The sequence below is a fragment of the Mustela lutreola genome, chromosome 1 (assembly GCF_030435805.1).
Source record: "Mustela lutreola isolate mMusLut2 chromosome 1, mMusLut2.pri, whole genome shotgun sequence".
NCBI lineage: Eukaryota > Metazoa > Chordata > Mammalia > Carnivora > Mustelidae > Mustela > Mustela lutreola.
Window position 1 is genome coordinate 39139360 of NC_081290.1, and position 144179 is coordinate 39283538.

General features: G+C 34.6%; 1 protein-coding gene across 1 annotated transcript; it reads left to right on the forward strand.

The window, feature by feature from the left end:
- The first annotated feature begins 23059 nt into the window (after positions 1–23059).
- Positions 23060–97506, forward strand: LOC131807807 (serpin B6-like). The gene is given in 3 exon segments (XM_059133860.1): positions 23060–23115; positions 96455–97296; positions 97299–97506. Coding segments are annotated over 3 exon segments (966 nt in total). The 3' UTR covers positions 97367–97506.
- The last annotated feature ends 46673 nt before the right edge of the window (positions 97507–144179 follow it).

A 144179-nucleotide genomic window follows, 5' to 3' on the forward strand; every position in this document is an offset into this window, starting at 1 on the left:
GTCAACCTATGCTGATGTTATATTGATCTACCAGTCTAATTTCTTTTTTTTTTAAGATTTTATTTATTTATTTGACAGAGATCACAAGTAGGTAGAGAGGCAGGCAGAGAGAGAGGAGGAAGCAGGCTCCCTGCTGAGCAGAGAGCCTGATGTGGGGCTCTATCCCAGGACCCTGAGATCATGACGTGAGCCGAAGGCAGAGGCTTTAACCCACTGAGCCACCCAGGGGCCCCCCAGTCTAATTTCTAAATGAAATGCTCCTTGACCATTTCCAAAAAAAATCACTTGTACATCATCAAATTAGATAACCTAGTGGTCAGATAAAGAAATTAGATCAGCTCACAGAAACATACAATCCACCAAGACCAAATCATGAAAAACTAAAAAATGTGGACAGACCAATTACTAGCAAGGAGACTGAATCAATAATAAAAAAAAACTTCCCCAAAAAGAAAAGTCCAGTACTGGATGGCTTCAGTGGTGAATTCTATCAAATATTTAAATGATTTATACTAATCCTTCTTAAATTATTCCCCCCCAAAAAGAAGGGCAGACTTCCAAAGACATTTACAAAGACCAGCATTATCTTGATACAAAAGTTAGACAAGAACACTATAAGAAAAGGAAATTAGAGGTCAATATCTCTGATGAACATGAGTGAAAAACTCTCAACAAAATATTAGCAAATTCAATTATTCACTAAAAGAATTGAATACCATGATCAAACAGGATTTATTGCTAGAATGCCAAGATGATTCAATATCAACAAACAATAAATGTGTTAGGCCACAATAGAAAAATGAATTATAAAAATCATATGATTATCTAAAGAGATGCAGAAAAGTTATGTGACAAATTTAACATCCTGTCATGATCAAAATTCTAAACAAATTAGGGATAGCTTCAATGTATTACAACATAATAAAGACCATGTATGATAAGCCTACACCTAACATCATACTCAGCAGTGAAATGCTTAAAGCTTTTCCTCTAAAATCAGAAATAAAACAAGGATGCCCACTTTCACTACTTTTATTCAGCATAGTACTGGAAGGTCTAGCCAGAGGAATTAAGCAATAAAAGGAAATAAAAGGGATCCAAATCAGAAATTTAAAAAAAAATTGAATTTACTTCTATTTGAAAAAGTTTTACCAGAAAACTATTAGAATTAATTGATGAATTCTGTGTAATTATAGTATTTAAAAAAAATCAACATACAAAAATCAGTTTTGTTTCTAAACCCTAACAACAAACTGTCATAAAGGGAAATGAAGAAAACAATTTATGATATCCATCAAAAAGAGTAAAATATTTAGGAATAAATTTAACTAAGAAGGTGAATGATCTGTAAACGATAAGATAATGATGAAAGGAATTCACGAAGACACAAATAGAAGAAAGGGCATTTTGTGTTCATGGATTAAAATAATTAATATTGTTATAATGGTCATACTACACAGAGATCTACAGATTCAATGCAATCTTTATCAAAATACCATAGCATCATTCAGAGAAATAATGCAAATAACCTTAAAATTTTAAATGAATTTTAATGAAACAAGAAATAACAAAAGTTCTTTCTCCTCCTGAGAAATAACAAAGGTGAAGACATCATACCTTTTGATTACAAACTATTATAATTAAAATAGTATGGTATTTCTGTAAAAAAGACACATAGATCAGTGGAATACAATAGACACCCAATAAATAAACCCATGCTTATAGTAAATTAATTTTCAACAAATACACCAATAATACACAATGAGAAAACATATTCTTCTTAATAAATGATACTGGGAAAACTGCATATCTACATATAAAAAAGTGAAACTAGATCCCTATTTTAAACCCATATACAAAAATCTACTCAAAATGGATTAAACACTTGAAGACCTGAAATCATAGAACTCCCAGAAGAAAACATTGGGCATAAGCTCCTTGACTTTGGCTTTGGCAGTAACTTTTTGGAATTGACACATAAAGCAAATGCCACAAAAGTAGAGCAGACAAACAAGTAGGTGACACCACTTTTTCAGCTATACAGCAAAGGAAACCATCAAAAAATTAAAAGCTAACTTATGTAATGGGAGAATATATTTGCAATCATTTACCTGTAAGGAGTTAACTTCCAAAACATACAAGAAGCCCATACAACAACAAATTATACAATAACTCAATAATAAAACAAAAAAATGCTCCAATTTAAAAAATGGGCAAAGGACCAGAATATATGTTTTTCTAAAAAGACACATAAATGGCTAATAAGTACATGGAAACATACTCAACATAATTAATCATCAGGGAAATGCAAATCAGAAACACAATGAACTAACATTTCATACCTGTTAGGATGTCTATTATGAACAAGACAAGAGAAAATAAATGATGTGGAGGATCAAGGATCTGTGGAAAAAAAGGATCTGTTGTACACTGTTAGTGGGAATATAAACTGCCCATTACAGAAAATGAATGGAGGTTCCTGAAAAAATTCAAAATTAAAAATAGAACCACCATATGATCCAGCAATCCCATTTTTAGGCATATATCCAAAGGAAATGAAATCATGGTCTCAAGAAAGTAACTGTAATCCTGTCTGTATTTCAGTAAGTTGTCTGTTTGTTTTATGTGTTTTTTAGTAAAATGATATCTGAGAATTGAATTAGACTTAATTAAGTGGAAGATAATTTCTCTCTGACATTTTAATTTATTTTACAGAAACTTCTGTTTTGAAATAAACTTCAATTATTAAAAAATTACCAATGTAATTTGTATATTATATTGAAATTAGAATAAACCCACATTCACAGAATCACAAATTTTAAACCCTATAATCAATATAAAATAAATTGTTTTACAAGTTCTACATGCTTTACCAAGTTTCATAGAATTTAAATTCCCAAACATATTTATCATAAAAGTAAATCTAGTAGATTAGCTATCAACTCAGTACAAAAAAGTCCACTCTTACAAAGCTATATTTCCTCTCAAAAGACAATGAATCTCCAATACATTTTTACAGCCTTTGTACATTGACTACTAAATAAAAAAAATACCAAAGTTAAATGTACAAAAAAGTAAGTTCTCAAAATCACGTTCTTGAGTAGTTTACAAACAACTCTGCAACCTAGTGCCATTTTATTTTTGCACATGTTAGAGTTGGAAGAGTCAGAGGTTCTAAAATTGAGTTGCATTGTAATATTAGTATTCATTTTGATACAACTAATTAATTTGACCTTTTTGTCAGTTTTGTTGTACATTTATCTAACATTCTTCTTCCATGTATTTCTACATGGGGGATGTTCTTTTTTACTTTTGTGCTAACATATTTGCAAAAATTTACAAAAATATGCTTATTTGCAAAAATACTTTTTATGCCCTTTACAATTTGATTTTCGTGTTCTTTCCATTAAGTGGAGTCTGTTTCCTGATTCTGGGATGCTTTATGGCTTGCTTTAACCAATAGAATGCAGCAGTAATGATGTCCAAGTTCTGAATTGAGCCTTTGAGAAGTCTTCCCCTGCTTTCCATTTGCAGAGAGAAGTCACCACCAATGAGGTCAGCCCAGATCGATCAGCATCTGCCAATTGGGAGCTGCCTGAGTCACATTAGTAAATTGTATCCATGATTCTTCATTTACATCTGTAGGGTTTTGCCTTCTGTTTTATCTCTTAAACTCTTTACCCATTTCAGCTATGAAATTCCTATTCATTTATAATTGTATATCCTCCAAATAAAGTGACTGCAACTAATTCCTTATACATTTCCTTTTTATCAAATATTAGGTCTGAAATAATTTGTGTATTTCTATGAAGCGACAACTAATATATAAGCAGTAACTTGTGTGCAATAGATGTCCCATAAATATCTCAGATAAACATCATGTTGATACTATTAAAACAATGTGCGTGTAGAATGTCTTTATTTAATTCCTTTTTAGTAAATATTTTATCTTTGTTAGTACAAAAGACATATAGCATATTCTAATGATTATATATAAAATGCCCTTGTGAAATATTTTAGACTGCTGCTCAGAAATCAACTTTCACATGTCACAAATAAAATTCTAGTTTTCTAAAGTATGAGGAATTACCAAGCTTCTGAAACAGAGAGATTGTGAGAGAGTATTTAGGTTATAATTTTCAGCTTTCTAGATAAATAGTATAGGAATATAAATATTAGGTGATTTTGATTATAAATATCATTTGAAATGCTAGTGGCATTTGCTCGAAGATTTTCCCAATACTCAAGGAAACATTTATATATATATATATATATATATACACACATATACATATACATATATACACACACATATATATGTGTGTGTATATATATATGTACAAAATATATATAATATATTTTTCTTGGATTCTATATATTCCATAGTGTATTGTAAAATGTTGATGAAAAATTTATAAACTTTAGTTGTCATTTAGTATTTTTTCAATGCATTACAAGCAAATAAAGTTAAAACCACCTCTTATATCTTGCAGAAACTTTCTATAAGAAAAATCAATAGGTTTTAAGAAAGGAAGAAAAATACTCTCATTAAAATGGACTATATATGTAAAATTAAACAGTTTACTTAGAAATGTTTTCATTAATCACTTTATATGTAACCTCTTCCATTTTTCAACTTAGAAACATGATCATTTATTTTCTGTGAATTTATTTGATACTTTAATATATTCATCCTGGACTGAGTTTTATAACTTTAGCATTTTTCTTTCTCAACCATAATGAAATTAATAACTTTAAGCATATCTACAATTCAAAAATGAATAAGAAATCAATTTTCTGTGAATCTAAAATAGCTTTGAAAATAAAGTCTATTATTAAAAATATATATATCAAGCGAGAACACATAAATGAAAATCCCAAACAGACTGCTCTTTCTTATGTTCTACCCTTGATAACCAATTCAGTGTTAATTTTTGTTTCCATTGTTGGGGAATGTTCTTTTAGGGATTAGTTAGGTGATAATAGATTTTCTTCTGAAAGACTCACCTTTATATATCTTGCATATACCAATACCCAAATCCAGGTGTGACAGCCTGAATAATGTGTGGCATATTTCAATTTTTTTAATTTAAATTTTGATAGATAAAATTCTTACAGATATTTTAGCATGACAATTAGTAAATAGAAATTACAAAGAACAATGATTAATTGTTATAATTGATTTTTTGTAATAGCACTTTACATTGAAAATTTAGATTAATATTGTTATTGTAGATGTGATATTTAGCATAACATAGTCAAGTCTAGTTTCAATAGAAGACTCAGAAGTCATTCAGATTTGGCTTATATAGAAATGTTTATGAAAAGTACAAGAATAATTTCAATGGTGGAGGTAGGAAGTAAAGCTTGGTTTGTATGGGGTCAGATTAGCACACAATTTAGCTTTGCATTTAAAGAAATAAAATAATTTTGCCAAACCTAGAAAAAAATAATTAAGAATGATTAATAATATTATGTTATAGCTCTGGCTTTATTAAGTGGACTAATAAAAATATTTCCATTTTTTTTCCAGATAAGTGAAGAATTCTGACATTTTCCATGGGGATGTTTCTTTTTTTTTTTTTTTTTTCCTTGAGGGGTTTTGATAACGAAATAGAATTACAATGGATTAAGATGACCTAATTTTTTCAGTATATGTTTATATGTATTTTTCTTGATTTACTCATTTTAAAGGGAAATATTTTATTTAACGAATAGATTTCTGATTTTTCAGTCCGCACATATAACCTGATTTAACTGCCTACATTCCAAGACTTATGCTTGGTTTTAGTTATTGCCCCACCCCTACCATAACTGCTTTGATCTTTTTTAATTTTTGAAAATTGTATCAACTGTTTGGGACATTACTATCTGGACTAATGTAGCATACTGAAAACAATTCTTGTTCTTCAATTTTTATCAATATAAAATTTTATTATACTTGTTGAACATCTTACTTGAATATTTAAGACATGCATTTTTATAGTTCAAAATTTGAATCCCTACGAAAGGCAATTAGTACTAAATTTAGAAGATTAAATTTCGTGGATACTTTGTATTTATATCAAGTCAACATGTAGCTTTTTCCAGAATATTTTACCATAATTCTGTAAAATATATTTCTAGGTCTCTATTTTCTCTGTAACCTCCACTTTGTTCTTTACCCATTCTTCATATACGATATACGTGTGTGTGTGTGTGTGTGTGTGTATGTGTGTGTGATATTCATTACTCTCATGAAATATTTACTATGTGCCAGGAATTATAAGAGTTTTATACATATTACCTCATTTAATCCACTCTGTTTTACGTAGGAGATGCACTTTCATCTATGTTACAAAATGAAATGGGGTTTGGAAACATTAATTGAATTGTCCAGTATCACACAATGTTATCTTCCTATGCCTACCCATGTTTTCTCCATTTTAGTGAACATACATAATTCAAAGCATTTGTTCAAGTCCTTGAGGAAGTATCAGGTCCTTTAAGAAAAGTTGAATTTCTGCTAGGCTGGAAGAGAAACTGGGTCCTGAGGAAGAATGAAACACATGAAACTACCTGATACAAGGTTAAGGATATCTTGCTACAAGAATTGTTAGATGTTCTAACAGAGGAAAGCAGAGCTAAAGCAATAAACAAAGCAATTGACTCAATGACAACTCCTGGTAAAGACAAGAGACCGAATGCATCACGTTTCCCTAGTGATCACACACTACTAAATACATTACAGTCTATCCTGACAACATAAAGTTCAGTCAGAGGAAATTTCATATATTCAAACATTTTTATTTGCATGACTTAGTTTTTTTTTTTTTTTTTTTAAAGATTTTATTTATTTATTTGTCAGAGAGAGGAGCGAGAGTGAGCACAAGCAGACAGAAAGGTAGGCAGAGGCAGAGGGAGAAGCAGGCTCCTGGCTGAGCAAGGAGCCTGATGTGGGACTCGATCCCAGGACGCTAGGATCATGACCTGAGCCGAAGGTAGCCGCTTAACCAGCTGAGCCACCCAGGCGTCCCAGCATGACTTAGTTTTTTATCATTTCTTACATGACGAGGGTAATATGTTAGCTAAACCAGTGTCTGGTTGTTTCTTTAAGGCTTTCTTTAAGGTTTGCTCTATTTTCATAGTGCCTTATACAAAGTGCCAGGCACATTCAGGCCCTCAGTAAATATTTATCAAATGAATGAACACCTAATAAATCGGTCAATAAGCCAGGCATTGATGTGAACTGCATCACTTTGTTATTTCAAATTAGAAAGTGAGCGTTAAGATCAGTACTCTTGGCTTGATCTTCTTTGCTGATACCATGTGCCATTTTTGTATAATTGATCCAATAATATTGACTTTGTTACAAGTAAAAGCATTTAACACAGAAACACTGAACCAAAAACCATGTAACATATCGAAAGCACAAAGTTAACTAAGCTCCTATCTTGTCTCAGGAGATTTTGAAATCTAGAGGCAGAAACCAATTCATAAATCAGGAAATACCCTGGTGTGATCAGTGCCTAACAGGGTGAGCAGAGAAGGAAATGGGAACAAGGAAGTAGCATCTAATAAAGTCTGGTATTTTGATAAAAAAAGGATCGGACAATTTGGCTGAGTGGAACCCTTTAGAATGAGGGAAAGGAAATTAAATAAAAATGAAAGGTCAAGGCTAAAGAAATAGCAAACTCCATCACTTACTCTATAAGAATTTCAGCAAAACTAAAATGAATGGGACTTGAACTCTTGAAAGGCAAGGCAAGAAATTATACCCAAATTAAAGGCAGTGTTGCTGGGATATCTTAGGCGCTAGCTTGTCTGATGAGTTTGAACTTTATCCTGGAAGCCCCATAGATGGCAGTTGCATAGTCTGAAAATGAAATATTATTTTAAATCTTATAAGGATGATAAATGGTTGAAAATAGTTATCTTATGAGGTAATTAAGTTACTAAAATAGTACCCATTAACCATCAGTGTGAATAACGCTACAAGAATTCCAGTTATTATTGAAATTTTATCATTCCATTGAAATTTTACTAATCAGAGATGTAATCCCTAAACAATACCAAAAGCATCGTGCATCTATGAAAATTGAGGATCAGCAAGGTATGATTACTGAACTCAACTTGGGTTAAGGACTTTTTCCTGGTGTTATGAATCAGTAATTTATCACTGAGATCAAAAAGGAGAAAGCTTAGTTAGTAAGGAAACTCTGATAATTTGGGGAATTCAATTCTCTCCTTATATTCATTTTCCAGTTTCTTGCTTCAAAGAATATCTGTTACTTCATAAGCTTGTTTAAAGCATTAATATGCTTAAAACCTGCTCATAATAGAATATGTAGATGGCCTCCGAAGCAATCTACCACATTCAAACTCAATATTCATATTAATTTTCTCAAGACTCTTGAACACTTTATAGTGCTAATTATGTCTATTAATGTGTCATTTACTTTGAAATGATATGTATGTTTTCTTCTAAAATAGAAATCCTTAATTTTGCTTAGCAGAGTTCTATTTCAGTAAGCCTTTCTGATCTAATGACTCCGATTTCTCTTGGAAATAATAGGTTTACTTGTACAATGAATAGTAACACATATGTTTAATGCAGATAACTGGCTGCTTATCAAACTAGTTCTAATTAGACATTTTTGCATTATGGGATTAATATGAGTGCTCTTGGGACAGGGCACACAAAGCATGTGAATGTTCCAAATGAGAATACATTTACAGAGATGGCTTTTTCCATTTCACACTAGCTTTGTACTATTTGACAAATGCTAATGTATACAGGTACACAACTAGGTCTTGATTGCACTTGTCTGGCAAACAGATATGGAGGATTTCTGTGGAAAATAACAGATATTGTGGATTTGAAAGGAAAGATATTTAGAATAATGATATTCTATTTTTACAAAGTTCTTCTAAATAGATGTTTCAAGAGATGGGAAATTTCACAAGTTATAGGTTCCAGTGCTCAATGAAATTTATTGGTATGAAATGATATATTTTCCAGGTTGCTGTTGAAAACTAGCCTAAAGGGGTCCTAGCTGATTCATTTTTGTGATTCCATCTTTTTTTCTTTTTTTTTTTTTCTCACTCATCCATTTTTTCTTTTGTGAATTTAGAGATTAGCACCACGTTTCCTGATTAAATGTAAGTAGCATGGATACAAAGTTAAATCAGTTTCCCAATATTTATTCTTTAACTTAAAGCAAATCTATCAATTTATATATCTAAAATTAGTCCTTATAACATGTCAGATTAAGATATATTTATACTTTAGCTAAAGAACCATTCCCTGCACATTTTCATTTAAAAAAGCTCCGAGATGTTTAACTTTCTTTTGTGTGAAACTCCTCTCTGTCATCTTCACGCATAGAATCCATTCTTCACCATGATGACTTTTACCAAAATTTTCTTGCAATTATCGTGTCTTTCCTATATGACATCTAGAAGTAAATGATGAAACTTTATTTGCTAAGTATAGTATGTGGCATGCCAGCAGGGACAAGTGGCCCAGAAGTCGTGGGCCCAGGTCTGCCAGAGTGGCCTGGCCTGGGGAAATCCCACAGGCAGTATCAACAGCAGGTCACGCATTGAATATTACCCTTTGAAACATTCATATCTATTCATAAGGGCCAAAAATCACACTTAAGAGACCTTAAAAAGGAACTTGAAATTTTGACTGTGGGGCTTTGAATCTGTATAAACAGGAAAGCTGATCCTACTTCTGGTGTCATAAGGGGTAAGTGCTAACATAATAATAAAAAATACAGAACTTTGACTATAGCCCTATTTTGTCAACCTAACATCATCCCTATCTGTGGCATAATTCAGTGTCTGCGGTCTAATATCTGTGGTTGCAGCTGTTTGATGGGCCATCATTTGCTCCATCTTTGCTTATGATTGAGAAATCTTCTGTTCCTTACCATTCTTCTCATGATGGGAACTGGGCGAGGATAGAACTGTGATCCAAGCTTTGTAGCCAACCAGACTTAATTGTTTAATACTGTGCCATAGCTTGTTTCTATGCACCTATTCAGGAGGTCAATGGCGTTCCTGGGACCCCAGCTACATTGGGATCAAACTCAAAGGAACGTTTCCTTATCTGTGAGTGAGATACTATTGATGTGATTAATAAAATACCATATACTATCTATATTACATTCATATGCAGTAAAATAATTAAAAATATAAACAAACAGGAAGAAAGCAATGTGTTTTATCTCAATTGTCAAGTATCTTATATTTATCAAATAGCCCATTCAAAATGAATAGTCTATTCATTTTGCACTACCCCTCTGTCAAATACCAAGTTCCCATATATGTACAAAGATATTTCTTTGCTTTCTATCATATTCTATTGGCTCGCTGGCCTAACCCTGTATGAATACCACAGGCTGTAGTTGTTGATATTTTAATTTTCCAGAGTACATGAAAGAGAACTAAATAGTAATGTTCTTCAAGAACTTCTTAAATTATGTTAAGTGTTATGCATACAGGCAGTGTACAGGTAAACCTTAGTATAAAAGTTCAAATTCATTAAGGAAAACATGACACTGGCAAGCTTTCATAGCATTTAATGTCTTATCTCAAATATGTAACACATTATTTTCTAAAACAAAATTCTCTATTCCTTTTCTCTAATAAATTTAAGGTTGTAAGTCATTTCCTACAAAAAAAAAAACAAAAAACTTATGAGTTGTCAATGCTCTGTATAAAGAAAGCATCAGAAGATGTTTTGAGATAATTGCATGTATATATGCATTACATTAAGCAAAAGAAATCTGGGAAGTTCAGAGCTACAAGTACAAGTTGGTTAAAGCAAATTATTTGCTTCTTTAGGAGAAGAGAAAAATAGATACCTTTATTCTATCTGATAAAACCTGCAGTTCTAGAAATGGGAAAAAACCTGGTAAAATTATGTTGTGAAGAAGTTTGGATGCAAGAGGGAATATCAGTTAGAAAATTACTCAAATGACTACTATATATGGGACACTTTTAATAGGATATTCTTTATAACCAAAAGTTAAATATCACAAAACCTATTGCACATTCTTGAAATCTTCATAAACAATTTGATAACTCAGTTCTTCAAAGAAGTCACTTAAATATAAACTGAGTAAGCTTGTCAGACTAAGGTATTAGAGGTATAAGACTTACATCCACTGCTTTCAAACAGCCCTCTCTTGTGCAATGTCAGAAGCAGCTTCAACTGGGATCATAAGGGATACCTAGCACCTCAGTTCAATAGTTTTCATTAACTGTTGAACTGGATCATTTCCAATGTCCTGGGTCATAGCAATAATGACCTAACTGGTGTTCAAGCTTTCTCCTAATGCTCCTTCAATATATTCTCCAAATGGCTTCATGGACATATCTCTAATCTGAAAAACAATGTCACCACAATAATTGAAATACTTTATTTCTTTCCAAACACTTTAGTAAAGAATAATTTACCATGATCTCTGCCTACCTGGCTACAATCATTCCCACTCACTCCAATACATACACACACAAACACACCTGTACCCCAATAAGCATCTTATTATCAAGAAACATGGAACAACATACAGTCTCTTCACTTACTCTTTTACATGTTAGAGGAAAAGGTTAACAAAAAAATTAATTAAGGAGACTATATAGTATAATGACACATATTCTATTCACAAACATGCCAAACAAGCTCCTACTGCACTTGATGTTCTCTCTGCCGAAAAGGCACTTAGAGTAGTTAAAATGAGGTCAGCAAGTGGATGAATACTGTTGAGAAAAGTTCTCCCAATTTTTTCATCAAGTTTTTTTCCTTTTTTTTTTTTTTTTTTAGGACTTATTTATTTTAGAGAGAGAGAGCCTGGTTGGGAAGGGTAGAGGGAGAGGGAAAGAATCTCAAGCAAACTCCCTGCTTTGTGTGGATCCCCATGCGGGCTCGATTTCATGACTCTGAGGTCCCAACCTGGCCCAAACCAAGAGTAGGATGCTCAAGTGATGGTATCATCCAGGTTCACCTCATCAGGTTTTTATTTACATTTATTCCTGTTTCAAAATTTGTGATAGGCAATCTCTCAAAACATTTGCTAAAGTCTGGTAGAGGTGATGTTTCTTGGAGTTTTAACAGCATGTTCTGTATACCTCTAATTAAAACTGTTAGAGCACACTGTGCTCATCTATTTCAGTGTACATGTTTGTTGAGTTATCCATCTCCAGCACAGTAAGGCGTTCACTATTGAGTGACTCAATGATCTAAAAGGCTGTAAAGGATGGCAATTAAAAAATAGAATTCTTGGACTCTAATATCAACTTTTCTAGGTGTTATATGTAGTTTAAAGATTTTTCAGATTTTTTTTAAAGAGTTTTCAGATTTTTCAGATTTCTTACCTCTAAATTAGGAATAATTATAAAAATATAGTATTTTATATAGGCCAGCCATTGTTCCAGGAGCCTCATACTTATTAATCCATGCATTTTTTTACATCATCTTTATCTGTAAAAATCACAGGGTTTCTGCAACAGTACTGATTAAGTTAGTTAGATTATAGAGATAATTTTCAAAGCATTTCTGGCATACAGTTAGTGTTTACCTAATTGTGGAGGCATTTAGAGAAAAGCATATGTGAAATAAAGTTACAAATTTCATAAAGTTTTACATTCAGAGATCTACTTTTTATCACTTTCAAAATCAACATCATTTATGCCCACACTCTGTTACAAAATAGTGTTTTCTTTAAAATAAGATCATGGTTTATACAATGTTTCTTAAAATAGGGTTGCACATTTACCCTTGGGACTTTCGCTAAGCCCAGACATCTTCCTAGCACTTCCATGGTATCATAACTCAACTACAGTTTTGTTGTTGTTGTTGTTTGTTTGGTCTTTTTGTTTTGTTTTGTTTTTAGTTTTTTTTTTTTTTCCTTCCTGAAGTAACCCTCATGTGAACTATTGATTATGTCCAAATATTGTAATTTTCCAGTCATGCCCTAAAGAATAATGACTACATATTTGTGCACATATTAAATTTAAAGTACTTTCTTCTGGTGAATAGTAATGTTAAGTTTTTATAAATTTATGACTCATTCTATTCTCATAGATATAAAATAGCATTATTTACCTAGAGTGATATAGTAGTTATTCCTCTATCTCTTGAATTTAGCAGTGTTCTTGGAAACATTAGAAAAACAGTGAAATTGTATGATGAATAAATTATTCCATGAAGGAATAAGATATTCTTTTTAAATTTTTTTTAAAGATTTTATTTATTTATTTGACAGACATAGATCACAAATAGGCAGACTGGCCAACAGAGAGAGAGAGAGAGAGAGGGAAGCAGGTTCCCTGATTAGCAGAGAACCTGATGTGGGGCTTGATCCCAGGACCCTGGGATCATAACCTGAGCCAAAGGCAGAGGCTTTAACCCACTGAGCCACGTAGGTGCCCTAGAATAAGATATTCTTTTTTTTTTTTTTTTTAAAGATTTTATTTATTTATTTGACAGAGATCACAAGTAGGCAGAGAGGCAGGCAGAGAGAGAGAGAGGGAAGCAGGCTCCCTGCTGAGCAGAGAGCCCGATGTGGGGCTCGATCCCAGGACCCTGAGATCATGACCCGAGCCGAAGGCAGCGGCTTAACCCACTGAGCCACCCAGGCGCCCCGTAGAATAAGATATTCTTAATGCCATCTTAGATCAACTACAAATCAGACCAAATACTATATCCTCCTTACCCGAGAAAGCAGCATAGGCTAACTAACAGGTAGAATTTTTCTAGGGAGATAAGAAAAGCCATGGGTAGCCATGTATAAACCTAGAATATAAGCAGAATAACTGAATGTGTCATTTATGGCATAGATTCAAGAATTGTTCATAACCATCATCATGAAGATATAAGCTATTTGCTCCAGAATGTAAATCAATCAAAAAAGTATTCCTTTATCAAGAAAGTCTTGCTATGGAAATGTAAAGGAAACTTCAGACAAACACTTTGATAGCATCATTCTGACTAGGACTGGTATTTAAAGAATATATGGAAAACAAATGAATTATAATTTCATAAAGTTGTATGGTACTAGAATGTGGAACCTCTTAAAAGTCAGCCATTGATATATATTATTCATGTGCTCTGAACAATGTAATCACATGATCAGAGTTAATTTTTTTTACAATCATTTATTATTTCTTATGAATCATTTCTTTAAAGGTGAACTCCATCCCCATGTGGGGCTCAAACTTGCCACCCTGAGATCAAGAATATCATGCTCTCTATTCACTAAGCCAGCCAGATGCCCCAATCAAAGTTAATTTTAAGAACTTTAAGATAAATCTATAGAATCCAGTGGAATGACAGAGAAGGGAGATGCTCACCTGGTGGCAATTAAAAATAAGAAGGGTATGAACAAAGATGCTGAAACATAGAAAGGAAATGTAAGAAAGGATTTGATAAACAATACAAGTAGATAACCACATGGTTTTGGCAGCAATTAGTTGGTGTAGATGCTATTTTTTTATTTAAGGGGTAAATTTTATTCAAATTTGATAATAAGATATGTCATTAAATATAGGTATTATGCATGAATACATACTTACATAAACAAAAATATATATAATAGTATTTACACATGATACTCTCTCTGCTTAAATGGCAACTAGTTCATCAACAATGGCAAAGACATCTATGTGAGTCTATAATGTAATGCAGCAATGACAGAGTGACGTTAACTATGTATGGAAAGACAAATAGCTTTGTTTGTCAACCTCTGCACCAGGAGATAGCTTGTGCAAAGCCATGTGAGATGGATTCTATGTGGGTAACAAAACATCTACTACAAATGGTTACAAACAACTTAAGTTTAATAAAATCTAGCTTTGTTATAATCTAAAATGTTTTAATAGAAGGATTACCAAGATATACCAAGAGGTTGTTCTTTTCATGTCTGTGCATCATGCTGAATGGAGTAATAAATAGAAAATATTTTATCAACAATAACATGTGAATATTAATATACAAAAATAAATAAAAATGCAAACACATTTTTGTAGTATAGACTAAATTTACCAACTGAAAGATGAATTTAGGTTATTTATGCAACATAAAAGAAAGGTCAATATAACCTTCAGAAATGAAATTAGAAAAGTACTTTAGAATTTGACTGAAACACCATAGCAATTGCAAACAGAATAACGATAAATTATGTCTCTTAAATCTAAGCATTGCAATTATAAGATTCTCAGAAAAGTCTTAAATGATAGATTTAATGTTCTGCTACATAGGAGACAAAATAAAAACATTCATCTAGAAAAACTTTTCCAAGTTGAATTTCTTTTTCCATTTTTCAGAAAGGATTGGCAATAAGAACAGTAACCCCTGAGGACAGTATGGAAGCATCATAATATCTGAAATGGTTTTAGAATTTTAAAGAAGAAATGATGGAAAAGACAATGTGTGTATTTAGCATGACAAAGTTTTTTGCCCATATTGGAACATCCACCAAAAATTAGTTTGATCATATATCCATTGGGGTTTAATGGTGGAGAACTGCCTAAATAAATGAGAAAAATAGACTAAAGTTGAAAAACTATCTATTTCCCAGGAGAATTTCCTTTCCTTAGATTCTGGAAGTAGACAACCAAATTGTGACTCAAAGAAATAATAGCAGGAATATATTTTTCAGTAATCGAAAGAAAGTATTATTGTTTATATAATGATACTTCTACATAAAAGATTTTATTTAAACACAGATAAGATGAGCCTGGATATTTGTCAAATACATAGATCATCGTATGTTAAAATTTGCCCAAAATTCATCATTGTCAAATGTTAAATTTATTTATATATTTATATATAGATATATAGTTTTATATAAATTTTAATTTTATAATAAATTTATGATATAAATGTAATATATATGATATAATTTACTATATATACATGTGTGTGTATGTGTGTGTGCATATATACATGCCATATACATATATATATATGTATATGGCATGTGAGCCTAATACTCTTCAGGCTACAAAACACCATATTTAGAAAAAATGTGTTCAATTAAAGTGGGAATCACAGAGAACTTGATCTAACAGCCACACTGTCTGTAGCATTATGGGCATAGAAGAGATTTTGAGTTGATACACAAGAATTAATTTCAAAAAAGAATGAAAATTGTCTAATCAAACATATCATTAAAAGTGTATTTTCCCCCAACAAACAAAAAATATATTATCTTAATCCAGGGAGAATTTGGTCTCTTGCTTTTCAAAAATGATTAAAAAGATTGTTTTACTAGAGTCAAGTTCTATTAAGTTAATTAATATTAGGGTCATTTGAAAAGTCTTAAGAAAAGTATATTTAATCTAATTGTTAGAAAACTTTAATGTTACTTAAAAAGTAATTTGCCTACTTATGGGTACATTAATACCAAAAGCAAGTAGTTCCCATAGACGTTAATATGTAGAAAGTTAGGGAACCTTCCAAGAAATTTTTAAACAGATGCTCACTTTGACTACAGTTTTCCCTCAAAAAGGATTCAGTGTCCTTTCCTATGCTCATTTTCTAACATTTGTTATAGCACAAAATACAAAGGTGAATAAAAAAGCTAAGCATAACAATTCAAGGATCAGAAAATCACTTCAAAATATTGATAATTAAAATTAATGGAACCTTTAAAAATAAGACTGACTCACTCTTTAAATGATGATATTAGAGATTCTAACATCACTTGTAAAAGGCAAATCCCTCACTCATACCCCGACAGCCATCCAAACTGCTCTGCCATTTTGCTCTTGAGAAGCATAGCAATTGAGTTTCATAGGCAGCTTTTATGAGTGGAGATCTTTTTATTTTTTTTTTTTTTTAAGATGGGGGAGCACAGGAAGAGGGACGAGAGATTCCACACCGACGCCATGCCCAATGTGGGGCTCAATCCGATGACCCTGAGATCATGACCTGAGCTGAGATCAAGAGTCCCACACTTAATCTTACTAAGCCACCCAGGTGCTGGAGTGGAGATCTCTCTCTCTTTTTTTTTTTTTAATTTAATTTTTTTTTAATTTTTAAATTTTTTAATAAACATATAATGTATTATTAGCCCTAGAGGTACAGGTCTGCGAATCGCAAGGTTTACACACTTCACAGCACTCACCATAGCATATACCCTCCCCAATGTCCATAACCCTACCCCCCTCTCCTGACTCCTCTCCCTGCAGCAACCCTCAGTTTTTCTTTGTGAGATTAAGAGTCTCTTATGGTTTGTCTCCCTCTTGATCCCTTGTTTCATTTTTCTTTTTCTATCCCCCAATGCCCCCATGTTGCATCTCTACTTCCTCATATCAGAGAGATCATATATGATAGTTGTCTTTCCCAGAGTGGAGATCTCTTTAAGGACAATGCTACCATTGCATAACCCTTTTAGTGGCAATTTGTATATTGTAATCAAAAGGCTAAAATTTGATTCACTTGAATCAAATTTGGACATAATTTTCATTATGTCCTTCATATTAACAACAAATTGCTACATGCAATATTCAAGAAACTCACAGTACAATCAAAGTATACAAACATATCTTTAAATGATATGCATACAAACATATCTTTAAGTGATCGGTTACACTGCATTCAAAAAGAAAAAAAGAAGAAAAGAAAAGAAAATTATAAACAATGGTAGTTCCCTAGCAAATCACACACTACTATTGACAAACAAAGTGTAAATGAATTGGTTCCTTGCCTTTTACTCTTAATTGTATTGCTTTATAGTCCTCAAAAGTGTAATCAATATTTTGAAATTGCATTTTTTTCAAGCTGATTGTGTCTTGTGAATTATTACATTTTACATGACCAGTAGGGCTCTCTTCTCATTTGCGATATTTTCTCTTTTTTCTTCTTTCACGTTTTTTAGTGGGTTTTTCTTTTTTGAGTGTGTGTGTATTCTATATTCTTTGATCTTCCTTTCCTAATGTTTTCCTACAGTTTCTCCTAAGAATTTTTCCTTGTTTTCCAAAATTTCATCATTGGTATAATTCTCAATAATGTAACATGTTATTTCCATTGCCACAAAAAAGTTCTAAAGAATTTTTCAAAGTTCCTGATGCAATCAGGAATTATAAACAGCTCTGTTTATTAAAATTATAATAATTTAATGTATATAATGTATATAATGTAATGTATATAATGTAAAATTATAAACAGCTCTGTTCTTTTGTCATCTATCATTTTCACCATTAGATAATCAACAGGTATAGTTTTCACAATGTTTCCTTCATGTCCACGTAGTTTTCAGTAGTTGAAGAGCTTACATTGAAACTATACTTGACTGTGGGTGAAACTATACTTGACTGTGGGTAGTACAGAAGAGACTTAAAAATACATGCAAAATATTTTTACAGATGTAAAGAGAATCTAGGGGATTGCAAAATCAATTTACATATATATATACACACATGAAAAAAAATAGAGTATAATAAAATTACAGCAAATAGACCAGTGTGATATGAACTTATACAAAATATAAAAACAGGATTACACACATAAATAGCACTTTCTATGTTCTAGGCACAGTTCAATTTAATATAGTTTTATCTACATTCATTTAATTACTATAACAACTCTACAAGGAAAATGCAATTGTCATCCTTGTTTTGGAGATGAAGAAACTGAGGCCCAAGACTGTAGAATAACTTGCCCAAATTCTCACTGAGAGGGGAGCATCAGTTGTGCCTTGCTGCAGACAGCCAGGCTCCAGATCTTGAGGTCTCCAAGACCAGGCGTACTGCCTTCCGGACATACACATAGGAAAAATGGAGGCCTTTGAATGCCAACTTAAAGAATAAGAAACTGTAACTACATTAGCAAATGTTTGTAAACAAGAATATCATCTTGCGATGTATTTGTATAAACACATTGGACAAGCTTTTGTGAAGACACCAAAAAAAGTACAATTCTGTTGCTTTAGTGTAAGGAAATAGAATGCTGGCTAAACCTTGGGATGAAGTCAGAGGAAATAATTTTAAAGTCGTGTGTGTGTGTATGTGTAAGCTTTTGAAATAATCTCACTTTCTCCAAGGGACATAGAGACAAATGGATTTTCTGTGTGTGTTTTCCAAAAAAGAGGTCATATGCAAAGCAACTTTAGACAGCTGATTGGAAATTATAATGAGGTAGATATAGTATACATGTATACAATTTTAAGGTAAGAAAAGAGATATTTTTCTCTTTTAATAACAAGCTATAAATGCTAGAGGGGATGAGAATTGAAGGTCATAGGCTCTATTTATTTATAGTGCTTTCTTAAAGGAGGAAATAGTTTGGACAAAGTTTCAGAGTAACAGCAGCTCTGAAAATTGTCTTTAAGGAGGCAAAGCATTTCTGAAGTAGTTTGCCCTTTTGGGTTTGAACATACTGATTTTTACAATGAACTGTTATTTCAGCACTTCATCTACCCCAAAGGAAAAGCATGATAAATCTGCATTATGCTTTGGGGAAAGAGCATTACCAAGCTCTAGTATTAGCTTTCAAACCAGCTATTTCCAGTAACGGGTCAGATTTACCCACTAGCTATTCTTCCACACATGCATAGATTCATATTTTATGCTGACTGGGCTGTATTTTTTTTAAATATACCTATTACTTGAGCACTTATTACAGCACTTATTTTCAACATTTACATATATATATGTAAATATATATATATATATATATATATATATAACTTTGTAATTTTTTTCTTATTGGAATATATAATCTGGATTTAAAGTGTTTTAATGATATGAAACAAGTCTTTTTTTTTTTTTTAAGATTTTATTTATTTATTCGACAGAGAGATGACAAGTAGGCAGAGAGGCAGGCAGAGAGAGAGGAGGAAGCAGGCTCCCCGCCGAGCAGAGAGCCCGATGCGGGGCTCAATCCCAGCACCCTGGGATCATGACCTGAGGCGAAGGCAGAGGCTTTAACCCACTGAGCCACCCAGGTGCCCCTGAAACAAGTCTTTTTAAACAAGAAATAGTATCAGGTATTACCTCTGCATTGAATCTATATCATATTATTATTATGGTAATTATTAATGTAAATTCTTCATATGAATTTAGTGGTCTTCCTGTACACTAGTTTTGATTTTAAGAATAAGTCAAGGTAAGTTTCAGAATTTCTCCGCTATGTTTTTTTTTTTTTTTTTTTTTTGCCTGCTTTAAGATAGATACCGAGTCATCAGCCTAATCTTCCCAAGCACTTAGGAATGTGTCGTAGTGTATGGAAACAAAAAGGATTAAAATCTTTCATTTAGGATATGTCCTTGATTAATTTTTTGCCATAGTTTGATTCTTCCATTAAAAAGAAGCATTCCCATTCAAATCATATTAGCTTTGACTATCCAGAGCTGAAAACAATTAATAGGAAGAGTAAGCACTCATTGGTTTCTTGGGAAGCTCAAGAAAAAAGGAGTACTCTCAGATTTTTTTTTTTTTGTTTGTATTTTTTTTTTTTTTTATTTTTTATAAACATATATTTTTATCCCCAGGGGTACAGGTCTGTGAATCACCAGGTTTACACACTTCACAGCACTCACCAAAGCACATACCCTCCCCAATGTCCATAATCCCACCTCCTTCTCCCAAACCCCCTCCCCCCAGCAACCCTCAGTTTGTTTTGTGAGATTTTAATCTTTCTCTCCTTTGTTTCTCTGATTTGCTTCTGCAAGATTTTGATGGAGGTATCCTATTATTGGACCACAAAAAACTCAGTTACTTAGAGACAAATGGAAAAATGGAGAAAATGAACTGAAGTATATTTGCCTGTCTCCCTGTAGAATAGAGTTTAAAAAGATACAATATTTAAAAGTGTTGAAGCAAGCATTAAAATTTTTACCAATCTTCTCAACAACCTTGTTCATCTCTCAGGATGCACTGTTCTTTAAGTAACTGCCAACATATCAGGATGTTCAGGTTATTGGCTCTTATAACCATCAATAGCCAGCAAAGATATTGAGCACCTTGTAAGTTTTCATGTTCTTTGCTGTGTCCTGCAAAAATAAAGTGACATGAAGTATGAACCTTTCTGCAGTAAAAGATGATCTATTAGGGGAAACACACAAGAAATTATTTTCAAGTAAGTGGTATGTCTCATGAAATCAACCAAACTCATGTAAAGAATACCACTGGAATTACTTAAGAAGAAAACACAAGATATCCTCTCCTTCTGGAGACTGAGATAAATTAATTCTCACTCTTACCACCACCCATGACTCTGCTTTCTCCTTCTCTTAGCATAAAAAAAAAAAAAAAAAAAAAAAAAAAAAAAAAAAAAAAAAAAAAAAAAAGAAGAAGAAGAAGGAGGCAGCATAGGGTGTGATTTCTCAGGATTAGGGCAAAATAAATGAGCTTTGCTGAGCTTTTGTGCTGTAAAGATAGTGATTTTAATGAAGTAAGGGCATTAAAAGTATGAGTAGTAAATTTAAAGATTGAAAATGTAGGCAGTAGTAGAAAGAAGGACTTTTGTTAAGTTTATCCTTGCTAGAACTGCCTCTTTCATGCAGAGCAAAAAGAAATATAGAATGATAACTTCGAAGTTATCAAGGTCAAAGGAAGTGTTTTTTTTTTTTTTTTTTAAAGATTTTATTTATTTATTTGACAGAGAGAAATCACAAGTACACTGAGAGGCAGGCAGAGAGAGAGAAGGAAGCAGGCTCCCTGCTGAGCAGAGAGCCCAATGCGGGACTCGATCCCAGGACCCTGAGATCATGACCTGAGCCGAAGGCAGCGGCTTAACCCACTGAGCCACCCAGGTGCCCCCAAAGGAAGTGTTCTTAAAGTAATCCATGCCTAGATTTTTTTTTTTTTTTCCATTCCAGATGGGAAAGAATTCACAGGCAGAATGAAAGTAAAGATATAAAGAAATAAAGAGGGCTAACTGATAGACCATAAACCAAAACACACCAAAAGGGAAAAAGGAGGAATAGAGAAGGAAAACTTTATTTTAGAATAAAAGAGTATTAACCCTTCTTTTAAGACCTGGGAGGGAATGGAAAGATGAATTATGATAAAATATATTTTTGAATAAAGATCCGAATGTAAGGGTGTTTAGTAATGGAGAATAGATTTCAGTGTGTGTGTGACATCTTGCCAGATTTCACTTAGCATTACCCAGTCTACCCAAGCATTAAGTTTAGAAGGAATATGTCAAGAAAACAGAGACAATCTGCAAACAAATATGGCATTTAAACCATTGGGTTCTTTATTGTGTCTTAAAATGTGATTTCTTTATGTTAAATTGTGGGAGCTTTAACTATGAAATTACCTTCTTCTGGCTATTGTTTACTGCTTTGGGGATATCCCACTGCATTATGTGGATCTAGTAATGGTTTTGGAAGAGGACCCAATAAAATTGTGCAACTCCCTTTGTATACTCTCAGGTAAAATTATACGATCAGGAGCAAGAGGGAGTCTTTTTAGTTTGTTTGTTTTTGTTTTTTAAATAAACTCTTTGATTCTATTTAATTTGTTGGGCTCTTTCTTCCTACCAAAGGCATCATGTCCTGTACTAAAAATCCTCTGCCTATGGACTAAACAATAACTTCTCAAAAAAAACATGTATTTGTGTATTGTACAAACATCTCATCCATGGTATAGTATCCAGAATTTAAATTTTAGAATAGTCTTGCCAGGTAGACAGTCAAATCTCAAGGATAGAGACAATTCCTTTTTTATTATTTTTTTAAGGATTGTATTTATCTATTTGTCAGAAAGAGAGTGAAAGAGTGAGCATGAGCAAGGGGGGCGGCAGACAGAAGGAGAAGCAGGTTCCCTGATGAGCTGGGAACCAGATGCAGGGCTTGATCCCAGGATTCTGGGATCATGACCTGAGCCAAAGGCTGGCATTAGCCAAATGAGCTACCCAGGCATCCCTAGGACAATTCCTTATGTATGTTTGAATCCTATCATTTAGAACATAGTCTAACACTTCAGAGAAGCTCAACATACACTACTAAAGCCACTATTCAAAGTCTCACTGTGTCCATCAGGAGCACACCATTAGGCAAATAAATTAAAATTTGTCAGCTTACTATGGCAGGAGGGAATGCACTTCAGGATCACCATGGAATATGTCAAAAGGGTTTTAGAAAAGGGTGTTTACAGGATTTGGAGGACTAGGTAAGTCATATGAATATATTGAAGAACAGATCAAAGTTCCTTATGAAAAACAGCAAGGTTAGAACTTATACTTAAATAACCTCACAGATTACAGTTACATTAACAATGCTAGGGAATAATAAATTGATTATAAAAATGTTCAAATCCTTACTTTCTTCTTAAACTTTGGCCATATCACTTTGGTAAGTGGGACATTAATAAACATGATAATTCAGGGCTTGAAAAGTATGCCTTGGAAGTTACTTTATTTTTACTGGTAGACTAGGTAAACAAGATATTGTCTAGGTAAACAAGATAGCCAGCTAGATACAAATCCAGGGGAGGATGGAGGTCATCTTAGATCAGGCCATCCCAGATGAATGGTCCCCCAGTCAAGCTGGTGACTGACTGCAGACAAATGAGCAAACCCAACTGAGAGCAGAAGCACTATCCAGATGAGTCGAACCCAAACTGCTGACTCCTAGAATTGTGCTCTAACTAAATGTTTATTGTTTTAAGTTACTAAGGTTTGTAATGGCTTTATGTCTCAAAAGCTAACTGACAAAGCATCAATAAAGATGAGCCAGTTTGGGGAGTCTGTTCATCTCCATTCAAGCGAACAATCATTCATTAACTATGCTTAAGATGTATGTTCAATTCATGAGTTGAAGACTTTTTGTGACTAGCTGCTCACATTGGTTATCTCAAGGTTTGCTCAATCCTTCTGAACTACCCTGAAAAGACTACCCTTTTTTTAATGGATTAGAACCTTCAAATGATACCTTAAACTGAACTACCAGTGAAAAGCCAGTAAAGTAAAAAGAAGCCCTAGCCCTATTCCAGGACTTGTCCTTGTATTGGAAAAATGGAGTTGGGGAGATGAACTGAGTCTCCCACATAGTACAAACTCCATACAAATACACAGTGTCCAAAAAAAAAAAAAAAAAAAGGAAATTTAGAACTGTCTAAGTCTAGCCTCAAAAATATGCTTGGCTATCTGTGTCCATATTTTTTTTTTAAAGTTATGAGAAAACTCAAAAAAAGTAACTCAAAAACTTGTATTATAAATGAAAAATAATTTTGAGTAACTCAATGCAAGTACGGCAGCTTAATTACAAGCATGAGGTGTGTAACATTTTGGTAAACCAGTGGCCCTACTGAAGTTATAAAGCAGTGTTTTAAGTCTGTATTTTGCCATGGCTATAATTTAACAGTTTATAAGCAAAATTAATGTGTTGTGTTTCCCTTTGAAAAATACAGCACATTTTATTCAAAGTGGCTTGCTAGTCCTTTTTGTTGCTGCCAAAAAGACCTGGTAGACACTGACAAGGAAATGGAATATTGTGTGGGCCAAATTTCTGACATTCATTTCCCTCAGACATTAATTTAGTACAAAGGAGAATAATCTGCTGTTCACAAAGAAGAAAAAAAAATACCAACACATTTGAAGCCAAATCCTTTCACTTAAAGGTTATATGACTGAACATAATTTTCTCAGGAGGGAATTTTGTTGTTTGAAATGTCTAAGACAAGAATCATCAGAAGAGAGAGTTGGCTGAATCTTGTCTATTTTAGCTCTTTGGGTAGTTAGGGGCACCAGATAAAGGAGAAAATTCCATCTGTTTGGAATCAGAATCAATTTTTGACACAAGCTGTCAAAAAAAAAAAAAGGCAGAGGAAGAAGCCGAACTACATCAGAGGAATATAACATTGCTAAGCCAGTTTGAAGGAAAATTAGAAATTATACCTGTATTTTTTTTTTTTGTTGTTGTTTTTTTTTTTTTTTGTTTTGTTTTTTTTTTTTGTTTTTTTATTTTTTATTTTTTATAAACATATATTTTTTATATACATATATTTTTATCCCCAGGTCTGTGAATCACCAGGTTTACACACTTCACAGCACTCACCAAATCACATACCCTCCCCAATGTCCATAATCCCACCCCCTTCTCCCCAACCCCCTCCCCCCAAATGGTGCTGGGAAAATTGGACAGCCACATGCAGAAAAATGAAATTGGACCATTTCCTTACACCACACACAAAAATAGACTCAAAATGGATGAAGGACCTCAATGTACGAAAGGAATCCATCAAAATCCTTGAGGAGAACACGGGCAGAAATTATACCTGTATTTAATTAAATGTGGGCCAGAGGAGACAACCAGTTCAGGTCTTTGAAACAAAGTTAGAAATAAATAGACCTTAACCATCAAATATTATCAAAGTGTTTTTTGAAGGTGAATTACAAAGACAAAGGGAGAAAGAGATGCTGAATATTTTTATAATGTAATTTTTAAATTCAATCTATTAAAACTTCTTTCTTTAACTAAAATGTAGAGGTTGAATAAGACTAGAGGCATTTTGAATTAATAACAGAGGTGGTAACAAAGAGCTGTTATAAATTGCTGAGGAAAACTGAATGAAAGACCTAGATTACTTACATTAGAAAATTGTGTGCCTTTTGGGGTACCTGGATGGCTCAATGGGCTAAAGCCTCTGCCTTCAGCTCCAGGTCATGATCCCAGGGTCCTGGGATTAAGCCCCACATTGGGCTCTCTGCTCAGCGGGGAGCCTGGTTCCTCCTCTCTCTCTGCCTTCGTCTCTGCCTACTTATGATCTCCATCTGTCAAATAAATAAATAAAATCTTAAAAAAAAGAAAATTATGTTTTTAATAGTTAAACAGCAAATCCTTATATAATATTGTCCAAAAAAGCAAAATAAATGTGACTTTATAAACAAACACTTTTGTTGAATATACACAAATACATATATGAGATACAGAATTCTGTTATATTAAACTCTTTTGCAATTTCCTTGATACCAGAACAAATGTTCTTATGTTTAAAAAAAGATCTAGTTATATAGATATTTTCTACAGAATTGGGACTTTAGAAGAATACATAACATTTTAATTTTAGGGGGTAAATAAAGTTCTATTCATTACAACCATTCTTTTAAATCCAAAGTACGAAAGGGAGAGTACTGAAACATGTACCCTTGAGCTAAAGTAATTGGATTCAAATCTTCTGCCTGCCAATTTAGCCACATGTCTTGGGCCTTCTAAACCTTAACCAAGTGAAAAGATCTACCTTATCTCACAGGCTGGTTGCAAGAATTAAATGTGACGATATGGACATTGGGGAAGGTATGTGCTTTGGTGAGTGCTGTGAAGTGTGTAAACCTGGTGAGTCACAGACCTGTACCCCTGGGGATAAAAATATATGTTTATTAAAAAAAAATGTTTAGCATAATGCCTTTTTAAAAAATAAAGCACTAATATATGATGATAAATACCATTTACTATTTATTCCAATGAAAACAATATGAGTTTCAAAAACCTCCTATCAATGGAGGAACTGTTATAATTCTGATTTATATAGTCATTTTAGAATAACAGAAAAAAAAAACCCTTCTGGGCATTTCAATCAACTTCTCAGATTCTCAATAGGACTGCCTTTGAAAGACATATAATTTGACAATGAAATTATATCTATTCCCTCAAATACAAAATATTTATTAAGCAGCTAATGTGTGCCAGGTACTCCCTAAGTACTAGTTATGCCACAAGGAACAAAACAAAACTCTATATTCTCTATATTCTCATAGAGTATATATTTTAGTGGGAGAAGATACATAAACCAGAAATTAGGTAAATACATATCATGTCAGATATTGATAAATACTGCAAATGTAAATAAAGCAGAAATGGGAAATAAAGGCAGCTGGGAGGGTGATTCTAGTTTAAAATAAAGTAAAATAAGATAAAATAACTAAGATAATCAATGAAAATAATTTAAAAATTTCAGAAAGACTAGAAAAGACATTTGAGCAAAAAATAGAAAAGGTGAGGAGAAGGTGGGGCAGTAAGCCATGAGATGGGGAAGTACTCCCCACATACACGATACACCAAGTAGACTGGATGTGGGTATAAAAGAAAAAGAGCAATAGAAAAGATTTCAAAGGTTTTGACCTAAGCAACTAGAAGAATGGTAGAAGGAGGATGTGAAAACATTGACGGATCATTATGTTTGGGATTAATACTAAATATTAGGCCTCGAGGTGAACATTAAATGGATTATTAAAGATCCAAGTGGAGATATTAGAAATGCATCCAAAATAAATGGAAAAGTCAGGGAAAATTTTAGGTTGAGAATAAAAATTTGAGAGAAACATATATAGCTAGATAGTTAAGTAGGTAGTTAGAAAAAATATTTTAAGTGATCCCTGTCTTTAAATATTTCATTTTTACCTTGTTTTTCATTGAAATCTTTCAAATTCTTGAAAACTCAAGACATATCTTTCAATTCTTTGGGAGCTTTCTGTGTCACAGAGTAGTCTGAATTAAGTTTTCCTCTTAGATATAGTATTTGCACATCTCTCTGTCATTACAATATTACTCTATATTATAATTAGCTTTTTATTTGGTCTTTTCACTCCAGTAGACTGAGAGTTCCCAAAAGGAAGAACTTACATCTCAATCCTCCTTGCAGGCCAGTGCCTAAAGAAGGTATCTGATAGATAACTGGTATTCAATTCAAGACTGAATATAGTAGTATTTTACAAATAGAAAAAGATTTTCATGAGATTTAATCAGTTAAATATGCAAAACTGGTAAAAGGGGGCTCAACTTTGTACAATGGTAAAGGGTATGAAATCTTTTCTAAACAATATGAAATTCTACAGAATTTTGAGCAAGCATTTTAGATTTTACAAGCCAATTCTTATGGTTTGGTTGAGGATGGACTGAAGGGAACACAAGGTAATAATTTACTTGGAGAGATAGCTGAAATTGCCAAAAGGATATGGACGCTGTGACACTGGGGATATAGTTCTATATCCCAGCAGAAAAGAATCTGCAGAACGATGTAGTTAGCCATTAAAGCATTTACTTTGGGACATTTTAGAATGAGAAAAATTGGCCAGGGACTGATTTACATAAAATAATTTAAATGCTATGCAAAAATAAGTTTAAATAGAGCTCAAGGAATATAACAAAAAGAGTCTCCACAGATAGAAGAGAATGACCAAAAGAAAGTTTTAGCACAAAAGGAAGATAGTTTCAAGGAGAAAGAAGTGAACTAATTCTCAGACAGATGAAAACATAAAGACACAAATTATTGAAATTTGGGAATAAGTTGGTCACTGGAAGTCTTAGAAAGAAGATCTCCTTTTTTTTTTTTTTTAAGATTTTATTTATTTATTTGAAAGAGAGACAGAGAAAGTGTGCAGGAGTAGTCGGTGAGGGGTCAGGGTAGAGGAAGAAGCAGACTTCACACTGAGCAGAGAGCCCCACACACAATTATCCAAGCCAAGACCCTGAGATCATGACCTGAGCCAAAGTCAAACGCTTAATGTCCTGAACCACCCAGATGCTCCAAGAAAATTTTTATAGTAATAAATTGAGGGTGAATGGGAAGATTTAGAAAGAAAAAAAAACAAACAAACAGAATTTGAATATGGCACACCATTACAATGACAAGGAAAAGAGAGATGGATGTGATATTAACTGAGGGAACGGGGCTTAATTAAAGTTTCTGGATTTTTTTTTTTTTTTTTTTTTTGGTCTATTTAATGATGGGAGCAATATGAGCAGGTGCATTTTCCAAAGGGATTGATCTGTCAGAATCATTTGATACTGTTTTGGATGCTATATTACATTCAGTGACAAAAATAAAAATGTTCATAATTATACTTTACCTGAATTTTGGGCTTCCTCTGGGAAATGAGTAACTCATTTCTGCCATTACCATATGTGGAGGAAACTTCAAAATTTGATGTTTCTGAAATAATTGTCTCTATGTCTCTGGGAATCTGGAATGATACTTGTTTGGATTAATGGGGCATCTGCTTTGTAGTTAATTCTATGTATTATTTTTCATGACTCCCTAGATAAAACCTGCATTTTTTATACTAAGGTGGTTAATAATGCAAGGAAATACTTCTTGGAACTTAAGAAAAGCAAAATTTTATTTCAAATGTTTTAATACTCTGTAATCCATAAAATAGTTTCAAAACAAACTCTTTAGAAGTGTATAATCCATTAATCAGACTAATTAGTCTATTGTAGCCAAGGGCTATTCCAGAGCAATATCCGTCTAGCTGTGTGTGCAATCCCTGTAGCTACTTTGAGTACTTCTGATATAGTAGCTTAAACAAATCCCTTCTCACAAATATTTATGTATGTTCAGATGTTCTAAGAGTTTACAAAACAAAACAAAACAAAAAATCCCTCTGACTAGTCAAACTAAAATATAAAGCTAATGTAAATGCACTCCCCCAAATTATTAGTATGACAAAGGCTATTCTAATAATAAGACAAAAGATACTCTCTTATCCTATATTTACATACAACATAGCCATTAAGGCTGAATAAACAATAAAATCAGGTCTGTGTTGTATATGAGTCTGTGTGCTAAAGTAAATAATAATTGTGATTTATAACATTCACCAGTTTCTAAGGAGTTGGTACTAGGAATGAGAGAATTCTTCCTTTTGCTGGAATTTAGTGGTAACCATGAATATGCAGGTTTTTAAGGAGATTTTGGAGTATAATAGATTTCTCTGTCTAACAAATCCAGGAAACAACTGAGTTTGCAGTGGGAGAATTTAAGGCAAAGTATATGGCTACTGAGAGAAATATTGACTATTGAATTGAGAAGGGGTCAAGAAGACAGGAAATTTTGATCCATAATGCAGCCATGAGAATTTGGATTGGCAATGCCACCTGGGAAATGGGAATCAAGATTCTGAGTACTTGGAAAATAGGAAGTGACAGAGGTCCATCTGCTGCCATATATGATACCATGACAGACTTTGGAATGGATAGAAAGTAGAACAGGTATGTAGATATATTCACACACTTTTTTAAAGATGTTATTTATCTATCTATCTATCTATTTATTTATTTATTTATTTGAAAGCAACAAAGTTAACCAGCAGGAAGAGGGATGGAGAGGGAGAAGCAGGTTCTCCTCTGAGCAGGGAGTCTGATGAGGGGCTTGATCCCAGGAGTCTGGGATCATGCATGACCTGAGCTGGAAGCAGATGCTTAACTGACTGAGCCACCCAGGTGCCCCAAAATACAATTTTTTGAAAGTGTGCACTTTATTCAAATTATACCATTTGAAGGCTGACAGTGAACAAGTCCTATAATTGTACATCATTTTCAATTTATAAAGATGTGGCTTATTTGTCTCTTGCTCTGTTAATGAGACTATCATTAAGATGGAATCCAGGGCAAGTATGAAGTAAGTCATGGCTTCCCCCTGGGTTTTGCATTCTTTATTAGTGTACCAGAGCATTTGAAACAAATGTAAATAACACGTGCCTGAATTACAGGAGACTGACAATGAGGCCCTGCTTCTTCTAGGCTTTATTTTGAAATTGTCATTCCTATTTTTCCTATGTTAGATTTTCGAAATGAATATAAGTACTCTATAATTTTAGTTCATATATATTTTTAGTGTTCATATATAATTTTATTCATCTAAAATATCGTTTACCAGAGGGGCACCTGGGTGGCTCAGTGGGTTAAAGCCTCTGCCTTCAGCTCAGGTCATGATCCCAGGGTCCTTGGATCGAGCCCCGCATCGGGCTCTCTGCTCCGAGGGGAGTCTGCTTCCCTCTCTCTCTGCCTGCCTCTCTGCCTACTTGTGATCTCTCTGTCAAATAAATAAATAAAATATTTAAAAAAAATAAAAAATAAAAAAATAAATAAAATAAAATATCATTTACCAGAGCTCCTTTCTACCTGGTAGATGGGGTGTTGCCTTGTCACTGAATAAAGCCAACAGGATCTTTAAAATTTGTCTTGTACTTCCTGTGTACTATGTCGAATTTTGTAATGATATTCACATTTCTTCTCATTAGACTCTATAGTCTATGAGGGATGTTTTTCTCTCTCTGGTATCTCATTAACAATCAAACCACCTATAACTATAATTACTACTTAATAAGTATTTATAGATTAAATGGACAAAGAATTATATTAAATACCCATAAATGAATTCTTTTGATAAGGGATTCTACTTTTCTATGATACCAAAAGAAAGTTTTGTCTTTCCTTAAAACTTATCTAAGCAAATATTTTATATGAAACATTTTACTATAACAAATCATGAAAAAAGTGTAAATATTAATGATAATAATACTTCATATCAATTGGGAATAAACTTTGTATCAGTCTCTGTATTATTATTCTCTACAACCCTATGATGTAAGTTCTATTTATGTCTTCATATCCAGGTGACATATGAGACATTTATTTATTTATTTTTAAGGATTTGATTTATTTATTTGCCAGAGAGAGAGAGTGAGCGAGCGAGCGAGCACAGGCAGGCAGAGTGGCAGCCGAGGCAGAGGGAGAAGCGGGCTCCCCACCGAGCATGTAGCCCAATGTGGGACTTGATCCCAGGACACTGGGATCATGACCTGAGCCGAAGGCAGCGGCTTAACCAACTGAGCGACCCAGGCATCCCCATATGAGACATTTAAACAGACAAACTGCACAATACCACCTGACTAGTGACTGGCAGAAGAGATATATAATCCCTGGAAGTTTACTTCTGAATAATTCTAGCCCCTTGTGATTTTCCCCTAAGGAGTTCAAAATGTTTAATACGTAATGGTGTATTTATCCTAGAAAAGTGTGAAAATACTATTCATTAGCTCATGCGACAACTGTTTGTAGACCATGTGTTAAATGTACATGCTGTGTTACCCACTAGATATAAGCACCATCAAAAATAGATGGGCTCTGCCCCTGAAGTTGCCTGTCCAGGACCAGAGCCAGTGTAACATGATGACCAACATTGTTTGTTGGCTCTGGAAAAGCTAGCCCAAGTCCATCACTCAGTTCCATGATCTTGGGCTAATAAGTTAGCCTCGCCCTCCCTTGGTTTTCTCATTCACTAAAATGATCACTCTGTGGGATTAAGTGACTTAATATAAAATGTCTAGTACAGGGAATTTCAGATAGCAAACACTGACTTCCCTTTGGTAGGAGGCTCAGTGCTAACCAATTTAGGTGCTCTCAAATAAAAGAGCGAAGTTGTATATGAGCATTGACTGAATAACCTATCCTGGTCTCAGGATAAAGGTGGCAAAGAGCAACATCTATGGGGTGAAAAACTAGTCCAGGAAAGCCAGCCTATGCCTGCCATGAGATAAAATGTGTTACTGTGACTATGACCATAAAAAAGAGAGCAAGATTTCAAATGAGAAAGGAATAAATTCTCTAGGGAATCCTTGAACAATAGATGACCTTAGACCAACACATTTCAGAAAGGTATTCAATCAAGAGTTGACCTTTCCCTTGAGTCCACACCAGTATGAAACTTTGAGGTTAAATAAAAAATGGAGAGATAAATGCAAGTAACATCCTGTTCTAAAACTCTCCAGATAATAGACCTTCCGTACCTGGTTATAGCTATATCAATTTATTTTCCTGTCTATTTCAGTTTTAAAGTTATTATATAAACCAAAAATAAGAGAACAAAAAGATACTATACAAAAACAAGAGAGTAAACAAGGCAAAAACTACAAAAAAACTTTTATTCTTCATTTTCATATTGTTTCCATTATCTAAAGAAATTAAGATCTGTTGATTATGTGCTCTGTCCTGCCAAAAGATTTTTATCAGTTCAGCTGATATCCATAAACATACTGATGCCCATACTATCATTTTATAAAGATAAAGAAAAATTATATTTATGTTATTGTAACCTATTATAAAATAAAAACTAATTCTATAGAAACTCATTATACAAAGGATACCAATTCACTCATAACCTGGCTATTCCAAGATTGTTGGAAGAATTGTCAAATGTGTACATAGTAACTGAGACATATTTCCTGACATTTATGTTTCTCTATGACTTTAGAAAAATTGTTAACTTAGGTCCAAGTCAGAAACTCCTTTTTAAACACTTAAGTTTAGGCACATGGATAATATTCAGATTATTTAATAATCAGTACTGTAATATGAATATGTGAGTCAAAATATATGTGATAATTATAAAATATCCTCTTTTGTTATTGAAGTCATTTAAATTGTGTATTTAAAAAGTATTTAACATGTGACTTAACTTGTAGCACAAATTAATCAGTTAATTCTAATAATTTCCAATCATTATCAATTTATAGAAGTTGTATGTGACCTTTTGCTGTGATAGAGCTATTACTATGCAGTGATATAAGGAGCCATATTAATCCTTTCCGAGACTTCTCCATGAAATGACATCATTAGTGAGTGAGTATTTGGTAGCAGACTGAAGTCACTGCCTCCCATCTTATCCTCTTATTTCTGTCCATTCTGTCCTTCTTGTCTCATGACAGATTTTCTCCACCATCTGTCATGACTTTATTATCTGGACACAGGTCACACTTGTCCTAAGCGTGAAGTGAACTCAGACCACATGCGGTAGTAGGGTGAGCACTAGAGTGAGGTACATGGAAATATACTGAGCTAGTTCCTGGATCCAGGAGTTTGACTCTTTTTAGCCTGATTCTATTAAGGGAGTGTTAAATGACTATGCTCCTTGCATAGACCATTCAGTAAACAATTGGTTAAACACAGAGGGACAGCTGTTGGCTGAGGTCCCCTATTAAACCAGAGTAAAAAAAGAGGAAACCAAAGAAAGTTTAAGCAGTGATTACTGACAGATTGTCAATACTCAAAAGCTGTTTTAAGCTAATTGTTCCAGGACACATAGAAGACCCAGCAGGGGAAGGGCAGCTAGGGAGCTGGCAAGAGTCTCCTTGGCCTTGTAGGAAGATGGGGTCATAGTGTCATACCATCAAGACATGTTGGGGTGTGTACCCTGAAATAGGTTAAATGGACAGTTTCCCTCCCTAAAGACTTTATCACAAGGAGCCAACATGGCCCCCTTTTCCCATGCCAACCACCATAAATGGATTGTTTCAAAACACAAAGAACTGCAAACCTTTCTAAGGAATGGATAATGTCCACACAACAGATTTCTAACATTCTTCAGTTCTTTGAAATCAGGGCCTGATCCCAGACAGGATTAGGCATTTCTTTGTGTGTATGTGTATTTGTAGGGCTGGGGAGGGATGCACAATAAGTCTTCCTCAGCTCTGTAGAACAGCTTCTTTCCTCATCCAAGACCTTCTAAACTCTAAATTTAGAAACTTGTCATATGCATCTGAAATAATTAAAATATCTGTATCAACCTTACTCTACCTGCAACAGACATACACGCCAAAACCTGTGCTCCATTTTCCAAACTTGAACTGCAGAGAGGTTCTGTATGTTAGAAAAATCATATATACTAGAATGTGTATTATTAAATAATTTTACCATTCATTGTGCTTACTATTATACTATTCACCAACTATGACACATGTACAGTAGCTCAGTATTTTAATACTCACTGCACTTGTGGCTGTGCAAATTGACTCTCCCATAGACCTCATATTAATTCTATTTTGTTTGGCTTATGTTCAGGGCTCCCTATTTGTTTCAGTCTCAGAATAATACTAAAGTAGTTGTTAAAAGTTATGTCTCTGTTGGTAGTTTGGCCCATTATTGCCATATACTTTGTAATTAAAGATGATGCTATTAAAGATGCTTGATATTTCCTGCCTTGTACTTGCTTCATCAGCAGAATACATGTTTGACCTAACTATAATAATTCTATCCTTGCTAAATTGTGTTTCAAATAATTGAAAACATATGTATTTAAGAGGTGACAAGAATTAACTTTATTCTCCAGAAACATCTTAATTTAATTGCTTTTAAGACCCTTTTCTCATTGGACATATTAAGTTATTTTACGTAATTGCTGTTACAGAGATTCAGCTTCCTTTTAGCATATACTGATAGATTTTCATGTTTCCTCTATATGACATCTTTTATCACTGTTATCTGTATCATCATTTATCACTGAAAATTGAAGAAATACAACTCTGTTTTGGAATTTGTAGAAGTTAAATATTAACTATGTTTTATAATTGTGTTAGGAGATATGAAAAAGACATAAAAAGCATAGAATTTCAAAATGTTAATTCTAGTTTAGTAGCTTAAATGAATTTTATTGAGAATAAACATGTTTATAAATTATATATATATGTATATGTATATGTATATATAGGTGTGTATGTGTGTGTGTGTGTGTGTATACACCAAACACATATATGTTTGCATGAAAGATGGCTTTTAAATATTAGACTTAGAAGTTAAATATTAGGCTTGTGATTAAAGACTATTTGAAATTTTTGAGAAGTTTCACCGTAGGAAACCACTGAATAAAATACTGTGTGTACATGTCTGTTTTAAAGTTCAAAGTTAAACTGGCTTAACTCTGTAAATATATGTCTGAGATTTGTTGATGAAAAACATGCTGATCCTAGTAAGAAATGCTTTTTAAAATTTCCTAACTATGTTAACTAGTGAAAGAGTGAAATGAGGGTATTAATATGGCCTTTCCAACAACATGAAGTTTTGATTTTATCCTGAGGGAAATGTGGGGTCACCGATGGGTTTTGATTCTCACATCATTCATATCTCTGCCAAATGTCATTTCCTCAGAGGCATCTTCCCTGACCACATGATCTCAAAAGAAAAATCCTGTAGTTCATCTTCTTGTCCTCCTTTGTTTTCCTTCATAGCACCGTTACTGCCTACCATTAATTGTTTTTATCTATGTTTTATACCTGCTTGCTTAATATCTAACTTTTCCACTTTCCCATTAGAATTTAATCTTCATATCACCAAGAAATTTATTTTCTTATTTTTGTTGTTATTATTATTCATTCCTATATTCCCAGAGCCTATAGCAGTCACTGGAAAATAAACATTTTTGAAGGAATAGATACTAGTATAATGAACACATGAATTACTTACGATAAGTAACAGTTCATCTATCTAAAAAGCACACAGGCAACATCACCTAAAGTAGATAAAACCTGAAGGATAGATGCATAGTCACAAAACAGTCTAAAATACAACAGGTATAGTTTTATTCTCTAATGTAAATGCTTTATGAGTATTGAGGGAGACCTTTGCCTTTTTCATAGGACTTATTTACTTCTAATTACATGTTAATCTGATTTATTTGGTGTTCTTATTTCTAGGCCTACATGAAGTTAGAAAAGCAGAGTATCAGTAAAACAGAAATATGGTCCACTTTGCAGACAGAACAAGATTTTTGAAACTCCAATTAGATTACATTGCTCCCTGCACAGAGTCGAATGGTGTCCCAGCAAACTTCATATTCTCCTAGAACTGTGAATATGATCTTACTTGAAAATGGGATGTTTGCAGATATATTCAGTTTAAGATAAGGTCATACTGGATTAGGGTGGCCCATAAATCCAATAACTGGTATCCTGATAACAAGAAAGGTTTAGAGCCAGATACACAGAGGGAGTCATGTGAAGACAGGGAGAAATAGAAGTGATGTGTCACAAGCTGAGAAATGACGAGGATTGGAAGCAACTACCAGAAGTTAGGAGGTTATAAGGACAGATATTATTCAGAGGGAATATGGCTCTGCTGATAACTAGACTTCAGATTTCTAGCATCCAGAGCAACGAGAGAATATATTTCTGTTGTTTTAAGTTATTTAGTTTGTGGTTATTACAACAGCTTTAGGAAGCTTATGTAGTTCATTGTTTAAAATGTTTCAGAAGCTTATGATTATATTGGCAACAGTACTGAACAGTACAACATATCACATGTGCTCAGTAAGTATTTGAAGGACACAAAAAAACCTCACAAAACTACAGGAATTGGTAGATATATTAAGATGTGCATCAAGTCAGCAACAGAGATCCAGGGGTCTTGAGAGAAGGAGGTTCAAATTGCTTTCAATGTCTGTGTTCCTGAGATATATCAGTTAGGATCCATTTGATTTTGGTTACAGAATACCAGACCAAGGTGATCTTTAAATGTGAGTCATATTTATTACAATAGAAAAATTTCCCATAGTATAGTATTTCCATTATTGGTTGTTCTAGTGACTCAGAGGTATCAGAGTCCTGCTCAAATTCTGTAAAATTTCATGGGCTTTTACCCTCATTGTTTGAAAAGGGATGTAGTAATTTTAAGTATTGTGTCTTCATTCAAGATGTCAAGAAGGTGAATTCTAGGCTTGCATTTGTGTGAATGAGTGCGTGTGTGTGTGTGTTAAGTTGAAGAGAAATATTCTATAATCCATCTAGAACCATTTCTTACTCAAATCTCTTTGGCAAGAATTTTATCACATACTTACGCCTTAACCAATTATTGGAAATGAGAATAAGATTATGAAGTTTGTGTTGTATCCACGAAGACTCACTAAATGGGGCTAGACAGGTACTTGGATTCTTCTGAAGGATAGTTTCACCTGGGTATTGGTAAAGAGATTGGATTCTGTTAGCAAGAGAGATTTGGTTGTGGATATTAAATAGCCACTTAAGTCCCCAAACTAATTTTGTGGAGTTTATGGAAGACACAGAGAACATAGTAATATACAAATGTTTTCATAATATGATAATGTATATCATTCTCAGTTTATTCATAATTCTTATTAAAACAATGAAACTCCTCCCAGAAAATTAATCAGAATTTTTGACTTCTGGAATACAGACTTTCACTTCAAGATCTTTTTTTGTACAATAATAAGAGAGAACAACATAAGACACAGTGTACTTATCCTTATGTAAGTAAGCCTACTGAGTGACCGGGGTTTTTTATTTTATTTTATATATGTAGTTTTTACTTCATTTCAGAAAGCTGGCCAACACATAATAGATATTTATTCCAACATCAATGTAGTTTTCTTTTTCTCAAAGGCCTGTGATTAAAATATTTATAGATTATTTCACCAAATATATAGGATTATATTTTAGCTTTAACAGCAATGTTCTTTAATGATTTTGACCTCATAACTATTAACAGGATTAGAGAGGTACTCAAATAAAATTGAATTGGAAAACATCAGATTATAAATTCGCTAAGTTAAAAAAATAGAATAAAATCATGAGCTCAAAGCTATGCTAGGACAATGTGCTTATATGAATGTAACAGTTCAACATCTGAATCATTGCGCTGGTCCTTGTCATTGCCAATAGGATAAGATCTCTGTTTTCTAGGAGCACCTGGTTAGCACAGTCAGTTAGGCATCTGACTCCTGATTTCAGCTCAGGACATGATCTCATGGGTCATGAGATTGAGACCCATGGGGCACTCCCAGGTCAGTGGAAAATCTGCTGCAGATTTCCCCACTCCACGCCCCTCCCCCAAATTGCTCACTCTCTCTTTTTCTCAAAACAAAACAAAACAAAACAAAAACAAAAACAAAAACAAATAAATAAATCTTTAAAAAGCAAGAATATCTGTTTCCTAAAGTTGTTAAGTCCAGAGATGTTGCAAAGTATGTTTTCCAAAGCCTTGGAATTCCTTGGAGTTCTCTAAAATTAGAATAAAATTAGGGAGTCAATAAAATAGGGCTCTAGAGAATCTCCAAACTCCATTCACTAAGGCAAATCAGATTTTTTTGGCTTATACCCAGTAACATGTAAGAGTTTAAAAAGAAGGAAGGAAGGAAGGAAGGAGGAAAGTTGAGTGGAAATCAGGGAGAGGTCGAGGTGGTTTTTGTTGTTATTTGTTTTGTTTCTTTGTTTGTTTGCTTGCTTTTTAAGAATAAGGACTTTTGTGACAAATAGCTAAGTATTGGTTAGCAAAACATATCTATCTATCATCTATCTATCTATACACACACATATATAGATATAGATACAATATAGCTGCGGAGTATTTTTATAAGTATATTCTCCTAAAATAGAGATTTGGACACAGAAATTTTATTGGGAAGTAATCTTTGGAATAACACTTTAAACTAGTGAGGGAAGCAGAATTGGGCAGACAAAGGTTGAAGGGCAATGCACTTATAACAAATGCCCCAGCAAATCCCTGGAGAAGCTTTAGAGCTGAGATGGTTCTTTGAAAGTGTCTCATTGAGGCAAAGGGCTAGGGTTAAGTCCTCTAGCTCCGCTCATCCTTTGATGCTGGCTGCTCCTGTGCAGGTGCCCTAACCTTGGGTGAGGAGGCAGCTCCTTAAGTGGAGAGAAAGCCTCTGGTCAGCAACAACGACCCAGGCAGCTGGGGGGAAGGAGTGTCTTGGTCCTAAAGTTGGAATTAGGTTGTGTGTGTTGGGGGTGTGTATGTGTGCATCACAGCATTCACTTCATCTGTTATTAGACTTAATTACAGGCTCAGAAAATAGAACAGGCTATTTCACTATCCCACCTCCGTACACGTGCATATTTGCACATGGTTACATTCTTTCTTCTCTTTGCTTTTCCCTGGTAGACCTAGCTGAGAAACTGGAGGTTTACTACCTGAGATGGAGTTGAATGGTAATTGTAAAAACAGGGAGAGGAGAAAAGAGTAATTAAAATCTCAGTCATGGGGCGCCTGGATGGCTTAGTGGGTTAAAGCCTCTGCCTTCAGCCCAGGTCACAATCTGGGATCGAGCCCCACATCAAGCTCTCTGTTCAGCGGGAAGCCTGCTTCCTCCTCTATCTCTGCCTGCCTCTCTGCCAGCTTGTGATCTCTGTCTGCCATATAAATAAATAAAATATTTTAAAAAAATAAATAAAAGCCTCAGTCATGTGCTAGGCAAAATAGGTGTTTTTTTTTTTTTTCCTGTTTTTGCATTTCTACAAGTTTCTTAAACATATTTTCTTAAGGAGCAAACAATATCTGCAAGCCTGCCTGGAGTTCCTTCAGCAATTCTTTGAAACACCTGATTTCACAGACAAGCTACTTGTATTAAAACATTAAAACATTTCCTTTGATTTCCATCTTGGCTCTTAACACAGAAGAGAATTCAAAGCAGCTGATATAATTCTACCAACATAGGTCTAATAATGCCAATTTAAATATTGAGTCACACAAATAAAGGGTTTTCAGATTAAAATACAAGAGGCCCAGTTAAGTTTGAAATTCAGATAAATAACAAGCATTTTTTTTTATTATAAGTATGTCCCATGAGATATTTGGGACATATATCTATTTACCTATTTCAAAATGGTATTTATTTTTACCAAAAATTCAAATTTAAACAGCATGCTATATGCTTATTTGCTAAACCTGGCAGCACTACACAATTAGGAAGTAATACAGGCTCAATGGACCTGGCTTGCAGTTTAAAATCAAGCAGAAAAACCTACAGAGAAAGAGGTCTTTACTTTATAATTGAATTATTGCCTAAGCCACATCTATTATTTAAGAAATGCTGTACCTGAATATTGAACTGTTGTAGCCCATGTTTTGAAGCTTGAACTAGTTAAGAGCTTCTGGCCATGCTGTCTATAATAAATATATGCCCCAGCAGTCCTTATTAACTTCTTAGTCCATTCAGACTACTACAACAAAGTACTCTAGACTGGGTGGCTTATAAACAATTGAAATGTATGCCTTATATTTCTAGAGTTTAGATGTCTGAGATTAGGGCATCAGTATGGTCAGGTTCTCGTAAGAGTCTTTTTCAGGTTATTGTTTTTGTTTTGTTTTTAGGCTCCTCTATGTAACCACAAGGTGGAAAAAGAACAAGAGTTCTCCCTGGGATCCTTTTTATAATCCTATTCATGAGGGATTCACTCTGCAAAGGTCCAACTCATAGTACCATTACACTGGGGATTCGACCTATGAATTTTGGAAGGACATAAGCATTTAGTCCATTGCACTTAGGCCCCCAGAATTTATTTTTATTTTTTTAAAGATTTTATTTTTTTTTAAGATTTTATTTCTTTGACAGAAATCATAAGTAGGCATAGAGGCAGGCAGAGAGAGGAGGAAGCAGGCTCCCTACTGAGCAGAGAGCCCAATGTGGGGCTCGATCCCACGACCCTGGGATCATGACCTGTGCTGAAGGCAGAGACTTTAACCCACTGAGCCACCCAGGTGCCCCAGGCCCCCCAAATTTATAACTAACACTCTCTTCGTCCTTCAGTGATGCTTCTTGCCCTGGCTCCTCGCAGTGTCCTCTCTGCCTTTGCTGAGTCTCCCAACCCTGCAAGTTGCCTGAGGTCCTCATCTTTGCTTAAAATTCCACATATACCTCTGTATGGCTCACAATCTTGTCTGCACATTGGAATTACCTGGTGAGCTTTAGGACATTATTGATGCTTTTGTCCCTTCCTCAATAATTCTGATATAGGTGGTTTGGAATGCCTCCAGCTATCCCTAATGTACAGCCAAAACTGAGGTTGTCCCAATGATAGAGATGTTGCTAGTCTAGGGAACTATTGCTCTATAGCAATAGATACTCAGCTGAAAGGAAAGGCATATCAACATACTAGGTAACTTAAAATACCTTTTCTACACCTCAATTCGATTGTAAAAACCTCATTATCTTAGTTTGTACATAGTACCAAAGTGAAAATGCATCATCTTCCACCAAAGCCCAAGGTTCAGGTCAAATACCTAAACTCATCTAAAGCCTATTTTTCCCCCAAAAAATTTATCAGTGTGACCACATAGGAAAACAATCACTTTATTTGCACTTTTATTGTTTTAAGTGTTGGAATCATAGAGATGCCTTAACAAATATCATTCCTTTTTCCCTCCACAGGTTCCAAATAATTTGAGGAATAACACAAAGAAAACAACTCAGGAACAAAATATTTTTGACAAATATCATGCTAAAGGACCTGAATTTACTTCTTCTACTTGGTCCATGCCTGGTGGGTAAATCACCCTAACTCTCAATTACTAAGTTGGTACATTAACTTCGCATATTAAAAACTGAATTAAAAGTCAGTTTTAATTAGGATATTGATTGATGCACATCCAAGATAATCAAATCCGATCACCAGAGTAGTAGTCTGAGTAAAAAAGTTAGTTGGGTGATCTATACATATGCTATGCTCTGCTATGCTCTGCTATGCTTATGCTATACTATATTATACTATACCATAATATACTACACGATACTAATGCATTTCTAATCAATCTTGGACAACTTAATGGATCCATCTCCACATTAATCCTATAAATGTCAAATTAACTAGAGCAATTTAACCTGAAGTAGTCTGCTTACTGCCTTATTCACCATATTAAATAATTTTAAGTTTCTCTAAGGAGTGGGATTATTTAACTTTACTTCTGGCACCTTGACTAGATTGATGACAGTAAATATCAGTCGGATTAATTGTAATGCTATATGACAAATGCTACCACCAAGTCAGAGACATAAGGATACCTCTATAATTTCATATATTATGGAAAAAATCTAAGAGAAATAATAGAGGAGCCTTCTCAAGAACAGGTACCATCTTATGTAAATGAAGAAGGAACAAAAGATAATGTTTACTCCTTTAGATGATATCAAGTAGTTGGTAGCCCTGGAGATAGACCAGTGCATATATGAGGCTCTGCTGTGAGGTAGGGCTACAGCCCACTTACGAAGTATCTGATAACCATTCTAAGGGACCTTTGTGTTCCTCAAGCAAATGATTCATAAATAGTGATTTCCAAAAGGAAAAATGTATGCATGCTTATTTTTATTGCACTGGTAGACGTCTATGTAACCCCAAAATTTCACTGCCTAAACTTGATCCTGCTCTGATTGATAGCTACATTTAAAGCCACAGATTTAGTAACCAAACTCTCCTCTCCTTAATCTTTGATCTGTTCATCTGAAAGCAACCCGGATTTGAAAAAAAAAAAAAAAAATTGCTTCTTGTTAGGAGCTTTAGATCTTTCTTTTACTTTCTTAAAGTAAAATAATAATAATAGTAATAATTATAAACAATAAAAATTCTTATGACATATCTAAAAGCTGGCTAGACAAATTAAGCAGAAAGACTGTAGAGTTTGAGTATAAAACTAGCTCTGCCTGTATCTGATTTACTTCACCTCTTTGTGTATCAATTTCTTCACCTGCAAAATGGGGCTATAATAGTTACTTACCTCATAGACCTTGGAAGAATACATGAGTTAATCTATGGTAAGTACTTCATTTGGGTACTGGCAGAGAATAAACACTACATAAAGGGTATCTGCTGATAATGGCAGTGGCATTTTCTATAGACTTTCTACTTACAATAAGCTTATTCTAATATTTACTTACATTTCCAATACAATGGGCTCTGTACAACTCAATATTTGTGTACTTAACTTTGGATCTAATAATCTCCTGTTTTGTTAGAAATTAAAACTATGACTTTATACTCTATTTGCAAAAGTATTTGATAACAGAAGCCCATTTAGCTGAAGTCGAGAAAGGAAAGGTTGTTCATCTAGGAAAAAATAGTACTTTTCTACATTCAGAAGCAATTTATATTCAGGAAACGTTTGGTTCATGGTAGGCTAAGTCAGATGTTATGTTCAAAGCATGATAAGGATTGGATTTGTTTAGCAGCCTCCGTTGGCCTGCCATGTAGAAACCTCATAGTATTGAATGCATATGATTAGTTGAGAATTGGAACAAAAACATTCTCTCAAAAAATAATTGTAAATTCTATGAGCTTTACTTATAGATATTTTGTGCCTAGTGCAGGGAATCTTAAAAAGAATATTTACGTCACATGGCATTATGTATAATTTTTGTGAGAGTGATATGATTCTCAAACATTATTTTTTACTTGAATTGCCACCAAATTCAATGTAAAAGTACCTTATATATATAAATTAACACAATTAATTATGTAGCTATATTTATGACAGACAAAAATGTACAGAGATTGGTTATTTATAAAACATCAGCCTTTTTAAAAAAATATTTTTAATTTATATATTTGACAGACAGAGATCACAAGTAGGCAGAGAAGCAGGCAGAGAGAGAGGAGAAAGCAGGCTCCCTGCAGAGCAGAAAGCCCAATGTAGGGCTCGATTCCAGGACCCAGAGATCATGACCTGAGCTGAAGGCAGAGGCTTTAACCCACTGAGCCACCCAGGCACCTGAAACATCAGGCTTTTAACCTTCTTATGTTACTTCTAGATTCTTTTTTTAAAGATTTTATTTATTTACTTGACAAAGACCCAGTGAGAGAGGGAACACAAGCAAGGGGAGCAGGAGAGGGAGAAGCAGGCTTCTTGCCTTGCAAGGAGCCTGATGCAAGGCTCATCCCAAGACCCTGAGATCATGCCCTGAGCTGAAGGCAGATGCTTAACAACTGAGCCACCCATCTACCCCACTTCTAGATTTCTTTAAAGAGAAGGAAAATTAACCTGTATATTTAAAGAAATAATTGATTGAGATTTATTAATTGAGTAAAATGGAAGTATTAATTATTTTCCTATTTCACTTGTATTTTTCAACATTACTATTATTAATGAGTGTACTTTTGGTGTAAGAAATGTGTGTGTTTTTTTTTTTAATTTAGATGAACTTGTGTTTGGAGATCAGAAAACTTGTCTAAATATTATGAATAATTCACATTGGGAGTTGTACTTTAATATCCATTGTTTGTATCTCTGAATTTAGAATGGATCTAGAGGATTCAATGATATTATTTAAATTATGCTTGAAAGTATTATATGTAAATTAAGGACTGCAAAGTTTAAAGTTATTACTACACTCTAGTTTTTTTTAATAACAATTTTGTGCTAATACCATGTCAGAATAAATATAGTCTTCAAAGAAGACAGCACTTGGATCTGTTTTTCTCATAAACATATTTTATATTTTGAGAAAAGAAATTCATTTACTGACACAAACATGAGCCAACAGAAAATTATTATGAGTATTTTCATTTTCAATAAATATCACTTTAGGCTAATGCAGATTTTGCAAAATTCTAGAGTGTAACAGTTCTTGAGTGTAAAAACAAAAGATACATGGTTTGAGAAGAAAAGCAGAAGTAGAAACATAGGATACTTTAAAATAGTTTCTTTGAATTCCAAACATAGTAACTATCTTTCCTTTTTTTGAAAGTCATGCCTTACTTTTTTAAAATTTAATTTGTATTTAATTTCAGCATAACAGTATTCATTATTTTTTCACCACACCCAGTGCTCCATGCAATCCGTGCCCTCTATAATACCCACCACCTGGGTACATCATTGCTCCATGCAATCCGTGCCCTCTATAATACCCACCACCTGGGTACATCATGCCTTTCTTATTCTTATTCTTCTAGGCATATTCTTATTAAGCTCATTATTATCCTTTCATATATGATTTGCTAACTAACATAATCTTATGTTTGAAAACCTGTCACAAACAAGTGACTTTCCCTCTGCACTCAGAAATATTTCCCAAGAACCTCTGGTGAATTACATCTAAGTTTCAGACATCCGCTTGCCAAATGCCATCTGTTTTGACATATAAAATTCTCTAGAAACCCTGAGAAGGAGGTAATGAAGGAATCCGACTTGTTTTTTATAACCTTTTATAGTAGTTTTTTTTTTTTTTTTTCATCTGACTTAAAAAAAGAAATTGTTATCCTTTGAAAAGAGAGACAGTTTGGGAAGATAATGTACAGTGCTTTAGCCATTCCACCCATATACCTAATCCTTTATTCCTACAGATATTTCTAACCAGCTTTGGATTTCCTTAAGGGAGACACCAAGCTCTGTAATTTTCTCCTTTTACTATTTCTCATATTCTTCTTAATTTTTCAAATCATTATGAGATTCTAAAGCACTTTCTTCACTTTATTTTACAGTTTGTTTCTAACAATGACACGGATGTCCTGTTGCAATCCAGAAGAAAGCTGGAATAATTTAACAAAAATTAAGATGGCAGATGATGAGAAATATTAATACTATGCTCTTCTACTGGGAGGTTATAACACAACTGAGCCTATGAACAATTCTGCTTTTATTTTTAAGAATGGGCCAGCATTTTCCCAAATACAGAAACAAGATTGTTATCTTTCATGTGATAACAATCTATTTATAGGATATAATTTCCCTTGGGATTAACACTGAAAAAGGCTGAATCAGACCTAAAAGCCAAAATTCTTCCCACCTTTGTGTAGCTTTTCAGCGCACTTAGGATCATTGGTTTGTCTGCAACTTTAAAACCTCTTTTACAATACCTTGTCTTCAGAGGTCCTTCCTACTGGAAGCCTCTGGCAAAATTGAAGGATTTGCATAAGAATTTCAACTTGATTAAAACAAAATAATTTTCCTGACTTACACACTTATCTTAAAATTATAATTTATTTGCCTTATTTTAGAAGTTCATTATCTCCTACTTGTAAATGGGCTCCTAACCATTCTCCGTAATTCAAAATTTTATACAACTTCTTGTATAACTTTCACAACTTTAGTTCATGCTAGAACTCAGATAACAATTTTTCTTTTTTTAAAGATTTTATTTATTTGTCAGAGAGAGAGAGGGAGAGAGAGCGAGCACAGGCAGACAGAATGGCAGGCAGAGACAGAGGGAGAAGCAGGTTCCCCACCGAGCAAGGAGCCCGATGTGGGACTCGATCCCAGGATGCTGGGATCATGACTGACCCGAAGGCAGCTGCTTAACCAACTGAGCCACCCACGCGTCCTGATAACAGTTTATTTAATGAAAAATTGGTTATGTCATGTTCTTTCTTCTTGTATGGAAAGCCTTCATATTTCTTGTTCTTTTAAAAATTATATAAGGATGCTAATGTGAACTTACAGTTTTAACTAAAATGGTATGAACAATCTCAATCTTTAACCACCTCTGAAAATTGCCCCGTGCATATTATGTTTTGTGTGTGTGTGTGTGTGTGTGTGTGTGTGTTGTCTTTTGCAATAGTACTTCATTGAATTTGGTCTTCTTTTATTTGGAAATCATTTTCTCTTACTTAGACCTGTGTTCATGATGCTCTAATATCTAGGTCTACAAATATTCTTATGTATTTTTCATTTGTTTCTATCTCTGTCTTGCAAATATTTTCGTTTTATTTAGTTTCTGTTTCCATGACTAATCTTTTAGCATAATTAATCCTGCTGACTAATGTTAGTAAAAATAAGATACAGTGACTTGAATGAATTGATACAATTATTTCTTTTCCAATAGAACAGTATTATAGAGGCGAACTATCCAGACCACTTACTTTTGGATGAAATTTGGTGACTTTAATTTCCCTTGTCTCTCTGTCCCCAACTATGTACTTAGAATAAACAAACTGCTTACTGAAAAGGTTAGGGCAACAATAAAGTCAGCTAATGCATTTAAAAGAATCTAGAATTATTCCTAGAGTGTAGTAAATATAAATATAATGTTATTTATTTAGTTATTTATTTACTTATAGATTTTATTTATTTACTTGACACAAAGAGAGTGAGAGAGAGAACATGAAAGGGGAGAAGGTCAGAGGGAGAAGCAGACTCCCTGCTGAACAGGCATGCCAATGTGGGACTTGGACCCCAGGACTCCAGGATCATGACCTGAATTGAAGGCTATTGCTTAACCAACTGAGCCACCCAGGCCCCCTAAATATAACTTTCAATTATATTTAAACTAAAAATAACAAAGTGTAAGTTATAATTATTATTATTTGGGTATATTTGTTATACTTTTCCTCTATTTGACTCTCATTCTCTTAGAATTTTTTTTAATGTTTTATATAATAATAAACAAATCTAGGATGACTTTATAGTTTTAAAATATCTCAGTAGTTGATACCTCTGTCAGGGTGTTGATCTATATTTATTGATTTGGGGACATAAATGATGTTTCTACCTCTACCTCTTGGACATGAATGCCTGCTTCCTTCCCCAGATTAGGGAAGTTCTCAGCTATGATTTACTCAAATAAACCTTCCTGTCCCCTCTCTCTCTTCATCCTGAGGCACCTTAATAATTGATATTGGTTCATTTTATGGTGTCATTGATTTTTCAAAGCCTCTCCTTATGGGCTATTCATTGTTTGTGTGTGTGTGTGTGTGTTTCCCTCTCTTTTCTTCAACTTCCTTCCTTTCCATCAACCTATCTTCTATGCCACATTTACCTGGTTAGAGCATCTAATTTAGACTGTATTTAAGAACATTTTTAATTTCAGACTGATTAGATTTCATTTCTACAAAGAGATTCTCTAGTGTCTTTTATGCTTTTTTCAAGCCCAGCTATTAACTTTGTAATTGTTAGCCTGAATTCCATCTCTGACATCTTACTTAAATCCATATGGATTAGATTTGTGGCAGAGAGAATTTCCTCTAGTTGTTTCTTTTGTTGTGAATTCCTCTTTCTAGTCATTTTGTCCAGAGAAGAATGGATGAATGAGTAAGCAGAATCAAAAATATCAATCACAACTCAGGCAAAATATGCACTGGACAAATCTGAAGAGGTCAGAAACCAAAACAGGAAAGAAAAGGAAAAGCAAGAAAAGAAAAGAAAAGAAAAGAAAAGAAAAGAAAAGAAAAGAAAAGAAAACAAGAAAATAAAACAAAACAAGAAAAGGCTGGTGGTGGGAGGGAAGAGGGAATATAATATCACAGAGTGGACAAATCAGGTTGATCCACTTGTTCTTAAGTGTATTTTGGTCTGTGTGTTAGAAGACACTAAATCTGCAAATCACAAAGAAAAAAAAAAATATATATATATATATATAAAACTGAATAGAGTGAAAGGAAGCCAAAAATGAAGACTATCTATATCTATAAAGTATAGATGTAAAAAATGAAAGGTAAAGTCAGCTAAGAAAAAAAGAGAGAGAAAGAGAGAGAGAGAGAGTTGATAAAATAAGAAACTAGTTGAAACGGGAAAAAAGAAATGGAAAATTTTGAATTGAAAGGTAAATGAATCATGAGAAAAATGCCTTCACACTCTAAATACTATTTTCCCCTAGTGCTGGAGTTTTACAGTCTTGTGGGATCCGTAACTTACTGTGCACCTGTTCTTCCAGTTTGTCTTCTGGGGGGGGGGGGGTACTATTGTGCTGCTTCTCAAATGTTTTTGCCTGGGCAGAATTGAACTGTCCCTTGCATATAATAGTGAAGCTTGCATTTTTCAGAGATAAAGAGGAAATCCTGAATGCAGCTTTAGACAAGAGGTTCCTAACCTACAGATTAACATCAGACCTATCCACAGAGACCTGGTAAGCCATAAAGGGCTGGCATGATATAGTCAGGGTAATAAATGAGAAAAACATTCAACTTAAGAATACTTCATCCATCAAGGCTGTCATTCAGAATGGAAAGAGAGATAAAGAGCTTCCAGGACAGACAGAAACTAAAAGGATGTATGACCACCAAACTAGTTCTACAAAAAATATTAAGGGGGATACAATAAGCAAAGAGAAAGCCCAAGAGTAGCACATGCCAGAAATAAGCAGACACAATCTACAGAAACAGGAATTTTACAGGTAATAAAATGGCATTCGATTCATATCTTTCAATATTTAGTATGAGTGTAAATGAGCCAAATGCTCAATAAAAAGACACATGGTATCAGATAGGATAAAAAAAAGCAAGACCCATTTGTATGCTGTCTGTAAAAGACTCATTTTAGACCTAAAGACACCTCCAGATTGAAAGTGAGATGGTGGAGAACAATTTATAATGCTAATGGACATCAAAAGAAAGCTGGGATAGCAATCTTCATATCAGACATATTAGATTTTAAACCAAAGACTGTAGTAAGGGATAAAGAGATACACTATATCATACTTAAAGGGTCTACCCAACAAGAAGATCTAACAATTTTAAATATCTATGCTCCTAATTTGGGAACAGGCAATTGTATAAACAAATTAATGACCAAAGTAAAGAAACACATTGATCATAATACAAAGAGATTGGGATTACTTCTTGCATATTTTCAGATCACGGTGCTTTGAAACTTGACCTCTATCACAAGAGGAAATTTAGAAGGAACACCAACACTTGGAAGTTAAAGGGCATCCTACTAAAGAATGAATGGGTCAACTAGGAAATTAAAGAAGGATTTTTAAAAATTCATGGAAACTAATAAGAATGAAAACACAATTGTTCAAAACCTTTGATATACAGCAAATTCAGTTCTAAGAGGGAAATACATAGCAACAGAAGTCTCTCTCAAAAAAATTGAAAAATCTCAAATACACAAGCTAACTATAAACCTAAAGGAGCTGGAGAAAAAAATAGCAAATAAAGCCTAAACCAAGCAGGAGAAAAGAAATGATAAAGATTAGGAGCCAATGAAATAGAAACCAAAAGAACCAGTAGAACCAATAAAACAGATCAATGAAACTAGAAGCTGGTTCTTTGGAAGAATTAGTAAGATCAATAAACCACTAGCTAGACTTATCAAAAAGGAAAGAGAAAGGACCCCAATCAATAAAATCATGAATGAAAGAAGAGAGATCATGACCAGTACCAAGGAAATTAAAAAAAAAAAATTAAGAACATATTATGAGCAACTAACTATATGCCAACAAATTAGGTAATCTAGAAGAAATGGATGTATTCCTAGAAATTTAAAAACTACCAAAATTGAAACAAGAAGTAATAGAATATATGAACAGACCCATTACCAGCAAGGAAATTTAAGCAGTAATCAAAAACTTCCCAACAAACAAGAGTCCAGGGCCAAGTGGGTTCCCAGAGGAATTCTATCAAACATTTGAAGAAGAAATAATACCTTTTCTACTGAAGCTGTTTCAAAAAATAGAAAAGGAAGGCACACTTTCAAATTCATTCATGAGGCCAGTATTACCTTGATCCCAAAACCCCTATCAGAAAGGAAAGTTACAGACCAATATCCCTGAGGAACTTAGATGCCAAAATACTCACCAAGATCCTAGCCAACAGGATACAACCAAAAAAGAAAAAAAAAAGATACAACTATACATTAAAAGTATTATTCACCATGACCAAGTGGGTTTATTCCTGGGATGCAAGGGTGGCTCAACATTCATAAATCAATCAACATGATAGATCACATTAATAGAAGAAAAGACAAGAACAATGTGATCCTCTTAGTTGATGTAGAAAAAACATTTGACAAAGTATAGCATCTTTTATTGATTAATACTTTTCAAAGTGTAAAGATAAGGGAACATACCTTAATAAAAACGAAATCTATGATAAGCCCACAATGAATATCATTCTCAATGGAGAAAAAATAAGAGTTTTTCCTCTACCGTCAGGAACAGAATAAGATTGCCCATTTTCACCACTGTTTTTCAACATAGTATTAGAAGTCCTAACCTCAACAATCAGACAACAAAAAGAAATAAAAGACATTCAAATCAGCAAAGAAGTCAAACTCTCTCTCTTCACAGATGACATGATGCTTTATGTGGAAAACCCCAAAGACTCCACCCCATGCAGCAATTCAGCCAAGTGGCAGGATATAAAATCAATGCACACAAATCAGTTGCATTTCTATATTCTAAGAATGAGACTGAAAAAAGAGAAATTAAGGCATCAATTCCCTTTACAAGTGCACAAAACCCCATAAGATACCTAGGAATAAATCTAACCAAAGAAGAAAAGGATCTGTACTAAAAAAAACTACAGAATACTTATTGAAGAAATTGAGGAAGACACAAAAAGATGGAAAAACATACCACGTTCATAGCTTGGAAGAATACTGTTAAAAGGTTTGTGCTACCCAGGGCAATCTATGCATTCGTGCAATTCCTATCAAAATACCATCAATATCTTTCACAGAGCTGGGACAAATAATTCTAAAATCTATCTGGAACCAGAAAAGATCCTGAATCCCCAGGGAATGTTGAAAAAGAAAACCAAAACTGGGGGCATAACAATACCTGACTTTAAGCTATATTACAAAGTTTGATCATCAAGACAGCATAGTACTGGCACAAAAACAGACACATAGATCAATGAAACAGAATAGAGAACCCAGAAATAGAACCTTCACCTATGGTCAACTAAACCTCGACAAAGCAGGAAAGAATATCCATTGAAAAGGGGCTTAAGTGGGTACGAGAAGAATAAATGAAACAAGATGGGATTGGGAGGGAGACAAACCATAAGTGACTCTTAATCTCACAAAACAAACTGAGGGTTGCTGGGGGGAGGGGGTTTGGGAGAAGGGGGTGGGATTATGGACATTGGGGAGGGTATGTGCTTTGGTGAGTGCTGTGAAGTATGTAAACCTGGTGATTCACAGACCTGTACCCCTGGGATAAAAATATATGTTTATAAAAAAAAAAAAAAAAAAAGGACAGTCTTTTCAATAAATGGTGCTGGGGAAATTGGGCAGCCACATGCAAAAGAATGTAACTGGACCATTGTCTCACACCATATACAATATATACTCAAAATGGATGAAAGATTTAAATCTGAGACAGGAACCCACCAAAATCCTAGAGGTGAAAGTAGTCAGCGACCTCTTCGACTTTGGCCACAGCAACTTCTTGTAAAACATGACTCTAAAGACAAGGGAAACAAAAGCAAATATGAACCATTGGGACTTCATCAAGATAAAAAGCTTTCTTACAGCAAAGGAAACAGTCAACAAAATTAAAAGTTAAACCACTGAATGGGAGAAGATATTTGCAAATGACATACCAGACAAAAGCCTGCTAAGTAAGATCTAAAAAGAGCTTATCAAACTCAACACCCAAAAAACAAATAATACAGTCCAAATATGAATAGAAGACATGAACAGACACTTTTCCAAAGAAGACGTACAAATGGCCAACAGACACATGAAAAATGCTCCATATCACTTATCATCAGCAAAATATAAATCAAAACCACAATGGGATACCATCTTACACCAGTTAGAATAACTAAAATTAACATGCCAGGAAACAACAAATGTTGGCAAGAATGTGCAGAAAGGGGACCCCTCCCCTTACATTCTTGGTGGGAATGCAAGCTGGTATAGACACTCTGGAAAACAGTATCTCCTCAAAAAGTTTAAAATAGAGCTACCTTATACCCAGCAATTGCAGTACTGTTTATTTACCCCAAAGATGCAGTTGTAGTGAAACAAGAGGGCACCTGCATCCCAATATTCATAACAACAGTGTCCACAATAGCCAAATGATGGAATAAGCAGAGATGTCCTTCAACAGATGAATGGATAAAGAAGATGTGGTTTACATATACAATGGAATATTATTCAGCCTTCAGAAGGAATGAATTACTACCACTTACATTGATGTGGGTGGAACTGGAAGAAATTATGATAGGTGAAATAAGTCAATCAGAGAAAAACAAATCATATGGTTTCATCTTATGCGGAATATAAGAAATAGTGCAGAGCATTATAGAGGAAGAGAGGGAAAATGGAATGGAAAGAAATCAGAGAGGGAGACAAACCATGAGACTCCTAACTCTGGGAAACAAACTGAGGGTTGCTGAAGGGGAAGTGGGTGGGGGGTGGGGTAATTGGGTGATGGACATTAAGGAGGACATGTGATGTGATGAGTACTGGGTATTATATGCAACTGATGAATTACTGAACACTATATCTGAAACTAATGATATTTCAGATATGTTGTTCAGAACTAATGATATGTTGACTAATTGAATACAAATAAATAAAATAAATAAATATAAAAATAAAAAAAAATGTAGGTTTACAATTGCATCTTTATTAGGGAAAAAAGAATAAAGTCCAAGAAAATATTTAATATGCCATTCTCTTTTTCAACCAGCTGAATTCTGTTCTGCCCAAACTGCTTTTAAAAACTAAGATATCTTTGTATTAGATCAAACGATGGATAATTCAAAATTATATGCTTTTTGGACAGTATGATAAGGAGTAGATTGGGGAATTTAAAAAGAGGATGATATTTACCAGAAACACTCTACTCAGTGCATGTTTTCTTATGGCACTGGGGATAATTAGTTCACCAACTAATTATTTTAATTTCAAAATTAGATTCCACATGTAAAACACACATAACTCTCTTTGAATAGCTTTCTCCATTTTCACGTATTTTATGTCCAACAGATACCTTTGATTTATGTCACAAGGAACATAGCAATAAATAGGTATGCACTTTCTAGATTTCCATACTCATTTATAAACTGACCAACTTTTTAAAAATAAGTTATTACCATTTTCTTTTAATTTTTAATTCCAAAAAAATGAAGCTGGTTTGCTTTCTACATTTCACCTCACACTTTAGCTATTTTTCTAAGAACATCTTTCTAGACTTTATCTGCTGTAATTTGCCGGGAATGGCCAGCAATTCCTGTACCAACAGATGAAAGATTACTCCAAATTTTGCTGTGAAAGAGAGGAAAAGTCAGGGGAGTCAATGCTCAGAGATGAAGACCCTTTGCTCTTCTTTGCTCCCACTTTTATTGATCTTTCAAAATAATCACAAATCCTTATCACTCTTTCTCAAGCATGTGATGTGTGACAAGGGATCTTACTGAAACTGGGAGAATCTGCTTACAGGAAAGATACTAAACTGTGTGTTCTACAAGTTCTGCTAAGCATAGCCTAAGGGACAACCCATACATCTCTTAGATAACAGGGCAGCTGTTTGGGCCAAGAAAGCTAATGAGCTCATGAACAAAGTAGTCATGTTGACAGTGATGGGATTATGCATAGGCACAGTAACATGGATGTCTACTTACCAAGGACAAACTGGCTGTAGAGTTACTGCTGAGTACCAATTTTCCAGAAGTCCATGATATAGCACCATTCTCCAGGTTGATCAGCCAGGTACCTAGTAGAGAGTGGACTACATTGGACCATCATGAAAGAAGCAGCATTTTGTTCTTACTGGAATGGATACTTACTCTAGATATGGATTACTTTCCCTCCATGCAATGCTTATTTCAAAACTCTATGCACTTATAGGATTTTTTTATCCACTATATTGGTATTCAATACAGCATTTTTTCTGATAAAGGATCTCACTTTACAACAAATAAAGTGACCTCAGTCATGGAATTCATTAGTTTTCTTACGTTTCCCACTGTCCTGATGCTGCGAGCTTGATTGAAAGGAGGGGTGGCCTTTTGAAAACTCAGTTACAATGTCAGGTATGTGGCCAAAGCTTATAAGGCTATGTCCTACTCAAGGCTCTATATCCTCTAATTAGTCAGCAATATGTGTGCTGTTTCTTCCAACACACAGCATTCGCATGCCCAGAAATCAAGTGGTAGAAATGGGAGTGGTACCTCTCACCACTACTCATAGTGATCCATTGGCAAAAACTTTGCTAATAAGACACTATGGTCTTATTTTATGTTGGTATAGAGGTCTTAGTTCCAAAGAAAGAAATACTTCCACTGGGAGACACAACAAGGATGTGAACTGCTGAACTGGAAATTAAAACTGTCACTGTGCCATGTTGGGCTCTTCATACCTCTGAATCCAAAGACAAAAATGTTGCTACCTTACTGTCTGGGATGATTGATCCAGATTACCAAGGGGAAATTGAGCTGGTACTAAAAAACTGGAAATAAAGGTATTTCTTGGATACAGGAAATACTGTAAATACTGTAAAGAGTCCCTTAGTAGTACTACTACTGACTCAAGTTGTTTGATTCATATGATTCAAGTAAACTGAAATCTACAATAAATTCAGGCAGAACTGTTAGTGGCCCTTTAGGAATGGAGATATGTTTTTTCTTACCAGGAAAGAACCATAATAATCTTAGAAACATGCTGAGAGGAATATGGAATAGGTAGTAGAATATAAGTTTTAAATATCAGCTATGACTATGACCTGTTGTAAATAAGGATTATAATAGTTCTATTTTGTTGTGAACATGTTTATGTGTGGGTGTGTGTATAAACTATTTTGCTTCTCTTATCTCTTCATCATCTAACATAAAAAATAAGAGTAAACTCTACATTGCAGTATTTAAATTACAAGATATAAATAGAGGAGTGAAAATCCCTTTAGGACTTTATATCCTCCTCTGGAGAAAGGAAGCATGTTTTTGGTTGGATGCAGGATAGTTGTAATGTCCCAAGTAGAATTATAATTTTTGTTGTCTTTATTTGGAAATTAGTATGGTTGAAGGAGGTGTGTATGGGTGCTAAACTCACAAGAGTGCGCTATCATAGTCATTTCTATATGTCAATTTGGCTCAACAATTGTGTTGGATATCATGTACCCATAAACAGTAGAAAATCTCATTTTTCTAAATCTTAAGTTTTCACCCATATAAGGACTTTTCTCTAAAATCTACTCTGATATCTAGGTGCAGGTCAAAACAGAACAGTGAAGAAAAGGGAAAACAAAGAAATTTCTGTGTCACAGAACCGAAGTGTGTAAAATACTTAAAGATGAAAGGAAAAGCCAATTATGTAAAATTCTGTTGAAAATTTGAGCAAAATGAAGATAGGTCTTTGGTGATCCCCAAAGGAAAAAAAGAAATTCAAAAGAGTGATGAAGGCAAAATCTGGTAGGGATAAGAAATCAGGCTTATATATAGGTGAAATTTAGGGGAGTTTTACTCTAAAACAGACAATAGCATAGTAGTTGGGTGGGTGATGGGAAGGATCTGGGAAGGGTTTTTCAAAACAAGATGTTACAACTTGCCCTTGTTCTTATTGAGAGCTACTGATGCATGAAAAAGTGGATTACCGATAAATCAAAGCCATTGATGAGATGGAAGTTAGCCATTCCACTAAGGAGCACAAAGAGTTTAAAAGAAGGGAAAGCAAAGATTATGGGTACGGATGTAGGCAGGTTATTGGATAATGTAATGGAAGAATATGAAAGTTTACTTCTGTTAGCTTCTCTTTTTCCTAGTGAAATAAGGAGCAAGATAATTATCAGAGAGAAGAAAAGAAAGAGTGAGTATGTATGTGTGTCATACGTTAGAGAAAGAAATGCTGTGAAATAACTTTCTGAGAGAAGTTAATATATCGATTAGGTACAGTGAAAGAAAGGTTGGAAAAGAAAGGGAATACTATATCAACATCATTTATATCTACAATTTTATTTTAGGTTTTCTTTTAAAAAATATACACACACACACACATATATTTATGCGTGTATCTATATATCTATATCTATATCTATCTATCTATAATTTTAGAAAGAGAGAGAGTGGAGGGTCGGGACAAAGAGAGAGGAAGAGAAAATCTCAAGCACACTCCGCACTGAGTTCAAGCCCAATGTGGGGCTCAATCTCATGACCCAGAGATCATGACCTGAGGCAAAATTAAGAGTCAGATTCTCACCTGACTGAGCCACCTAGGTGCCTCTGTCTACAATTTTAAATTAAATTACAGTGATTAAAATATCTAATTTTGGTTAAAAATTTATATTAGATAATATAAAATAAAGTTTTGAAATAGAGCATAACTTGTAACACTTGAAGATTATATATTTTAATGTAAAATCTATTTTGTTATATTTTTAAAACAATAATATGCTTTATTTTATTGAGTTTTCAGTGCCTTATCTAACAATGTTTAAACTAACTGCTCTTGGGGGCAATATGCCAAACTGCTTACATTTGTTGACTCATTCATAGCTAGCTGAAACTCTGAATTCTAACTATCCCCAGTGGTAGAAGTTTAATCATTTGGATCACTGCTTGCTCTGGAAACAAACTGAGCAGAAATTGAAATTATCATCCTCCTAAACCCAAGAAACATTCTCAGGGGCATTGACCTATTTTAAGTTTCCTGGGTGAACTGCACTAGACTACATTCTCAACTCGGACCATGCTGTCAAAACACAGTGTTGTCCAGTGTATTTTGCAAGTTTTCATATGGCCTACAACTACTGCTTCTGAAAGAAAGAGAAAAGCTGTGGCGTCATTACTCCCCTACCCCACAGGTTTATTTATTCTTCTCAACAGGTAGAAGCATTTCATTCAGTATTTATTGAACATATCCTGTGGGCACAATACCAGGAAACTGATGATAGTAAATGAGCCAGATTATATTGTTAGCAAGCAGATGTTGGAGCAATATTTGTCACCTGTGACTAGTGGGGTGCTTGACTTTAGCTGATGTGTGAAAATTCAGCAAAGCAGCTGGAATCCTTTATGTGAATGTGTGTGAGCTTTTTGCAAGGATGTTAGTAAAAATGTAGTTCATTGGAGATGGGTTTCCTGGTATATAAATTCAGAAACTCATAACCTCATATAACAGAGCTCTGTTTTCATCATTTACAATAAAGACATCCATAGATGTTATGGGAAATATTTATGTATTATTTTCTCTATATCACCACTTCTCTCCTGAAAATGAGTTTTATCCAACACAAAGATGAACTTACAAAATGAAACCTGAGATAAAGCCAGGTTACCACTGTAAATACCAAATGAATTTTTCTAAATTTCTTTTTATCCATGCCATATGTTATTAAATTAAAGCAGTCAAATGGATCCTAAAGATACTGCCTCTTCAAACATTGTCAAAATACATTCAGTTCTACAAAAAATAAAGCCTCTTTGTGAATCAAATAAAGCAACTAATTTCCCATGAATATGGAATTCTGGTTATCCATAAATACTGACTTAGGGAGACAACTTTGGCTCTGAATCATCTTGGTAATTTTGGTTATTTATCTTATGCATCCCTATTTTCAGCAATGACACTTTTTCTTTAGTTCTCTCTTTCTCACCCTCTGTCTCTCTCATCTTTTACTTCCCACTTGTTCTCCTGCCCTCCCTTTCTCTCCCTTTCTCTTTCACTCTCTCTGGAAGAAAAAGAAATTAAAATAAAAAAAATTAAACTGCATACTCCTGAGATATTAATCTGATTAATACTTATCCAAAACCATAAGTCTGATCCCCATTCCCTCTCTTGCAGCCCAAACTTTCTCCATCAACCTCAGGAAAGGACAGTTTAACTTTTGGGTTACTCAAAACTAAAATTATAAATTCGTCTTGCTAGACTGGTCTTTTTGTATCAGCTCCTACACTCAAATTATCAGCAAATCTTGGCTCTATCTTCCCAGTATTTCTGATTCCAACAACTTTTCCCCCAAATATACCAACACCATTCTTGTTCAAATTCCCATTTGTCTTATTGTTTGCCGCTATGCCTACACTAGTCTCTTTTCTCTTATCCTTGTCCATTTCAGTTCATTCTCTGTATGTTAGCTAAGGAAATTACTTTAAAATTAAAATAACATCAGTTTACCCTTATTTTGCACTTTCCAATGGTTTTCCATCTCTTAAATTGACCTATGAGAAGCTACATGTTTGGTTCTTTGTTATTTTTCTGATTTCCTAGCAGTCTTCTACTTACGTCCTCTGCCTTAGCTGTGCTTGCTACCTTCCTCCTCTTTGCTCACGTTAAACATACTCTGAGATCAGGACCTGAGCCAAAACCAGAAGTCTGACACTTAAGCAACTGTGCCACCCAGGTGCCCCAGATTATATTTTTCATTGTCTAAAAACAAATCCATTTTATTTAGGAACTGCATTTCTTATCATTTTAAAGCCCCGGGCATAACTTCCACATTTCATCTACTTATTAGTAGGAAAATAACAAAAAATAAATAAGTAAATATCCCAGAGATTTTGTTAAAGAAAGAGGTTCTCATTGCAACTGTCTGAGTATTTCCCAGTAAGCTAAAGTGGAAAGAAAAGATGCTGGTTGCCTCAGGTTTTAAGTCATTCATTTAGAATAGCATATGAACTAAGACAGCAGATGAGAGAAAATGAATGTAACAACTGTAAATAGAAATACCACAATACCACAAGAGAGTTTGTCACTTTGTTTTTTGTGATCTCTATGAAATTTTGCTTTTAAATAGAGTATAGAGGAAAATACTCTCAACATCATGAAAACACAATTAGACATGGACCAGAAAATAACCTCAACAACCTGAGTTCTTTCTTATCATTGTATTATGTAAATTAATAATAACAATAATAATAATAATAATAATTTGGAAATTCATTTATATAGGACCTAAGAGCTTAAGTCACATGGTCTGAGAACCTCATTCTCTTAGAGAAAGGACACAAACAAAACTATGAAAAATCAAATAAATGAAATCCATAGAAGGAAAAGAAGTAGCAGTCAGTCAAAGGAAAAATATATTGGAATGAAGTAAAATATAATTTCACATGTAATTAAAAAAAATGAATGACATACAAATATTAAACTTATATCAATGATTATCAACATTATCTTGATAATCAATGATTATCAACAAGGAACTATACAACTGAAAAAGGTATTGCAAAGAGCATTTTGAGTTTCTTGGTATTTAGAGGCATTAAGAAATTGTTGAAATAAGATTACTAGATTGGCTGGCTACAAAGTGTTTAATGTTGTTATTTAAAATAGAGCTATTTTGGGGTGCCTGGGTGGTTCAGTGGGTTAAGCCTCTGCCTTCTGCTCAGGTCGTGATTTGAGGGTCCTGGGATCGAGTCCCGCATCAGGCCCTCTGCTTGGCAGGGAGCCTGCTTCCCCCTCTGTCTCTGCCTACCTCTCTGCCTACTTGTGATCTCTCTCTTTTATTGGCTCAACTAAGTGACCAGAGGGACATAAAGTACATTACTGGGAACCTTTGTCTGGAGCTCTCTAAAACCAAGATTTATCATCACAATCTCGAAAATTCCATCCAAAGATGTACATCTTTGTGTAATAAAAAGGACTTCAGGGAGTGTAAGTCTTCATAGCTCTTGGACCTCCTCCCAAAGGTTGCTAAACTTACTTTTTTTTGCTATCTTATGTTTCCTTTTATTACAAGCCTTAACTATATTCTCTCTTTTTTAAAGATTCTATTTATTTATTGGGCAGACAGAGATCATAAGTAGGTAGAGAGGCAGGCAGAGAGAGAGGGGGATGCAGGCTCCCTGCTGAGCAGAGAGCCCAATGCAGGGCTTGATCCCAAGACTCTGGGATCTAGACCTGAGCCTAAGGCAGAGGTTTTAACCCATTGAGCCACCCAGGCACCGCAAACCTTGACTATATTTTATAGAGTCCCAAGATCCCTTGCAAATATTCAAACCTCTGTGATATTTACAATTATACAGAGAAGTTAAAAATTAAAAAATAAAATAAAAAAGAACCCAAAAGACAGCAGAACAACACCAAAAAATATGTATCCTTTGATGTTATCTTTTCTATGGGAAAGAAATTCCTGGAAACCTACTAAATAACAACGTAACATGGAAACTTTATAGTTATCTTGGCTCTAATTAGATAGTAAATAGCAAATCAAAATACATATATATATATTGTTCTACAGAATGAAATAATTCTTCAGAGTGCTTGTTAAACAATTCCCTAGAATGGGATGGAATGCACATACTGTATTTTAAATGACTTTCTTAATAATGACCAAAGTAAAATTTATATGACCTAGTAGTTACTGTATTTGTTCATTTTAAGATACTATAGTGATAATGCTTTCTTATTAATTTTTTTGATAGTGACACTTATTTTCCTTTATACTTTTAGCTACTATATAGCTAGAAATAAAATATTTATTTATTTATTTGAGAGAGAGAGAGCATGAGGAGGGGAGAAAGGCAAAGAGGGAGAAGCAGGCTCCCTGCTGAGCATAGTCCAAGGCAGGGTCTTGGATCAAGACCTGAGCCAAAGGCAGATACTAAATCAACGGACTCACCCAGGCACACTTTGGAGAGTGTTAGTTAAATGACACAGGTAATAATATCTAGGGCAATTTACCTGATCTGCTATAATTAAAGATATCTCAACTAGGAACTGAGATCCTATAAAGAAATTACACATTACGCTTATGCTTATCTAGATACATTTTAGCACAAGTGTATTTATCAAGGTTGAACAGTTCAGATGGCTTACCTAGTGCTGAATGAAAAAGCTCTGAGTGTCCTGATTTTTTTTTTTTTCAGTATTGAAAATAATACAGTGAGCAACCTGGGCATTCTGCTAGTCTACTATATTGCTAGAGATAAAAGGGGAAAAAGATTAATATGGAAGCCTAATGTGGAGTTAAGGAAAGGGAATTTTCTTTCAGAGTTTCCATACTCTATATACTTATATATATAGACATAGGCATATACATTATACATATATGAATCTACATGGAGGGTCTACATTTGTTTGTCATTTAATAAATACAAAATTTAAGATATAAGTTACATCTAACATATGTCCACACAGCTTCCAATAGTGAAAGTTGGACACTCAACACAAGGTAGCAGTATAAATTTAAAAAGTAAGAAAAATCTTAGATCATAAAGAAAATGACATTGCTAAAGTGAGATGTCTTTTCAAAATGCACTATTTTTAAGGAAGATTCAAATTTGATTTATACATAGTATTGATGGAAAGCAATCTCCAACAATTCAGTTAGTTCCTAGAGTGATTTGTGATCTAATCACATAAAAATCTTATATACAAGTATATACATATTATAAAATATTTTACTATAACTGATTTTCACGGAATTATTTTTTATATAATTTTAATATAGACTGCCATTTTTTAAATAAAAATGCAAAATATGAACTTTGATATAAGAGATTTTAAAGGTCATAGTTTATTTCACAAGATATATTTTGAATATAATTTCAAGCTTTTCTTTTATAAAATTATGCTGATAGAAAGTATTTATCTCAAAGTACACTGTATTATAAAAGGAATATATTATTATTTAGTTTGCTGCTCTTTTTCTTATGTTTTTAGCTTTCATAATTATGACTAGTTATTTCAGAAGTTGCCAGAATTTAACTACCCGTTTTGTTGCTAATGGCATAGAGATCTAACAGTCCATAGTTAACTTTGTTCTATCTAGAATATTTTTAAAGGATTTGCATAAAAGCCTAGTCAGACATTTCTTGCAGAATCAAAGATTGATTTTTAAACTTTAATTTAAAGAGAAATAGCTTAGTTAGAAAATGTATCCTGTTTAAACTCTCTGGAGATTTTATTACAATAATTATAGACTATTTTTTTTTTGTATATTCATCTCTAAAATTAAATTCTTTGTAATTAAGTGAAAGTGTTGTGCTATGGTGTTTTCTAACTGTAAAAACAATCAGGTTTCAAAGAATGAAGTACCTCATTAGAGCTAAAATTTAATGATCACCTGAGTATTTTTCCAACAAACTAATTTTGCTTTACAGTTATAACTTACCACATTTATTGTGATATCTTTATCACATAACGAAAAGCAAGTATTTATATGCTTATTGCTGACAAGTTGGAAAATGATCACGAGCTCTTAGTCCTACTGTGGAGATGTTCTAGAGGTCAGAGGAAAATGTACAGACTATGAAGAATTACAGTAAAACCAGTGAGAAATATCTGAGAAAAGAGAAGGCACTTTTAAACAATATTTTATTTATTTTTTGTCAGAGAGAGAGAGAACAAGTAGGCAGAGTGTCCGGCAGAGACAGAGAGAAAAAAAAAGGCTCCCTGCTGAGCAAGGAGCCTGATGCAGGACTCGATCACAGGCCCTGCTATCATGGCCTGAGCTGAAGGCAGCCTCTTAAGGGACTGAGCCACCCAGGCGTCCCAAGAGAAGGCAATTTGACACAATAAAGAAAGGAACTGGCAGGGGCGCCTGGGTGGCTCAGTGGGTTAAAGCCTCTGCCTTCAGCTCAGGTCATGATCCCAGGGTCCTAGGATCAAGCCCAGCATTGGGCTCTCTGCTCTGCCTGCTTCTCTCTCTGCCTGCCTCTCTGCCTACTTGTGATCTCTGTTTGTCAAATAAAAAAAAAAGAAAGAAAAAACAAAAAAAAAGGAACTGGCAGAGCTGAAAAGAGCCAGTCTCCAGAGTTGAGGGACAGATGAGGCAATGACCAGAAATTTGATTTTTTTTTCCTCAGATGCAGACACATTCTCCTGTACAAATTATTGTGTAGTCACCACTGCAGAACAGAAAATTATTATTACCAGAGCCATATTGTAGGTTACATCTGGGTGAGTCAAAATCCTAGTTACTCTGGATATGGAGTCAATGACTACAGGTAAAGGTAAGTCTGAGAGTATCCTTTTCATTCACTTTTCAACATTCTTCAGCTGAGTGACAACATAGGAGGAAAGCTTTCAGAAAGATGAAGAGAATAACCAGAAGGCAGAAAGAGATGTCTTAAAGGTCAAGTTTCTGATGTTCTCTAGGTACTTATTATTAACAAAAACAAAACAAAAGTAAACAAAATAACCTGATACCTTAATGAAAAATAAATTCATAGGCAAGAAACAAATTTTTTTCTTGTTCTAGTATGGTAATGTAAACTCAAAGAACACATTTTCCCAATTAATTAAAACTTAAAACTTCGGACAAAATAAAAGAAATGAGACTTAAATGTCAATCAAAGCTGGCAGACTTTGGAAGGTTGTTAACTTAGAGAAGTAATTCTCAGTGGGAAGTTTTCTTTTTTTTTTTTTTTTTTTTTAATAATGTGTCGTGGGCTCCACTCTAATGGTTCTTCTTTTAAAAAGAGATTTATTGAGGTAAGATTGATATACAAAGAAATGCACGTACTTAGTGAGTATAATTTGATGAGTCGGAAATATGTAAATAACCATAATACTATCACCACAATCAAGATACTAAACATACCCAAAACTTCCCATAGTTTCCTATTTATTTTGTTTTTTTTTGTTTATTTGTTTTTAGGTAAGAATACTTGAGATGTATACTCAGATTTTGAAGTGTGCAATCCCATATTGCTAACTATAGGCACAATGTTGTTCAACAGACCCTCTTACATAGCTAAAGCTTTATACCATTTGAGTAATAGCTCCTTGTTCCCCCTACCCCCAGCATACGGAAACCAGAATTATACCTCTCCTTCCAAAAGTTTAATTTCTTTAGATATCTCAAATAAGAATCTGTCTTTCGTGTCAGTTTATTTCACTTAAACTAATGTCCTCCAGATTCATTCATGTTGTTGAAAATGGCAGGATTTCCTTCTTTTCTTAAGGCCGAATCATACTGCGTTGTATGTATGTATATACCAAATTATCTTTATCCATTTGTCTGTCAATAGATATAAGTTATTTCTATATCTTGGCTATTGTGAATAGTGCTGCAGCGAACATAGGGATGCAGATATTTTTTGAGATTCTAGTTTCCAATTTTTTGAATATATACTCAGGAGTGAGATTGTTGTTAGTTCTATTTTTAATTTTTAAGAAATATCTATATTTGTTTTCTATAACTGCTGCACCATTTTACATTCTCATCAACAGTATACAAGACTACCAAGTTCTCCACAATCTTTTGAATATTTCTTGTCTTTTGTTCTTTTAATAATACCTGTCTAAACAGATGTGAAATATGATATCATTGTTTTGATTTGCATTTTTCTGATAATTAATGATGCTGGATGTCTTGTAATACTCCTATTTGTCATTTGTATGGTTTTTTGGGAATACACTGTACACTGAAAACTACAATGTACACTGAAAACTACAAGACATTGGCGAAAGGAATTAAGGAAACACAAGTAAATGTATATATAGCCCATGTTCACAGGTTGAAAGGGTTACTATTGTTAAAATTAATATAGCCCATACTGCCCACTGTGATCTACAGATTTAATCCTATTCCTCTATTCCTATCAAAGCCCTAATGGTGTTTTTTGTTAAAAACAAAACAAAACAAAACAAAAACAAAACAAAAAAACCTTCTGTTTCTTTGTTTATTAGAACAGAAAATAATAATACTTAAATTCATACAGAAACATGAAAATCCCAGAATAGTGAAAGTGATCTGGAGTAAGAAGAAAAAAGCTGGAGACATCATACTTTCTGCTTTCAAAATATATAGATACAGTTACAGAAATTAAAACAGTATAAGGCTGGCATAAAGATAGCACATAAACCAATACAACTGAATTGAAAACCCAGACATAAACCCATACATATAAAATCAAATGATCTTTGGCAATGGTATCAAGAATACACAACAGGGTAAGAAAACTCTCTTCAACAAGTCATGCTGGGAAAACTGAATATATACATGCAAAATAAGAATAGTAATGAAAAATTGGATCCATACCTTATACCATGCATAAAAACCAACTCAAAATAGATTGAAGACTTAATTGTAAGACCTGAAACTCAAACTTCTAGAAGAAAACACAGTGAAAAATCCTCTTGTCCTTAATTTGCAATGATTTCTTGGATATAACATACAAGCATCAAAAAGTAAAAATAAACAAGTAGGATTACATTGACCCAAAACCCAACTATATATCAAAAGAAATAATCAACAGAATGCAAAAGCAACCTATAGAATGGGAGAAAATATTGCCAAACTATATATTTGATAAGGAGTCAGTTACCAAAATGTATCAAAGTTTCTTAATGCAAACAAAACAAAAACAGAAAATTAACAAATAGGCAAAGGATTTGAAGAATAATTTCCATTTTATTTTAGACTTCTTGTTTTTCTGATAGGATAGGTATCAATTTCAGTAGCATGGGGGAGTTGGCAGACTAGATACAGAAACTAAAATATAAACCTGTCATTCTGAATAAGGATCAGAAAGCATATTGGGCTGAAAAGTATTGGAAGAATTTTAGAAGAATCCTTGGGGAAAATGTTCTCCAATTTTGTGTATGGACACACACAAATCTTATCTTCACCCCTGAGACACCTGAGGCACAGAATAGACCCCAAGGCAATATGGCAAAGGCTTTAAGAACTGAAATGATATTTGAATCACCTGCATGTAAGTCATGCATAGAATAGAGCCAAACCAGTATAGCAAAGGCTTGCCTGACTGAACTGAGATTATAACCATGGCCAACAGAAAGGCAAAGCTTATGGTCAGAAGTTCACTATGTATATAGACTGCTAAAATCAAAGCAACATAATTTTCCGACATATTTTGATAATACCTAGGACGTACACAACATAATGAAAGTATCCTGGATATTATACAGAATTACACGATGATGGACTAGGAAAGTGTAACCAGTTATCAAGGAAACAAAGAAACAGTCAACAAGACTCAAATCATGATGACCCAAATGCTGTAATTATCAGCAAAGAATTTAAATCAGTTGCTATAACTATTTTTTTTAAAGATTTTTATTTATTTATTTGGCAGGCAGAGATCACAAGTAGGCAGAGAGGCAGACAGAGGGAGAGGGGGAAGCAGGCTCCCCGCTGAGCAGAGAGCCCAGTGTGGGGCTCTATCCCAGGATTCTGAGATCATGACCTGAGCCAAAGGCAGAGGCTTAACCTGCTGAGCCACCCAGGTGCTATATTTATTTTCTATAACTATTTTCAAAGAAGTAATGAAAACACCTTGAAATGAATGAAAAAAAAAAAAACTGAAACTATTTTTTAAATTGAAATGGAAATTTAAAAACTGAAAAATGCAAAATCTGAAGAAAATTAAAAAAAAAAAAAGACTCTCTTGATGGGCCAAATAACTGAATGGAGATAACAGATAAAGAAGTCAGTGAAGTTGAGGATAAAAAGTGATTAAGGAAAAATTAGCAAAGCCCAAGGGGTTATTGACAACAACAAAACATCTAACATCTATAAAATTAGAGTTTTATAGCATTTTTTTAGACATTGCACTCAGACTGCTACAACACCAACATAAATAGAACAATCTTGGAAGTATCTAGGAGAAAAATAAATGCAACACACAATTGAATAACAAGTTGAAGGACTTTAGATTTCTCATAGAATCCATAGAAACCAGAAAAACCATTAAAAATGCTTTTAGGATATGGAAAGAAATACAAACAACAGCCATAAATCCAGAGTTCCATTTTCAGTAAAAATATTTTTCAAGAATGAGGGCGATGTACATAAGCTTAAAGAGAACTCAGAGAAGAGAAATTGTTATCAGCACATGTAAAGGTAAAAGGATATTTTGAAATTTAAAGGAAATCATTAAAAAAAGGAGGATATGGATCTCAGAATTGAAAAAAGAGCAAATGAATTGGTAAATAAGTGAATGAATCCTAAAAGCTATTTTTTCTCTTAAGTACTTTAAAGTGTATATGATTATTAATTAAAAATATAACATCATCTGAGGGGTTATCAATATATTTAAATATTACATATTTGGAAACTATTACAGTTTTAGTGAAGGTAGTGGGAAGGGGTGATTTGATTGTGTTTCTATACCTTACATGAAGTAGTAAAATATGTATCCTAAGTAGACTGTGAAAAGTTTGAAAAGTTAGATATGTATGTTGTAATACTTAAAGCAATTATTAAAAAAATACAAAGAAATGACAACAAAAATCAATAGATAAAATAAAATACTAAAAATACTTAAATACTTAGAGAAACAGAATATGAGAAACAAATGATCAAAACAGAGAGAAATAAATAGTAATAAAAATGGTAAACCCAAATATAATCATACTGATAACTATATTGAATATTAGTTATTAAAAACTTTAATTTTTGTAGAGCAGTTTTAGTTTCCTAACAAAGTTGAGAAGATGTAGAGATTTCAAATATACCCCGTCTCCACGCCATGCATAGCCTTTTCTATTATGAACATAGCGCATCAACAATGTAGTAAAACTGTTACAATTGATTAATCTACATTTACACATAATAATCACCCAAAGTATATAATTTATATAGGGTTAACTCTTGGTGTTGTTTATTTTATGGGTTTAGACATCTGTACAATAGTGTGTGCCCATCATTACAGTATAATACAGAGTTTCACTGAGCTAAAAATCCTGTGTTCTGCTTACTCATCCTCCCTCCCCCACAACCTCTGGCAACCATTGATCTGTTTATTGTCTCTATAGGTTTGTCTTTTCCAGAATGTGATATAGTTGGAATCAAAGAGTATGCGGCCTTTTCAGGTTGGCTCCCATCACTTAGTAATATACATGTAAGGTTCTTTCATATGTTTTTGTTGTTTGATAGCTCATTTTTTTAATGCTGAGTAATATTTCATCTGGATATGCCACAATTTATCCATTTACCTTCTGAAGAATATCTTGATAGCTTCAAAGTTTGGATTATAAATAAAGCTGCTCTAAACCTCTGGACACAGCTTTTGATGTTATCCATGTTCAGAATTTTGGACTTTGTAATAAATATTTAGCAAAATGTTAACTTTATAGATTTTTTAAAAATTTTAGATTTTTTAGATTTGAAATAAAAACAGATTGACTAAATGAATAAAAAGCATGACTTAATTATAATTTATTTAATTAATGTGGAGAAATTGGAACTCTTGTATTTTCTGGTGGGAATGTAAAATGGAGACTAGTTTGGCATATTCTCAAGATAACAGCAAAGTGCTACAGTGTTTCTCAGCAGCTGTTCTAGGAAAATCTAAGGGAAATGCAAATATATCCACACAAAAACATTAATGTTCATACCATCATTATTCATAACAGCCAAAATGGAAACAATCAAAACTTCCTTCAGCTGATAAATAGGTAAATACAATTGACATTTTAATACAGCACATGCGTGTAAACCTGGTGATTCACAGACCTGGGGATAAAAATATATGTATATAAAAAATATATGTTTATAAAAAATAAAAAAATAAGAATACAGCACATGCAGCAATAAGGATGAACTCTAGAAGCTTTATTCTAAATGAAAAAAATCCACTCATAAAATATCACATCTCTACAATCCCACTTTTCTGAAATACCCCATATAAGTAAGTCTATAGAGACAGAAAGCATATTAGTGGGTGCCTGGGGCTTACACAGAGGGGAGGTTGCAGAATTGGTGGAGTGACTGATATTGGGCACAGAGTTTTTGACATGATAAAATGTTCTGAAATTGTAGTGATAGGACACAACTCTGTGAATGCACTAAAAGCCATTGCATGTACAGTCTAAATTGATGAATTGCATGGTGTATGAATTATATGTTAATATCTGTTTAAAAAATAAACGCACTGAAAGCAAACAATAAAAACTTGAAGTGCAGAGGGCGCTTGGCTGGCTCATCAGAAGAACATGGGATTCTTGCTCTCAGGATCATGAGTTTGAGCCCCACATTGGGTGTAGAGATTACTTAAATATAAATAAGTAAATAAACTTAAAAAACGTTGAAGTTTCTGTGACATAAATTATTTGGTCTACTTAATGACAATCTGATATGACTATTGGCAAACTAGACTCCATGCAATAACTTAGGAGATCTGCAAAATAATAGTAGTTCATGCTTGGTATGAGGGACTTTGCATTTATACTTCAATGGAAACTCACAGTTCCAAACATCAATATTCCTTATTAACTTTTGGAAGACGATTGAGTTTTAGATGTGCTATCATTCATATTATGACTTTTTTGTCACTGATTTCCCAGGGCTATCTATATAATAAGTGGTACTCAAATCCTAGTTTTATCAATATTAAGGCATTTCCTGAATGAGTAAATATATATTTACACTTCATAATTTCCTTTGTTGTAATTTAAAATACAGGAACATTGAGTTGAACTGAAACTAGATCCTCTTTATCAGGCTTCACAGGGGAGGTATATAAATTATGTGTATAGCACCTTTGACAGCAGTAATTTTTTTTCAATAATTTAGTGTAGCATACTAGTTTAAGAAGCAGCATATTTATTGCTAGACATCTCCAAATATTTAATTTCTCCTTATGTTGAAGCAACTACGGTCCTATAAATCTCATACAAGCAGCTCCCTTCTGCTATCTAAAGCAAAAATTACATGTATACTCTCAGTTCTACAGTAGGTAAATAAAATGTCTGTCCTTATTTTTTCTATTTTCTAGAGTAAATGCATCACTCAAAAATATTACTCATATAAAGTGTTTTTATACACCTAAATATCAATTTAAAATCCCCATGGACTACAGTCATTTATTTATTCATTCTTGCACTTACTAAGTAATCTATCTATCTCTCCAACTATGATTTCCTCCTAATAGCCAGCCATCATACATGCATTGACAGAGCTTCAACAAAAATCCAGGTTAACTGAGTAACTACACTAATTAAAGGGAGTTCAAGATATGTGATCCACAGTAATTTTTCCTTTAAGAAAAGAGGCTGCTTTATAAGTGATTTCTGGTCTTATTGCTTTCCTTGGAATATTTTGACATTGACATTCAAATGTTTATCAACTTCTAATTGTGAGTAATTATATGATTAAGAGTTAACATGCATTTATAAATGAGACATCTAGAAAGTTTGAGCCAAATATAAAAATAGAGACAAAGATGATACATTTATAACAGATTTAATGATCATTTATAATAAATTAATAAAGTCATATAATTGGCATAAAGAAAAAACATAAATACCTATGAATTTATCTTGAAAAATATCCCTCTCTTGATATCTGTGTAGTCTATGCTTCTGTTGTTTACATATTTGTTAAGACTTAGTTTTATTTTTCTTCACTTTAAGGTTGGAAGATTTCAACAACTATAACACATAGAAGATATAAGAATAAAAGATTTAGATAGAACAAATATAAAAAATAGGAAAATAAGTCTCATAAATTTCTATGTTTCTATTACTAAGCTTTAATAATAATCAATTCATGGTTAATAAATATAGTTTTATACATACCTAGCCCACTAAACCTCCAATATCATATTGTTTCACCTATAAGGATTTTAGTGTGTGTTTCTAAAAGCTAAGAACCTTAAAAATGTAACCACAGTAACACTGTCATAATTAAAAATAATAATACATTTTATATCATAAAATATTTTATACTCAAATACACATGCAAATGTGCTTGTAAAATATTTTCCTGTTTTTGAATTTATGATTTTTTAAAATTTGAATCAGGTTCAAAATTAAATCTGAAATTGCTCTTGGATAATAAGTCTCTTTAGGCTCTTGTAATACACAGCTTCCTCCTCTCTCATTTTTCTTTTACTTGTAATTTATTTGATGAAGAAGCTAGGCTGTTTCTCATATAGTGTTACCATGACCACAACCTCTTGTTTCTCTAAGTTTACATGAATTGCAACTGATCAATATTTGATTTTGATATAGGAAGGCATATAGTTATTGTGATTTATATAATTAAACTGTATTTAATGTGCACATGTGATTATAAGTATTTTATTTAAGACACATTTGAATTGTGATTCAGTGTCCAAAATTGATTCTTCAACTGAAATAATTATACTTTGTCCTTGAATATTTTTCTGTAGATCTGTGGCTTCTAGTTATTTAGAAAGAAAGAAAAGAAAGAGAAAAAAAAAAAAAAAGAACACATACTTTGGGGGGAAAAAGGATTCCTGAAGACATAGCAGCTGGATTTAAATTCCCTTTTGAGGGCGCCTGGGTGGCTCAGTGGGTTAAGCTGCTGCCTTCGGCTCAGGTCATGATCTCAGGGTCCTGGGATCAAGGCCCGCATCGGGCTCTCTGCTCAGCAGGGAGCCTGCTTCCCTCTCTCTCTCTCTACCTGCCTCTCCATCTACTTGTGATTTCTCTCTGTCAAATAAATAAATAAAATCTTTAAAAATAAATAAATAAATAAATTCCCTTTTGAGTGATATATTATAATAATTTAAGTATATGTACATTTACTCATTTTTTAATTAAGCATCACTCAAGCAAATAGATACATTATACTCTCTACTGTCTAATTATCAATAGTTAGACACTTAAATAAATTGTTTATAAAATAATCTCCCTGATTTAACCTGAAATGATTCACAGTAGCCAATAAAATTTGGAGAAATTCTTTTTTTTTAATCTTTTTTTTAATTAAATTTATTTATTTTCAGCATAACAGTATTCATTATTTTTTCACCCCACCCAGTGCTCCATGCAATCCGTGCCCTCAATAATACCCACCACCTGGTACCCCAACCTTCCACCTCCACCGCCACTTCAAACCCTTCAGATTGCTTTTCAGAGTCCATAGTCTCTCATGATTCACCTCCCCTTCCAATTTCCCCCAAATCCCTTCTCCTCTGTAACTCCCCATGTCCTCCAGGCTATTTGTTATGCTCCACAAATAAGTGAAACCATATGATAATTGACTTTCTCTGCTTGACTTATTTCACTCAGCATAATCTCTTTGTAATTCTATTCATAGTATGAAAATACAATCAGTTCAAGGGAAAATTAAGAAATTCAGTTGAGGGGCGCCTGGGTGGCTCAGTGGGTTAAAGCCTCTGCCTTCTGCTCGGGTCATGATCCCAGGGTCCTGGGATCGAGCCCCACATCGGGCTCTCTGCTAAGCAGGGAACCTGCTTCCTCCTCTCTCTCTGCCTTGTGATCTGTCAAATAAATTTAAAAAAATTAAAAAAAAAAAAAAAGAAATTCAGTTGAAATGGTGCCTGGGTAACTAAGTTGGTTAAGTATCTGACTCTTGATTTTAGTTCTGGTCCTGATCTCAGAGTCATGATCTCAGTGTTGTGAGATCAAACCCCATCAGGGTTGAGGAGCCTGCTAAAGATTCTCTCTCTCTCTCCCTCTGCCTCTCCCCCCAAACCCTCTCTCCCTCTTAAAAAAAAAAAAAAAAAAAAAAAAAGTTACATTGAAGATCCTTCTTTATACTGATCTTCATTCTGTCAAATGATAGGTAAACATACTATCATTATTATTAATTACATGAAATACATTATAGCAACATTAGAAAGAAAATAAAAATAAATATCCTTTGGTTCCACTCCATGGTCAATCAAAGCTTTCTTCCAAATTTTCTTTTAGTTTTTTTATACATGTAAAATACTAATTATGTATTACCTCAAACTTGGCAAATCTGGATTTCTGTAGTCTGCATTTTTAAATTAATATTATATCATTAGTAGGGTTGACAGTATAGCTGTAACTAAGAGCTTTGAATTCAGGATTAAAAATATGATCTTGTGGCTTAAAACTTCTGGATGTGGAGTTTCTCATTGAAAAATAAAAATATTATCTTATAGTAAACTACTAAACTATACATAATGGATGAGGTAAATATTGGATGAAAATAAGCACTAAGTAAATTATAGCTTCTAAAATACTATTATGTTTATTTTATTATTATGTTTATTGTTATCAAAATCAAAAGTTGCGAAAAAATTATTTTGAATGAGTTAATATACTACACTATGCTTAATCATGCCCCTTAATCAACCCTGTTTGTTTTTTTTTTTTTGTTTTGTTTTGTTTTGTTTTTTAAGATTGGATCTCTAAGTAATCTCTTTACCCAACACAGGGCTTGAACCTACAGCCCCAGGATCAAATTCTGTAATAAATCCTTTTTAACCTTCTCTCACTGAAACACCCAATGTAGCATCTTAGTCAACAAGTTTTGACAAATTAACAAACCCACCTTTGTTGAACTACCTGTGTCCTTGTGGGTTTTGGCCAAAATGTATTGACAGAGTCCTCTGAACTGCATTGTCCATCGGGGCAGCGCTTGCTATATCCTTGGTATCTTCTCTGAACCATTCTTTTGTGTGTAGCCAAATTGAAAAATCATAAAGTCATAATCTCCCTTGAGTGCACCACTTCCTCTGCAGCTCCTTCAAATGTTGACAGGATTTTCTTCCTCCGTATTCATGTCAGTGAGTTTCGAGTTGAAAAGTTATCTCATTGCTCCATATTGTTACTTGCAGACAATTCTTCCCGCCTCCATTATTCTCCTCCAGCCACGTATTTATCACATCCACTATACCTCATTGTTACCACTAACTGCTAAACCCTGAATCCTCCTATACTCCTTACAAAATTTTCATTTTCTGGGTCACTGACACTATTTGCAATATTTCTGTCTTCAGTTTTTAGCTACTTCCATACTTACATGAATGGTTTCCCTCAAAACTGCGGTCTCTCAGTCCCTCAAATGTCTCTTTTCCATGAATTTTGTTTTCTATGTATCTCAGCTTCTTGCTCCCAGGATCATGATCTAGACCTTATTATTACTATAATGTCAACTTCAGGCACTCTGCTCCCAGAACACTGTCTTTTATCTTTCTAGTCATTGTCTGTAGTACGGCACCACTCTCAAACTATACTGGACTGTGGTTGGAGAAAACAGATGACCAAACTGAATATTCTCAGATTAATGCAATGGCCAAGAACTTCAAGTGGACTCTTCATGCTGCTAGACAGTCATCATATATAGTCTTTTTTTTTTTTTTTAGGATTTTATTTATTTATTTGACAGAGATTACAAGTAGGCAGAGAGGCAGGCAGAGAGAGAGGAGGGGAAGCAGTTTCCCTGCTGAGCAGAGAGCCTGATGTGGGGCTCGATCCCAGCACCCTGGGATCATGACCTGAGCCGAAGGCAAAGGCTTTAACCCACTGAGCCACCCAGGCGCCCCTATCATATATAGACTTAAACCATCCTCACTCCAACTTCCTAGATAATTATTTTGCACTTCCTTTTTTTCCTAAGACTGTAAACACCTTTCCCCCATACTCACCTCCAGCTGATGCTGTTCTTTTAGTTACTAAAACAATGGAAAGAATCAGAGGCAGTCTTCAAAGACCCTGTGTGTGTGTGTGTGTGTGTGTGTGTGTGTGTGTGTGTGTGTGTGTTTCCTTTGTAATAAATGGCCACAAACTTAGTGCCATAAAGCAGCAAACATATTGTCTTACAGGCCCTGTGGCTCAGAAATCTGGTCATGGTTTAGCTGCATGATCTGCTTCAGGGTCTCTCACAAGGCTATGCTTGTGTCAGCCAGTGCTGAGGTATCATCTGAGGCTTTTTTGGGGAGAGATCCACCTCCAAGCTCACATGGTTGTCGACAGGGTTCAGTTTCTCAAGAATTCTCAGCTTGAGGGTCTCAGTTCCTTGCTAGCTGTCAATCTGAGGCCGCCTTCAACTTTTCACCTGGGCCTTACTATGTGATGGCTGATGTAATCAAAACCAGCAAAAGAGAGAATCAATGTTTTACCAGCAAGACAAAACTGAACAATCTTACGGAATCTTACAATCATGGAAGTGACATCCCGTTATCTTTGCTACATTTTATTGATGAAAAGTAAATCACAAGTTGTTCCTACATCTATTAAGGAACATTATATAAGGCCATAGATCTCAGACAGCAATTATATTTGTGGGCTATGACAGTTTATTTGTTACTAATCACAAACATCATTTCTACCTACCCATGAGAAGCTATACTCCTCTTCCAAAAATTTTCTTTATTTCTTTTTCCAGCTATCAAACCATTTATGTTCTCCATTTTACAATAAAACTTGAAATTTTTATCTTTACTTACTGTCTCTAATGTTTCCCTTCATTTTCTTTTAAACCCATTCTAATTACGATTACACTCAATTCTACAGTGAATTTGCCCCCCATCAAAGTCATCTATTATCCACACGCTGCTAAATTCAATGGTAAATTTTAATTCCTCATTTTATTGATTCAGCAACAGTATTTGATATGGTAGATGGTCAGCTTCCCCGAAACATTTTTAAAAACAGTCTTAAGATTTCATATACTCTTGGCTTTTCTCCTTTCTCACCAAATATTCCTTCCCAGTCTCTCCTGGTATTTTCTCTCCTCCAACCTTACATTGTTCATCTGTAGCAAAATCTTTATGCTGTTATTTACAACTCGTTCCCTCTTCTTGTCATCTGAGGTTATGATATTAATAATGCCAAGTATGCGCTTAGGTCTCCCATATAATCTTTATAGTCTAAATTACTCTTTTGAAAAGCAGACTTGGTTATTCAACAGCTTACTTAGCATCATCATTTGCATACCTAATAGAGATTTTTAAACTCTCTGTGTCTGAGACTGCAGTCTTGATCTCTTCACCCTACCTCATTCTAAAAATCAGCCAGCTCCCCCACCTGAATGGAAAGCAAATAATTTTTGCAGTCATTCTTTGAGTTCTAGATCTGTCCCATTCCTTCTTACCCTATATCCAATCATTTAGAAAATCCTAGTGGTCCTGGGTGCCAGACTGGCTCATTTGGAAGAGCTTGTGACTCTTGATCTCAGGACTGTCAGTTTGAGCCCCACACTGGGTGTAGAAATTACTAAAATAAATAAATAACTTAAAAAAAAAAAGAAAATCCTATTTGCCCTACTTTCAAAATTTGGACATTTTCACCATCTCTACTGCAATCTTCCTGGCTTATGCTATTACCATCTTTGATCTAGATTAATTCACTGGCTTTATAACTGTTTCCCCTTTCATATTTACAGCCTGACATGGCCTAGAGAATGTGCCTTTAATATATAAAGCAGATCATACTGCTTTTAAAAGCAGTGCAAGTGTTGCCTGTTCCACTCAGAGTAAAAACCAATGTCTTCAGAATGCCTCGGAGATCTCACATCTTGCCTTTTGTCTCACAGGTATGATACATAATAATCTCTTCTTATTCTATAAGCTCTGGTGATACTGAACCTCCTGGTTATTCCTAGAGAAAACCTTAGTGCCTTTGCATTGACTGATGCCTCCATTTGGAATATTTCTCTCCCAATATTTACCTGGCTCACTTTCAAGACTTTCTTCAAATCTCAATTTCTCAGCAAGGCCTATCCCTGTCAGTCTGTTTAATATTGCAACCTGCTTCCAGGTCTGCTGACGTACATGAGCTGCCTTCCTCTATATTATCTTCCCCCCAGTAGAATTTACAACCTTCTAACACAGTATCTAATTTACTTATTATGTTTACTCCATGACTCCACCCAAAAGAATATTAGCTCTAAGAGAGCAGATGGTTTTCTTTTTTGATCACTTATGTTTTGCAAGCACCTGATATGGTACTGGACACATAGTAGTCATTCAAAAATACGTCCGTCCATTGAATGAACAAATAAATGAGCAAATGCATGAACCATTTTTGAGTAATGAGATTAGATTCTCTGAATTAAATGTGAAGTACTCTTGTCCTCCGATTTCACAGAAAAGGCAAGGATTATCAAAAGACCAAGTTGCTCCCACCCCCAACTTCACTCATCTGGGAATTAAGTGATCCTAAAGTATTTCCTACACTTCACTTTTAAGAAAAGCCCTCACCATTAAAGGAGATTTATTTTGACTTAAATTAAAAAAAAAAAAAAAGGAAAAACTGAAACAAGTTTTGCCTATATTTTCCATTCAGCTAAGGTAGACTTTAACAAATAGATATTATCCTAAGAACTATTTAAATGCATGTGCAGTGAAATCTGATCTTATACTAGGTTCCTGGGAAAACAAATCTAAGTAGAATGGTAGAATGAAGATGTGCCCTTCATTGTGGAGTACAGTCTTGGTGAGACAAAGGAAGAAGAGAAGCAAATATAAAATAACAACAAGTACAGCTGTGTTTTACAGGAGGTCTTTTCATATCACCTACTGTTTTATGGAATAGTATGTTCAGAGTAGAAAGAAAGCATAAGTATCTATTTTCTCTCATCTCCTATCATTCAAAGTTTACCCCACAGGGTGCCAATCTAGGCACTGGGGCATTCTGCTTTTTTGGTTAGTTGCCACGGAAACCACACCTCAAGACAGCCGTGGTTAAGTCTCTGAGGCTTGTGCCAGGAACACTCAGCCTCTTGCTTTGTCTTTTAGTCTTGCAGGCCATGTTGGGGAGGTGTATGTGGGATCAGTTTGCTGAAATGTACAGTGAGTGAACACTTCAGGGTCCCCACCTTCAGTGACAAAAAAGAGGCAGAAAGCACATACCAAGGAATGGCCACTTGTTTCCATATCTGATTTGAAGGAAAAGTGTCAGGTGTTGTAGCAGACCTCAAGACACTGCCACAACTGTAAGACCACTGTCATGTATTGATGATGAAACTCAAAACATTCCATCTGCAGCCTGTAAAAATTCTTCAGGTCCAGGCAGTCATCCTGGCAGATCATCAGTAGCATTGAGCAGAAAATCATTGCTATGTAAATCCAGAGAACTACTAGAAAGGATCCAGTGCATTTCATCAACTAAAAGTTTCCACTCTCATTCTCATAATTCTCTCTGAGGGCCTGGGCTGGCTATAGGACATTTAATTATTTTGAACAGGTTTATATTTAGATATCTATATTAATTTTGTCAATTCTTTCAATACTTCTTAGAGTACTCTGTCACTTTGGTTTAGATAACAATGAAAATATTATTGAAGAATTGTCAAGTTCATGTGCAACAAATACCAGAGTTACCTTAACCAGATTACCTTATTTCCTCAATTCTAAGTTCACACTCTTGGAAAAATTATCAAATTAGGCAAAAATGAGATGAAGATCCTGTACAAGGTATTGAACTCAGTATAAAATATATTTCATGTAGTTGAGGCACCTGGGTGGCTCAGTCATTAAGTGGAGCCTTTAGCTCAGCTGATGATCCCAGGGTCCTGGGATCGAGGTGCACATCGAGCTCCCTGCTTGGAGGGAAGCTTGCTTCTCCCTCTCCCACTCCGACTGTGTTCCCTCTCTTGCTGTGTGTGTCTCTCTCTGTCAAATAAATAAATAAAATCTTTAAATAATATAAAATAAAACACATTTCATGTGGTTTATATCTTAAAACTGATTTATAGCCCTTTAGAATTATTGTACTCCTACATACATTATGAATTCTTATGGTTTTTTTTTATTTTTTATTTTTTATAAACATATATTTTTATCCCCAGGGGTACAGGTCTGTGAATCACCAGGTTTACACACTTCACAGCACTCACCAAATCACATACCCTCCCCAATGTCCATAATCCCACCCCCTTCTCCCAAACCCCCTCCCCCCGGCAACCCTCAGTTTGTTTTGTGAGATTAAGAGTCACTTATGGTTTGTCTCCCTCCCAATCCCATCTTGTTTCATTTATTCTTCTTCTACCCACTTAAGCCTCCATGTTGCATCACCCCTTCCTCATATCAGGGAGATCATATGATAGTTGTCTTTCTCTGCTTGACTTATTTCGCTAAGCATGATATGCTCTAGTTCCATCCATGTTGTTGCAAATGGCAAGATTTCATTTCTTTTGATGGCTGCATAGTATTCCATTGTGTATATATACCACATCTTCTTGATCCATTCATCTGTTGATGGACATCTAGGTTCTTTCCATAGTTTGGCTATTGTGGACATTGCTGCTATAAACATTCGAGTACACGTGCCCCTTTGGATCACTACGTTTGTATCTTTAGGGTAAATACCCAATAGTGCAATTGCTGGGTCATAGGGCAGTTCTATTTTCAACATTTTGAGGAACCTCCATGCTGTTTTCCAGAGTGGCTGCACCAGCTTGCATTCCCACCAACAGTGTAGGAGGGTTCCCCTTTCTCCGCATCCTCGCCAGCATCTGTCATTTCCTCACTTGTTGATTTTAGCCATTCTGACTGGTGTGAGGTGATATCTCATTGTGGTTTTGATTTGTATTTCCCTGATGCCGAGTGATATGGAGCACTTTTTCATGTGTCTGTTCGCCATCTGGATGTCTTCTTTGCAGAAATGAATTCTTATGTTTTGTTGCCCCAGTTGCACTAGAATCTTTGATTTTGTGCTTCCTGGTATCCATGCATAAATTCTGCAAAATTTGATGGTGCTTCTCAATGTAATTATGATTTGGAAATGCTAAAATTCATGGTTCTTCTTTGGCATTTGCCTACCCTAGGCCACTGCTTAACTCTGGACCTCCAGTTTTCGTTTGTTTACCATTCTTTAATGTGGTTTCTATGAAAAATATGCCTGTTAGAAATATAAAAATTGGTAATTTTTTTGAAGTTTATCATCTACTATAGGAGACAGAGAAGAGAATAAACTTAATAAAAGTGCTAAGTATATTCATGAAAGCATGTGTAGAGTGCCTTAGAAGGAGGTGTTCAGTCCTGATGAGTGCAGTGAGGAAAATTGTCCTTCAATTTTGCTAAGTTGAGTTGCTCAATTCATACCCCTAATTTCTAAAGAATCATTTCGCTGCTTCTCTCCTCAAAACCTAAACACCACTTTCTCCTTCCACATTTTCTGCTGAGAATTTAGCTCCATATATCACAGAGAAAATCCACAGGAATTCTTACCAATAACTGCCACTTTGTCCTTTGCTAAGGCAATGTTCATTTACCAATATTTATCTTATTTAACCTATCAGGAACGTGTGATTTCTCTTTCATGTTTCCTCTTTGTCCTCTTACTTCTCCCTCTCCTCTTCTTCTTCCCTCTCTTGTCCTCCTCCTCCTCTGACTAAGAGCCACTATATTTCTCTCTAATTTGGTTCTCCTCTTTCCTCACTGCCTCCCATTCTCAGCCTTGTTTGTGCAGTCTTCCTTGTCTTAAAATAATAGGCCGAGGGCTCAGGATCAGTTTATCTTTTCTTTCTCACTTCTGAGATGATTTTATCCATTTCTATGATTTTAAAATCTTGTTTTCATTCTATGGGCTCCAACATCATTATGTCCTGTTTCAACATCTGTGAACTCCAGAATGATATAAAAAAGATATCATTGCCATATCCATTTACACATCTACCAAACTTTCCACACTTGACATCTCTAAAGGCAAATTTTGAAATTTCTTCTTATAATGTTAAGCCATTTCAGTAAAAGGCAACTACATTCTCTTATTTGTTCAGTCCATACGAGTTGGAGTCATCTTTGATGTCTGTTTTTCACTTACTACGTGCCTCATTCATCAAGAAATATTTTCAGCTATACTTTTGGAATCCAGACATTATCCTTCTCATCAACAAGAGTCACTGAAGAAGCCATCATCATTTCATTCACAAATTGTTGCATAGGCTCCTGCTTCATGTAGCTGTTTTTCCCTTTATACCCCCACTTATTTTCCAACACAGCACCCTTCAAAATATCTCTTTTCACTTAGAATAAAATAGAAAAAATTCACTGTTTTCACTTAGAATAAAATAAAAATCCCTTATCATATTTGATTAAGTCCTAGCCAACAATTTTTAAAGTATGGTTCTGACTTTAATCTATTATACTCTGCCCTCGATCACTCCTCTCAAACCAAAATGGCATGCTTCCTGACCTCAAGAACAGTAGCAAGTCAATCTCTCTTCTGAGGTCCTTTGATTTGTTTCTCCCTTTGACTGATTCATTCTTTCTTTTCTATTCTTCTTGGCTGATTACTTGGCCTTCTTAAGGTCCCTAATCAAATGTTACCTTGTTCAAAACTACCTACTGCAGGTCTTCTGTCCCTTTTTTATTTTTTGAATTTATTTTTTTAATTTTTTTATTTTTTCAGCATAACAGTATTCATTATTTTTGCACCACACCCAGTGCTCCATGCAATCCGTGCACTCTCCAATACCCACGACCTGGATCTCCCAACCTCCCAACCCCCGCCCCTTCAAAACCCTCAGATTGTCTTTCAGAGTCCATAGTCTCTCATGGTTCACATCCCCTTCCAATGTCCCCCAACTCCCTTCTCCTCTCTAACTCCCCATGTCCTCCATGCTATTTGTTATGCTCCACAAATTAGTGAAACCGTATGATGATTGACTCTCTCTGCTTGACTTATTTGACTCAGCATAATCTCTTCCAGTCCCGTCCATGTTGCTACAAAAGTTGGGTATTCGTCCTTTCTAATGGAGGCATAATACTCCGTAGTGTATATGGACCACATCTTCCTTATCCATTCGTCGGTTGAAAGGCATCTTGGTTCGTTCCACAGTTTGGCGACCGTGGCCATTGCTGCTATAAACATTGGGGTACAGATGGCCCTTCTTTTCACTACATCTGTATCTTTGGGGTAAATACCCAGGAGTACAATGGCAGAGTCATAGGGAAGTTCTATTTTTAATTTCTTGAGGAATCTCCACACTGTTCTCCAAAGAGGCTGCACCAACTTGCATTCCCACCAACAGTGGAAGAGGGTTCCCCTTTCTCCACATCTCCTCCAACACATGTTGTTTCCTGTCTTGCTAATTTGGGCCATTCTAACTGGTGTAAGGTGATATCTCAATGTAGTTTTAATTTGAATCTCCCTGAGGGCTAGTGAGGATGAACATTTTTTCATGTGTCTGATAGCCATTTGTATGTCTTCATTGGAGAAGTGTCTGTCCAAATCTTCTGTCCATTTTTTGATATGATTGTCTGTTTTGTGTGTGTTGAGTTTGAGGAGTTCATTATAGATCCTGGATATCAACCTTTTGTCTGTACTGTCATTTGCAAATATCTTCTCCCATTCCGTGGCTTGCCTCTTTGTTTTGTTGACTGTTTCCTTGGCTGTGCAGAAGCACCCTAACCCTAACACTTTTTTAATTGAATTATTTGTTTGTCCTACTATTTATGGTACAACAAGTGGACCTTGAAGAAATTATGCTAAGTCAAATAAGTTAAACAGAGAAAAAAAATTGTATAATGTCACTTATATGTGAAATATAAAAATCATGAACTCATAGAAATAAAGAATGGAATTTTGGTTGTCAGAAGTGGGGGTGGAGGAAATGGGGAGAGTTTGGTCAAAGTGTATAAAATTGCCCTTATACGATTAAGGTTTATGGATCTAATGCACAGCATGATGCCTATAGTTATCAATATGGCATTTTATGCTTGAAAGTTGCTAGGAGAAATCTTGAATGTTTGTGCTCCACAAAAAAAGGGAAGTGATCTATGTGTTAACTATTCTTATTATGGCAGTGATTTTGCAATATATATGCATGCTGACTCATTGGAAAATGTGTGATTTTTTTTTTTTTAAGTAGAAATTCAAATCTTTATCTCATCTTCTATCCTAAGAGTTGTGTGATCATGGGAATCTAATTTAAACTTTCTGAATTTTATTAATTTCCTCTTTAAAATAAAGATGGAGTTCCTAATCTAAATTTGAATTTTCATAAAACAGCATGCTCATAAAACACTCAAGGATGTTGAAAACATACTACATAAATCATATTTCTTGTGATTTAATATCCAATACAGTTTTATCTTTTAAATTTATGAATTTTAACACACTGAGAAGTGAGATTCTATTTTGACTCTGTGACAATCTATAAGGCACAGGAGAGAGAGAGAGAAGTTTAATTCTTTTTTTTTTTTTTTTTAATTGGTAGCTAGAATTTTACCCAGGTCGGTCCTTACCATTTATACAAAAATAACATGAATGTCCTGATTCAGTGACTTGTTTTTAGTTACTAATAGTCACACAAATTATAAGCATGCTCATTTCTCTGATGAAAAACATTCAATGACTGACAAGTTAATGAAAATTTGAAAAGATCTCAGCTCTTACTGAATTGGTGGAGAAAATATCAACACCAGAACCAAAATTAAAAAAAAAAAAAAAAGTTATAAAAGCTTGGTTGTTTTTACCTCATAACCAATAATCTGACTTTGAAATATTGTACTCTAAAAAGCAAAACAAAGGGTACCTAGATGGCTCCGTGATTGAGTGTCTGCCTTTGGCTGAGGTTATGATCCCAGGGTCCTGGAAGCTAGGCTTGCATGGGGCTCCCTGCTCAGCAGGAAGCCTGCTTCTCCCTCTCCCACTCCCCATGCTTGTGTTCCCTTTTTTGCTATGTCTCCTTCAATTAAATAAATAAAATCTTAAAACAAAACAAAACAAACAAAAAATCCCAGATATAAATAAATACATTTAATAGATTAATAGGTAAGGTACATTAGTGAAACTTATCTATAAGTAGTTAAGATTGTTTTTTATTTTTATTAGGCAGAAGATCATTTGGAGAAGAGATCAGCAGCCTCACAATGCTTTTGATGTGTTTTTCCTCTTTCTAGTAACTCAATGCATTACAATTCAAGTCTTTAGAGTCATATATGTTTCAGATTTTAAGTTATCTACATAAATATACTTCAGTGTTAATTTGAGGAGACTCATTGCACTTGACTCTAGGAGAGAAATACAAGCACCATCACAATTTGGGAAAATGGGTGTCCTTACCTCTTCTTTCCAGTAAATAGACTCTAGACGTTCTTGTTTAGTTTCTTCATCTCCTTCTCACACCCTTCAGATTGCTTCTTTGCACCTTGGTGAATTCAGAGGAGGTAGAGAAAAAAATATAAGTAGATAGTCAAGAAGAAAAAAGGGAGAAAAAAAAAAAACAAGTATTTTGAATGTGTGGAACTTTGAGAGTTGAGAAATTGAGAAGAAAGACTTTAAGACATCTATGGAGTCAGGAGAACTAAATGGGAGAGTAAAGTGAATTTGAAGATTGTTGTTGGGAGGTTTTTTGTTTTGGTTTGGTTTGGTTTGTTTTTTTTCTTTCATGATGGAAAAGAACTTACGTCTTATTGAGAATTTCTCTTTAGTTGTTGAACAGTACTTCTTTGCACTAGGTATGTAATGATCTGAGACTAAATAGCTCACAGTTTGACAGGGCAATACGAAGATAGGTAAATAATGCAAAAAATGGTTTTAAAAAAGCTCCCTTCTCTATTTTAAAAATAACGATGTTACAGGAAAACTCTCATTCAAGAGTAAATGGAGTAGAACATGGTAGAAGGGAAGGAATAATCCTAAATTGTTAAAAGAATATATGACAAAGAATTTTGAACATCAGGGTTATAGTAAAGTATGTGAAAAGATCTCAAGTCTTCTGATATAGTTGAATTTTTTTTTTTTTTTTTTAAGTAAGTCACTGGCAGACACTTCACAGAAAACCTGAACTAAGTCAGTGGAAGCTTTTTTTGACTTCCTGTTGCCTTCATTAGGCATTTCTCTTTGCCAACATTATTTCTGGCAACATAGGCAAGTACTAAATTAAAATGTGATAGGTGGCATGAAATTTCCCTTGTACTTAATTCTTTTCAAATTGGTCTACCTCAGACTTTTAAAACCTGTGCTCTCTTTAATGACTAGAAAATCTAGTTGAGGTCTTTTATGCTATTTGAAATAATAAAGATAAGCTTCCTTGTGAATAAAAATAAATCAAAATATATTCCTGAGAGAAGGAAATATTTTAGACAAATATGTAAAATACATAACTAAGTTGTTCTAAAATGGAAATACAGTAATAAGTTAAGAAAAGCACATATCATTTCAATAATTTATGATGGAATTCTCTGTGAAGGTATACCTCATGAATTACTTTTGCTTCTCTGTCATTCTGGTTCAGCATTTTAAAACTCATTGAAAATAAACCCTAATAAGAATCTGCTGACACAATCAAGTTGTTTTAGAAATGTTCACTGTGTTTTATCCTCTTGATTTATTACAAACACATACACACACACAAATTGATTTCCGTAGAATTCACAAATTCTACTCTAGTGGTAGCAAAGCAGATTCAGAGCTTGTGATGAATTTTCTCATCTAAATTGTCTAAATATTGTCTAAAATTATTGTCTAAAAAATATTGTCTAAAAAAAAGAAAATTTACAATTTCATTAAAATGTTGGACTTTATTACATAGGATAATACCATTATAATGATCTTATTTTATTTTATTATTTTATTATTAACTTATACATCCCATGTTACAAAGCAAGCACACAAAATTATCAATTTTATTATTAACATATTTTATTTATTTATAATTATTTGAATTATAATTTGTCTGGGCTTTTAAAATTTTGTGTCATAATTTTAAAGTTAAGCAAAACAGAGCAAGAAGTAACTGGTTTCCATGGATGCTCAACAGAAAAACACTGACTTGACAATCTTTTGTTGCTGGTGCTCTGACTTCAACAACTCAAAACTAACCTACAATTTCAAGTTTGCTTAGAACAATTTACCTTTGTTTTGTTTGGCAGGAGTAGTTCTTCTTTCAACTATTTAGCTTTAAGTATCTTAGATGGAAAGGAATGAAGAAAAAGTTATGATGATGATTATTATGGTAGTCTGATAATGAGGAGGATGGCTATTTAATAGTAAAGCAACTCCTCTTCCTGTTTTTAATACAAAATGCATATATCCAAAATTTATTTTTAGAAAAACAGTGTTAATAGTGCTTGTAACTGAATTGATAAAGACCTGCCTCTTTGAGCCATTTGTGTGGCAATTCATTATTAATTTTATATATATATATATATAAATATATTATACAATATACATTATACAAAAAATAATTCAAGCTGCCTCTGATAGCCATGGATCACTGTCATCTTCAAATAAAAATTTTAATTTGTTTGTATTATGAGAATTGTTTTATTAGATAATAATAATGCAGTAATGCTTTTTTTCTCTGGACTTTCTTGTTTAGAACTGCTGCAGGAAAAGAGGAGGAACAGAGGGAACTCAAGGTAGAGACTGGAAAAGCTTATCTGGATCTAGGGTTGACCCTTCAAAGGATAGCTCAATATTAATATTTTTAGCTTTCTCCTAAAGTAACCAAGATCTCCCTGTGATTATTTATTCTAAAAATTCTTGTTGTATACAAAATTTTGTGCCAGGAAGTTTGTTAGGCATTGGAGATTTAAAGGTTAGCAAGTGAGAGTTTTTATGCTTATAGATCTTGCAAATGCGTGGAGGAGACATGAAATGAACAAAACCCAGATGGTGGTTCAAACTGAAATGTCAGAGCTATACAGGGTTTAGCCAGGTTAGCTGACTTGGACTATAGTTCTACAAGGTGTATGAGATGATAGGGAAACCAAGATATAAACATAGTGTGTATTGGCTTTAAAATCAAGCACATATGGGTTTAAATCCAAGATCAACTATATAAGACACAATGCTATGAAAAAAAAAAAAAACCAAATAAAGCTTTTCACACTAATGTAATATTCCAGTTCTGTTATTTCTTGGCCAAATTAATTATTTTTTCTGCATCTCGATTTCTTTATATAGAAAATGAAGCAGTTGATAATAGCAAGAAATCTAACCATATGGTGATTGAGTGAGTTAAAATACACAAAATGCAGGGGATGAAGGGGAGTGCAAGGTACAGTCTTTCAATTAGGGAATGAATAAGCCACAGGGATAAAAGGCACAGCATAGAGACTACAGTCAATGATATTTTTTTTTTAAAGATTTTATTTATTTATTTGACACAGAGAGATCACAAGTAGGCAGAGAGGCAGGCAGAGAGAGAGAGGAGGAAGCAGGCTCCCTGCTGAGCAGAGAGCCCGATGCAGGACTCGATCCCAGGACCCTGAGATCATGACCTGAGCTGAAGGCAGCGGCTTAACCCACTGAGCCACCCAGGCACCCGACAGTCAATGATATTATAACAGGGTTATATGGTGACATCAGTATACCTGAGGTGAGCATAGCGTAATATATAGAGTTGTCTAATCACCATGCTGTACAACTAAAACTAATGTAACATTGTGTGGAAACTATAGTCCAATAAAAATATGTAAAATACATTGAACATCGACATATGTTAAATGCTATCATTTATTATTATGGTTGTTGTTGCTATTGTTGTTATATTCTTTTTACTATGTAACCTGAGGCAAGTTACTGGACTTGATGAACCCTAGATTCTATAAGAAGCAAATGGCATAGTAAAATGCTTAAGTAATGGTATTTTTGTTGTTACAGTTAGCTGTTGCTGTGTAAATCTTAAAATGACAATTCCTTCCTATCTTTTGCTGTCCTATATATTGAAGAGGCTCAATTAGAAGGTTATCATATAGAGTTACTCATGTGGGGATACTCAAATATTAGTTGAGGCTACTGTTATGTAAACGATTGCTTGAGTTAGACGTGAAAATGGCCACACACAAGGTGGACTGTTGCTGCTTGCAGACATCTTAGGGGTATTTGCGACTTCTGAACAGAGTTACTATGTATAGTTTCTCCATGCAGCATGGAGAAGGCAGAAAGACTTCAGAAGGGGACATCTTGTAAGTGGGTATCTTTCTGAGAGGCTTTATGGAAATTGTAAGCTTCTTAGGATCCTACCTCAGGAGTCCCAGAACTTCACTTTTGATGTATTTAATTGATCAGAGAGTTAAAATGGCCAGGCCACATCTAATTAGTATTGAATTCAAGTCCACCATGCAAAGGGAAGGGTAGCAAAGAATTGAAGGTCATCTCCAGTTTATTTCACTTTTTTTTAAAGTTCCTATTAATTTATTTGAGATATATATATGTCTACACACACACACACATATATAGATATCTATATATATACATATATATGTGTATATATATATACACACACATATATAGATATCTATATATAGTGTGTGTGTATATATATAGAGTGTGTATATATGTGTGTGTGTATACATATATACGTGTGTGTGTGTGTGTGTGTGTGTGTATAGAGAGAGAGAGAGAAAGATACCACCCAAGCAGGGAGGAGGATCAGAGGGAGAGGGTGAGGCAGATTCCCTGCTGAGCAGAGAGTCTGATATGGGGCTCAATCTCAGTGAGTAAGGGACAGGTGGGGCTAGGCAGAGAAAGATGTGTAGGGGACCATGGGATCAGGCTCACAAAATTTAAAAAAAAAAAAAAAATATGGGAGATAAAAGGAAACCAGAGACAAGAGAACAAACCAGACTATCCTGTCTTAGGCGGAAGAGGTGAGGTCTTGTCATAACAGCTACTTGTGACCAATCAGGAATTACAAGACCCTAAAAAGAAAGTAAGCCATTGAAGGTGTTATCACAATAGAAATGTTAAAAATATTTAGGTTCCATGATTATCATTCTATAAAAGACCATACCTAAAAGCCCTCAGCGGCAGCCCTGTTGGGACCCCTCTCACTCCTGAGAGCTTTTTTCTGTATCCTTGCTTAAACTTCTATTGCTTTGCTCACTCTACTTTGTCTAAACAATTCGTTCTTTGACTCTGTGAGACAAGACCCTAGCTCTCCCTTATCATCAGGACCCTGCGATCATGATCTGAGCTAAGGCAGATGCTTAACCAACTGAGCCACCGAGGTACCCCTCTACTTCTTGAGAGATCTACCATGTAATAATCTAACCAACTCTAGCTGCCATCATTTTCTTCATTGTCATCATCACCATCATCATGCATATTTATTCTCATTTCACATTTTGATGAACATTGTGATATAGACATTATTATTTTCACTTTCTCAAGATAAGAAAGGAAAAGAATAGAATGTAAGTGATTTAATCAAGGTCATATTATCTAGTAAGTAGAGGGTCAATTTCCTTCTTTGAACTATTGGCTCCAGAGTTTCTAAAGTACAATACTTACATAATACAGAAAACTAAAATGAAGCTATCATTTCAATATTTCAACTTTTTAAAATAAATCCTTTTTAAATCTTAAGCAAATCATCAAATATTAGAACAAGAAGGAAAGAAGAGATTATGATTTTTAAATTAGCTTAGCAATTTGTACTGTACATTTGATTATATTATTTTACTTAATAAAAGTGTTAAGGAAATGGTTAAAATTTATGATAGATATTCCTTAAACATTATATCTTTAAAATAGGAGGTAACAAATAATTTTTTGTCTTGCTTTTAAGCTAACATCTAAATGCAAGCACTGAACATTCCTATGGGTGAAATTATCCACTATTATTAACCTGTTTATATAATTTGTTTGCTGATGTCCAATACTGAACTTTTTCTCTCAAAATTCCAACTTTATAGCCAATAGTGCATAGCAAGTTTCTAGCATAATTATATATGAATGAATGAATATTGTCATTTCAAGTTAATATCTCAATGGAATATTTGGCAGAATACTACCAAAACTTTAAGCAAAGGCAATGTTTAATTACAAATACAGCTATTCAGTAGCACTCCCCAAAAGCAGAATTTTAGAGGGCCACTGAACAAGAACACTCAGGAGAGTCATCTTTCTCTTAAAATCTAGGCCTATGTTCTTGCCTACTAATTAAATCATGCCTGTTTCATTTTAAAAGTACAGACATACTACTTGCCCTAAGGATACATTTCATTATCATGTGGAATATGAAATGTTACTCTGCTTCAGAAGATAAAAGCAATTTAATTTGAATCTCTCTGGAAACTAAAACATCAGCATAGCTAGTCATCTGTAACATCCGTGACTATTATCTTTCAGTAAAGTATGTAATATCACCATTAATATTTGTGACATTTTTGCATACTGAGACTAACACAAAGTGATGGGATTGTATCTCACCCCTTACAGGAAAAATAAATTTTTTTTACGGATATGGTAAGTCATTTTTGCTTAGTAGATTTTTGTTTAGACCATTCATAGTTTTAGAAAGTGGCCATGAGTGAAGAGCAGAAGGTAATCTACAGATAGCCAGGTGTGAACTATTCAGAATCTTAATTTTGTTCAAAAATAAAATCCTTCTGAGATTAAAAAATCCCATTGTAGTCTCCTGAGCTTTCGAGATCAGTTTCACAGTCCATGTAGGCTTTAACCAATCATAGCATGTTGCCTAATGGTGTTAATGGGAATTCATTTCTTCTTCTAATTAAACACAGATGTAGATTTAAAATTTAAGAAAAAGAGAAAAACTGTATTCCCCTGCCAAGCTCATAATTTCTCTTTTTTGCACACTACAGGGTCGTTGACAGTACCCAGGAGCCTAACACAGATGCACATTAATTACTCGTTCTCTAATTACTAGGGTACCAATATAACTGCTCAACCATTCATTATACATTCTTCCCAACTTCACAAAACCCCAGAGACATATGTATGAAGCACACCACTTGGCAACATTAATTGAACCCTATTAACTTATAAAATTTATGAAAACTGCAGCTATTAATAAAAAAAGTGTTTTTTCATTTAGTCCACCAAATTCACAATGTACAAATGATCATTTTCCTTGCACTGTATATTGGATATTGGACAATGCAGCTGCTCACAGATTGTTAATTATCAGGAATACATCAACAGGATTAAACTAGAATCCTGGTTGTTAAATTAGCCAGGCTAATTTCCCATTCTGGAAGTTATGCACAGTGGTAGTTAGCTGTATAAGCAAGTCTAAATAAGATGCTTAGCCAGGACATTAGATTCAAAACAACAACAACAACCACCACCAAATAAAAGAACAAGAAGTAAACAAAAACTACCTCAGTCATACACTCAGTCATAACAAATCAGTGCACTCTCAATTTGTTTACTTACAGTATAATTCAAAGTTAAATAATTTTATTAGAAAAGTATCCTTATTAGGGCATTCCATGTTGGAAACAGTGTAATTCTTGTGTCAGATACATTTTTCCTCTCTATTCACATCTTTACTATTGCTGGATCTGAGCCAAACCCCAAAGCATGCATTCACAGTGACCTATGTTGCTTTACAAGTCATTTCTGGTTTATCTCCTGGTAATCCACGTGTGAATCTCAATTTTAAACCATCTGGTCTATTTGCCATTCTACCCACATGTCATCCCAGTCTCCACACAGATGCTTCAGGGGGCCTCTAATGTGTTGCATATCCCTTCTTTTGTTTTTTGCTTTGTTTTTAGTTTCAAGTTTTTATTTAAATTTTAGCTAGTTAATGCACAGTATAAGTGATTCATCACTTACATATAATACTCAGTATTCATCACCCATTAAACCCAGCCCCCACTCACCTCCCGTTCAGCAACCCTCAGCGGTCTCTATAGTTAAGACTCTATTTCCTGGTTTCTCTCTTTCTCTTTCTTTTACCCCCCATGTACATCTGTTTGTTTTCTGAAATTCCATATATGAGTGGAATCATATGGTGTTTTTCTTCTATGACCATTTTTCTTCCCATAATACCCTCTGGTTCTTTCCACATGATTGCAAATGACAAGATTCAATTCTTTTTGATGGCTGAGTAATATTCCATTGTATGTATATCACATCTTCTTAATCCGTTCATCAGTTGATAGACATTTGGGCTCCTTCCATCATTTGGCTATTGTTGGTAATGCTGCTATACATATCAGTGTACTTTAGTGTCCCTCAAATCAATACATTTGTATCCTTTGGGTATATACCTGTAGTGCCATTGTTGGATTGCTAGGTAGTTCTATTTTTAACTTTTTCAGGAATCTCCAGACTGTTTTCCAGAGTGGCTGCATGAGTTTGCATTCCCACCAACAGTGTCAGAGGGTTCCCCTTTCTCCACATCCTTGCCAACACTTGTTGTTTCCTGTGTTGTTCATTTTAACCACTCTAATAAGAGTGACATGATATCTCCTTGTAGTTTTGATTTGTGTTTACCTGATGATGGGTGATGTTGAACATCTTTTATCAGATATGTAATTTGCAACTCTCTTCTGCCATGCTGAAGGTTGCCTTTTAGTTTGCTCATTGCTTCTATCACTATGAGGAAGCTTTTTATCTTGATGAAGTCCCAATTGTTTGTTTTTGCTTTGGTTTGTTTATTTTTCTGCATCTACTGAGAGGATAATATGATTCTTATCCTTTATTTCATTAATGTGATGTATCTCACTGATTGATTTGCCAACATCAAAGTAAACTTTCAGGTCAAGAATAAATTCCACTTGATCGTGGTGAATGATTCTTTTAATGTACTATTGGATTCAATTTGCTAGTATTTTGTTGAGAAACTTATTTCCCATGTTCATCAGGGATATTGGCTTCTAATTCCTTTTTGTAATGGGGTCTTTGGTTTTGGAATCAAAGTAATCCTGGCCTTGTATAATAAGTTTGAAAATTTTCCTTCCATTTCTATTTTTTGGAACAATTTGAGAAGAATAGGTATGAACTCTTCTTTAAATGATTGGTAGAATTCCCCCTGGAAGTCAACTGTCCCTCATCTTTTGTTTGTTGGAAGATATTTGATTACCGATTCACGTTTTTACTGTTATCAGTATGTTAAAGATTTTTATTTCTTCCTATTTCCGTTCTGGCAGTTTATTTGTCTGTAGAAATTTATCCATCTCTTCCAGATTCCCCAATTTTTTGGTATTTAATTTTTCATAATTTTCTTTTATAATTTTTTCTGTATTTCTGTGGTATTAGTTGTGATCTCTCCACTTTAATTCATGATTTTATGTATTTGGGTCTTTTCTCTTTACATTTTGATAAGTCTGGCAAAAGGGTTATCAATTTTATTCTTTCAAAGAACCAGTTCCTGGTTTCATTGATCTGTTCTATTTTTTAAAGACATCTATCTATCTATTTATTTATTTATTTATTTGAGGGAGAGTGAAAGAGAGCACAAGCAGGAAGGGGAGGGACAAAGGAAGAAGGAGAATCAGACTCCCTGCTGAACAGAAAGCTAGACACAGGGCTTGATCCCAGGTCCCTGAGACAAAGTCAGACACTTAACCCACTGAGTTTCCCGGGTGCTCCTGTTGTTTTGGTTTCTATATCTTTATTTCTGCTCTACTCTTTATTATTTCTCTTCTGCTGGCTCTAGGTTTCATTTGTTCTTTTTCTAGCTCCTTCAAGTATAAGGTTAGTTTTCCTTCAAGTATAAGGTTAGTTATATTTGAGTGTTTTCTTACGTCTTGAGGTAGGCCTGTATTCCTGTATACTTCCCTCTTATGACCACTTTTGCCACATCCCAAAGGTTTTAGATCATTATATTTTCATTTCCATTTGTTTCCATGAATTTCTTCATCTCTTTAATTTCTTGGTTCATTCATTCGTACTTTATTAGGATGTTCTTTAATTTTCATGTTTTTCCTTTTTTTTCCTTGTGGTTGATTTAAAGTTTGAGTATTGTGATCTGAAAATATGCACGATCTGATTCCAATCTTTTTGTGTTTGTGGTGGCCTGATTTGTGACCTAGAATATGATATATTCTGGGGAATGTCCCAATTTGTATGCAAAAATAATATGTATTCTGTTGATTTAAGAGGAAATGTTCTGAATATATATGTTAAGTCAATTTGATCCAGTGTGTCTTTCAAAGCCACTGTTTCCTTGTTAATTTTCTGCTTAGATATCTGTACATTGATATAAGTGGAACAATAAAAATCCTTATTGTATTATTATCCATGAGTTCCTTTATGTATGTTATTGTTTTATAAATTTGGTGGTCCCGTGTTGGGGGTATAAAAATTTACAATTGTTATATCTTCTTGTTCGTTAGACCCCTTTATTATGATGTTGTGCCTGTTTTCATCTCTTTTTACAGTCTTTGGTTTAAAATCTAGTTTGTCTGGGGCGCCTGGGTGGCTCAGTGGTTTAAGCCTCTGCCTTCAGCTCAGGTCATGATCTCAGGGTCCTGGGATCGAGCCCCACATTGGGCTCTCTGCTCAGCAGGGAGCCTGCTTCCCCCTCTCTCTCTGCCTGCCTCTCTGCCTACTTGTGATCTCTCTCTGTCTGTCAAATAAATAAATGAAAAATCTTTAAAAAAAATAAAAATAAAAAATAAAATCAAATCTAGTTTGTCTGATAGAAGTATTGCTATTCTGGCTTTCTTTTGAAATCCATTTGTGTGATAAATATTTTTTCTTCCTCTTACATTCACTCTACAAGTGTCTTTAGGTCTAAAATGAGTCTCTTGTAGGCAGTGTATAAATAGGTCTTGTGTGTGTGTGTGTTTAATCCATTATGACACCCTATGGTTTTTTTCTAGAGCATGTAGTCCATTTCGTTCAGAGTAATTATTGATAGATGTGAATATAGTGTCCTTTATTACCTTTTTTTTTTTTTTTTTTGCATTGTTTCTGGAGATTTTTCTCCATCCCTTTCTTTTTTGTTTTTTTTTTTTTCCTAGTGTTCCAATATTCATTGTTTATGTACAACACCTAGTGCTCCATGCAATCCATGCCTTCCTTGATATCCACCATGAGATGAGGTTCACCATCCCCTATCCCTTCCCCTCTAAAACCCTCCATTTGTTTCTTGGAGTCCACAGTCTTTCATGCTTCATCTCCCCTTTCGATTTCCCCTTACTCATTTTTTCTTTCCTTCTCCTAATGTCCTGCATGCTAATCTTTATGTTCTACAAGTAAGTGAAACCATATGATAATTGACTTTCTCTGCTTGACTTATTTCACACAACATAATCTCCTCCAGTCCCATCCATGTTGATGCAAAAGTTGGGTATTCATCCTTTCTGATCCTTTCTAGTCTTTGTCACTTTTGATCTTATTACACTCAAAGAGTCCCCTTAATATTTCTTATAGGGTTGGTTTAGTAGTCATAAACTCCTTTAGTTTTTGCTTGTCTAGGAAACTCTTTATCTCTTCTTCTATTCTGACTGATAATCTTGCTGGTGAAAGTATTCTTGGTTGCATAGTTTTCCCTTTCAGCACATTGAATATATCATGCCATAGACTTTTTGTCTTTGAAATTTCTGTGGAAAAAGAAGCTGATGACCTTCTTTTTCTTCCCTTTTAAATGAGGAATTTCTTTTGTCTTGCTGTTTTTGGATTTTTTTTTTTTATCTCTATATTTTGCAAATATAACTAAGATATGTCTTGGTGTTAGCCGTTTTTGTTGATTTTGATGAGAATTCTCTGTCCTTCGTGGGTTTGAATGTCTGTTTCCTGTCATGGATTAAGAAAGTTTTCAAGTATAAATTCCTCAAATAAACCTTCTGCCTGCTTTTATCTCTTCTTCTTCTGGGACACCTATGATAGGAATGTTATTACCCTTTATGGAGTCACTGAGTTCCTTAGTCTACACTTATGATCCAATATTTTTCTTTCCTTCTTTCCCACCACATTATTTTCCATAATTTTATCTTCAATATCACTTATTTATTTCTCTGTGTCTTCCATTCTTGTCATTTCATACAGTCAGTTTCAGATCTCAGTTATTGCATTTTTCATGTCAGCCTGACTAGTTTTTAGGTCTTTTATCTCTGCAGCAGGGTCTCTGTGGTGTATTCTGTGCTTTTCTAAAGCCCACCTATTATACATATGATTGTTGCTTTAAATTCTGGACCAGGCATGTCACTAATATCTGTTTGAATTAGATCTCTGGCCATTTTATTCCTTCTTTGGGGATGAATTTCTCCATCTTGGAATTGTATTTAGATCTCTGTCTCCTTCCTTGTATTACCAAAACCTGTTATTTTTCCTGCTCCTGTGATGCCTTTATGAAGAAGAGGTCATATATTGTCCAGGACCAATGCACAGTACTTGTTTAGAACTGCCAACAGCCTCTTTGGAGACAAGTCTCATGAATTCCTCTTGTCTTTCAAAAACTCCTGCCTCAAGTTCTACCAAGCTGAGATGGAAGAGCTCGACTTTCATACCGCTGCGGAAGAGACCAGGGCACACATCAACACCTGGGTGGCTGAAAAGACGGAAGGACAGATTACAGAGTTGCTGTCTCTGGGTTCAGTGGATTCAATGACTAATCTGATTCTGGTGAATGCCATCTATTTCAAAAGATACTGGGATAATCAGTTTAACAAAACACAGACCATGGAAAGACCATTTAAAGTCAGCAAGAATGAGGAGAAACCTGTGAAGATGATGTTTAAAAAATCTACCTTTCAAATGGCCTATATAGAGGAAATATTCACCAAAATTCTGGTGCTCTCCTTTGTGGGCAAAGAGCTGAACATGATCATCATGCTTCTAGATGAAAACCCGGATTTGAGGATGGTGGAGAAAGAACTCACTTATGAGAAATTTGCAGAGTGGATGAGGCCAGACATGCTGGACGAAGAAGAGGTGGACGTTTTCCTCCCTAGATTTAAATTGGAGGAGGATTACGACAAGAAGAATGTCCTTTGCTCTCTGGGCATGACCGATGCCTTTGAGCAGGCCAAGGCAGACTTCTCTGGGATGTCGTCCAGGAAAGACCCGTATCTGTCCAGGGTGGTGCACAAGGCCTTAATGGAGGTGAACAAGGAAGGCACAGAGGCTGCGGCGGCCACAGCGGCCATCACGATGTTGCGGTGTGCAAGAATCATGCCCCGGTTCTGCGCCGACCACCCTTCCTCTTCTTTATCCAACACAGCAAGACCAACAGCATCCTGTTCTGTGGCCGCTTCTCCTCCCGGTAAGGACATAATCAGTCCCAAATGGCGTCCTCTTCCTTTCCCTGCTGGCCTGCTTTTCCTGACTCTTCACAATGTGCCTACTATGCAAAGTGACCTTGGGTGACAATCCAAAAATAAAAGGCCCGATTTTGGGAAAAACAAAAACAAAAAAAAACACAACACCACTTCTTGGTGCTTCAAGAAGTGTCTCCAGCATAGGCTGCATGTGCTCTGCTGCTAAGTTTTGGCTGCTCTTTCCCTCAGGTCAGTTTCCTCTTGATGCAGTGGGGAGTGTTTGGACCTTGGCCAAAGTGTGGTGAATTTTAACTAGGTTTGTCCTGGTCTGGTTAGCAAAGATTATCAAAAATTACCTAACGCTATTTACATTAGAGCTAAAGCTTTGCAGAATTCTGTGGTCAGTAGACTCAGTGCATGAGGGCGGTTTGTGCTGGTGTTTTGGAGGATGGGACTGCTGCTCTGGTTCTTAGATATGCTTGCCTGGAAAAAAACAGTACCAGCAGAACACAAGGGAGTAGGGTTTGGTATAAGTTGCTTAGGCTACCACAGTGGTGCTGAAGTTAGTTTGTGTTCAGGGGCAAGGAAAAGAAATGTGTAAGCCCTTTCCTCATCCTTGGAGTGGGGTTTGTACCTGCTGCTGTCCAGGAAGCCCTCCCAGAAGAGCAAACAATCTCCCCTCTTCTGTCCCCAGCTTACCTCAGATCCTTGCCTTCACCCTGTCTGTGTCTAGGCTTCCTGTCCACCTGGTGGCCCTAGTACACCCATGTTTTATTCCAGGCAGGCCAGTTGAGTTTTAAAACTCCAGACTTTTGGGACCTGGTATAGCAGAGACCCACACTAGTCCTCTGGGGAAGTGTCTTGCTGTGCTGGTACTGATGCAGATTTGTTCCATAACACCGAAGCATAGGGACATAGGTTTTGGAGTAAAGCACAGCAAGGAGCCGGTGTCCAGGTTAGCCACCCTCAGCTGGTATCTCTGCACCTATGCTGAGGGATGGGGGAGGGTAATGGTGCCCACTGGCTTTTTGTCCCTGGAGAAGCAATGCTACCTCTCCAGATGCACTCTCAGAGAATCGTGCACTCCCAGTGCATCCCAGGAGATTCTTCATACGTTCTGCCCTCTTTCTCCCCAGGAGTACTGCAGCACAATGAGGGCTTCACACTGGCCATGCCATGGACCTCTAAAACTGTAGTCTTTGAGCCTGGTTGTAAAAACTCATGAAATTCAGCACTTTAATTTTTCTGGTCAGTGGCTTTGGGGACAAGTTTTCTTTATGTGATTCCCTTTGTGCTCCAAGCTCTCTCTCTTTAGGTGACCAGGACTCCCTTCCTTCCATAGTACCCCAAAACCATTTCTCCCCCAAACAACATTTCCACACCTCTTACCTTTCACCATGTGACCTCTTCTCTCCTGCTGGTTATGCAGTTTGTTCTGTCAGTCCTCAGATTAATTTCTTGGGTATTCAGAATCATTTGATACTTAGCTAGCAATGCTTGGAGGAAAAGGCAAGCCTAAGGTCTTCCTACTACTCTGCCATCTTTGCTCCTCCAACCCCTTCTTTCTGAAATACATAAACTGTTGTGCTTCTAATATTATTTTAACTTTCCCAACTGTTGCTTCTGAATTGATGTCTCCCATACATATTGATTGAACACATATTGGTACCATGCATTTGACTACTCTTTATAGATACAACAGGGGGCCAGATGAAATGTAAAACAAAACAGAAAATCTGACAGTTTTGTGAAGAAGGGAATTAAATGTAAAAAGTGTTAAATACAAAAAATGGCCTGGAAACACATAGTAGCATAAATGGAGACTGGTACAGTCCAGGACTAGTGGAGCATAACAACTAATTCATTTGTTATCTACCATGTGATCCTACTTATATTTTTATGTATTTACACGTTTTTCTGGAGTTGAATTGCTTTATATCTTTATAGTCATATCTTCATATTAGACCCTTATCTAAATATTTTTTGACATAAAGAAGATCCTGAAAATACAAGGATATTTCTTCACTTCTTCACTTGTACATACTAAGATTTTTTTGGTGATTTAAAAAATCAATTATTTCATGTTTTATTTTTCTATTTTGTTCACATCAATCAGGATGTTTTTCAGCAAAATAAAATACCATGCATCATGTAATAAAGAATGGAATAGTATAACCATTGCTTTTGGTTCATCCCACTTACCTTTTTTGGAGTTAGGGTGCAACTTTTACCTTCCCTTTAAAGTAAGTAATAATTGTTTAATTTCTTTATATGTACATGACTTAAATTACTATCTATCGGATTAATGAGTGGATGACTTTATTTAAATATGATAAATCAATAAGATTACAGTATTATATTCATCCAGGATGAAAATGGCCTAGAAAAATTCAATCGTACTCTTTCTGAAAAATTCTCCACAGTATTAAAAGTGATTTAATGCCTTTTTCTTTTTAGTTTTACCACCCCATTGAAATATAGAAATAATGCATGTAAATAATCAAATAAGACCTACCTTGGTTGAATATTGGGAAAGAGAGGTAAAACTACTTAGATTGTATGAAACTTCTTTAAAACATGTATCTTATTTGAGAGAAAATCAAAAAACCTAAGAGGACAAATTGGTGATTGATTGATTTTTTTTTTTAAGATTTTATTTATTTATTTTACAGAGATCAAGTAGTCAGAGAGGCAGGCAGAGAGAGAGAGGGGGAAGCAGGCTCCCCACTGAACAGAGAGCCTGATGTGGGCTCGATCCCAGGACCCTGATATCATGACCTGAGCCAAAGGCAGAGGCTTAACCACTGAGCCACCCAGGTGCCCCCAAATTGGTGATTTATTAAATTAAAAGAATATCTTCAACAGTAGCCTTGCCAACTATTTAACTGTATCTCTTAGGTTAAGAACAAATATACCCTGTTTTATAATAGTAAAACAATAACTGTGTCTTATAAGATATAATTTCTACTTTAATGAATATAAGAGGATCCAAAAGTCTCTCTCAAATGTAGTTTCACTAATGACAATTCTGATTACTCAGGATAATTACAAAGAAGGTTAAAAAAAGAAAAAAAAAGAGGCCTCTCATTTAGCAAGTTAAAATTTAAGTATATTTTCCAGGAAAAAATATTTGTAAAACATTATAAAGTACCACCATATTTGATACTTTAAGTACAGTTATACTGTAGTGAAGGGGACCCAAAAGCACAAAGACAAATACGAAATAGAATTCAAATGTTAGGTGTTGTATAGTATTTTGATGTAAAAGTAGGTCATGGAGAGGACATAGAACCAGGACACATAACCCATTCTCTGGTTCTGGTTAATTATTACATATCAAATACATTTAGTTTTAAAACTGAAAGCTGCTAGAAGGCAATGCAGAAGTAATATTTCATAGGGAAAGCCCGTAGAATATTTCTTTCTCCATTTGAACAGGATCGGAAATGTAGGATTTGTTGAGTGACATAAAAAGTTGCAGACAATGATAAAGAATGTAGTTTTATCCAAAGCCTACTTGGAAACCAATGAATTATTTAAAGCATCAAATGCTAAAAAATCTAACTAGCATGTGTATTACCAAAATCACAACCTCTTTCACAATATTTCAAGTTATCCACTCTTTGAATAATATCCTGAATCTTTCCATATTGCTCATTTTAGGACTTCCACTCCAAAAATCCTTTGACTCACTAAGGTATCTACCATACTGACACCTTGACTTTTTATGCTATCAATTCTGTCATGTCTCTCTTTCTTTACCACACTTAGATCATTTTGTTGATAGTTGAACTGCTTACCAGCTTACAAATTTAATTTCCTCTCCTTTTCTTTCTCAGTAAGGTCATCTGGAAAACTCCAAACCTTATTAATTCCAAGGCTCTGACTATTCCTATCCTGCATCCAAACTTTCCCACAATAGTATTAATATTATTCTCTCTAGTAATTTTATTTTCCCATTTTTTTTTCTCCACGATCTTTCAACACTCCTCAATCTTAGTTGAAGTTACTAACTATATATCATGAAGCATATAAATTGACCAATTAAAAAAACATTTTTTTTCTCTCCACAATCAAATACTTGTACCTGTACCTATATAAAAGTTATTTTGTTTTGGTAAATGAATTCTTCTCCACATTTAGCTGAAGCTAACCCGCTTCAGCTAATCAGACCACTTCCACTTTGTCTTAAACCTGCAAATTTCTCCTGTTTTCTGACTTCATGTTTTTTTTTTCCCCTTTATAATGTATCACTCATATTCATATGAACATTCTCCAGAAACTACCATTTTAAAATACACTGATAGACAAAAGGCAGTTGTGTGTGTGTGTGTGGGGGGGATTAGTCCTGAAAGATAAAAAGAGATGGGCACCTAAATCTGTGAAAGAAGGAAGACGTTAAAAGAAAATTTGGCTTGTACTGAATTTAGTTAATTTTAAAGTATACTTATTGAATATTTCTATAAATTAGGCATTTTGGGGGTTCCTAAAATGTTTCTGAAGGCTTAATAATTTATTTTTTTTAAAGAAAAAGAAAAAAAAATCAGCATGAACACAAAAAGTCAAGAAAAGACAAAGTTGGTGAAAATCGATGGGAAATGAGCATGGAAAACCACTGAGAGCAAAATCATTGTAATTTATAAGAAAGGACTCTATTTTGCTAAAGAGAAAACTAAGAATAAGATGAAATTATTAATTAATAAAAAATATATGCTTTTAGTTATTGACTAAGGATTCCCAAGCACATACTTTTTGGTTTGCTTTGATTTTCACCACATCTTTGCACATTCACATGACAGTATTTTGAGATAAATATCAGTGCAACCTAGTTTAGGGAACTGTAAATCTGGATTACCTCAGCTTTGCACATTCACATGACAGTATTTTGAGATAAATATCAGTGCAACCTAGTTTAGGGAACTGTAAATCTGGATTACCTCAGCTAAGCTCCATTCCTTTATTCAAAGTAAGACTTAAGTAATTCAGAAAGAGGAAGAAAGAAATAGATCATGTGGAAGAAAAAAGAAGCTGATAATTAGGATCAAATATTTTCTTACATTTAAATTTTGCTATAGTTAAATCAAACCTGACTTATGTTCTTCTTTAAAGAATATAAATATAGGGACGCCTGGGTGGCTCAGTTGGTTAAGCGGCTGCCTTCAGCTCAGGTCATGATCCCAGCGTCCTGGGATCGAGTCCCACATCAGGCTCCTTGCTCAGCGGGGAGCCTGCTTCTCCCTCTGCCTCTGCCTACCATTCTGCCTGCCTGTGCTTGCTGTCTCCCCCCCTCTCTCTGATAAATAAATAAAACCTTTAAAAAAAAAAAAAAGAATATAAATATAGAATTTAAAATTCTAAAATATGTTATTTGTGATGATGCTTTTTAATAAGTCAGAAAATTACATTGTAAGATGAGTATGTATGTTTCATTGATTTTTTTTTTTATGATTTATTTATTTTAGAGAGAGAGAGAAAGAGAGTGTACCATCAGGGGGAGGGGCAGTAGGAGAGGGAGAATATCTCAAGCAGATTCCCTGCCTGACATGGAGCCTGACATGGGGCTTGATCCCAGGACCCTGAAATCATGACCTGGGCTGAATGGAAAGCTTAACCAACTGAGCCACCCAGGTGCCTCTTCACAGATTTCTTATAAGGAAATATGAATTGCTTTTCTCTTTGGAGAGATTTCTGTGATATTTTTTCCATATAAATCACTTTAACTCCAAGATGAATAGGAATTTACACAATTCATATTATCATTTAAGTTTTAGAAGTTTAAATAAAGGACAAAAGGATATTGTTGATACAGTAAAAAATGAAACAACAGTAGTTTCCTCTCCTTGACATTGATCCTTTCATGATTTTCGCAGGGTAATATGCCCATGATCGTTTTTAATCATCTACCTCTTCTAGGATTTTTATTTTATACTATTTCTTTTTCATTTTTGAAAAGTATTTCTAATTTTATTAACATCTTGTGAAGAGGCTCATTTGCATGTAATTAGTTTCTTCATAAAATGATTTCTCTTTCTGAAATTATGCAGTAGCACATTATAGAACAATCAAATTATCAGCCTCTCTTCCAAGGATCAATTCAACACTCAGAAATTATGATGAGTGAGATTCTCCATCATTAAATCAACAAGTCAGGAAATGACAGATGCTGGCGAGGATGCGGAGAAAGGGGAACCCTCCTACACTGTTGGTGGGAATGCAAGCTGGTGCAGCCACTCTGGAAAACAGCATGGAGGTTCCTCAAAATGTTGAAAATAGAACTGCCCTATGACCCAGCAATTGCACTATTGGGTATTTACCCTAAAGATACAAACGTGGTGATCCAAAGGGGCACGTGCACCCGAATGTTTATAGCAGCAATGTCCACAATAGCCAAACTATGGAAAGAACCTAGATGTCCATCAACAGATGAATGGATCAAGAAGATGTGGTATATATACACAATGGAATACTATGCAGCCATCAAAAAAAATGAAATCTTGCCATTTGCAACAACATAAATAAATAAAATCTTAAAAAAATTTTAAAAAAATAGTATCCCAACCATTTTAATTATGATATTAGGTTTCTTAAAGGAAAGAGTAATATTTTTAGTTATTTTTAAAATTTTTTATATAACATATGATCTCTGTATATAATTTGTTTTATATGGTGAAATCATTATGATATATTAAAAGACATACATCCAGTACTATATCATTTCTACTGAAAGATGGGATGCTAAAGTTTTTAAGTTATCATCCTATTAAGCCTAACATTGAATTAAAGTAGATTGGTAACTGCCTAGCAGTCTTTTGCACTTAGCTCTTATATGGCAAGTGTCACTTTTAAAGCAGATGTTTGTTACTTTCACTCTGAGCCCAGAAGTGTCAATTGTAATTAAGAACTTTATTTGGAATACATTTGCCAGATTATTCACGGCAAGTTATAGTTTTCACTATGTAAATATTAAAATGAACATAAAATGATAATTTCCTGGTTATTTCAAATAAATACTTAAATTAATAAACTTTTAATAAAGTATACCTTTTCAAATTAGCCTTCATTATCAAATGCAATATTTATTGAGTGTTTACTATGTGTCAGGCACTATTTCAAGAACAGTTGGTGGATTATCTCACTCAATTTTCACCATTTTAGGAAATGAACTATTGAAGTTCCCATTTGGCAAATGATAAAATCAAGGGACAGAGAAGTTGTGTAACTTACCTGAGATTATAAAGTTATCAAATTATAGGAACTAGGAATTTAGAAGACTTTATAAGCATAAAATCTATGTTATCAACTACTATCCATGATCAGGCTCATGTTGGTAACCAAAAGTTTATAGCACTGCATTGAAATCTTGGTAAATTACTTTCTCCTGATTGCTTCATTTACAAAGGGTCAAACTTAAACCATCCAGAACTGGTCGTGTTTAATATTTTTAGCAAACTTTAAGATAAGACAGCATTGCTTCTGGGGCACCTGGGTGGCTCAGTGGGTTGAGCCGCTGCCTTCGGCTCAGGTCATGATCTCAGGGTCCTGGGGTCGAGTCCCGCATCGGGCTCTCTGCTCAGCAGGGAGCCTGCTTCCCCTCTCTCTCTCTGTCTGCCTCTCCATCTACTTGTGATTTCTCTCTATCAAATAAATAAGTAAAATCTTTAAAAAAAAAAAAAAGACAGCATTGCTTCCATAGATATACTTTCTAATAGATGAGTAAATATATAGCTTAAATAAATGTTTTTCTCTCTTAGTAATATATAGGCACTAATATTAAAGAAATTTAAATCCCATTATGACATACTTATAAATAGAAATTTTTATTTCTATATTTATCAACATACTATAACAGTTTTTATTATTAATTTGAATCATAAAGAAATATTAATGAGATCATCTTTAATTTAGTTTATTAGTGGATATGAATTACTAGTCTAAACAAAAGGACTGTAGGCCTGCTTCTTTAGACTGTAGTTTAGTGGTTCTGGAGTAAAATACAGCTATATTTTGCTTTTAACAGCTTTATTAAGGTATAATTGATATACAAAGAACTATACATATTTCATGTGTACAATTTCATGAATTTGGACATTTGCAAACACCTATGATACCATAACCAGAATCAAGATAATACATTTATTTAACATCTCCCAGAGTCTTCTGTGTCCTTTGTTTTTTGTTTGTTTTTAGGTAAGAACACTTAACATGAGATTTTCCCTCTCAACACATTTTGAAGTGTATGGTTTCATATTGCTAACTACGGACATACAGATCTCTAGACCTCACTTATCTAGCATAACTGAAATTTTATACCCATGAGACAAACTTTCCATTTCCCCTAACTCCCAACCCCTAGCAACCATTTGTATAGTATTCTCTGCTTCCATGTGTTTTACTATTTTAGATATTTCAAATTAGTGGGATCAATAGATATTTACCCAAAAGAATTTAAATCAGGATCTCAAGGATATATCTGCACTTCCATGTTCATTGCAACATTTTTACAATAGTCCATATATTAAAACAACCCAAATGCCCAGTGGCAAGTAAATGGATAAAGAATATGAGACATTGGAACATATTCAGCTTTAAAAAAAGAAAAAGACTCTGCTATTTATGACAACATGGATAAAACTGGGGGGCATTAAGAAGTGAAATAAGCCAGTCATAGCCTTAATTTAATATAACAATTTCTTCAGTTCTTTGATATGCAACAAAAATTGAGATCTACTCAGCTAAATTAATCTCATAAATCATAGCAATGTAAAGACTATTTTTGTTGTATTATTATTATTATTATTATTATTATTATTTTTAATTTCCAGCATGGTTATGTAAAAAATTTACTTCTTTATATATTTAAAATGTCAAGTCAAACATATAGAATGCACTCAGTACTTAATAAAATTATGTATTTAATTAATTAGAAATATAATCTAGTTTCCTAGTTTATTCATACTTCATGAAGACAAACTGATACAATACGAAAGATTTGAATTTTTTTTTTAAGATTTTATTTATTTATTTGGGAGACAAAGATCAAAAGTAGGCAGGGAGGCAAGCAGAGAGAGAGGAGGAAGCAGGATCCCTGCTGAGCAGAGAGCCTGTTGTGGGGCTTGATCCCAGGACCCTGAGACCATGACCTGAGCTTAAGGCAGAGGCTTTAACACACTGAGCCACCCAGGTGCCCTAGCTTTGAATTTTTAAGTCACTCTTCTGAAATGTTTTTAAGTTTCTGGAAGAAGTTCTTTCCCAAACACACCTATGTCTCCAACATGCTGTATACAACAGATCATCTCACTAGTGTCTGGACAGCTGGAGTTCTTGGATTCCCAACCTGATACTTCAGGCCCTCTCCATCTTTGCTTCTGTAATTTGACCTCACACAACTTCATCCTTGCCTTGACTCCATTTACTTCCTTATGTCTTACTTATTATTCATTGCTTTTGATGACGTGTAATTGTGTTCATCATGGCTTGTATGGACTATGACATTTGCTCACTGTCTTTCCTATATGTATATCATTGTCAGTTCCTTTATTCACGATAAAGAATATGATTTGACCCAGATAATTACTGACATTCTTTGGTAAGATTTATTTTTCCTTTTTTTTCCTTACTGACTGATACCCATTTTATAATCTACTCATCCGTGAGCACAGAGATGATTTATATGGTGACCAATGCAATCACTTACCAAATAGACACTGCTTAGGTATTTTCTCAACAATAGATGTTGGATAAAGTAGTTTTCTGTCAAGAGAAATCTGTGGCTGTTAAAGGTATTTGAAGGAGAAAACAAAAGGAGAACCAAAATTTGTTTCTCGTGTATCAGGACACATTGATGCATGCAATTCTTTGTAACTCAGCAAAACAATGACACCTTTATTTAAAAATGGGTTTATTGTTCAAAACAAGGAATTATATGTCCATTCATATATTTTACTAGTATGTGAAAGTGAAATCCAGATCCCCATGTATTAAATACAAATACATAAAATGCTTATCACATAATTTCACATTTTTAGCGGGAAGTTTTCCTAGGTCTAAGAAAAGGTTCAACAACAAGAGGCAAGAAGTGACAAAAATACTTCAGTTCAGAGATTCAGGATAATAACTTACATAAATTGTTATTACTTTTAATAAAATATATATTAAAATTAAGTAGACATGTTTGTTTTCTGAATAAACTGTTGCTGTTTTAAGTTTTAACAAACTTGAAAGAAGTCATAAAACTCACATCTAAAAATGCATTACTAAGTTGCAATTTAAAAATTAGAATTATGAAAATTTTGGAATTATAAACTTAATTAAGAAAGCAAAAGACTATTATGAAATGAGTCTTTTAATCTCAGTCTTCTTTTCCTCCTGACACAGTGAAATTAATTTTAAAGTTTCAGTATATAGAATTGTAATTTTCATATGTGTACTTCCATAGAGAAATTATGTTCCAAACTAAGAAAAACTAGTTGTTAATTAGTTTTGCTTTTATTGTTAGCCTTAAACTTTTCAGTTTTAAATTACTTTAGACATTTCACTAAGTTAAAAACAATTCATAGATGATTGCATTTTGGCAGTAACAATATTTTAACAAACCATGTATTTGATCAAGGAATAAATTCATAATGAGTTGAAGCTGAAGCTTGGTAATTTCACTATCTAGCATATATTAAAACCTCTAAAAAGTCATTTTGTCAATTACAAGATAATTTCTTCTTTAATAAAGAAAAATGCAATGTCATTTTCTGACCATGAATTTTATAACACAATATGTTCAGTGATTAGTTTCTTCATTTAAAACTCTTGCATTTTGAGGAATTTCATCTCTAATATTATAATTTCTTAAATTGAATGTGTGAACCAATTGCTAATTTTGAGAAATGAATAAGAAAAAAATGTTTCTAAGTTTTGTGGTGAACATTTCAGTTGATGTAAATCGTCTGAAAGCCAGAGACACTCTTGCCTCTACCTTTATTTTGTCCTCCCCTTTTTCTTTTCTTTTCTTTCTTTTTTTTTAGGATTTTTTTTTTTTTATTTATTTGACAGACAGATATCACAAGTAGGCAAAGAGGCAGGCCCAGTGCCTATTTTTCAATTTCATCAATGAGCTTCTATTTCAATTGCTGAGTCTTAGGGAGACAATCTGTTTTCCTTTACTCTTTATAGCTGACAATCTCTTATTTAACACATGATCCAATTCTCTGTTACAAAACAAAATTTATTTCCTTCAATGTCATCTTATTTCCCTGCCCCTTGTGACAAACTGTTTCAAATAACCTTTGGATTAGCTTATTAAAATTTCCATTAGCCTTTAAAGCATGTTTCAAATTGAAGAAGATTCTTCACACCATACAATTCAGTATAGTAAATGCTTATAATGAACAGATCAAGAATTGGCAGATACTAACTTCCTCAATTCACTTTTCCAATTCTTGATCTTGGGACAGAATACTTTCAGGCTTGCAACATTCTTCTACATGGATTAAATATCACTCACAGGAAATGTCATAAAAGTCCCCCTTTTAAAATTACAGTGTACTTTTCTTTTTTTATTGAAGCATAGTAGGCATACAATGTTACCTTAGCTTCTGGTGTACAATACATTGATTCAATAGCACTATACATTACTCAGTGCTCACCAAAGTAACTGTTGTCACCATCTGTCACCATACCTATGGTGTGCTTCTCATCCCCATGACTTATTCATTTTATAACCCTCTTAATTCCTTTTACCTATTTTGCTATCCTCACACCTATGTCCTCTCTGGCAACCACAAGTTTCTTCTCTATATTTAAGAGTTTGTTCTGTTTATTTTTAGATTCCACATGTAAGTGAGATTATATGGAATTTGTTTTTCTCTGTCTGACTTTTTTTTTTTTTTTAACGGAGATGACAAGTAAACAGAAGCAGGTGGAGAGAGAGAGGAAGAAGAAGGCTCCCTGCTAAGCAGAGAGCCTGATGTGGGGCTTGATCCCAGGACCCTGGGATGATGAGCTGGGCTTAGGGCAGAGGTTTTAACCCACTGAGCCATCCAGGATGCCCTTCTGTCTAACTTATTTATTTTTTTTTTTTAGCATAATGCCCTCTAGGTCAGTCCATGTTGTCACAAATGGACAGATTTCATTCTTTATTATGGCTGAGTTATATTCCAGTGTTTGTATGTGTGTATCTTCTTTATCCATTATGGACGAACACTTGGGTTGCTTTCATATTTTGGATATTTTTAAATAATGCTACAATAAACATAGGAATGCATATATCCTTTCCAATTAGTATTTTCACTTTATTTGGGTAAATACCTGACAAAAGAAACAAAAACAAAAATAAACTACTGGGACAATACCAAAATTAAAAAAAAAAAAATGCCAGTAAAAGAAACCATAACAGAACAAAAAGGCAACCTGGTGAATGGGAGGATATACTTGCAAGTGATATGTCTGATAAGAGATAATATCCAATATATTAAAAACAAACAAACAAACAACCTTTTACAATTCAACGCCAAACTAAAATAAACCAATGTACAGAAGATCTGAGCAGGTATTTTCCAAAGAAGACAACAGATGCATAAGAAGTTCCTCAATGTCAGGGCACCTGCAAGGCTCAGTGGGTTAAGCCTCTGCCTTCAGCTCAGGTCATGGCCTCAGGGTCCTGGGATCAAGCCCTGCATCAGGCTCTCTGCTCAGCAAGGAGCCTGCTTCCTTCTATCTCTCTGTCTGCCTCTCTGATTATTTGTGATCTCTTTCTATCTGTCAAATAAATAAATAAAATCTTGGAAAAAAAAAAGTTCCTCAATGTCATTAATCATCAGGGAAATGCAAATCAAAAGCACAAGATATCACCTCCCACCAGTCAGAATGGCTAGTATCAAAAAGACAAGAAATAAGAAATGTTGGCAAGGATGTGAGGAGAAAAGAACCCTCATACAATGTTGATGAGAATGTATATTGGTGCAGTCACTGTGGAAAACAGTAAGGAGCTTCCTCAAAAATATTAAAAATAGAAATATCAGATGATCTAAGAGTTTTGCTACTGGGTATTTACCTCCCCCACCACCCCAAAAAAAAAAAAAATGGTGCACTTGTCTTTTAACGTATGCAAGGCCTGGCCATTGGGAGCTGAACCTACTTTCAGACAACAATTTAGTAATATAGCAAGGCTGACCCCTCATAGCACTTTCCTTACAGCTGCCCGACTCCTCAGGAGTCATTCTTTTCCAGACATGTGACATAGGAAGGATGGGTCTTACTTTTCCCTAATACTTGGTTAGGAAAGCAAAGTGGTAGGTCAATTACTATTGGCTCACCATATTGTTCTCGACCCGCAAGAATGACACGTAGCCTGGTATCTTGTTAATGTTGCCCTTCTTCTTTATTATCATACCACACTTGCTTATATGCAGTAGGGCACCCTATCAGAAGACAGAAATTCTCAAGACATCCAATCACAGACCTGCTGCTAAGCTTCCCCTAATTAGTCTATCCAATGTCTGCTTTACCTCCCTCACATGGGCCGTCCCTGATATCAACTTGTTTACGTGGAGGTTTGTTTTGGCACCTGGCCAGGTGCCACCTTGTAATGGCGGGGACTTCCTTGGCCACAGGCGGTCTCCGACATCTCCCCCTTTTTTGTTTTATGGCAGGGATCATGCCTGTCTTAGGTTGTCAACAGTAGAAGACATCCTTACCCGTAATTAGACATGAGATAGCAAAGATCTCTGTCCTGTCTTAGGTTGGTATGTCTCCCTGCTGATCTTATCCATCCTTGACTACCGACCCAGCATGCTTAACCATATTTGGGGGGAATGTTCCAGCTTCAATCGCCAGCAGAGCTTGTACTAGGGCTCGCTTTTGCTCCCGATGTTGTCGTCTCCACTGACATATTTTCTTAGTAAGAAGTAGCATGCCAATGAGGAGAGGGACAAGCAGACCAATTGTTCCAGCCCATTGTTTAGTGCATTTAATATGTCTGGAAATGATGCAGGCCGTACAGGAGTACTATTAACCTTAGTGATCTCAGCAAGAAGGCTCCGTGTAAAATTTTGAAAGTCTTCAGACCAGGTGCCTTGTAAATATCGGGAGAGCAGTTGGGAGGAATTGCTAATCTGACTAGGGTTAGAGACTTTTACAGGGGTAACACAGAGTGCAGAAAAAGGAACAATACAACCAACACTCAGTATTTCAGCTAGAATCATCGGATTTATGCACTGTGGGTAAGCCTAGGGTTTGATTGGTAGTGAAGAACAGGGGGAAGATAAAGGAAGAATTAGTTAAAGGTAAAGGATAGGGCCAAGCTTTCAGAATAGCCCATAATTCACGTGTCACCGTTGGGGGAATTAGGAATATCAGAGTCCCCCATGACAGTAGGAGGATCACGCTTCCTCTGTCCTCATCTTCATTCTCAGGGGCCTTCCGGACCAATCTCTCTGGAATCCAAATCGGCACTTCTTTGTCCTGTGGGAAAACACAAATGGAACCTCTGCTCCAGATTAAGGCAGGATCCGGGTCTTTCCATTGTCCCGTAAGGATATCCTTCCAAAGAACTAAGGGCTTGGGGCAAGAACCCATATGGGCTGAATGTCTTTCAGCCGCTGCTTGACAGTTTTTATCGAGCGTCAAAAAATTTAAAATAAATAGAATTGTATTTAGTTTGTCTTTAGGGGACCAGAATGTGTCCCCTATTCCCCCTTTTTGTTTTAAAAGAGTTTGTTTGATGGTTAAGTGGGCACATTCCACGATGGCTTGTCCTTGAGTATTGTAGGGAATACCATGATTTAGGGTAATGTTTAGTTGAGTAAGGAAACCATGGAATACTTGTGAGGTGTATGAAGGTCCATTGTCTGTTTTTATTTGTCGAGGTTTACCCCAAGCGGCGAAGGCTTGAAAGCAGTGGGAAATAACATCTTGGGATTTTTCCCCAGCATGGATAGAGGCGAATATGACACCAGAACATGTGTCCACAGAAACATGCACATATTTTAGTTTGCCAAATTCAGGGATGTGAGTAACATCCATTTGCCATATATGGTTGGGTAACAGGCCTCGTGGGTTGACTCCTAAGGAGGGGGATGGCAAGAAGGTAACACAGTTTTCGCAAGAGACTACAATGTCCCTAGCTTGAGCTTTAGTTATGTTGAATTTAAGTCTGAGAGTAAGAGCATTAACATGAAATAGCTTGTGAAATTGTTTTGCTTGTTGAATATTTTCCATTAAAGTGAAGATAAATTTCTCTTTGGCTAACATGTCTGCAGTGCGATTGCCTTCTGTCAAGGGGCCGGGGAGAGCCGTGTGTGCCCTGATATGCCCTATATAAAAGGGTACCTTTCTGACCCATATAATGTGTTGGAGATTCTTTAAAGTTTCTGTAATGGTGGATTTGGTGCTCATGTGACCTACGTTTTCCAGGATGGAGACAGCTTGGACAATATATTTGCTGTCTGATAACAAGTTAAAAGGTGTATCATGAAAAAACTGAAATGCTTTAATGACTGCAAATAGCTCTGTAATTTTAGGGGAGGAGCTTTGATATAAAAAGGTCCAAGTGTTACCTTGGATAACCACAGCGCCCACCCCATTTTTAGAACCATCAGTAAAAACGAGTTTTGCATTATCCAAAGGTGATTGATGTGTAACCCTTGGATAAATTAATGGGTGAGTAAGACTAAATTGCTGCCATGGGTTTGCTGGATAATGATTGTCAAATTTTACAGTTGAGATAGTCATAGTAATGGCCCACTCATCGTCACATGCCGCTAAGCAAGTTAACTGCTCTTGTGTATAGGGAGCTAGGATGACGTCAGGTTGTTTGCCAAATGCAGTGATGCTAAGTTTTAGTCCTTTCAATATAATTTTAGCTATGGCATTGGGATACCATGGCATAACTTTTCCTGGAGAGTAAGCTAAATTGACCCAGGAGATGGGACCTTCCAGCCAAAAAACAGCAGTGGGCATGTGCTCTACTGCAAGAACACAATAATATAGGGTTTCAGAGTATTAATTCTATCAACTTGGGCAGTCTCAAGTTTATTTTGAATCAATTTAACAGCTTCTCGAGTTTGTTCAGATAAAATACGGGGGGAGTTCAAGTCAGAGTCTCCTTTCAATGTCTCGAACAGGGGCTGTAGTTCCTGATTAGTGAGTTTTAGGTATGGCCTGATCCAGTTAATATCTCCCAGGAGTTTTTGAAAATCATTTAATGTCTTTAATGAATCAGTTCGCAAAGTGATTTTCAAGGGCTTGACCTTTTTGCTGTCAAGCTTGGTGCCCAAGTATTCCTTGATAACTGTTTTTTGAATTTTTTCTGGGGCTATATTCAAGTCAAACTGTTTGAAACATTCAAAAAGGGAAACAAGGGCCTTTTCAAGCTGTTCTTCCTGTTTATGGCAAAGTAGTATATCATCCATATAGTGGTATACCAAAACAGAAGGATAGAGCTCCTTGACATTTTGCAAGGCCTGATCAACATAAAGTTGACACATTGTGGGGCTGTTAGCCATACCCTGAGGAAGAACTGTCCATTCAAATCACTGATCAGGACCAGAATGATTAATAGTGGGTATGGTAAATGCAAATCGGAGGGTATCACTGGGGTGTAATGGTATAGAAAAAAAGCAATCTTTGATATCTATATCAATTGAAGGCCATCTCGAGGGGAGGGCAGATACCAAGGGTAACCCTAATTGGACTGGTCCCATGATAACCATTTGGGCATTGATTGCTCTCAAATCATGCAATAACCGCCATTTACCTGATTTTTTCTTAATGACAAAGATAGGAGTATTCCATGGTGCAGTGGAAGGCTTTATATGTCTTGTAACAAGTTGTTCATACACTAATGTGTGGGCTGCTTCGTATTTTTCTTTGGGCAGGGGCCACTGAGAAACCCACACAGGCTTATCATTGTGCCATTGAATTTTCAAAGGCTCAGTGGCCCCTATGAAAAACCCAACCCCGGTCCACCAATCCCAGAGGTATATTTACTTAGGGATACTGAATTTGTAATACCCTGATTTTTCCTCCCTAATCCTCCAACACCTGAATATCCAGCTTTAGTTATGAGGTTTCAAGCTTTCTCATTGTAAAAGGCTTCAGTAGTCAATTTTAGGTCCATTTGAATAAGAATGTCTCTTCCGTAGAGAGATATAAGGATCTTAAGTACATATGGCTAAACCAGGCCTCTATGACCTTCATCATCCTTCCATGGTAATGCAGAAGCACTACACATAGGACTTTGGGCAACCCCTAGGCCTCTATGGGTTTGATTAGCCCTTGTAGGGGCCAACCTTTTGGCCAATCAACTTCATTAATGATACTATGATCAGCCCTGGTATCCAGAAGGCCCATAAATTTTTTATTTCTGATCCACAGAGAATAAAGAGGTCTATCCTCCATTCCAAGTGTTAGACATGTGAGGGGCGGGCCAGTGGAGCCAAAACCCCTCTGTCCACAGGATTTTTTTGTGTTGGGGAATAGTTTATGACAGCTTGGTAACACTATAATTTGTGCTATTTTATCACCTGGACTGATAACTGTAATGCCACGAGGGGAAGACACTAATATTTTGACTATTCCTGTATAATCAGCATCAATTACTCCGGGGTGTACTATTAATCCGGCAAGGGCTGTGGAGATACACCCTAATAATAGGCCTACAGTATTTACAGGCAGTGCGCCCTTAAAATCCGATTCCACCACCTGGGTTCCCATCTCGGGGGTTAGTACGAGTCTGGTGGTGGCGCATATGTCCAATACGGCGCTTCCTTTTGTAGCCCATCTTGGTTCGTCGGCAAGTAATGCGTGCGGGCTACCTGTTGAAGCACCCCATACATTTGAAGGCCCTGGGGTGATGGGCCCCATTTCCCATTTTTTTAATTTCTTGGGGGTAGTGGATTACCTTGAATATCTTTTACTGAGCGACATTCATTCGCCCAGTGTACCCTAGGACATATGCCAGGTTGCTTTGCTGTTGGGGGACCCTTGCTGTCGGGACATTCTCACTTAAAGTGCCCCTGAGCTCCACATTTGTAGCATCCCCCAGAATTTCCTTTAGCGCCCTTACGTTGGGGTAGCTGAATGCCCTGAAGGCCTTGAATAATGTCTGAAGCGAGTACTTGTCCTTGAATAATGCTGTCATTAATATCCCTACATACCTTGATGTATGTGCTTAAATCTTTAGCTTTCCATGGCCTAATGGCCTCTTTACACCATTTATTGGCTTGCTCATAGGCCAGTTGTTTAATTAGAGGCATGGCTGTGTCAACATCCCCAAATATTTTCCCAGCTATTTGCATCAATCTTGCAACAAAATCAGCATATGCTTCATTTGGTCCTTGTATCACCTTAGATAGTTGACCCTGCAAGTCACCACTGCCCTGGAGGGTCTTCCATGCTTTGGTAGAGGCAGCCGCAATCTGCATGTATATGGCAGGGTTGTATTGCAGTTGGTCATGTTTACCAGTGTATGGCCCCATGACCATAAGCATATCAAGATTCCATTGTGGATTGCCTGCCATGGCATTATGCCGTGCAACATCCTGGGAATGCTCTTGCCATGCTGTCTTCCAGACCAAATATCGCCCTCCAGAGAGGGCTGCCCTTGCTAAATTCCCCCAATCTTCGGGGATTAAATTCATGCCTGCTATGGACTCCACTATAGAAATAGTAAATGCTGCCTGAGGGCCATATTGCATGACTGCTTCCTTTAATTGTTTAATTAATTTAAAGTCCAAGGGCTGGTGATATTGTTGATGATTTTGGTCCTCTAGAACTGGGAACATCGAGCTGCTACCCCCTCCATGCAGTCTTCCAATCCTCATTGGCAGAGGGATGACATTTGCATGTCATCTCCTCCGCCAGGGGATTGTAGGGAGGTGGAGCATTAGGGGTCACTGCTGAACAGGGAGGGCCTAGTTTTAATTTGAACTTCTACTCTAGCTCCTCCCCGACATTTCTTCTTCCCCTTCACTAGAACTACTCCTTTCCAAAGCACGAGAAGAGCATTCTTCTTTCACTTCCTCGAGTGCCTCAGCACCCTCCTGAATAGCTGAGTCACATTTCGGCACCCTCTGACTGGAGTCCATATAACTAATGTTCCCAGTGGCAATGGTTTGTTTTTATCCCTCTTCTTAAAATCCTCACCTAAATGGTCCCATTGGGGGATATTTAGCAAGCCCTCGTCCAGAAACCAAGGCGCCACTGTCTCAACTGTATTCAAGAATGTCCTAGCAGTTTTCGTTTTTAACGGAATGTCATTGGCCTTTAGAAGGTCCTTTAGGGAACCCTCTAACCTTGACTTTGACAGTCCAGATCCCATAATTAGAATCCCAACCTAATGGTTGTTTAGCATATACTCCCGGCTAAATCCCGGCTCTAAGGCCACCCTGCTTCTTATTGCGGACTTGTACAAGTTTCCCACAACCTTCGTCGTGGTTTTACCCCGCTTACCTATGGACTTCTCCCTTGCAAGGTTTTTCTATTTTTCTTAATATATCCCAGGTTTCGGCACCAAATATCGTTCTCGACCTGCAAGAACGACACATAGCCTGGTATCTTGTTAATGTTGCTTCTTCTTTATTATAATACCACACTTGCTTATATGCAGTAGGGCACCCTATCGGAAGACAGGAATTCTCAAGACATCCAAGACATCTCAAGACATCTCAAGACATTCTCAAGACATCTCAAGACATTCTCAAGACATCTCAATTTTCAAGACAGACCTTCTGCTAAGCTTCCCCTAATTAGTCTATCCAATGTCTGCTTTTCCTCCCTCACATGGGCCATCGCCGATAACAACTTGTTTACGTGGAGGTTTGTTTTGGCACCTGGCCAGGTGCCATCTTGTAATGGCGGGGACTTCCTTGGCCACAGGCGGTCTCCGACATCACCACTTTCTTTTAGTTATAGGAATCAAATTTGTTAATACCATGGGAATCAAAACTGTACCCAAGATACAACTTTATTGATTCTTTATAAACTATGTTAAAGAACACATTTTTTTGTAGTTCCAGAACTTAAACAAAAATGTGAAACATAATAGACAAGAAGATAACATTATTGAGTGAATTACTAAATCAATGTTATGCTTAAATAAAATCATATATATAATTGTGAAGTCTAAGTATAGTCGAAGTGAGTTTTTCTTTTATATTAATCACTTTCTCTCTTTTATTCTATTCTGGAGACCCTTTCAAATACACACCCCAAAATCATTTTTTACCAGCTGTTTGAGGATTTTTTAGCCCAGTTTATCTGACACATAAAATTAACCATCACAGCAGTTATCTACAATTTGCCATAAGATAAATATACAAATATAACCCAAGAGTTTAAGCTTTCAGTACTGAGCATGGCTGGAAGGATATATGAGAGCTTATCTACGAGTATACTCTCTCTGGTCAATTTTTGGAAAACCTAGAAAATCCCATGCAAACACTGCTAACTGGGAGACCACAAATGACATGGAATTTGACTTTTAAAGAACTTAGGTGCTCCAAAAAGCTCCAAAGCTTTTTATCTTCACTGTTTTACAATTCCTGTAAAAATTCTGACATAACTTCTTAAATGATTTCTATAGATCTCATAAGAGTAATATGGATTAGAACACAAACCATGTTACAAAGAATTATATTTCATTCAGTGTGACATAAAAGCATGTTGAAATTAATTTTCTATTTTTCAACACTGATGTTATAAATACTGGATCTACAGATGATATTTTGCTTTTTAAAGTTTATTTTGTATTTTTTTGAAGCTGTGCAGAGAAAAAAACTGTAACTTCATTCTTGTTATTCACAATAAGTCATTTATAGACTTTAACAGTATTCTTATTGATTTCACTATTTCCCCCAACAAATAAAACGGTTCAAAATGTAGCCTTAAGTAAAAAAGCAAGTAGTGTGCTAAGCCACTGTCAGTCATAACCAGAGTAGGCTTTGATTTCATATCAATTTTACTTCTCCACAAATGCAATTTGGGAATAAATATTGCTATGAAAATAGAGTGAAAGATTTTAAAGTGATTGCAATGAAGGCAATTGAATATACTTTGTGCCCAGTACAATTTAATTTGCTAGTGGTTATTTCATTTTTAACAGATTCTCTAGAACTCAGTATATTATTATCTGTCTCCCAATTCCCCAAACATTTGGATGAAATGATCATTTAGAAATTATTTACCTTTCTTCCTCTAAGAATGACGTGTACCTTTCCACCTATGAGAAACTGCCTATTTACTTTTCACTTTCCCAAGTACTAACATTCCTAAATATTTAGCTCAAAGTCTAGGTCCTCCCCACAAAAACTTCCATTACGTGACCTGTAATTTATCTAAAAGTAGTGCAGCTCCCCCCAACCCCGCCAAAGAATATGACATATGCACATTTGGAATGGCTATTCCCATAAGGATCAGCTTCTAATATACAGAAGAATCATATAAATTATGGTTCACAAAGAAAACCTTTGTAAGTGTGAGTGTTTTTATGGCTGCATTAGTATTTCATTGTGTATTTCATAGTTTATTCAACCAATGCATTGTATTAGGACATTTCAGTTCTTTCCAATCATTTGCAATTAAAAATAATCTTTTATGCATCTGTCGCTTTAAATACTGCTGGTTCATAATTAAGATGGAGTTCTAGAAGAGAACTGGTGAGTCAAAGTTTTAGTTCATACACAGTTTTGTTATATATTGCTATTTTTGTCTTCATTATAGTTGCACCCGTTTGCATTGCCTCAAGCCTGGGAGTGCATTAATCGTCACCATCTCAAAAATGGCATATGTTGTCAAACTTTAGGATTTTTGCAAGTCTTTAGTTTATAAAACTAAACCAAAAATGAGATCTCAGTTTAATTTAATTTCATTATTTTTAAGATTTTATTTATTTACTTGATAGAGAGAGAAACAGTGAGAGAAGAGAGGGAACACAAACAGGGGAAGCGAGAGATGGAGAAGCAGGCTTCCCTCTGATCAGAGAACCCAACTCAGGGCTCGATCCCAGGACCCTGGGATCATGACCTGAGCTGAAGGCAGATGCTTAACAACTGAGTCACCCAGGTGCCCCATGATCTCAGTTTAATTTAATTTAATTTATTTTTATTTTTATTTTAAGATTTTATTTATTTATTTGACAGACAGAGATCACAAGTAGGCAGAGAGAGAGAGAAGAGGAAGCAGGCTCCCTGCTGAGCAGAGAGCCCGATGCGGGACTCGATCCCAGGACCCTGATATCATGACCTGAGCTGAAGGCAGAGGCTTAACACACTGAGCCACCCAGGTGCCCTCAGTTTAATTTTAAATAACATTTTAAACTTGCATGAATGAAATTGTGTATTTTTCATAAATTTAAGAGACATGTAATGTTCTTTTCCTGTGAACTGTCCTAGATTTGTTCTATATGTTTGTTGTTCTTCTTTTATCAAATTTTAGAGCACTCTTTACATGGTATAAAGAGTGACATTTGCCTGATACAATTTACACAGGCAGATACGTACATACTTATATACACAATATATATGACCTCCCAAAACATTTTCATACAATCAAGTTTATCAAACTTTTTATTGCTTTAAGATTTTGAGTTGTTATTATGAAACTATTTTCCCTTTCCAAAATGTAAAGGAATCCAGAAGACATTTCCTATAAAAAGTTATTTGGTTTCCATTTACATTGTGGTATTTTTAAAATTAGGAATTTATCATGGTGAATAGTGACATATAGAGATGTAGCAGTTTAACACAAAGTTTCCAAAACCAAGTAGAAAAAAATGTACACAGATTAACTTCCCTTCCTCTCTTTTTGTATCTTCTTCCCTCCCTTCTATCATTTTTTTTTCTTTTCTATGCTTCTTGTTATTCCCTTTTTGTTTCTTAAGTTTTTATGAAGACAAGTATATTATAAAAGAAAATAGTTCAAATAAAATCTGAGGCAAAAAAAAAAAAAAAAAAAAGATACCACCATAAGAAAAAGGAATGCCCATGAACTGTTTATATGAATGCAAAGTGGTGCAGCTACTCCAGAAAACAGTATGGAATTTCCTCAAAACAAAACAAAACAAACCCACCCCCCCAAAAAAAACCCCACATATTATCCAGTAATTCCACCGCTGGGCATTTATTGAAATAAAACGAAAACATTAATTCAAAAAGGTATATGCGTTCCTATGTTTATTGTAGTGCTGTTTATAATGGCCAAGATATGGAAACATCCCAAATGTTCATTGATAGAAGAATGGATAAAGAAGGAAATGATGTATATATATAGTAGAATTTTACTCAGGCATAGAGAAGAAGGACATATTTCCCTTTGAAACAACATGGATGGATCTAGAGGGTATAATTCTAAGCAAAATAAATCACAGAAACAGAAATAACATATCATTTCACTCATATGTGAAATTTAAGAAACAAAGAAAAAAGAAATAAACCAGAAAACAGACTCTTAACTATAGAGAACAAACAAATGGGGAGGGACCTCCCCTCTAGAGGAGAGGTAGGTGAGGGAATGGGTGAAAAAGGTGATGGCAATTGGGTAGTGCATTTATTGTGATGAACATTCAGTAATGTATAGAATTGTTGAATCATTATTTTGTACCCTTATAACTAATGTAACACTATGTTAATTATGCTTGAATTAGAAAAAATCATAACATACATAATTAGGAAAATATTGTACAGAAATCTCAAAAGTTGCTGTTTAACAAATCACTTAATGAAGGTCACTTATCAATAATAGAACAGAATTTGAACCTAATACGTACATATACTTACAATACATACTTATTGTATCTCTCAAGAAACTGCCTCACACTGTTGTGGAAGCCAGCAGACTAGAATTATTTTACCTATTCATTTATTTCCAACTTCATGTTTGTATGGAACATACATACAAACTTGGTTTTGTTTTTTAAGCATTATTTTTTCAAGGAGTGACAATAATCTGCCATTTTGCTGTTATCTTTTCTTCTTGTTCTCTGTGGTGTTTGCATATAGATCTCCTGTTGCATCCTTTAATTCTTAGTTACCTTGATTTGGATTGAATAAGGTTATTATTTTTTTCTTGGCAATCTATGCTGAATGTCTAAGGTAAACAAAATGTCAACATAATGTCTTGCTGAAAAAATCCTGCCTGTTCTCATTTAATCTACTGAACACATAGATCTGTGTGTGTGTGTGTGTGTGTGTGTGTGTGTGTGTGTGTGTCTATGCTTTCACTCCTCAGCCAATAGAGATCAGTAGTTGGCAAGCTACTTAAAATGTAAACTTTCTCTCTCTCTCTCTCTCTCTCTCTTTTTCAATCTCTGACTCTTACTTGTTTTTCCTTTCCCCAGTCTCACAGATGCATTGCTTCTTGCAATCTTTTCCTCTTTTGTCATATCTTCCTCTTTTTCCATTAGTGACAGGAAAATCCTGAACCCAGCTTATATACCTATGAATCCAAATAAGGGATTATACTTTTCACCTTCTTTTCACCTTTGGGGAGCTGAACTTTACTGTCTTTGCTGAAGATCTTCAGAACCAATGTCTTCTGCAGAAAATTTTTGCCACCCTGGTTCAAACTTTACTGTATATGGCAGCCCTTTTTGATATACCATGGTTCATATTAACACTGAAGATGGAGACTAAGCTTACAGTTTTCACCAAACTTATTATTTAGGGACAATATACAAAAGAGGAAGGGGATAGTGCCTTCCTTACTCTGCCTGCATAGAATTGGAAGTCATTCATATTTGCTTTATATGCCATTTTCATTCATTCATTTAATGGTTCATTTGTTTAAATAGTATCTCCTAGAAATATAATTTGTAATCAATACATTTGAAAGATTTATTTATTTATTTATTTGAAAAAGAAAGAGAGAGAAAGAGATTGGGGAAGAGGAGTGGAGAGAGAGGGCAACTCTCAGGCAGACTCCTCACTGAGTGTGGAACCTGACACAGGGTTCGAGTCCATGACCCTAAGATCATGACCTGAGAGGAAACCAAGAGTTGGATGCTTAATGAACTGAGTCACCCAAATGCATCTGTAGTTAATATATTAACATTTGAAAGATTCTCTGGAGAATAGTGGATGATGAGTAATGTTTAATTTTACATGTCAGTTTGCTGGGTCATGGTATTCAGACCTATGGTCAAACACTAGTTTGGATGTTGCAGGGAAGGTATTTTTAGATGAGATCAACATTAAAATCAGTAAATTTTGAGTAAACTAGATTACTCTCCATAATGTATTATTTCTTCAGTCTGCCTCAGACTTCTTATATGGCTTTCCAGCTTGCTGGCTTCTACAATATCAGAATACAATAGTGATAGATACAGTGGATAAAACTAAGTCCATGAACTCTATATACTTGCCTAATTGGAGAAATAACACCTTGTTGTAAAAGATTTAACACAAAATACTGTAATATCATAATGGTTTTCATTCTTTTTTTAATGTTTTTATTCTTAGAAAGGTGGCATACAAGTTATAATGACATGTGGAGTTTCATAGGCAGAATATAGTAAATCTTGGGAATTATCAAAACTTTAAGGAGTTTATAATAGAATATAGATATAGTCACAAGACCTAATTCCTCCTTGTATGCATACCCTTTTATAACATGTGATTTTGTAACACCTCCTTTCTCTGCTCATTGAATCCAGTCTAGTTGGGATTTGGTTGGGCCCATGAAATGTGGCAGAATAAACATACTTCTGATCATACTTTATCTTTGTTCCAAGCCAACATACTTTTGAACAAATCTGGCTATTTTACTGGATAATGAGAGGCTCCATCCTAACCCTAAACTCTGCCTAGATTAGTCAGCCAACTATTCTAGCACAGCACAGTTTTGCTCTCCTACAACTGACTGTGGACATACAAAGAGACCAGTCAATATCAGCCAAGTGTGATTCAGAATAGTGAAATCAACCAGCTAACTCAGCTAAAGAGGTAAACATTAGGATGTGAGGTAAATTAATGGTTGATATTTTAATCCTCTAACTTTGTGGGTGGCTTATTATATCTTTAAGTAATTGATGTGGAGGAGGTGATAGTTGAACTTATTTAATTAGCAGTGTTTGGACATGTTATTTCTAGAAGCCATAGCATATATTACATAATTATTAACTAGTTCATAAATAATGTAAGATGTATTTCACATACTAACCGTGTCAGGATTTTCATGTTTGCTTTTAATCTACCTCATCGTTCATCAGGATTCTGTTTTCTCTTTAAGGGAGAGAGGGAAATTAAAGAGAAAACTTATAGTGTTTAGCCCAGGGTTCAGTATATAACAAACACTTAAAAGAGAATTCCCAGCCTTCAAACCAGTTTTAGGAAGGATACTTTCTTTCAATTGTGAAACCTATTACTAAAGCAATTTTGTCTATTTTTCTAGTTAATACTTATCTCTATTTAAATATTTTATTATTTAAAGTTAATAGTTATTTGATTCAGAAACTGGTGAGAGATTGGATATTTGCTTGGATTCTGACCCCCTACCAAATGAAATAAAATTGAAGTAGATCTTTCTTCTGATTAAGCCCTGTAAGAATTAGTAAAGCTACTGCTTTCTCAGCTGATTCATTAATTGACTTCAGTTAGAAGTTTTGCTAGGAGGAGTAATGACTGCACAATTGACCTTGAAGTGATTAATCCATGAAAGGGTGTTAAAGCAAAGGCAAAGAAGATAAAGGGGGGGAAGCCTTTGCTTCTTTACCTTTTCCTTTCACTATCTACCTTGAGGTCATTCAGGCAATGAGGAGCTCCTATTTTTTTTAATATATATATACAACTTAATTTTAACTTGAAAATAAGTTTGAAAAGGCAAGTCATTTGTGAAAAAGATGAGTAAAATAAAAAAACTGATTTTCATGTTTTTAAGAGTGTAAGGGAAAACACACATACACACATCTGTGAAAAGAGATAAAAAGATGAGGTTGCAATTTAAGTACTTTTAATCGAATAAAATTGTCTCTTTAAAAATATTTCTATCATATATTTAAGTTTTCCTACTGACTCATTAAACATGGTTACTTTACTGAAGAAAAGCAGATTATCCCAAAAGATGTATCAATAAAGAAAAGATCAACATTACTTAATCAATATATTTAGTGAGCTGGTCATTGATCATTTTTTGCCTGTATCAAATCTTGGCCAGAGTTATATCTGAGTATACAAAAGTGAATAAATATAGTCATTACTACCTTCTAGGAACTCATCATGGACTAGAGCCAAATAGATGAAATATCAAATTTAATAGTTATTATGAATGCTGCAGTAGAGTTACACACAAACGATCTGATAGCATAAGCACTCAGTTTTGTTTTGTTTTTCTGAAATATTATCAAAAGCTTCACAGCTTAGAAATACTTCAATAAAGGATTAACATTTGGCTAGCTATTCACAGGTAAGAAAAGAGCGAAGAGCCTTTGAGACAATATGCTTTGTATATGCAAGAAGGTGGAGTAAATGCATCATGGCAGATTCTTTTTTTTTTTTTTTTTTCTTTTCAGTGTTCCAGAATTCATTGTTTATGCACCACACCCAGTGCTCCATGCAATATGTGCCCTCCATAATACCCACCACCAGGCTCAGCCAACTCCCCCACCTCTCCCCTCCAAAACCCTCAGTTTCTTTCTCAGAGTCCACAGTTTCTCATGATTTGTCTTCCCCTCCAATTTCTCCCAACTCACTTCTCTCCATCTCCTAATATCCTCTCTGTTATTCCTTATGCTCCACAGGTAAGTGAAACCATATAATAATTGCTCGACTTATTTCACTCAGCATAACCTCTTCAAGTCCCATCCATGTTGATACAAAAGCTGGGTATTCATCCTTTCTGATGGAGGAATAATACTCCATTGTACATATGGACCATATCTTCATTATCTATTTGTCCATTGAAGGGCATATTGGTTCTTTCCAGAGTTTGGTAACTGTGGTCACTGCTGCTATGAACATTGGGGTACAGATGGCCCTTCTTTTCACTACATCTGTATCTTTGAGTAAATACCTAGGAGTGTAATTGCAGAGTCATAGGGAAGCTCTATTTTTATTTCTTAAGGATTCTCCACACTGTTCACCAAAGTAGCTGCACCAACTTGTATTCCCACCAGCAGTGTAAGAGGGTTCCCCTTTCTCCACATCCTCTCCAACACACGTTGTTTACTGTCTTGTTAATTTTTGCCATTCTAACTGGTGTGAGGTGGTATCTCAATGTGTTTTTGATTTGAATTTCCTGATGGTTAATAATGATGAACATTTTTTCATGTGTCTTTAGCCATTTGTATGTCTTCTTGGGGGAAGTGTCTGTTCAAGTCTTCTGCCCATTTTTTGATGTAATTATCTGTTTTGTGTGTGTTGAGTTTGAAAAGTTCTTTATATATCTTGGATATCAGTCCTTTGTCTGTAGTGTCGTTTGCAAATACCATCTCCCATTCCGTGGGTTCTCTTTGTTTTGTTGACTGTTTCTTTTGCTGTGCAGAAGCTTTTGATCTTGATGAAGTCCCAAAAGTTCATTTTCGCTTTTGTTTCCCTTGCCTTTGGAGACATATCTTGAAAGAAGTTGCTGTGGCCAATATCGAGGAGGTTATTGCTTATTTTCTTCTCTAGGATTTTGATAGATTCCTGCATCATATTGAGGTCTTTTATCCATTTTGAGTTTATCTTTGTGTATGGTGTAAGAGAATGTTCACGTTTAAAAACACATAGCTGAACATTTTTCCCAGCACCATTTGTTGAAGAGACTGTCTTTTATCCACTGTATATTTTTTCCTGCTTTGTCGAAGATTATTTGACCATAGAGTTGAGGGTCCATATCTTGGCTCTATACTCTGTTCCAATGGCCTATGTGTCTGTTTTTATGCCATTACCATGCTGTATTTGTAGTAAAGCTTGAAACCAGGCAACATGATGCCCCCAGTTTTTTTTTTTTTTTTCAACATTTCTTTAGCAATTTGTGTCTCTGTTGGTTCCATACAAATTTTAGGATTGTTTGTTCCAGCTTTTAGAAAAATGCTGGTGGAATTTTGTTTGGGGTGACATTGAAAATATAGATGGCTCTAGGCAATATAGACATTTTAACAATGTTTGCTCTTCCAATCATTGCAGATTCTGAAAATTAAACCCATTATGGACAGAAGCATAGTGGGAAGAGATGGGAATTGCTTATGATGAGTTTAAAGCTTTTGGGACAAGAGAAATTATGGAATTCTTCTTCCCTCTCTTCTTGGCCCTGATAGACTAGTAGGAGGAAAGAGAGATAGCTGTAGGTAAGGCAGGAGATGAATCACATCTTATACTATCACCTCCAGATCACTAAGCCCAGGTTAAAATTCTAAAGAGACAAAGACCAAGGCAAAGGACCTTTTCCATAGTTCTTACTTGGGACTTTCAAATGATTACTCTTCAGGATTCTAGTAACTACAACTTCAACACAGTGTGAAATGGCTGCTTGAAAATAAAACCAATGCCTTCGTGTAGTTAAGCAGATAAGCAGAGGGAAAGCCTTATTGTCACCTAGAATTGTTCTTGGTTCCCATGTGGCTCCAAATATTCACACAGACCCTGTGGAGATGTCATAGACAGTGTTGGCCAAAAAATTTTCATTCATTACTTAATCAATAACATCTTACAGAGAGATTACAATGACAGGAGAAAAGTACGTAATTAGTTGGGATTATCAAGGAGGGGAGGTGGTCACCAGGAGGTGTAGCCAGACTTCTGAGAACACAAAAAGTCAGTGGGAACTGAGGTGTGCAGAGGAGGCAGGGACATCACCTCTCTCACAAGACTTCATTTGTTACAGCCCTCTCCAGACAAGCTGAGCAGGGCAAGAATAGTCAGATACAATCAGACAAGGACTACTTGACTGCACAGATGAGTCAGTAATAGAAAATATCTCAAAGACTTAGACACAAATGAGAGGCCTTCTGCCCCACCAAAATAAAGACACTGTGCTCCCCCATGAACTGAACTGTCATTTTAAGGGAAATGGGATATGGTATAAAGGGATGAAATGTTAAAAGACTAAGAACTTCCTTGTAAGTATATGTGGTAACACAAAAGAAACTGTATATAACAGAAAGGGTTGAGACCTGAACTGGCATGTTTGAGTTTCTCCACACAGAGGTGGGGAGACACTTGTATAATTAGATCAATTAGATCCATGTTACACACATAATAAGCCTTGACCTTTATACCTGACATCCCCTCTGCCAGGTAAGTACAGTAAGAATTATTTTTTTAATATGTTTCAATAAGGATAATAAGCTGTTTGAATTAGCAAGTAGAAGAGCAGAGTTTTGGATCCATAACATCACATTTCAAATATTAGAATCTGGACACTCTGCAAAATATCTACATGAGATTAACACAAATAGAAAATTGAATTAATTTTTTTTAATTTATTTATTTTCAGCATAACAGTATCATTATTTTTTCATCACACCCAGTGCTCCATGCAATCCGTGCCCTCTATAATACCCACCACCTGGTACCGTGACCTCCCACCCCCCGCCACTTCAAAACCCTCAGATTGTTTTTCAGAGTCCATAGTCTCTCATGATTCACCTCACCTTCCAATTTACCCTAACCCCCTTCTCTCTAACTCCCCATGTCCTCCATGCTTTTTGTTATGCTCCACAAATAAGTGAAACCACATGATAATTGACTCTCTCTGCTTGACTTATTTCACTCAGCATAATCTCTTCCAGTCCCGCCCATATTGCTACAAAAGTTGGTTATTCATCCTTTCTGATGGAGGCATAATACTCCATAGTGTATATGGACCACATCTTCCTTATCCATTCATCCGTTGAAGGGCATCTTGGTTCTTTCCATAGTTTGGCGACTGTGGACATTGCTGCTATAAACATTGGGGTACAGATGGCCTTTCTTTTTACTATATCTGTATCTTTGGGGTAAATACCCAGGAGTACAATGGCAGGGTCATAGGGAAGTTCTATTTTTAATTTCTTGAGGAATCTCCACACTGTTCTCCAAAGAGGCTGCACCAACTTGCATTCCCACCAACAGTGGAAGAGGGTTCCTCTTTCTCTGCATCCTCTCCAACATGTTGTTTCCTGTCTTGCTAATTTTGGCCATTCTACCTGGTGTAAGGTGATATCTCAATGTAGTTTTAATTTGAAACTCCTGATGGCTAGTGATGATGAACATTTTTCCATGTGTCTGACAGCCATTTGTATGTCTTTATTGGAGAAGTGTCTGTCCATATCTTCTGCCCATTTTTTTGATATGATTGTTTTGTGTGTGTTGAGTTTGAGGAGTTCCTTATAGATCCTGGATAACAACCTTTTGTCTGTACTGTCATTTGCAAATATCTTCTCCCATTCCGTAGGTTGCCTCTTTGTTTTCTTGACTGTTTCCTTTGCTGTGCAGAAGCTTTTGATTTTGATGAAGTCCCAAAAGTTCATTTTCGCTTTTGTTTCCTTTCCCTTTGGAGACATATCTTGAAAGAAGTTGCTGTGGCTGATATCGAAGAGATTACTGCCTATGTTCTCCTCTAGGATTCTGATGGATTTCTGTTTTATATTGAGGTCTTTTATCCATTTTGAGTTTATCTTTGTGTACAGTGTAAGAGAATGGTCCAGTTTCATTCTTCTACATATAGCTGCCCAGTTTTCCCAGCACCATTTATGGAAGAGACTGTCTTTTTTCCACTGTACATTTTTTCCTGTTTTGTCGAAGATTATTTGACCATAGAGTTGAGGGTCCATATCTGGGCTCTCTACTCTGTTCCACTGGTCTATGTGTCTGTTTTTATGCCAGTACCATGCTGTCTTGGTGATCATAGCTTTGTAGTAAAGCTTGAAATCAGGTAATGTGATGTCCCCAGTTTTATTTTTGTTTTTCAATATTTCCTTAGTGATTCGGGGTCTCTTCTGATTCCATATAAATTTTAGGATTATTTGCTCCACCTCTTTGAAGAATACTGGTGGAATTTTGATCGGAATAGCATTAAAAGTATAGATTGCTCTAGGCAGTATAGACATTTTAACAATGTTTATTCTTCCAATCCAAGAGCATGGAATGGTCTTCCATCTTTTTGTGTCTAAATGTAGTTTCTTCAGGTCAGAACTGGATCCCCCTGAATCATCTTGCATCACTGAATATATCATTATACAACACTCTTGGCACTTAAAATATATTTTTTCAATTAACAAAAACAAATCAAAACAAAGAATTTTCTTCTTACTACATAGAATTGAAGAAACTGACAAATATAATTATTTTTCTCAGCCTTTTCCATAATGGGTAACCTTTATGTGTAATCTGATGAACAGATTTTTTTTCAGATATTGATCTTCTAATGATTACTGATTCTGATCAAAGTGTTGGCTATATACATTTTTATAGAGAAACTCAACATTGGTTCTTTTCAACATTTAAACACTTAAAAAAAAAGAAAAACAGGCACCGATGTACATTTGAAAGAACAACCTTGATATAAAATGAAAACAACAAATATCATCCCCTATGGTTAATTAATCATGGATTATACCTATATTATTTTAAAAAGTAGATTTATAAAAATGGATGCAAATAAAAAATACTGTTAATTTGTTTCCTCATGTGATTCACAAACACTTCACTGAAAGACTGTGATTAGAAAGTTTTAAAGAAGGATAGATGGATTTGGGCAAACTATCTGAAAAGCATGTGTGATTGTATAAGACAATTAATGGTCCATATGTAATGCAGTTTAGGACTAAGTATTGTTTAAGGAATCATTAAATCAGATAAAAAGCTGTGGTGGGTTATTATGTTAAGGAAGGAGAACATTGCCTTAATCATTTCCTTCTACTTGTTTTGCCCTAGATATATACATTCTCTTCTTATGTCAATAAAGTCTCATTTCTACTAGATTCTGGAACATGGGGTTATTACGATTTCAGAATTATTTAAATTACTCTGGCTTGTATGCTTGTTCAAATTATCATTTTAATCCCCTCTTGTCACTGTAAAGTAATGTATTTATATAAGCTAGGAAGATTTAACATGAGGTAACAACAACAATGATCATAATTTAAAGTAAATCTCAGATATTAACTTTGTTTGCTGTTGTTTGGTTCTTTCTCCTAAATTATAGTTTTTTTTCCCTAAGTTTTGGAGTTATTGAAAACTTACAGTTACTTGGTCCTGTATGGTAGAGGTTACTATACCCATTATAAAAGGATTAGAATAACCATAGTCATTTTATGAATAATTTATAAGATAGGAATAAAGGAATAATGACAAGCAAACTATTGGAAATTTTTAAAAAGAATTTAAACACATCAAATATAAATTACACTTCACAATTTCTTGTGTTGAAAGTATAAATACCTAAAATGGCCAACATTCTTTGAGTATAATTCACTTCTCATTAACTCTTATCTATCTTATTAACTCTTATCTCTATCTAAACTGTAATGTAGCCATCTTATAAATACTTATTCCAGATTTTTAGATTTTTAATACAGACTTAATAAGCTCCAGCTTATCCTTATTTTGGGTTATTCTTGCACTCATACCATAAACATGAAATGCTACTTAATACTTTAAAGGCTCATAATATGTTGGAGAGAGATGGTTTATCTGATGATAAAGAGTTAGTATCCAAAATCTATAAAGAACTTTTCAAGCTCAACATCCAAGAAACAAAAAATCCATTTAAAGAATGGGCAGAAAACATGAGAAGACATTTTTTTCTAAAGAAGACATACAGATAGCTAACAGTCACATGAAAAGATGTTCAACATCATTCATCATGAGGAAATAAAAATCAAAACTACAATGAGATACCACTTCACAACTGTGAAAATGACTACAATTAATAACACGGGAAACACTAGATGTTGCTGAGGATGCAGAGGGAAGGGAATCCTCACTATTGGTGGGAAAGCAAACTGCAGCCTCTATGGAAAAACAGTATGGAGTTTCCTCAATAAGTTAAAAATAGAACTACCCACAACCTAACAATTGCACTACTAGGTATTTGCCCCCAAAATACAAAAATACTGATTCAAAGGAATACATGCTTCTGATGTATAGAGCAGCCTTATCAACAATAGCCAAACTGTGGATACAGCCCAGATGTTCATTGACTGATGAATGGATAAATAAATGGCATATGTATACAATGGAATATTCTTCAGCCATAAAAAAAAAAAATGAAATCTTTCTATTTGCAACAATGTGGATGAAGCTAGAGAGTATTATGCTAAATGAAGTAAGTCAAAGAAAGATACCATATGATTTCACTCGTTTATGGAATTTAAGAGAACAGATGAACATGGGGGAAAAGAGAGAGAAAGATGCATATCTGGAAACAGAGTCTAAACTATAGAGACAGTTTGGCGACCATGGCCATATCCATCTTCAGTATATGTCCACTCATGAACAGTAGCAAGTAAATTTTGGTCACCACAAAAGATACATTTTGTCACATATGTTTTTGTCATGAGAGAATGATCCAGATTTTGAAACTGTGAAGCTCTACCTGTTGTACAACTAACTTGATGGAATTCTTTTTTTCTTTTTTTAGAAATGCATTGTTCATTTGCTAATTACTGCACATAAAAAGTAATTAAGGTAATATATGAGATTTTTTTAATACAATCCACTTCACTATCATTATTAGAGGCTAGAGTAAGTTCTCTGCCCCTTTGCGTCCACCTTCCAATTTGCCCTATAACTGTGATAAATCTTTCTCTGTCAATTTTCCTCTCTTTGCCCTAAAGGCATAAAACGAAAATTCTGAATTCCAACCTATGTTTATTGAAACCTAAAAAAATAATAAATAAATAAATAAATAACACCAGAAATAATGTCTCCAGAGTTCTATACCTTTTATGAAAGCTGGTGCAAAATTTTGGCAACACTGTAAGAAAAGCCAAGGATGATGAAAAAGAGATAATTTATTTCAATATCATCTTCTGGACAATTCCATCATTCTTCCCTTTTTATATTATTTTAGTCTTTTTTTGTTGTTTTTTTGCATAGTTGGTATAATTGTTGAACAATTAGGAGATGATTCCTATAGTGATTAAAAATAAAATTTTTCAGTACATAGGAAAGTAATATAAAAATCTTATATTTTCCAAATTTATCCAATGAGACTATTTAAAAATTGTAATGCATAATAAGCTTTATATTCTATTTAAATTTTTGTTTGTTGTTTTGTTTTGTTTTTAGTAACTCTCTAAGAAAGAATAAAAACTGCAAAACACCAATCCTTACAAATAAACATAAGTGCTCAAAAAAAAAAAAAAGGCAAAAACTAAAATCAGATTCAGTGGATCTTCTTAGTATAACAAATGGTTAATATTTTCTACATTAGAGAGTAAATTAAAATAAGTGAATCACTTGCAGGTCCATATTTGCTATTAAAGTATCTGAGAAATGCTGGCTTTTAGATGACATATTTAGTATACATCTGGATTTTACAGAGAATTGCCAGACATTAGTAGAACACTTTCTTTTTAGGTTGCACTTACATTGTTACCATATAAAGCATTGGCTAAATCCTCATTTTATATTTGGGTCAGATGTACACTTAAAGGATTACAAAAAAATACTATTAATTCCTGAGATCATAACAAAATAGTTTTTAACAATAATTTTCAGGTAAATCTATACTATATTTCAGTTGAATTCCTAACTAATATTTGTGTCATATATATATATATATATATATATATATATAGTATACATGGATTTTGCAACGGTTTTATCTCAGTTACCAGACCCCTGTTTAAGTAAATATGGTTTGAAAACAGACAAGAATTAATAGGTTCAGGTAAATTAACGTCCTGCAACAATGCCTCAGGTTTGATTAGTCTTAATGGATTTCGGCTCTAAACATTTATCTACAATATAAGACACAGGAATCCCTAAGATTTTGGGGCAGGCACTAGCCTAGAGGTAAATACTTTGAAAATAATTGCATTAATTATTTAAGTAAAGCTACTCTTTGAGAACTATTTAATCAGTTCTAAAACTTAGGAGAAAAAGAGGATAAGGCTGCTTTCACAGAGGTTCAAGTAATTAACAAATTAATTTTCATCTGATCTTTACGAATTTGTTTATATGATCCGTTGCTTCAGGAATTTCTAGGGAACAAATAGATATAGAAATAGACTAATAATGTTCCTATATTGTAATAATATTAGTTATTCTAAAAATAGATAATAAGCATCATTCATGTTCCTTGGGTACAAACAAGAATGCTTGTGTCTATAAAACATATGAACTGATGTACTGATATTACATTCTAATTAATTTGATCTCTTCAATGTCAGGTCTAGTCTCTGTAGATAAGAGCACAAGTTGGCTGAATATAGTGTTCTAATTCTCCTTCCTTCATCTTCCCTAGAAGACTAATTGATTACTTTCAATATCAAAACCTTTATCAAAGTTCTTTCCAAAACTCCTTGGCAATCACAGAAGATTGCCCTTACTAGCATATTTCCTAAATACCCTCCGCGCTCAAGCACTCTTGCAAATAACTGAAAAATATAGGCATTTTTGAAGTTGAGATAAAAACAATTAAAAAAAAACTATTAAAAACATGGAAATTATGTATTACATTCCTAGAGACACCACAAATAGAATCCTTTGTCTATAACTCAAACATATGGCTGGAGGAACAGTATGAATTCTAAGGCAATCTTCCCAAGGCCTCAGTGGTAAAATTCATATTTATTCTTGCTGCAGTCCCTGAATGCTTCAATAACTTATGAGATTGACTCTCTTTTCTTCCCTAAATAAGGGTCAGAAAAACAGGGATATATCAGGGGTTTCTTTGCTGTTATTATGTTTTTTTTTTTTTTAATCTGTTTGTTATTGTGGGGGTGACGGGCACAGAAAGTGAGAATTTTAAGTAAGCTCTACTCCCAGTGTGGAGCCCAATGGGGCTTGGTTTTACAACCCTGAGATCATGATCTGAGCTGAAATCAAGAGTCAGAAACTTAACCAAATGAGGTACCCAGGTGCTCTAATATATTATGTGTTTTTTTTTTTTTTTCTTTTTAACCTGGAGAACATCCATAAGGAAAGTCAAATTCAATTAGGCAAAATTAAATTCAGATACTAATGAAACCTAATGCAAACAATTCCAAATCACTAAATGTGAGATTATCATCAGAGTCATAGAGACAAGCATTTGAAAATTAGCTCAAAGGGGAAAAAAAAAATGAAGGCAAAAAGTTGAAATAAGGGTAGGAGTGGAGCATCCTTGAAAAATTACTTCAACATCAGTAGATTCTTATGGCTAAACTTCTGGGGTCAATTACTATGTCAATACTAGAGCTTGCCAGATAAAATGGAAGGAAGCACAGGGTCTAGGGGAGTTAGGCGTAGTGTAGAATCAAGGAAGATGGAAAGGATTTGTATTTCAAGGCAATTGAAGTTAGGAGGCAGTGGATTTGATTAACTTGATAATTTGTGACCAGTCTGAGCAAGCAATATTTCAATTTTCATCAGACGCTTGTGGTGTGAATGTGTCAGTTAGAAGGCCAGGTGGCATTTGGAAATCACATTTTATCTCTGAAAATTCAATTTCTATCAACATATAATAGGTAACTCTCTTGACATATTGTAGGGTGTCCTATTGCACTTTGTGTTTCCCATTCTCACTCAATATCATCTGGGTACTGATTTCACATTGATGTTTCGTTGCAATCTTGTTGTCAAAAAGAGGCAGGATAGAAGTTGCATTTATTGTGGAATGATGTTTTAAAAGTAGAAGTATATGCAGTGAAATGCTATCGGAAAACATTCTCATGGCCAGGAAGGTATGGAGTTGATAGTTTTCGATTTCATTCAAATAGAGTTGTAATAGTGTAGACATTTCCCCAAGGTCCACTTGATATTTCTTGATAACAATTGGACTATGAGTAATGGTTAATGGACAGACAGCTACAGAGAGGGAGAGTCTTGAATAATATTTTTCAATATCATAGGACAACCTACAATGACTGTTGATAATAAAATAGTTTTTGGAGACAGAAAACTTCTTTGATAAAAAGAGATAAATTTGCTGAGGTGAATCAAAGAAATGATGGGGATAGTTCTAAAGAGGACACATCCTAATAGAAATTATGAGTGGGGTTAGATTGATTATAAATTTCATCACGAGGAGTCATAGAGCACTCAGTATTTCAGTGAATGGTAACTTTTGAAGCTATCTATGTCTAAGGCACATGTATGACTTGGGTAAATAATTTCATATGCAGAGCCATCAAAAGATAGTTAAGCACATTTAACATTTTTAATATGTTATGAAGGCCTCAGAAAATGTATATCTCTTGTAAGTCAGTGGCATACCTATATATGACAAACTATGAATAAGCCCATTCTTAACTCAATGCTGATATGTGTAGTTATTTACTATTTTTTTTTTTAATTCTGGCTACATCTTATCTTCAGTGTGACTAAAAAAAAAAAAAAAAGTGTGATGCACTATGTTCTTGAATTGACATTCTATTTGAATGAAAAGGCATTTGTTCAATGATCCTCATTTTGTGGTCCTTACATCATAAAATGTATTAAAAAATATTCAGTTGATAAGACTGAGATTTCTCCTTTGCTTATGTTGTTTCCAGCTTGGGGATTCATATTTTCAGGAAATGAGACTCTGGGCTCTCATTAAGTAAAGTTACCCCATATTAAATCAGTCATTGATGCAAATGGGTCTGGTCCTACGATGTAACCCACTTCTGTATAAACAACATGCTTAAGTAGTCATAAGGTCATTGGATATCACATCTGCTAGAGTCATCTTAGGAAAACTGCTGATTTTTGTGTTTGAGCATAGATCAGGGAAGAGTGTATTAGTATTATAACACACCTGAATTAAGGTAGATAAACATTATGAATTCCTAAAATTCTGTGGCTTAGGCTCATGAAAAACACCAAAGATTCAATCCTGATGTATGGTTTCACACAGGAGACGTTCTTTCACTTGCATTTGTTGCCTGATCTAATCTCCTTTCACTGAGTTACCATCCAGATGGTTTAATCACAAATTGTACATGAAACAATCATTAACACATATTGCCAACCTTTATCTTAATAAGGATCCAGTGTATAGAGTGGCCAGTCTTTGTTATTGTTTTTCTTTTTTTTCTTTTTCTTTTTTTTTTTTTTTTAATTTCTTCAGGGAAGGGGGTAAGGCGGTTTCAAAATAGGACCCAACTAGTTCTTTTTTTTTTTTTTTAAGATTTTATGTATTTTGACATAGAGAGAAAGAGAGAGAGATCACAAGTAGGCAGAGAGGCAGGCAAAGAGAGGAACGCAAAGAGAGGGTCCTCAATCCCAGAACCCTGAGATCATGACCTGAGCTGAAGGCAGAACCCACCAAGCCACCCCGGCACCCCAGGAACCAACTAGTTCTTGATTTATTGGAAGTCTCAGGGTTCTAAATGATGTCTCTGATGAGTTTGAAGCTGAATTTCAGTGAGTGAAATTCCACTAGTCTAACAGTAATGAGGAACTGAGATGTGCAGTCACTACATCATGGATTAATAAGAAAAAAAAGAAAAATCAGAATATCTTCGCCAAAATCTCTGTAAGCCTGGCTTCTTTGGAAAGAGAAACAGAACTAACAGTGCGTGTGTGTGTGACACACATATTTTGTAGAAGGAAAGAGAGAGAGATTTATTTTTAAGAATTGGTTTCAGGGGATTGTGGGGGCTGGCAAGTCCAAAATTCACAAAGCAGGCCAGCCAGCTTGAGATCACAGGAAGAGTTGATGTTACAGCTCGAGTCCAATGGCCATCTTCATCACATCACTATAACCAGAACTACTTGTCATATCAGAACAAGTTCCAGGAATTCATTTATCCATTCTGTAAAAATTTTCTAAGTGCCAACTCTGTAGCAGAAACTCTTCTAGATGTTAAGGAGACTGCATTGAGTAAAATAGACAAGATCCTGTCTCCATGAAATTGTATTCCAGTGTGATGGTGCTGGAAACAGGAATGAAATTTATGTAGATATTGTATGGAATATGGAATGTTCATATATACCATAGGAAAAAATAAAGCAGGAGATGGGGAAAGAGGTAATCTGTTATAATCTATTATAATGTCCCCTGAAGAGTCCTGCTATTTTCTCAGTAGGACTTTTAAACTTGCTGACAGCCTACTCAAACAAAATTCTAGAAATACAATTTCTCAGGTTTCTCCACAAAATAATAACTACAATGTTTCATAAAGGCTTATAACACCTGGAAACAAGGCTAAATATTTTGGAGGGTATTTTTTTTTCCCCCAAGAGAATAGAGAATGACTGTATAGAGAGATGACAAGGAGAAATCCAAATTTAACCACAATTCTGATCATTGGCTTCCAAAGTAGAGAGCAATCCTCAGAAACCTGTATTTTCATTTTACTTGTCACATTTCCAAGTCCAGTGGCTAAAAAACCTGTTACCATTTTCCTCTTGTTGGGGAATGGGGGCTGGCTAATGGATTGGCTGCAAGTTATTTAAATTTGCCCCTCACCTGGAAGATTGAGGGTAACTCCGAAGGGCTGTGAAACAAAAAGGTAAAGAGTTGGATTTGAGTTCCATAATGCTCAGATGAGGGTAGAGTTTCTTATGGAATAAAAGAAGTTGTAGAGTGCAGATCTACAGCATTAACAAGAATATAATAAAATATAATAGAAGACTCACAGGAGAGGGTGAGAAGATGGATACAAAAAAATGCAAAGAACAAGATTTCTATTGTTAGTGAAAATTGAGTTAAATACATGACATATAAGAAATAGGTAGGATAGTCATTCCCTGGGTATATTGTCAGATTAATTTATAAGATCAATGCCGCTATGGTCAGAGATATAAATTTGTCTTAGAGAATAAAGAAATAGTGGACAAAATCAGGTAATTTCCATTTTTAATGAAAAAGAGAAGAAACTCTCATTCTTTTCCCCATTCTTGAAAACATTCTTGAATCTTCCTTTTGATGTCGCTTTAAAAGCTCTTTATCTTGTCATTTTCCATGTTATGTCAAGTTTTCCTTAGTACTTTTCTTTCAAATAATGCACTTACCTGACTCTTTTTATAATATTTCTGTGGTATCTACCTAAACTGTCAAATTCCATCTATGGAACAGAATAATTATATAATATGACCTTTTAAAGTTTACTTAGATATTGAAATTACTAATATTTTCTGGGGTAAATAGAAAATTACAAATAAATTATTTCTAACTTTATTAAATGTACAAATAAAGCAAAATGAGAAACTATAGTTTTTCAACTTAATTTAAAAAATACATGTTTTTCAGCTATGGATAAATGGACAAGGCAAGGGCACTTTATATTATCATATAGGAAACAAAGAGGCTATTGGTCTTAAAAGCAGGGTATATAGTGGGAAACCAAGGATATACAAATTGTTTTTAGCAAGCATGTAAACGTTAGGACAAGTAATACAATTTGTTACATGGCTGACACTGTGTTCTAAAGCAAGTTTAATTAAAAGGACAGTGATACACTCACAAAGAGGTTATTTTCCCTAGGAAAATTTTACCCTGCCTCACACAGAGGGTAAATCAACTGAATAAATGGAATGAAGCAGTCTGTATATGCCACATATTCTGACCCCATTAGATTGTGTTATAGGAAAAGTGGCTAAAGACATACTTCCAGATTTTTCATTAACTCATTACAATCATATGAAGACAACTGTTAAGCAGAAAGTGAAGTTACCGGTGAATTTAATGCTTTTTATTACAGTTAGCATTAGCACTGTGTTGTTAACTATAAAGTCCTGATAATCATGACATTGGACATTATCTTTCCAAATTTTTATCAGAATAGTCTTACGTTGGTTTAATTAAGGTCAGGAAGTCACCAACCCTGGCTACTCAGCATTCTTCTCATTCTGTATGGTGGTTCTTTAGTCACTTTCGTGGAGCCTAAAGTTGAGTGGGGCTCAGTTTGGAAAACACTTATCTGGCTGATCAAAAGGATAACATTTAATGAGTTATGATGATAATGGTAATTTGGGAACCAACAGCTTTAAGAAGAATATTATTATACAGTACTATTACAACACCATTAACTATATATTCTATGCTAATGTAACACTGTGTATCAACCATACTAAAAAAAAAAAAAAAAAAGGCCTTGATCCTTCATAATAAAGTATGGGCTTCCATCACCCCCCTCAAAAAAAGAATAATATTGTCAACTTCACTTAAATTAAGGGGAGGAATATGGAATAATGTTACATTTAAGCAGGCCACTTGTAATCAGACTGCACCTTATCAGAATATGCTACAACATTCACAAATGAATATAGAGTATTTTAAAATCTATAATCTGACTTAAAATGGAAAATCCTATAACTCTGTTCCTGCAGTACTGCAAGGCAACAATGAACTGAATTTAAGCACTGATTGTCTTTATGGATTGAACATACACTTTTTTTTTCTTTCTTTTTAGTTTTTATTTAAATGACAGGTAGTTAACATAGCATAATATTTCAGGTGTGCAATATAGTGATTCATCGTTTCCATACAACACCCAGTGCTCATCAGAACAAATGCACTCTTTAATCCCCATCACCTATTTAACCCATCCCCCATTCACCTCCCCTCTGATAACTATGAGTTTGTTTTCTATAACCAAGAATCTGTTTCTTGGTTTGCTTTTCTCTTTTTTTCTCCCTTTGTTCTTTGGTTTGTTTTTTAAATGCCACTCTTGCCAACTTCTTTATCTTCCTATTTTCATACACACTGATTTACTGTTACCTGATACCTGTAGGAGTTTGCAACATGTACAGAAGAATAAAGATATATAAATCACAACTTCTGTGATTACTAACCTCTGTGATTCCTAACCTCTAACTTCTGTGATTCTGATTCCTAACAATAACTATTATTATACTCAGACTCTTGGATCCCTATCCTGTGTAATAAAGATAAAACAAATAATGTATCAAAGATTGGTATGATAATTAAAGAAGTTATTATATTCTGAAAAATTGTACTTACAAGAACTTACAAGAACTTATCACTTCATAACAAACCAAAATGACTAAACTATATATTTGCTAATATAAATTAAGCATTAAAATTTACTTATTCATCACCATTCAATTTCTCATTCCCCAGTCACAACACCTTGGAAATTGTTATAAACCTAACATAAAAATCATAAGGAAAAGCATATGTTGTGCTCTCTAATTTGGGTAAAGGCAGTTGGATTTTCATGCAATTACATCACCATCAATAGTTGCATTGAGCTACAGACTAGGGAAGCAATGCTATGCCCAGAAACATGTTCTTAATTTGAGGTTATGCTAATCTTGTAACCTTGACCAAAGAACTTTAAAATTGAAAATCAGATAATTTATAAGATGGAATTAGCTACTTTAAGTACTCAACAGCCAATTAACTTGGTGACCTTCTAGGCATGACATGGGGAGATTGTGTAAAAGAATGTAAAGAGAAGAGAATATTGGGCTAGTGCCCTTTAGGATTAAAGAAAATTCTAATGATGAGCATAATGAAGAGAATTTCATTAGCAGATAATTCATGCATTTTATATATACCAATTAATTGACTGGAATAATTACTTGGCTCTGACTTTTTCTTTTTAACTTGATTCTCTTCTTTTACACAGCTCTTAAAAGCATGATTATTACTAAGATCCCTGAACTATAGTTTACATTATTTATATGTGTTTAATTAGACACTGTAGGCAATATATGAAAAGATACAGCCTAAGGACCATTTATTATATATTAAATGTTTTAGCCTCATAATTAAAAACAATAGTCACATTAATTATATTTGTTTATTAATACATTCACAAGTATCAAATAAACATCTATTAGGTGGTAGATACTACATATATACATATATGTATGTATGTTCTACATGCTGGGATATAGTAAACTAAAACACAGAAGAAATGTTATCTTGAAGAAGACATCCTAGTAAAAAAAAGAGCAAATAAACAAATAGTAAAAGATGCAATATTTTAGAGAGTAGGTACAAGGGAACAAGAAGAAATGAAATTTCTAGCTAGGAGTCAGTTAAATTTCAAATAGAGTGTTAATCTGTAATTAAAGTGATATAAGCACAATAACTTGAATGTAGTCAGGGAGTAAATTGTGTATATTTATGTTAGGAAAAGCAATCAAGGTAGATAGAATATTTCTGAGTTATAAATCACTTGGGATATTTCAGAACCAGCAAAAAAGACTGACTGAAAAGGAAACATGGAGTGTGGGATGAAATCTAAGAGGTAAAAAGGTACAGTTCACGTAGGACATTTTAGACTGCTGTAAGGACTTTGGCCTTGATTGCGAGATGGGAAGCCATTGACATGGAGTGGAAAAAATCATATGACTTTGCTCACATGTTAAAAGGATTACTCTGGCTGCCATGCTGTGGATGTGGTATAAATGACAAAGGTAGAAACAGAGATACCATGTTAAAGTCTATATGATGGTGGATGGTGAATGTTGGCAGGGTGATAGTGCTGAATGTAGAAACAAGTAATTGCATCCTAGATAAATTGTCATTAAGAGGAACTAAATATTGAACATGGGGACTGAAACAAAACAAAGAAAACACAAAAACAAAACAAACAAAAAACAGAGATCAAAGATGATTCCAAATGTTTTACCCTGAGCAACTAGATCAGGAATGAAAGTATCAGTCATTACTCAAATGAAATGACAACCTTAAAATATTTTGAGTTTAAAATTTACATTGTAACTATATGCAGTTGCTAAGCTCTACAGGAGAAAAGTTAAAGAAGAAGTTATGCCTTATTGAAGATAGATTTAAGAAATTTGCTGAGTCAAAAAGAATACACTACAAAGCACTCTGTATTAATTCTTGATTGTTTTAAATAAATACCTGATTGAATAATGTTGCTAAATCTTAGCTCTGTATCTCTACATATCTCATTAATAGGATATTCTGAATTTATAATCTATTTCTTTTTAATTTCCCTTATATCTCATACTCAGTTGGATTGCAGGATTGTGGCAAATTAGTTTGTACATCTTGAGCTTAAAGAAAGACACGAATCCTCTCACCTACCTGCTTCATTTAAGAACATAATCTAATTTAAGGGAATAAGGAATAATTAAGCAATGCCTCATTTGTTTTACTATACTAACCTCTGCAGATGTGACAAAACTCTTTCCATACATTTGTGTAAACTTAAAATAACTCAATGATCCGAAGATAGTTCATAGAAAAGAAAAAATAAAAAATTTATATAACTTACCCATGGAGAAAACACAAAGGAATTTCTGGTTCTTTTATTGTTCTAAAAATAGTTGAGATGATACAGCTTCAAATCTACAATTTGTAACATTTTCTTTCTTGTTTCCTCCTGATATTTAACTGATTAGATTAATGGAGAAAGTTGCTATTTTGAGAATAATCATTCATCCTAAAGAGTTTGCTTTAGATTCTGTATTCTAATATGGTATTCTCATAGGAAATAAGCAACATATTTTATAATTGCAAATGAGTTTATGGATTTAAATTTCAGGAAACTACATCTATTATTTTGAACCACCTTAATAAACATTTACTTACACATCTAGAAAATGTCATTAAAGATTCTACATTTGTTTTTGATATATCAGTTAGAACTCTTTCATTGGGAAATGACTGAAAACAATAACTCATTCGGGTCTATACAATAATGGGAAATTATTGACTCAACTCAGCAGGCTTGGGTTTCAGAAATTCGTTAAGCATACTTCTTAGGCAACACAGTTTATTTAGTTAGCTCATGGGAGTAAATCTACCTATCTATGTCAGCGGATCTGATTTCTAAAGAAAACTCCAGGAGTGGGGTACCTAGGTGGTTGCGGCAGTTAAGTACTTGCCTTTGGCTAAGGTCATAATCCAGGATTCCCAGGACTGAGCTCTGCTTGGGCTCCCTGCTCAGCAGGGAGTTTGCTTCTACCTCAGCCCTGCACCTTGCTCCTGTTCTCTCTCTCTCTCTCACTCTCTTTCAAAACGTAAATAAAATCTTTTAAAAAAGAAAACGAGGAGAAAAATAGAAGTATTTTAACCTGTTTATATGTTTAAGAGACTCTATTCTTTGAAAGAACTAGATTTCCCTGAATGAGGGGCACAGCAAATGTTAAAAAACAAACAAAAAAAGGTTACAGAGAAGAGAAGTAAATCCACAAGGTTATCAGTGTTAAATATTTTCTTTATAATGGAAAGACAAGGTAGTCTTTTTCTGTTTCCACATTGTTACCATAACTACATCATCACACATCTATAGACATCACTACTATGAAAAGGGATAAAAACTGTTACATTTCTCAGGGAGTGATTCTTCTATTTTGCATTCCCAGTGACAATATAGGAGTTCTCCAGGTGTTTATCTTCACTTGATATTGATACTGTTATAATTTCATCAATTTTAATAAGTATGTAGTGGTATCACATTGTAGTTTTTATTTGCATTTCACTAATAACTAATGAATTTACTCATTAGTGACTTGAGGTTAGTGAAATAAGTTCTATCTTTCATGTGTTCATCATGTGTGTATCTTAACTGGTAAAGTGTCACTTCAATCTTATGTCCATTTGATTATTGGGTTGTTTGTCATCTTTTGACTAGGTTGTAAGAGTTCTGGAGAGCAGCCCTTTGTTAGATATGTTTTTTGCAAATATTTCTCCCAGTCTGTGGCTTATCTTTTGGTTTTCTGAATAGCGTCTTTTGAAAAGCAGAAGTTTTTCATTTTGATGTAGTTCAATTTATCAATTTGTTCCTTAATGTTTTGTGCTTATTATTCCCTATCAAAAACAAAAAAAAAGAAACCCACCACCTCATGCTTCAAATTTT